The 135363-nt window shown below is 32.3% G+C and overlaps 8 protein-coding genes across 14 annotated transcripts; 4 read left to right on the top strand and 4 right to left on the bottom strand.

Annotated features, from left to right (window-relative positions):
- Positions 1-3637: 3637 nt before the first annotated feature.
- On the top strand, positions 3638-10731 carry LOC148626970 (transcription elongation factor A N-terminal and central domain-containing protein 2-like). The gene is made up of 4 exons (XM_088564838.1): positions 3638-3796; positions 4182-4323; positions 5422-5615; positions 6189-10731. The coding sequence occupies exons 1-4, from the start codon at positions 3695-3697 to the stop codon at positions 6375-6377; spliced, it is 627 nt and encodes a 208-aa protein (XP_088420964.1). The 5' UTR covers positions 3638-3694; the 3' UTR covers positions 6378-10731.
- LOC148626969 (R3H domain-containing protein 4-like) lies at positions 9855-19578 on the bottom strand. 3 transcript variants are annotated; one of them, XM_088564836.1, is made up of 8 exons: positions 19417-19482; positions 17922-17981; positions 16633-16790; positions 15445-15560; positions 15004-15160; positions 14232-14317; positions 11940-12081; positions 9855-11622 (listed from the first exon to the last, which is right to left on the bottom strand). In XM_088564836.1, the coding sequence occupies exons 3-8, from the start codon at positions 16712-16714 to the stop codon at positions 11516-11518; spliced, it is 690 nt and encodes a 229-aa protein (XP_088420962.1). In that variant the 5' UTR covers positions 16715-16790; positions 17922-17981; positions 19417-19482; the 3' UTR covers positions 9855-11515. The 3 variants fall into 3 exon arrangements, with proteins under 3 accessions (XP_088420962.1, XP_088420961.1, XP_088420963.1); XM_088564835.1 differs by lacking the exon at positions 17922-17981 and having other exon boundaries at positions 19417-19578; XM_088564837.1 differs by lacking the exon at positions 17922-17981 and having other exon boundaries at positions 19402-19509.
- A 62-nt stretch (positions 19579-19640) lies between these two features.
- LOC148626967 (CAP-Gly domain-containing linker protein 3-like) lies at positions 19641-45607 on the top strand. 3 transcript variants are annotated; one of them, XM_088564818.1, is made up of 13 exons: positions 19641-19790; positions 29689-29968; positions 32579-32834; positions 33249-33392; positions 35743-35942; positions 37367-37502; positions 38303-38443; positions 38788-38910; positions 39534-39657; positions 40463-40545; positions 40840-40879; positions 41581-41675; positions 42046-45607. In XM_088564818.1, exons 2-13 carry the CDS (start codon positions 29690-29692, stop codon positions 42294-42296), a joined length of 1872 nt encoding a protein of 623 aa, XP_088420944.1. In that variant the 5' UTR covers positions 19641-19790; position 29689; the 3' UTR covers positions 42297-45607. The 3 variants fall into 3 exon arrangements, with proteins under 3 accessions (XP_088420944.1, XP_088420950.1, XP_088420937.1); XM_088564824.1 differs by lacking the exon at positions 19641-19790 and adding an exon at positions 26711-26853; XM_088564811.1 differs by lacking the exon at positions 19641-19790 and adding an exon at positions 28849-29227.
- LOC148626968 (alpha-L-iduronidase-like) lies at positions 33176-35607 on the bottom strand. Its single transcript, XM_088564831.1, has one exon. It carries the CDS (start codon positions 35560-35562, stop codon positions 33604-33606), a length of 1959 nt encoding a protein of 652 aa, XP_088420957.1. The 5' UTR covers positions 35563-35607; the 3' UTR covers positions 33176-33603.
- A 3861-nt stretch (positions 45608-49468) lies between the features above and the next one.
- Positions 49469-68769, bottom strand: LOC148626966 (uncharacterized). 2 transcript variants are annotated; one of them, XM_088564776.1, is made up of 15 exons: positions 68635-68769; positions 64634-64865; positions 62849-62928; positions 62554-62658; positions 61869-62084; positions 60958-61073; positions 60186-60306; positions 59180-59194; positions 55033-55258; positions 54410-54474; positions 53890-54018; positions 53320-53565; positions 52978-53084; positions 52395-52533; positions 49469-51878 (listed from the first exon to the last, which is right to left on the bottom strand). In XM_088564776.1, exons 1-15 carry the CDS (start codon positions 68699-68701, stop codon positions 51736-51738), a joined length of 2007 nt encoding a protein of 668 aa, XP_088420902.1. In that variant the 5' UTR covers positions 68702-68769; the 3' UTR covers positions 49469-51735. The 2 variants fall into 2 exon arrangements, with proteins under 2 accessions (XP_088420902.1, XP_088420907.1); XM_088564781.1 differs by lacking the exon at positions 59180-59194.
- Positions 68770-70023: 1254 nt separating this feature from the next.
- On the bottom strand, positions 70024-76723 carry LOC148626965 (uncharacterized). The gene is made up of 5 exons (XM_088564803.1): positions 76654-76723; positions 75765-75830; positions 72693-72827; positions 71165-71228; positions 70024-70603 (listed from the first exon to the last, which is right to left on the bottom strand). Exons 1-5 carry the CDS (start codon positions 76658-76660, stop codon positions 70207-70209), a joined length of 669 nt encoding a protein of 222 aa, XP_088420929.1. The 5' UTR covers positions 76661-76723; the 3' UTR covers positions 70024-70206.
- A 158-nt stretch (positions 76724-76881) lies between these two features.
- Positions 76882-91051, top strand: LOC148626964 (spliceosome-associated protein CWC27 homolog). 2 transcript variants are annotated; one of them, XM_088564788.1, is made up of 12 exons: positions 76897-77028; positions 77937-78050; positions 79173-79382; positions 79780-79923; positions 80302-80400; positions 82422-82516; positions 83021-83090; positions 83797-83904; positions 85103-85236; positions 87060-87148; positions 88077-88329; positions 90570-91051. In XM_088564788.1, the coding sequence occupies exons 2-12, from the start codon at positions 77997-77999 to the stop codon at positions 90727-90729; spliced, it is 1416 nt and encodes a 471-aa protein (XP_088420914.1). In that variant the 5' UTR covers positions 76897-77028; positions 77937-77996; the 3' UTR covers positions 90730-91051. The 2 variants fall into 2 exon arrangements, with proteins under 2 accessions (XP_088420922.1, XP_088420914.1); XM_088564796.1 differs by lacking the exon at positions 77937-78050 and having other exon boundaries at positions 76882-77028.
- A 20554-nt stretch (positions 91052-111605) lies between these two features.
- Positions 111606-116723, top strand: LOC148626963 (melatonin receptor type 1B-A-like). The gene is made up of 2 exons (XM_088564641.1): positions 111606-112000; positions 115331-116723. The coding sequence occupies exons 1-2, from the start codon at positions 111724-111726 to the stop codon at positions 116098-116100; spliced, it is 1047 nt and encodes a 348-aa protein (XP_088420767.1). The 5' UTR covers positions 111606-111723; the 3' UTR covers positions 116101-116723.
- Positions 116724-135363: the final 18640 nt, after the last annotated feature.

The raw sequence follows: 135363 nt of genomic DNA, 5'->3' as shown, positions 1-135363 counted from the left end.
CCCAAAACAACATTGTTTTTGTCTGCAAAGTGTATTACATCCAATGTTTATAAACAGAGGTAGACGTAGAAAATAATAGTTGTGATAACACCTATACTGCCACTACACTCTCAAAAGAAACAGATAGTGGATAACCATAAATTTCAGTGTACTTTCCCCTTTCGGTCTCTCTACCAAAGATGATGATTGTGATTTACCGTTTACGTACTGGATTCCTAAACTCTACAAGAATCCATACAAACATCATTACATAGCAGGATCTCCAAAATTTACCACCAAACCTCTTTCAAAATTTTTAACTTCTATACTCACAGCTGTGAAAGAGGGTCTCCAGTCTTACCACACACTTGTTACTCCCGTAGTGGTATTAATTCAATTTGGCTCCCGAAAAATTCGGATGATCTTTTGGAGACCCTTAATTCAAGATTATTATCAGAATATAATAACATTAAAAACTATGGTTTTTCAACACTGTATAATTCTATTCCTTCTACTCAGTTAAAATCCCGACTCGAAAACATAATACATCGCTGTTTCTCCAAAAAATATGGTACAACTAGGTATAATTATATAGTTCTTGGTAGAGATTCCTCATACTTTGTAAAAAAATAATTCAAATTCATTTTCCAAATATAGGGAATAAGATGTTTTCAAAATTTTTTTTATCGACAATATATTTGTCCAATGGGTTGGACGCGTTTTTCTACAAACGGTCGGTATTTCAATGGGAACAAATTGTGCTCCTCCACTTGCTGACCTATTCCTACACTCTTACCAGGCTGGCTTTATAGCTGATCTGACCCGAAAGAAAGGACATTGTTTGGCTAGATCCTTTAATCTCAGTTTCCGCTATATAGATGACGTACTATCGTTAAACAATCCTAGTTTCGGAGACTTGGTACTTTGCATCAACCCCATAAAACTTGAGATAGAGGATACTACAGACACTGTGAAGTCAGCCACATATCTTGACCTACACTTAGAGATCGCTGGTAAAGGAAAACTATTGATCAAACTTTACGACAAACGTGATGACTTTTCATTCAAAATTGTCAACTTTCCTTTCATCTGTGGCAACATCCCTTCGGCACCATACTCTTAGGTTATGCCAGAGCTTGCCGTAACTATGCAGACTTTTTGTATCGCGCTAGGACTCTTACAGTTAGGATTTTGGGACAGGGTTATGTTGCTACAATATTAAAGTTATCACTACATAAGTTTTATGGTCGCCGTCATGAACTCGTCGATGGTTACAGTGCATCCATCTGCATCATGAAATCTGATTTGTTCATCGTGTCATAGTTTTCCTTTCCTCTTTCGTCTACCCCGGACTTGACTTTTTATGAACAATTCGGCGGGTGTTTCCAAAAATGCAGAGGATGCTTACCCTACCGATACATCTGGTCCTTGCTCCCAGTTTTAAGTGGAGTCCGAGTTGCTCATTTGCTTTTGTTACTTTGTATGCAGTATTTTAGTTACTTAATGTTCTTTGTTGTGTATGTCTATTTTTCCATGTTTGGTCTTTGTCCCTGGATTACTTTCTTTTGATTTCCGCTAGAACTGTGGTTCTCTTGATTACTCCTTCATGTGTATACCACTGCACCTTATTTAATATTTTCACATTTTTATCAACGGATTAAGTATTGTTGTTTGTTTGATCATACAATTTGTTTTGTTTTCAGTTTGGCATTTGTTGTGTTTGGTATTGTTGTGGTGTGGGTGTTAGTTTTGTCCAGTTCTGTAGCTAACTTCCCCTAAACCAAAAGATCAATGGCTCTAGACGACACTCATTAATTGTTGTTGCGTTTGACGAGGTTAATTCCATGAGGATATGTGGTAGAATCTGGTACGGACTATAATGCCAAGACAAGTAAAACTGACTGTAACGTTTATTACAAGAGTAAAAGCGAGCTCTCTGAACATACAACATGTTCAAATATATATACTATTCAATTATATAAGACACATCTATCAATCTTGACCTCTAGGTACAATTGCATTTCTCCTGACTCGCTCACAACCTGTTACGCTCTGGAATATTATTATTTGTATACAAGTATTTTTTGACCTCTAGGTATAATTGCATTTCTTTTGACTCGCCCACCACCTGTCACGCTTCCCGAATATACAACATGATCATATATATATACCATTCAATTATATAAGACACATCCATCAATCAATGTGAATCTGGACATAAACACTCCATGTGTCCAGTCCACCCGTACATGTTTACCCGTAAATGCATATAATTCAATTTATAGTTTTACATAGACAATATTAATTCTTAAAGTCATTATACATTCCTCCCTTCCTCAACAATAACAATTTAATCAATAATGTCTAAGTACTGTCCTATCATATGTAAATGGTTATTCACCAGGGCATTTATGAATTTGTGAAAATTTAGATCAAAGTCAAAATTTTGCAAACCCAGTACTCTGGTAGGTCATTCTTCCGGTCAAAATTGTGGTTTTCACCAATAATTCTGTAAAATAATCTTAAAATCGTCATATAGGAAATAAAATTGTCTTTCAGAATTTATAAATGGCTATTGATTGGGGCTTGTAAATTTGAATGAAATTAAGATCAAATACAAAATTTTGTTCACTGCCCGAGTGAATTTCAAACCCTTCCGTTCATATTTTTGGTAGCTTAATAACATTGATTTCTAATCATTTTTACACGAGTAGATTGATATTGTCGATACCTTTTAGAATCCGTTTAGATTTTGATTCTAGGTGTAGTATTTTTTTATATATGACCTTTGAAAGTATCAAAAACCCTTCCGTGTTATAGACCTAGAAAAGGGTTAGATCTAAATTGTGTAACCTGTACCCGTACCATACCAACTTTTTCGCGTACCCAAATGATGTTTTGCAAAAATGTTCATTCTTAAGGTATGTTAAGAGCTGAAAATTGCATGAGATGTGGAAAAGTCCTTTTCGATTCCTTTCTAGTCAAGAAATTGATGTATATTTTTCCTAATATTTTTTGTTTGATCGGTTTTCTGATTTCAAAAGGTCTAAAATGTGTGACCGGAAGTTACCGTACCAAACTTGACTATTTCTCACTTTTTTGTCCGAAATTTACGTTTTTCTGATAACTGTAAGGATTAAAATTTCACCAAAAGACTTTGGGTAAAGTTTTGACAGATTTGATATTGTTTTAAAAAAAGAATAGATTGGATCTGAATTCCGTACCGTCCATAGCGTTAATCGCCGTACCAGCAAAGAATGGATACGATCTTATTCAGGATGAAAAAGGAAATCTGATAAACAGAGTCTTGTGCGAATTCAAATTTATTTTTAATTAAAATTTTGATAATATTATGATGTTCAAATGTCAAATATGCACTAAAATTGTACAGGGAAAAAAAATATCGGACTTTGATTTTGGGTACGGGAATTTCGGGTTACTCATTTTAGACCTTTTGAATGCTCAAATTGAATAAAATCATTTATTTTTGTTCGCAAAACATTTTAAAGATAATTAATTCTAGCCTTACCATGGTGTCATTTTGTACTTGTGTACCAACTTTCAGCAATAATGAAGAAATTGGCAAAATAGTATTTGGGTACGGGGAAAAGTTGGTACGTGTACGGATGTGGGTTACACATTTTAGACCATATCCTAGAAAACTGATTTCCGGTTGTCAAAAAAGACAAAAGAACCCAACCGTAGCCGTAGGGAAATGGACAAATATCTGATAAAAATACCGAAAGATGTCAAACCAGAAACGAAGCAAACGAGTAAAACAAAGTCGTTGAGACAATCAACAATCGAATCTCTACAGGTGTAAAATTTAAAGGATATCATTATTTCGAGAATCTGGGCATAGGCTAGCTTAAATTAAAAGCACATGCATCAGTCGCTTGTTTCTGTCTACTCTACGTGGGGGAAATACAATCTAACAGGGGTCGACTATCAATGCCAATATAGAAGGCATTGATAGTCGACCCCTGTTTGATAGTAGTTCCCCGCATAGACAGAAACAAGCGCCTGTGCTTAAAAGCATTTTTGACAATAACAGGCGAACATATAAATACATGTAGTTCAAATATAGGAAAACAATTATTAATTTTGTTATTTTAGTGCTAAAAATCCTGATTTGAAGAGCCTAGCAGCAGTAATCCACCACATCTATGACTTTTTTATATATACTTTTGTTTTTTTTTCAGGGAGTTGTTGTAGTTGAAGAAATAAGGAGATTGAAATCCAAGTTGTTGTTAGAAAGCACAACAAAAGAAGAATTGGTAGAAACACTTGATAAATTAGGTCAGAAGATACCACCTAGACATGTAATGCTAGATACAAAAATAGGTAATACTTCCTCATTTTATATGGAGTAGGACTTGCCTATTTCAGCGAGCACTGTGATCATTACCATATGGGTACCGTCTGTGTTAGACTCATAAAAATAGTAAAGGACAATTTAAATGCTAAAAAAATTAAAGTTACAATGACTAGGAAAAAAGTAAGAAAAGAATGCACAAAAACTGAAAACAATTAAAAAAAAACTGTATCTTGAATGCGTCCTAGCATAATTGTGTCATAAAATTTTCCCCATGGTTAAATTTTCATCCGTGGAGAACCCAGATGTATTAATAGAGGTTTGCAATATGTATAAAAGGATGACCCATCTTGTTAGTAGAAATAAATAGCAAGCTGTGCTTTAAGCCCATATTGCACCTGTTGCCCTTTTAACTTGTCCTTATGCTTTTAATGAATATATATGATCAACTAGAAATACTGTGAGCCCAGTCAAATACCCTCCACCCCACCCCCAAAAATGTAAATTAAAAATGCAAAAAAATTTAGCACTATCAAGGCTATCCCAAAGTTTAACTAAGATTGTTGTCTTTTTTGTTTTTTGTTGGATTTTTCACCCATACATTTCTATCTTGTTCAAAACACACTTTTCTGACAAGGTTACCAAGTACCTTTTACATTTATTAAGGCATACACATTTATACATATTGGAAGGGAGCTTACTTAAATAGATATGAACAATTCACCAAAGTTTCATAAAAGTTGGTGAAAGTGTTTTTGGGTTATTGTGCGAAAACTTGGAAGTCCCTCTTTATTTTAAGTATAAAAATTCATAACATAACAATTAATCTGAAATTTATAAAAATCAAAAGGGAGCTTACGTCAATAGATATGAACAATTCACCAAAGTTTCATATAAAAGTTGGTGAAAGTGTTCTTGAGTTATTTTCCAAAGTGTTGATGACAAATGGATGGACAACGTGTATGTCACAACCATGTATCCATGGTTTTGGGCATCACAAATAAAATCCTGACTTCAAAAGTTCCAGTGGTATAATTATTTTTAAATTCACTCTGGCGACTCTAAACAGCATGTTTACAAAGATCTAATTACCTTGATTTGGCTTGATTCTTTGATACTCATAACAGGGAAAGTAGTGAATAAAATGAGGAAACATGAAGATGGAGATGTACGAAAAGCTGCCAGGCGGGTGTATGTAAAATGGAAGGACCATTTTGTCAGCCATGCTGAACGACCTGTTATAGAAGTTATATGTGATACTAAAACAGAGAAGATGAGAAGTGCTGGCAAGAAATTTTTGGCGGAGGCCTTGTATCTAGAGGTAAATATAGGTTACTTGCTTGCTATCAACACTTTATGATTTAATAGTATCAATGATGTTGAAATAAAAGACAAACTCAAAAATGGAACTAATTAGGTGTCAACTTTCAGGGTTTTGTTAGTGAAGTCCATGGTGTTTAAAGCATTTATATGGTTTGAGTATTATCACATTGTAGAATTGCAAATAGTTCCTCAAGTTTATAGCTTTTCAGTTGTTAAATAGATGTATTGAATATATTCGAGGCAAAAAAGATCAAATTGAGAAAAATGATGTGCCACCCATTGCCTGATTCTTACACAGAATGGTATTTAAATGTTCTATAGATACCTGTTCATCTATGTACCATGTTCTCTTCTTATTGTGAAGTAAGAAGTTAATTGTCTTGCTCCATGTCATTGTGGGGTTTGATTTTGAAATACAAATATATGTTCATGTCATATGATCTTATATACTGGTGTATACATGGTATCCAACACACAAAGACATGTATAAAAAGTTGGGGAAAATTAGAGTTCTTAATTCATCAAAAACGTAGTGTTTTTCTTTGTATATTAATTTTAATATTATTGACAGGAATCACACAGTTTACCAGATGAAATTGAAAGAGAGGCATTCTACCACTTTAGAAGGCTAATTAATTATGATTATCGCAAGACAATGAGAACATTAGTGTTTACATTGAAGAGTAATGAAGATATAAGAGAGAAACTGAAATCAGGAGAACTTAAAGTACCAGACTTTATACAAACTTACAAAAAGTGATTTTTTTTTTGTATATCCTTAGGTACATTGATCTCAGGAAAAAATGGAATCTGTGATACTCAATTAATATTTTAACAATCTTGTGCATCTAAAATGCAGATTCATTTTTGACATTGCAAAATTATGACAATTTCATATGTTGTACATTCATTATAAGCATGTTCTTGTAAAAGATGATAGTATTGTCATTTGTCCAGTATGTATACTATAACTGATTGAGTTCATACATATAAAGTTATAGTTTAAAGCAAAGTAACTTCCTTTAATAATTCTAAAGCAAAAATATACAGCTGATTATCAATTGTGGGGATAAATCAAAGGAAATTAATTTTGTCACTCACAGAGCTATAGTAACAAGGGCACTTCTAAAACCATAGGACTATAACAATGACTATGATAGTCAATACCTTCTGTTTGCAAGATTTTTTTTAACATCCCATTAACAAATACAGTAATTCATTTTTTTCTTGGGAACAAAGTAGGATTCAAGCATTAGATAATTTATTTTGCATAGCTTGGTGCATTTCTCCAGGATCTTATCATTTTCTGACAAGAAATTACAACTTGTAAAAGTGTTAAGCATGACAAGATCTATCTGTGGTTAATTTTTTGTTTTAATATGTTGAACCATGTTGGAGTTATTGCCCTTTGACAATACCTAACCAATTGGAAATAAACTTGGTATGAATGTTTCTTTGGGTGTCCTGCATAGAACTGATGTGGGAATTTTGGGTCCGTTGAAAAACATGTTACTAAGAATAGAACATAGGGGTCAGACAGTAGTTTTTCGCATCTATCTCCAAAACTGTTAGGTTTAGCCAAATTCTCTCAATGGCTGGAATGATCCTTATTTTAAGGCCTAGAAAAGTCTCCAAAGGATCAAAGTTTTCAGAGGACTCCTTGTAAGAGTTATTGTCTTTGAAATGTGAAAAATAACATTTTTTTTTTTTTTTTAGTTTTCAGCCTATATTTTGAAAACTATAATAGATAGAAACTTTCAGTTGCTGAAATGATCCTTATGATAAGTCCTACCAAAGTCTCCTTGTTGAATTCATTGCCCTTGAAAGGGAAAATTTAACCAGGTGAATGATTCAGACTCCTGGGAGCCGCTTGTTTGAGAAAGAGAAGTTTAATTGAATGAGATAATTTGATTGCTGGCTTGAACTTAAGTATGTAAAATATTATTCTTACATAATCTTAGGTAAATAATGTGTGTATTAATCATGGTGCCTGTTAGTCTGTTCGTCCGTCCAATTGTGTCCATCCACAACTATTTGTGAGTTTTCTCTGCAGTTAATTATCACAGTCACTTAATATTTTGACAGAAGCTTTGTAAAAGTATGCCATATTGTTGGGTTTGATTTCAGACTGAAGCAAGGTCAACATCTTGTCAAGGACTGTTTCTTGAATTTAACAATTACTAGGATGGAGACTGGGGTATCCTTTTGCAAGCTTTGCTTTCAATATTTATACCCTGCCACACATGTATTATGTGATACCCTCCAAACGGTCATGTGTCCAACTGTTTCCAGGTAATAACTTGAGAATGGATCAATGAATTTTTTTTTAACTTAGCATAGTTGTTTAGAACCATAAAATACATGTTAAGAACAGTTTTCATTACAATCCCAAATGCAGTTTTTGAGTTGGGCCATTTTGAAATTTTTGTCATCCTTCCTATTTTTCACCATTAAGTAGGGGTATCATTTAATGTTTTATTTATGATCTATTTTTCTACTTTTTATGCAAGTAGGGGATAGTTTTAGGGGTGTCAGTCCTTCCTTCCATTACACAGAGGCCATAGAAGTTCCTATCTCTTATCTATTTCTCCACCTTCACCATTGAATAGAATCTAAGGAAACTTTAACAGAATCTTTACTATGTACTCCCATTGTGCACTTCCAAATTTAAATTTTGATCCAAATCAATTTGGAGCTTTCACAGCAAAACATGGACTTTGTTATTTGTGAATTTGGAGACACAGGAGTACCCATCTTTCGTCTGTAACTCCTCCTTCACCACTTAAAAATTATTTGATGGAATTTTCACAGAATCTTTATTTCATATTCCCATTATACACCTTGCATTTTAGATTTAGATCCATATCAATTTGGAGGTTTCACATAGCAAATGTGGACTTTTGTCATTTCTTAATATGGGGAATGAGTACCAATCTTTTGTCCATTACTCCTGCAGCACTAAATAGAATTAGTGGAATTTTATTACATATTCCCATTTTGAACCTCTTATTCCATAATTTGATTCATAATAACTTGGAGGTCAGAAGATGCATCTTATTTAATGGAGGGATTCAGTGAACATTGCTCACAGTTTTTTTTTAATCTATAACTATAGTATTTTGTAGAGTTGAATAGAAAGTAATAAAACTGACTTTATGTTTAGTACAAGGCAGGTTTATCAAACATTTTCTGTTTGCACTTGGATTAGTTATGTTTTTTGATCATCCTGATAGTTAATTGATCAGCAATATAGTATATGGTTATATGTGTTTATAGTATGTATAGTATGTGTAACAAGCTTCACATAAAAAGTGTGGTTTTTGTTCATATCTTTATAGAGTATTATCTATAGAGTCATTTAAAGTGGCAGTCGATGCTTCTACTCTTTAAGGGTAATAGAAGACACTGTGACTATTATTCGGCTGGGAGTCAGAATAATATGTTTAAGTTAGTTCATCTTTGATGAAATAGTTAGCTGAGCAGTAGCACATTTAAAACCCAGCTGAAAAAAAAATATCATAAAATAAAATATTTAGTCCTTCAAGGTTACTGACTACCAATTCAACCAATGAGCATTTGGAACGTACGCAAAAATAGTCCTACGCAGAAATTACCCCTGTTCCTCATAGTGCTGTGAAAAAAGTTCTCATCTCATTTAAAAAATTTAAACAGTTTCTGAAAGGAAAAACATTTCTGTACATTTTATAGGTGCATTTTGCTTCTTGTGATGTGAAGCCTAATCTCCATAATGATTTCTAAATATACCCCTATCTTGTGAAAACACTGGGATTTCCCATGCTATTTATAGACACTTCACTTCCGGTGACCAGTACTGCACTGCAAGTCTGCTAACCCCACATGCCATTCTGAGGATTGTGAGCTGACATATGTAGAATCATGCTGATATATAGTCCTCTGCAGGTTAAAGTTAAGGTAAAGTCCAGAGAAGCCATTGAATATTGTGAAATTAGCATAGAAGCCTATGGGAAGTGGAATTAGTGGTTTTTAGCCTCAATGCATGTAATCTCTTCCAAACACATCAATCAATCTCTTACAACTATGGCAGTATTATTAGTGGATATTAGACAAAATTTGAAACTTGTTTGTTTCTTGACAGATGTGTGAAAATAATAATTAACAACTTTTACTACATCAATCAAGGAAAAGCAGGTTGCTAAAGTGCCTTGGTAAAATGATTTTATAAACAACTGCCTCAATATTACAACACAGCAAAATCTTACATGAGTAACTTGTTTTATTTAGTACATACCATTAACAACAAAAACTTTACAGGATATACATTTTGAAATTCACAATCCTAAAATAAATTGCTTTAAAACAACTTTATCTTAAATACTATGGTAGTTATGTGTATCTGATATAAAGTGTTTAATAAATAAGTTTTACATGTACTGCAGGAATTTAATACCAGAATATAAACTGCCTCACATACAATTCCATAATTTAAAATGACTAAAATTTGGTGTCGTGAAAATTTCAATTATAATAATGGATGGCAAATTAATGTACTGGTAACCTAATACTTCTGTAAATGACAAATTGCACCAAAGATTCCATGCACTTGTGAAGAATTAGCAGAAAATATGTGTGAAAAGGGCTAGAGTAATGGACAAGTATTTAGCACAAGATATCCATGTATAATGGAGAAATATAATATCATTTATCATGAAAAGACAAAAGAATTTTGTGAAATACTTGGTCATATTTGTCAAAGAACTAAGTTTGAAAGCTTTAGTGTCTGTGATTCACCTCTACTTCAGTGAAATAAATTAAATGAAGATATCACTCAAAGGAGAATAATTCTGTCAAATGCTATTGTAGTTGCTCTCACACATTCATTAATTAATGTTTATAGATGTTAAACCAACACCATATGCATGTGTTGTTTTTGGTACTTCTAAAATGTCAATTTCAATTGAATGATCTGCATTAAGTATGGAAAGTCATTAAACATTTTAAAGTAACATTTAAATTCAAAACTCTTAAAAACTTTAAATCTTATCTTTCCCAAATGTAAAGATCTTCAAAAAGTAAATGCAAAGTTTTATTTTTAACTTTTGAATTTTAATTTCTTTTTTTTTACATCAAAAGTTTGTAATCCATAAATATTTATAGGTGTACCTAGGCTAACATAACAATGCATCACAAGGATTGCTACTGAACAGATTTAACGAAAAGTTAACAATGTTCAATTAAGTGCAAGTCATTGTAAGAATCAAGTAAAATTCATTTAATCTTAAAAACACATGTTATAAGTCTTCTGATTTAAAGAAAAATTATCCTTAAAAAATGTTTTGTCTATTTCTCTCTTACATGACTTGCGAAAATTTTCAATAAAATGTCACATGACTATGCTTTCCAATTATTAAAATTGTCTGTTACAAATATTAAATTGCAGAGATGTTCCATACAACTGCAATGCATTTTAGCAAAAATGATTTTGTCAAAGTAATAGAATCAATTTGTGCATGTGCCTGATTCTTAATAAGGCTGCAACTTAAATGCTATTCTCTGTAAGAATCAGGCAGCAGGTGAATTATGGTGAAAAAAAACCACACCAGTCTTTTGATGAAATCTTATCCAAAATGTGATGTGAAATACAGAAACAGCATTCATTTCTTACTTAAGTATCAGTCATTTGTGGTATAAATAATTATGTTAAATGCATTGCAATTTCATAATCAAAGGGAGATTATTCACCTTCCCCAATCATTTTAATGTAACTTTGAACTTGCTTTTCTGCTTTGAGACAAACGAACTGTCATTATCTAATTTGTGTGTTTTTCCATGTCATTTTTTTTTCAATTTTGCCTGATTCTTACAGATTCCAACACTTAACAGACAAATCTCAGGTAAAACAAAACAAAAGATAATCTGCTATAATCTCAGTTCAGCTAGATATTGGGTCAGTAGCGTTGTTGGTGGTGAAAAGTAAGGCTGCTTGTTTTCCACTTGTGTTCTACGATTACCCTCATCATCATAGCCTTAAATAAAAGCATTTCACATTGTCTATATATGTGTCAACTTAATATTAATGTCATAAAAAAAAAATACAATCTTTCAGCAGTTTTGATGTTTTTACAAGATTTCTGACACTTACAAAATAACAATTATAGCAAAAACACACATCAAAATGAATGAATTTCACTTTCTGTATGTACATACAGACATATTGAACAGCAAGAAATTTTTAGAAAAACTTTAAGTATAATGAAACTAGACCTGGATCTCAGACAAAAGTTCTAAACCATTTAGATCATTAAATATGACAATTTGTTTGTTGTATTACTTGTATACTAACTTGATGAGACAAGGTCGAGATATTGACACAGGGCATGTAACATCATACGTTCAAAGCTGCTTTTAAGGTCTGACAGATATACTGATGAAGGCCATTCAGTGAAAAAACTGACAAGTTCTTTCTCCAGAGATTCTATCACACCCTGAAATCAAATAAAAAGTATTTACATTGTCTAGTGCATTGTTCAATAATTCATTATCTTAAGTCTTCTTCTCAAGGAGATGTCTGGGTTTATAGTTTGGACACATGAAGTATATACACATCTGTAGGTGAGGTGAAGAGGAGACCCCTTTGAAAGGCAAACAAGTTGGCATTACAACCAATTTAAAAGTAACTATATCTTAAATTGCTATCCTACATCTTAACTATTACATGTATATGAATTGTTTCTCAGTCAATCTGAGGTGTATTAAAATCCTTCCTGAAATAAATAAAAAGCTTCCTAAACACAGCATGATACAACTGCAGACAGTTTAACTCTGTTCACATGGGGCAAGTGTGGACACAATATCGTTTTTGACACACTTAAACACATTACAGTTTATTATGGACACAAAAACTGATTTGGATACAAATTGCACAATATTTTGAAATTCAATTCAATAATAAGTTTTGCTCTCATGGATATTTTTATACCCCATTATCTAAAGGGGGTTAATGAGAGAGAAGTTGTTAAAATACTTGTAAAGAGGGACAATTTACAAAAAAAGCATTAAAATGAGATGAAAAAGTATAAAAATACAGTCTTCAGTAAAAATGTTTTGGTCTCTTTGACCCCTTGTTACTCAAAAACTGTGAGAAACATTTCAAAACTGATTGAAAAATGCAGGTATGGAATTCCAATGAATCCAATGAACACCAATTTTAATAACTGGACCAAAAATAAAAAAAGTTGATATTTAGGGTGTATCCCCATTATTGCCCCTATAGAGTGAAAATGCTAAATGTTATTTGAAACCTGATAAATATTCTTCACTCAGAATTTTAACAAGAAATTTTTTTGAAAAGAATTGTCGAAATTGAATGAGAAATCAATCATCTCCATCAATTTTAAATAAACACCTATTTTACCCCTTTTGGTCCCATTTTGTAGACCCTTAGGGGCCAGTGACCCCATTTTAAAAATTAAGCTTTCTCTGGCATTAAGTACCAGTAACAATACATTAAAATACCATGACATTTGGATAACTGTAGTTATCGCATGGAAACAAAATAGTTAATAACATTGACAGCGATGACAGCATCATAATATTTAAGTCCGCAATTTTTTAGGTCATATAAAAATGCTCTGCAGGACGAAGCTTGATACAGTAATAGTGGCCCAACATTGACCAGGTGAAATTGGTATAGACACTAAATTTAAACTCAATAGAGCTTTAGAGCTTTTAACTTTGATAGTGATTGTTTAAAAATGTCAAACATAGTTTAAATTTGGACTACTAGTCTTTAGACCTCATTGATGACCAACTTCAATAAAATGCTTCACATGGCACAGCTTAATACAACCACAAAGTTCGAACCCTGAACAGCTCGGGCAAGTATGGACACATTATTCAAATTTGATAGAGGTTTGAATTTTGATAGCAATTAGACATTGTACAGATAAAAATTTGTCCAGTATTTAAGTGGGCATTTTGTGTGCCAGTCAAAACTTCCAAAATCAATCCAAACTTTCCTTTGGGGTATGTCACCTTGTGATACAATTTCAAAATAATCCACACAGTTTTACTTGTTCTGAATTCTTTGTTGCCCCATATTCTTACTTGGCTCAAATCACAACCCCAAAAATCAATCCCAGTATCCTTTTGTGCTATGGCACCTTGTAGTAAAATCTAAGAGACCCATTCACTTTTACTCAAGTTATAGTCATGAAGTAAGGAAATTGCTCGTTCGTTTTTTTTTTGCCCTTTTTTCCTTAAAGATACAGGCCTTAACCCTATAAATCCCAATCTTCTTTCAATTGTAAGGGACCATGTAATACAACTTTCAAAGTGGTCCATTGACTCATAGTCAAGTTATTGACTGGTCATCAGGAGAATGCTTGTTTCTGGCCTTCTTTTTGGCCCCTAATTTCTAAAATGTTCATCCTTTTGTAATATGAAACATTGTGGTACATTTTCACAGAGATCCATCCACATGTACTCTAGTTTGATTCAAGAAACCATAAAAGGTCTTTAATTCCTAACTGGTTATGGTCATCATTGACGATCTCTTCAACCTGTTTCAAACTGTATTTTGATGTGGAGAGATGGATGAACAGTTGTATATATTACGATACAAGTGTATACTAACCATAGGTACATGTCTCCTCTTTAAAAAAGATTTAATGTTCTTGTCAATCTTTCGGAACGCTTCTTCAGCAGTATAAGCAGGATGAGCTACAAATAAAATGCTTAATTTAATGGAGGCATTTATGATGATATTTAGAATTTATCAAAAAATACACTAATATTCCATGAGGAATAAATACTGTTAATTAGGGTGTATATTTGCCAAACACTTTTGATATGAAGATGAAATCAGTGGTCATTCTGTGTTACTTATACTGTGAAAATACTTTATTGTGCAGATACTAATTTTTGTGGATTAGGGAAGAAAGACAAGTTTGTGGATTCTTGAAATTGTGGTTTTGAGGTTTTCAGTATACACATTAATAGGATCCACCTTTTTTTTTACTGAGAACCAAATTTCATGGTTTGGTGTACCCACAAAAAGCACGACCATTTGAACCCCAGAAACAATAGCACTTTCACAGTAGTACATTGATGCAATTTTTCAAATTAGGTATTTTAAATTTATAGGTTCAAGCATAAGGAAGTCATATTTCTGGAAATAATGGAGTCACTTTGTGCAAACCCATGCCATGAATTTTTATGATATATACCTTCAAAGAAGAACTTAAATTCTCTTCTCTGTTTCAAATGACATAAAGTGTCATATATGTAGAAGTAACCTACACAAGAGGACATTTTGCCATACATGTACATGTAGATATCATTTTTCATCAGTCATACTTGTAGGCATGACCTACATTAGATGACTGACACATATTTATATGTCCTACATGATCTTTTGTCGATAATTTCCTCCCAATCTTCATCAGCATCAGTCACCTCTTCTTTATTTCCATTTTCATCATTTCTCCTTGACATTTTCCTCTCAGCTTTCTTTAGTATTTGGTTCTGTTCATCTTCTGATGAATTGATAAAATCATTCCATATCTAAAGCAGAAAATGAAATTTAAGTGTTGACATTCATAAAAGGTCTTTTAATCTGGTACTCATTTATAACATACAGAACACTCATTTTTCTCCAATCCCAAGATATGCTAGACATACAAATTTAAACATTTTTCTATAAAATATGCAGAAATGTGTGGAAACTTACTATGTAAAATAATGCCACAATTGTTGACAAATAATATTAAGATTATCATTCAGTACTTTAAGAAAATCTTGATTCTTCAACTGCAGCATTATTTTCTGTACCATCAATGCTAACAAACCTTCATTTTCTCTTGTTCCATGAAAAGTTCTGAGAAATGAGTCACTGATGGTTCAAAAAGATCAGTTTCCATCTCACACCCATCATCTTTCTCATTTAAGTTCAACAAATACTTCACTATAATGAAAACAAATATCAATTTCAAATACAATGTACTGTACTGATTTCTAGTATTCAATACCAAGAAGATTCTACTACATGTACATAAGATTTTTTTCAAAATTAAATGTAAAGATTAATGATCTTACCATTTGAAGTTTTAAAGATTATTTTGTTTGATTATTTGGGAATATAATCTTATTCAAATACATGATATGTACAAATATATTCTTTTAAGATTGAAAATTGTTCAGAAGAATAATTTCTATTAAAATAAAAAGTTCTTAAGAGTTGTAAGTTGAATAACTGCAGAGATTGAACCCTAAAAAATAAGGAATATATATAAGTATTGAATTTTAATTGTGATTATGGTTAACACTGCATAGGGTTTGGACACAGAATGAAAGTGGTCGAAAAACTTCTTTCAAAACGTAATTGAACATTTGCCAATTACGGTCCAGTAACAAAAATCCATATGCACATTTTATACATGTACATTCAGCATATTATACCAAAACCTTAAATTAAATTTTGTTGAAATCAAACAAGATATTTTTGGACTCTAGATCCTGAAGTGGACTAAACTGAAAACAAGACTTCAATTTGAAAATATATACATGTACACACCCTAGGATTCAGCATGCCAAAGATCCTCAGGAGTTCATTTTTTATAAAATACAAAACCCTGTTTTTTTTACCCTGATTTGAATCAAATTAAAAACAGGACCAAATAAAAACTAAATCAACACATGATTGGATTCTGCATATTCAAATCAACTAAGAAAGATTTCAACTTTTGTTGTCAATTTCAAATCAAGATATTTTGAGGTATGGTATGCAATTGTGGCATAAAATTATACAGACACTAAATATATTGTATGGAAAGTAAATGTCTACACTACAGTACAGACAACAAATACAATAACAACAATATCGCCATAAAGCACTATGTGTCTGCAAATTGTTTGCAGCAATATTAAATTTGTTCCACTTAATTCTTTTACTCGCACAAGTATGTTCATAGGATAGGAGCATCATTCAAAAGAAACTTGTGTATTAGTTTGATCTAGAAAATATATGATTTTATTACAATTTTCACATCGTCTTGCTTGTTTAGCTCCAGTCTTTTTCCTTCCCATATAGTTAATGTTCTCATCATATTTGTTTGCCATCACACGATTCCTATTCAAACCACGCCTCCTTTTTGAATCAGATCTTGCTTCTTCCTTGACTTCATGCTGCAATTCCCTATTAGAAAGGAAAACAACTTTCCAACAATTAAATTCTTAATATTAACATGACTGTGACCCAACCTTACAATCCAGTAGGTTCTACTCCTATAAAAATTTAAATCATCATTACACATTTGAGAAAAGTTCTGAACAAGACATTAAATGAAAATTGAAAAAAAATTAAAGTATATTTAGTTAGCAAGTTTTATTAGATGTATTTCTATTCAACTGCGTGTAAATTACTCTGAAGGCAGGAATTGTAAGCATGTCAAGTGTGTGTGTACCCAGGTGTGAAATTATTCTAATAAATTGGTCATAATAACAATTGGTAATTACATCAAATAAACAATTTAACTTGGTATTTTAAATTACGAAAAATACCTGGCTGCAATTACCCTTTTTTGGTCTCAGTATTGTGTATCTTATTATAATCTGATGATAATTCCCTGGCTATAATCCATTTTGCAGCAAATGCAAAGAGCACCCTTGAAGATTCTGTTTGACACTAATGGCAGTGTAATTGAGGGGATGTGTTCTTAGAAAATTGAAGCTTCTTTGTTTTAATTTCAATTTATTTTACATATATGATATTTATATGCAAATACCAGGTTGGGAGCAATGCCTCAGCTTACATGTAGGGTTAATCCCCCAGTTTTGAGTACTACCCCTCATATGGTGAGTCCATTATTAAATAAGAAAGTTTGGAAATTTTAACTTTTTACTTTAAAGTGGGCATATTTATCACATTTGAACTTGAAGTATATTTCTATGGGAAGTATGCTATTTATTTTAATATTTAAAAAGTTGTGAACCCAGGAATATTTAGTTTTACTTGGATCTGTAACGTTTGAAGTAATGAAAATAAAAATATACTTCTTCTGCAAAATTACCTAGAATAACACAAATATTACCACATTTAAACAATATTTCATATCTGTATAATTTTTCATTTTTATAATGGACACCCCCCCCCATTTTAGGGGTGGTATCCCACATGGGGGTTAACCCTAAATAAAGGTGTTGCTCTCCCAACCTGATTACCGTTTATTCACTACTTATTTACACATGTATGTAAACAAAGCCTGCTCCTAAATAAAAGAAATTCACCTAAAAATTCATAATACTGACACTAGAGAAATTAACTTACGTCAAGGAAAAACATTACATCAAGACTTATTGAAGCTGCAGAAATTGTCAAAAATTCCACCTGTAGAAAAGGTTTCAAAGACGTCAATGTTACTAGACATTTTCAAAAAAGCTACTTGGACAGATAAAACCCTGCTTTCTACATGTATGCTAAATCCAGAACTGATTGACCAATAATTTTACAAATTTATGGAACGTTTGTGGCTGGCTCCAACTGAAGAAAATATCCTTCTGATAATCTAACTCATAAAAATTGAAAAATGGCATGAAGTCTACTTCTTGGAAAGGAAAATGAGTCCAACAGCCACTCCTTAAATTAAATCGGTTTTCAATGTTAAAGATAATGAAAAAATCTCCTAAACAATGCACCATATTCTTACAATTTGGCACGCATTTATTCCTACTGTGGAAGCACCAACAATGATATTACGTCATAGTATAATCCATAGGCTCAATGGAAATAAAAAAGTGGCCCAAAAAAGGCCAGTGCACTGAACGTAGCAAAACCAAATAGGCCCAAAATAGGCCTACGGCAAACATAGTCCTAATTTCCTCTGACCCTGTAACCCTCCTCTTTTTTATTTGGATATTGATATGTCAGGTTGGGGTCAGAACAATGTGCCATACAAAAAGTTGGAGATTTAGCGGTACCGCAGAGTATCGCCTTTCAACCGCTTGTAACGACTTTCTAGTTGAAATTGTGCATGTCGCACCTACCTAGTTCGATTCCGTAATCATTTTTCTGTATGCTGATACCAAATTTGCTACAAAGATTACATTTATTATTGAAGTTTCCATGATTTTCCACGAGAGACCCTGTTTTGTTGACATTTTGAACCGTAATAGAGAGTAGGCGGAGCTTGTTACTTTTGGAACGGTAGGGTAGTGGGCACATAATTTTTCAGCGGAATTTTGAACTATTCTGTTAGATTACGGTTTTAAAAATCGTTTTTGCTCCGTTCCGTTCCAAAGTTAACTAGCTGCGAAATTGTAGCTCTTGATCTTTTTTTTTTTATTTTGCGATCTAACGTTAAGAAAATACAAAAAAAATAGTTATAGCTATGTTTTGCAGCTAAAAATTAACAAGCTCGCCTACTCTCTATTACGGTTCAAAATGTCAACAAAACAGGATATCTCGTGAAAAATTATTTAAACTTCGATAATAAATGTAATTTTTGTAATAATGTTTTTTGTTGCAAATTTGGTATCAGCATACAGGAAAATGATTCCGGAATCGAACTAGGTAGGTGTGACATGCACAGTTTCAACTTGAAAGTCGTTACAAGTGGTTGAAAGACGATACTCCGCGGTACCGCTAAATCTCCAACTTTTTGTATGGCACATCGTTCTGACCCCAACCCGACATATCAATATCCAAATAAAAAAGAGGAGGGTTGCAGGGTCAGAGAAAATTCGGACTAACCTAAGACAAACAATAAGTTAAACGCATATTTTAGTAATAACATAAGTTAATTTTATACAGAAATGTGATTTACTCAAGCTCGTCCTCAATGTAGCCATAAAAGAAAACGTCTTTTCCATCTCTCGTTACTCCCATGGTGTCATTGGTGAATGTGCTCTCGTCAAATTGTATGATTGGATCTATTTTGGTGATCTGTCAGGTAGTGATGAAATATGTGACCGTTAATGACTCTCTAGAATTATCGTTGTTTATTGGATAAATTACGAAAGGCTGCGAATTGAAAACTAAGGTCATGAATCTCGGTCAGTTAAATGCTTGGGGGGATCGATAAAACATATTGTATGAGAAAGTAAAATTATACATTGAGGGAAAAAAAAGTCGAAAAAATTCTTATCTTTGTTTGAACATAAAACTGTTACAACTGGATTCTACGACAGAAAAGAGCAGGTGAGAATTCGCACTGTTCATTGACACTGGCTTCCTTGTTTTTTAATTTTTTATGGGAAATTTCTATGAGAAACCGTACCGAGAAAGAAGGGATACCTTATATGAGGTGTCAACAGTTAGCAATGTTTTAAGGTGTGTTATCCAAAGAAATTAAAGCAAGTGTCAATGTGATTGTGTTCCAGTGTATAATATCATGCCAAAAGTATTCACGGAAAGTGGCAACTGTAAACATCAAGTTAGCCACTTTGACTATACCTATACTCGGCATCACACAAACAACATACTGTGAAAATTTGAATAAAAATATTTTCTACGACTTTATTGACACCTACCGTCGTTTAAATTGTCTTAAATGACTTGCTCATTCGTTTAGCCAAACGGCTTCTCCCTAAACAAGTCGCTTATTAGCTTAAATCATGCGTAACAAATCCTTACGGGAAAATCCCATACTAATATCTGCCATGTTGGTTTCTACGGGACGATTTGTTTACAAACGAAGTTCGTAAGTTCCCATCGAACTCTGGTGGCAATCGTCTGCTTGATCAACTTCTCGGTATTGTACGTTGTTCGCGTAAAATAAATCCGAGATATCCAAAATAAAGCCGAAATGCATTCTGGGTTCTTCGGTTTTAAAATCTGACCGGAATTTAAGATTCAATGGGTAGGGAGAAGCCGTTTGGCGAAACGAATGAGCAAGTCATTTAAGACAATTTAAACGACGGTAGGTGTCAATAAAGTTGTAGAAAATATTTTTATTCAAATTTTAACAGTATGTTATTTATGTGACGCCGAGTATAGTATGTTTCCACTATCGCAGATCCCATGGCATTGTGTTGTAGAATGTAGTAATTTACTGTAGCTACATTGTCATTGTGCATGTAGAACAAGAACATTTGGAATTGCACATTTTTATTTTGCTCAAACTAAAAACCAAGTTTAAACTTTGAAACCGTATTTGGTTAACCCTTTGAGTGCCAAGGCTTTTACTTTATTTTGCCAAGAAGAATTTGAAGATTCTAATTCAACTGTCCTACTTATGACGTCGACAATAACCTAACGTCACAAGAATGGGCACAACGGCAGGGTGATCGAACACAGAAAGAAATAGACATAAACTATTCTGTATTTATCATTTGGATGTTTTCGAATATATTTTATACTGTCAAGTTGTCAACTAAGTACATATACACATTGACGTACTTACGTACATAAAAATGTACCCAAAAAATAGGAAAGAAAAAAAAGTAGAAAAACGTAAAAAGAATATAATTTGACATTTCACAAGAAGTGGTTTTCTAAATACATCTTATTTACCACATTAAACCTTCTTAATATTTAAGCCCATAGTTAGCACACCTAAAGATTTTACAAGCTACAATTTATACACTGATATTTATTTGAAAAGGATATAATAAGCTATTAAAACATCTAAGAAGTAAGTTGAATTTCATATCCATTCTCTATAAATAAGTACAGTTTAAAAAACAAATAGAAGTAATATTGATAAACAACCTAGTTATTTTATTCGGGACATTGAAAGGAATCCTAAAAGAAAACGTAAAACCTCTAGGAAATAAATAACCTTCATGTCAATGTTCTCTTTTCCCTAATTAGGGAATACTTGGCGCTAGTACATGTGACAAGATTAATTTTCATAATCATGTGTTCAGCTGACAAAATGTTCCATGCAATCGATGTCAACTTGGAGTAAAATCATTGTACAATATTTGCGATTTTATCAATGATAAATACATGTACATAATGTATAGTTGAAATTATATGTTCATATTGTTTAAAATTTATCATTATTTTTTCTGTTTTGCTTTTTTTTGTTATTTCTTTTACATGTTATTTTTCTCTATTTTTCCCTGTACGAAATACATGAAGAATACATCTTGATTTAAGTAGATTGCACTGAAAGAAAAAATAAAGAGAAGTAAATAAAATGTGAATATTTGATCAATAGATAACGATGAGTAGAAATAAGAACAAAATTTGCAAGGAATTTTTTTTGGCGTTGTTTTAATATGAACAGTCTACCCTGTGAAGCACCCCACGCATCATCACGTTCAGAACTGTGGCATCAATGACATTATTGCAGAACAATCGACTTGTTGAATCTGCAGACAACAGTTGCTAAGCCTATATATACATGTAGGCTCTTGGCAAAATATGGGAGTATGAAAAGCCTATTTATAGGCTCTTAGGCATAGTAAGGGTTAAGGACAACAAAATAAGGGACAAACTAGAAATGTTTATGTTTTTTTGAAAAATGCTATTACATGTATCATGACTGTATCAAATTGAAATTATGTGGGTAGAACTAGGATTAGAAAGTTATGATCTACTGAAAAGCTGTTAAATTGTGTCCCTACAATTTTTTTGATAAAATCAATTTTAAAAACTTCTTTTCAATACATTGATAAATTTTTATAAGCACATACATGTCAATTTACCTTAATATTTTGCAAGGAGTTATTGAGTGTTAGAGATGCTGCTTTAAAAAATTAGTTTAAGTAGATACATGTAATACCTACCACACGGAGCATTCTTTTCTGTCATCCTGCAAAATCATAAAAACAAACATGTACAATGTACATGTGTACATGCATATATTTTCCATATTTACAACCATATAGTTTTTCACTTGTCTCCAGTAATTTTCAGAGTTTGAAATTACTGGTATACTGATACACATGGTCTACATATCAGCTGTGATGTCCTTAAGTCCTCAAGTCCTGAAGGCAACCCTTTCCACTAAATGTTTCAATCTTGTTTAATTTGAACCAACATTTTGCTAGGCTGTCCAGAACAAGGATCTTTTTCAAAATATTTGCACTGATTGTATGTCTTGATAACTACAAAAATGTAATCTGCCCGTACTTTCAGTTATTGTAAACAGCCAGGAAATTTCAATTACCCAATGACCGTTAGACAAATGAATTGGACTCTGCAGTCATATGTACTATTCTTAGAAATATGAGTGACTGAGTAAGGGTAACATCAATATTACTGAACACTAATCCAATCCATAATCATTGTTAATCAAGTCAAGTCCAATATAAATCTGGCAAAATAGGCTGTACTCCACCGGCACAGCTAGTACCGCAATGGTCCGGACTTGGTACAGGCATTTCAAAGGAAATGGTGGTTTAAATCTAGGTTTACAGTGTACTAAACCTCTCTCTTCTCAAGTGATACTGATAGTGATAAGGATAAAAAAAGTTCCACATACATGTACATGTACTTTAACAATAAACAATTTGGCAGGACAACATGTCACCTGACTACTGCTTTGAATGTTGGCCAAAATTGTCCTGAAAAGTGTACTGAAATCTTTTGTTGAAAAACACAAAAATACTGTTGATGCTAATACATGTACTAACAAGGCTAATGTAAATAAATGTACAAATGAATAATCCATCTAGCTTTAAGGATGTGTTTTTGCATCTGTCCCAAGTCAGGAATTTCTAGCCTCTGTATGTCTTGGTTCGTTTTCACCTTTAGTTAATTTTTATGTTACTTGAGTATATAGGAGATGTTTTTGGGCCAGCTGCAGTGGTGTGAGGGTTTCTTTATCGTTCATTTAAGAACAATTGGTGGCCTTGGGCTGACAGTTTCATTTCAGTGGGGTTGTTGTCTCTGACATATTCACCATACCTATTTTCATTGAAAGAAATGGTAGAGGAATTTAAGTAACTAAATGTATGGTCAGCTTATCGGTAGTTTAATGGATTTAAATAAAACTTTCTATTTTGCAACTGCTATTTTTATTTTTTATCAGAATGAATTTGAGGTTTCTTAGATGTAAGTAGCATGATTAGTGCTGTTGGCTAATATTTATCTGAAGAGGAATATATGGTATGTTGGTGTAGTTGTCTACCTTGTTGTTGTCTGTAGACACTTGGTTTCCTTGCAACAACTTGGATATTAGCTAGTTAATCTTTATAAAATTAAATAACAAGGTTCCAAACCACAAAAGGAAGGCTAATTGGTACTGATTTTTGAGGTTATGGCTCCAACCATTTTGAAATAGGGGCCAAAAGCAAACATTTCATAGAATTAAGATTACAGAACTTCAGTAAAAGCATACTGATGTGTGATATTATTCCACTATATTCTATACCACAAAGGTCAGACTAAAATAGATTTTGGGGGTTTAGACTTGAATGGTTTAGGAATAAGAGGACATAAAAGGGTTAGAAAAAACATTTTCCTGATGTCTACAGACAATAACTGGACCATTACTTGTATTAATAAATGGATCTCTTTGAAATTGTGCCACAAGAGGCCAAATAAGGCTGGGATTTATTTTGTTGGGTAATGACTTGAACAATTAGGAAGTAAGGGCCAGATAAAAGTTTTTTCTAAACAGATGTATCCGAACAATAATTGGAGTAAAAGAAAATGTAAATGGATCCCTTAAAGATTGTTTTACAAGGTACCATACTACAACCTGAAGACCTTGATTTTTTTTTGGGTTGTGACTTGAGCCAAGTAAGAATCAGTGGCCACAAAGGTGCCATAACAACAATTTTTCTAATGTCTGGATGATAGTTTGAGTAAAAGGGAATTTGTACCACAAGCTGCTATACCATAAATTTGGATGTTTTGGCAGTTTTCTATCAACATATGCATGTTTAATTATGGTGCATTCGGAAAGAGGAATGTTTTTATTTTGGTGTCTTCCTATCAGTGGAAACAAACATTGTACGATTCTAGAAGGAATTTTATCGCTACCAGTGACAAATGCATTATTGCAGTTTACCTGGATAAACAACAGGTCACAATCATTATTGTTTTATTACTCAGTAAGAAAACAATTAATTGACCTTGAAGATTATAAAAAACACTAACATTCTCACACATGTCAATACACTGATATGTATTGGCTTTCCAGATTTTTACAAAAGTTATATTTAAATGTGTTTAATTTTGACACTTTCAAGAGAGGTGCCAAATAAACAAAAATTACCTGTAAACAACGACCAAAATAATCCAACTTATGGTATGCCCCTAAAGAAAGGTTTGGATTGATTTTTGAGGTGACTGAGACAATTAAGGTCTAAAAGCTAAAATTGGACCTCTTTGATTCTGGTCAAATTGTTTATTTTTGTGTCAATGACTAATTGTACTTGACATTAAAACCTGTATCAATTTTGAAGTGTGTTTAGGGCTCAGCCTCTACATTAGTTTCAAACTGCGCCCTGTGAAGCATTTTGTTTGCATTATGATAAGACATTTAAACTTTCCAGAAATCTGATTATGATGCAAAACATTGTGAAGATAATTCTTGTTTTTATTATGGTCCTTCTTTAGGCATCAAAAGCATTACTGTTTTACTTCTGTATTTACACATATCTGTGTATAAAATACATCATAAGATCTTATTTGTCCAAATTGTTAGTGAAAAAAGTACAAAATGTAGTTAAAAATGAATGATTGCACATGTGTCACAGAGTTGCATTATCATTGCTTGATCATTACAGGATTATACTCACTTGCAATATAGTGGTTGCTGCTGGTGGAACAGGACATGTTTACCCTTCCAGAGCACCTGATGTCACCCCCAGTTTTTATGTGGGAGTTCATATTGCTAGTTCTTTAGTTTTTTGTGTGATGTCTTGTTTCCCTTATCTTCAGTTTTCATCATCATGTGTAATCTTTTTTTAATGTGTTTGCTACATTGTTAATGTAGATCCTCTCTTTTTCATGTGTTCACAATTAGGTCATGTTTTGGATTTCCTTGGAGGTAGTGGTACAGACTTTGTTCACATTCACTGCAAGTTTTATTCTACAAATTTTACAGGACTTATGGGACTTGATGTAGTAATTTTGTTTGATTGTGCCATGTACATACATGTATACAAAATAGTTCTGCCATACATGTATTTTTGAAGAGGAGAACATGCAGGGATTTCAGAGATTATTATAGATGATGAAGTCTGCATAATGCTAATCTGTACAAATATCGCCAGTAACTTTTGAAAAACTGAGAGATTGATTTCAGTCTAAATAATGCCTCTAGATATGCAAAAAAAAACTTCACTTGATACTTCTAATCAATTAACTGTCATCTAGGGTTGAAAACAAGCTCTGGTAACCAAGATGCTACATGTTCTTGACATCAAAAAACAATTCTGTTTCTCAAAAATTACTTTGGGCCAAACATTTTTCCTCAATGATTGATTGTTCTTACAATGAAATGCTTTCTTGCAATATGAAGTACTGGTATAATCATAACAAAAAATAGCCTAATTTGTAATATCTATTTTTGTACATGAAGTGTTATATTTATACATGTATACATGTTAGTGGCCATTTGATTTTTGTCAAGCATTTTATGAAATTTTCATCTGTCATAATTTTGCCCCCTAACATATATAGACCTTGAAATGTATAAAGTGTGTTCCTTTAGCACTGATGATGAATGTTATAGTGTACCATTTTAATGGTTTTTCTGTTCTATCCCAATTTTTTTAGTTAAAACATTGTGCATTTTAAGTACAATATGATTAATACCAGTACTTCATTTTATACATGTAGTTTAATGATCTTGTGAATTCATGTACTGCAAAGTTATATATTTATATACATATATTTGTTATGATAAATGTACATGTAGTTTTACTAGTTGCAAATTACATGTACATTTTTACATAGAATGACTGCTTGTATATCTATTGTAGATGTATTATGATTTTTGACTAATTGTAATGAAGTATTATATTACTGAATACATTTTAAAAAAAAACAGGGTCAGCAGTAAGGTTTTCCTGTTTTCTTTGAATTAATGCCTGGTTTCTGTTTGACTTCCATTTCTAATTGAATTACTTTCACTTTAGTTTGGATGTCTATGTTTTATTTTTAAGTATGTGTATAAGGAAGAAAAGTGTGGCTTTGTTGAGTTCGACAACATTGTTTTATTTCCTGTCAAGTTCAATGATGACTTCCCTTCTAATGTTGATTTATAAACAAGATAAAAACAATCCTTGTAATCTTATACATGTACATATATGACACTATTCAACTTAGGAGTTATGAGATTTAATAAATATTCATGGTAAGTTTTTAATTGCTACTATTACTGAAATTATGTAAAACAGTGCCGTTTAATTGTACTGGTATGTATTGTATATTTTAATCCATATGTACATTAAGTAACAACCGTAATTGGAAGCTTTCAATCATTACTCGTACATGTATTACTGCAGTTAGAAACTATACATTTACCAGTCAGTAATGCTGGAGTCAATATATACATTTACATTGAGCTAATGTTTCTGTATAAAGAAGTTGGTGTCCAGTTCAGGAATGATTTATTGGATCACAACATGATTGACATAATATCAATTCTAAATATGTAGGCTTTTCCAATTGACAGAATGTGTAAAATTGACACATCTGTTCATAATGACATTTTGATGAAGCAAATATTTTAGGCAGGAACATTCTAAATATAGCAATATCATACTACAAAATGAATTTTTGAAATGTTACATTAATCCTATCATGTGTAAAATTTAAATCTGACACTGAGTTGTTTCATGCTATTTGACATTTTTTTAATTTATTCATTACAAATATCTCTTTCATATTCTACTTCAATCTTTAAAAGAAGATGGCATAGGGCTCAAGCATTTTGAACAAACTATTTCTCATGGTGGAAAGATGTTAAAATTTTTGGAGTGATGACTTTAGTCTTGTGGCAGCATGAACTTGTTTCTGTAGCTTATTTGCAAGGAGTTTATTACAGTACAAAATGTATCTGTGTGGCTATTTAGTCACTTTAAATTTTGGACCCCTCCTCACCACTGGAATTTCAGATGAAAATTTCTAACATTATATAAAGCTATGATATTATGGTTTGCTTTTTATTTTACAAAGTGCTCATAGTTCATTAAATGTCACTAAAGCATTTGAACCAAAGGAGAAAACAAATGACCACTATAATACTCAATACTGGATTTTTCCACTTATAAGATGCTGCAGATGTCATTATTGTGCATTAGATTCAGTGATTAGTCCAGGGGTTTTGTTGGGGGATTCTTGTTTTTAACGTGTTTTTAGAGTGGGCATATGGGTTTTTGGAAGGATTTCTTCATGAATGGCTCTTGACAAAGCACTGAATTTCTTGTGTATTTTTTTTTCAAATTTTCAAACCACAGAACTGTGAAACAGCAGTCTAGGAATTCTTTTGACAGTTGTTATGCACATTTCAGTTTGCATCAAATTTTTCAAAATTGAATATAGATAAAAATATATACATTCACACTCATTATTATTGTCTCACCTTTGAGGAAAGTCTTGGGAGGCGAGATATTTCTTTTCTTGCATTGGTATCCACGCTCAGTATTTTATTTGAAAATATCATGATACTAACAGTGTATATAAAACAGTAATGGGATTGGACAACAAGTGTCCAGCACTTTAATAAATTACTTCTTCTCTGATATAAATTGACTGTTGATATACATTTTGTTTTTAAAACCCTAAACACATTACTACATGTAGATTAAATATGAAGTAATTACATGTATTTTCTCACAGTTATTATGAGATTAAAACAATAACCAGTACACAGTATACTTTCAGCATTAACTTTATGCCTTTGTTCTAATTTAAAATGTTTAAGGCCATAACCTATTTATTTTTTGTTTTATAATCAGCCTCAATACATTAAGCATCCTGAGTCATTACTTGGTATATAACAATATGGTATCCTTTATGATTTAAATGATTTAAATGCCAAACAATTAATTGAATCATGGATTAGGAATATAACTTCATTGATTTTGTTCTTGAAGCTTATTATGTATGAAAGGTTCAACAAAATCTGTTTTATTTAAATAATTATTTTAAACAAAGACACTGGTTAAAGTATTGTTATAGTCACAAGTCTCTACGTTCATTTAAACCCAACTGCAGAGTTATTGACACCTCAGTACATATAATTATCTTTCATGTTTACCAAGATACAACGTGTTGAAACATTTATTCTATGCTGGATCTGTTTGCATTCTTCAATTTAATGAGTTATTATTGAGTTTTAGTTAGATACCAACCTTTGATAAAGGAATTCTCTTATTCTGATGGTATTTAATTATTACTGGAAAATATGAAAGTTAAAATCGTGTTCATTGTCATCATGAGTGAAGTGATAATGAAATGAACATTAGAACTTTCAATTCTTTGTGTGGTATGCTGAAAAACACACTGAGAACTTTCTGAGCACCCCGTTTACTTTGTGTTGATATCTTGACGATTATTGTATTCTTGTTTTTGGACTAACGTATTGTATTCCAAATGAAACACAGAAAGTTAAAGATGAAGGTGAAATCTGGATCAGTAGGGTGTCAGACTTTAAATTGTTCGATGAAATGTGGAACCGTTGGCTGTCAGACTCCAGTAACGTACTTACTTTGCTCTAGATGCAGGTACATGTGATGTGATTAAGAATTGAGTCTCATTACTAGTGGTCATTAATTCAAGTAGTTAAACTTATATTGATTGACTCAAGCAGTTAAATGTTCTTATTACATTAAATGTGTTATAAATCTGAAGTGTGCATGTACATGTACTTGAAGAAAGAATATTGATATTTCTAATGAAATGTAAGAGTTTATGAATGGAAAGCAATGACATTTTAAGTAATTCAGATCTGTAGTTGTACAAATGTACATGTGTACTGGTGTTTTAATCTTTTATGTATATATTTATGTATGTGTTTTATGGTTTTACTCTAATATTTGCTCATAATCATTGTATTTCTTGATGTTCAGTGCATTTCAGAATTTTTTATTTTATAATAAAAAAATGAGTATGAAGATTGCAGTGTATCACTGTTATTGTCTTCAATAGTATTATGATATCATTGATATTATTTGTCCTTTTACAGAATGACACTTGAAGAAGATGACGAAAGCAGTTGTAGGATATTAGAATTAGAAGACAACAATAATTATCATCCTGACAGAGAAAAACCAATGATACATCCCTGTGTTGACCCCCCTGTCTGTGAAAGTTGTCAGAGATTGGAGTTATCTTTCTTTGATCCTGGGTGCCCAGGTTGTAGGGAGATATTAGACAACTCCAACACTACAGTTCCAGAAATATTCGCTATACTACGACAATGGACACCTCAGACACAACAGAATCTAGAATTATTAGTTAATGAGGTATAATTGATAATTTTGTAAGAATATTATCAGTTACCCAGATAAACTGTAAATTTGCAGTCAAAACTATGCTTCAAATATTTTGATGTTATAATGGAATGATACTTTCATTTTCAGCATTGTTTTTATCTTTAGATACTTGGTGTTTGTGTGCAAAGGTGGTCTTTCCCTTTATAAATTTATACATTAAGGTTCTGGTAGACCGTAAAAGGAAGGTTTTGGATTGATTTTAGGGTTTGGTGCCTGATCCTTTCAGGAATTAGGGGCAAAAAGAGGCTAAATTTTTTTTTAAATTGTATAACAACTTTATAATTTAATAACAGGATCTTTATGAAATTGTACCATAAGATTCAATTCCAAAATGTTTAGGCTGAAAGTGACTTTCGTAACTAAATAAAAGGATGTATATGTACTTGAGAAAAAAGGTGTATGAACCTTTTAATGAAATTATTCTACAAACAAGATTCCATCGTTGCAATTTATGTAAGGGGGGGTGTAAGTATCAACTTATCCCAAAACTTGAAACTTAAAAAGGGGCCAAGTATTTTCTTAGGTTTCATTTAAAATTCAGAAATGCTTTGCTATTCTAGTCAGTGCAGTGTCAATCATTTAATTACAATACAAATTTAGGTCTTCTATAGATTGTATGTATTGTCTACACTTGCCTCAACTAATCAAGGTTTTATCTCTGCAGTAGTATCAAGCTGTACCCTGTTTATAATTTTAATGTCATGTGAATTTTTTGTCCCCTGCGACACATTGTGAGGGCACATGGAAATGCCAAGTATCCTTCCAGGTTTTCCACACTTTTTTTGGTAATGCTTCTACCAAATAAGTTTGTTTTTTGGTATGTAGCTTTATTATGAAGAATAAAGGTTAAGTTCGACTTTGGTTATGGTTGATTGAATTTTACAGAAGTTACAACCCTTGAAAATAGAAAATTTCAATGAATTTAAGTTTTACACACTTTATTTTGTAATGCTTTTACCAAATGATTTTATCTTTTGTATGTTGTCTTACTATGAGAAGTTACAGATTAAGTTTAACTCTGGTTATGGTTGAATAATTTTTTCAGAAATTTCAGTGAATTTAAAGTTTTCCTCACTTTTTTTTGTAATGCTTTACCAATTGATTTTATCTTCTGTATGTAGTTTTACTGTGAGAAGTTAAGATTAAGTTTGACTCTGGTTATGGTGGAATGATTTTTACAGAAGTTATGGCCCTTGAAAATTTCAGTGAATTTAAAGTTTGAAATGTATTTTTTTACATGGGAGACATTGGAATGCTGTTCTTTTATTATTGAAGTTATCATAATCAGAGATCATGTTTCCAATATTCCAGTACTGAATTATTTATGACATTTTTATTTTTTAGCTCAACTTGCTAAAGGCCATGTGAGCTATTACCATCACTTAGCATTTGTTGTCATCGTTAACAATTTTTCACAGCTCTTCTCCTCTGACACCACTTGACCAATTGGGAACCAAAATTGGTATGAGTGTTCTTTGGGATATCCAGCATAGAACTGATGTGGGGATTTTTCATCCATCAAAAAACATGGCCACTGTTACTAACAATGTGACGTAAGGGTCAGAAAGTAGTTTTTTGCATATATCTCCAAAATTGTAAGGTTAGCCAAATTTTGACATGGATAAAAGTGTTCAGCATAATGAGATCTATCTGTGGTCAAATTTTCATTTTAATCTGCTCAGCCATGTTGGAGTTATTGCTCTTTTTCGACGCTTTCTTCGTTGTTTTTTTTAATGTTATTTCTTTCAAAAATTTTCTCTTCTAACATTACTTGACTAATTGGAACCAAATTTGTCATGAATATTCCCTAGGATATTCTGCTTAGATCTGATATGATATTTTGATCTGTCAAAAAACATGGCCGCTGTTACTAAAAATAGAACAAAGAGGTCAGTCATAAGTTTTTCTCTTACATCTCCAAAGCTGTTAGGTTCACCCAAATTCTTTCAATTGTTAAAATGATCCTTATGATAAGCCATACAAATGTTTGCATTAGATCAAAGTTGTCAGGTTACTCCTTGTTAGATTTATTGCCCTTGAAAGGCGAAAAATGATGATTTTAGCAGTTTTCAGCCTACGTCTTGAAAACTATAATAGGTAGAAAGTGACTTTCAATTGATAAATGATCCTTATGATAAGTCCTACCAAAGTCTTTTTTTGAGTCAAAATTGTTTGACAACTCCTTGTAAGAGGAATTGCCCTTGAAAGGCAAAAATTGAACCAGGTGAGCAATTCAGGCTCCTTGGGGCCTCTTGTTTCCTTTTTAAGATTATTAGAACCCTTTGTGCTCATGTATATGTAAGTTATCAGAAAGTAGAGCCACACTTAAGAAGATCATAAAGAACCCGTGAATATCAAAAATAGCAATGGTCAAAAGAAGGATGTACATGTATTACCATTGATTAACTCCTCATTTGAAATTTTTAGCTTCTTCACTTAAAATGATTTGTATTTTTCTGTATTAGTGTACACTTACTGGTAGGTAGTTACATATACTTACATTTAAAAACCTCACTTGATGGCAATGACAGATATTTTACAACATTAAATGGCAGTAATCACATTTCTAATTTCTTCCAGATTCTGAAGCGAGGAGCACATATCAATGACAGAGATGGCCTTACAGACATGACATTACTACATTATGCCAGTAAATCAGGTGCTGCAGGGATCGGTGATGCAGACATTGCAGCAAAGGTGGCATCCATGTTGATCTCTAAAGGAGCTGATGTAAACATAAGATGTCGATGGACCAACATGACAGGGTTACATTATGCCTCTTATTTCGATGTTGTACCTGTGATAAAAGTCCTTTTGAAGGCAACCAAAGCTTTAGGTACTATCGTTTATTTATTTGTTTGGCAGATGAATGCTAAGTGGAGGTTGTTGTGTACATAATAGAGTTTTAATTGAAGACATTAAACAGTTTTACATATGTTTTATACAAACACAATATTTATTAGTTTCATTTTCCACAAATTTTCTACTGTGGAATATCTTAGCATAGGTAGTTTGCAATAAGATAGAAAAGCATTCATTGGTCAATGCAATATCTTATTAACCATAAGAAGTAATGTGGATTATGATATACAAACTTTTTTTTATAATATTTTTGTAATATTCACTTGTACTTGTATAAAGTTGAGAAGTTCTTTCCATTTTGAATGCCAATAAATATAGTTGAAAATGATTATCATTTATTGCAGTATTTTGAAAATTTACTTACATGCTCAATTTTGTTTATATGTAGATGTAGATAGTACATGTTCAGAGTTTGACAATGGGACAGTTCTACATATCGCAGCCTCAAATTTAGCGTATGAAGCAATAAAAGTTTTACTTCAGAATGGTGCTAATCCTACCCTTAAAGATGACAAGGGAAGGATACCACTAGGTATGTAATATACTGCTCCATCCGTGCATACATTTGTTTGCACTCCTATTATTGAAATCTATTATTTAAGACTAAGAAATGGCTGGATTTTTCATAAGATATAACAAAGTAGTATTCATTCTAAAGTCTTGAAAAAATTATACAAATTGTGTATTATACCATACTTATTTTAAGCAATAGTAAAGATAAGTTCAGCTGTGTATTTATTACATTATAATTTACCATACTTGAATGGTAATGAATTAGTTCCATATCTTCCTCCATAATCAACAGCTCTCACAAAGTAGGTTCCCCAGACTGATTCATCATTATTTCCTGGGGTAAAGTAGAATGAGGTAGAAATAATGTCATATGTGTTGATTCTCATCACAACAGCACTTTTAATTGGCTGAAAAATGACTTCATATGTCACAATGCACTTAGAATGGACACACCCATCTGACCATGTGATGAGAACTTTGCCAGCTGTCACATTCCGGACAGCTAGGTTAGTTACTTGGTCTGGTGGTGTGTCAGCTAATACACAGAAATGAACAAGCACAACTTCTGGTGCTGCCAGTTTGAAAGTCTTGTGATAGAAGGGGTTGAAATATATTATTGTGTCATTGAAAATTCTTTTAGGCTCTTCAGCTTGCCGCATCTTTTGAAACTGTTCATCTGATGGAAAATCTGGACTTCCAAGTTTCTTCCAAATCAGATATGGATTTGTTGTTTCGTTATTGTTTAATGAGTATCCAATGACATTGACAATAGAACCATTGGGATATGGTGGGTCCAGTCCCATGGTCAGATTCACTGTGATAATGTCTCCAGGTTCTGAGTTGGTATCTTGACTGCTATAAACAAGAACTGATCCATGCCAAGACTCTGAAGTACCTATATGGTCATAATAATGTAGACTTGCTAGTACCCCTACATCACTGTTGGCAGGAACAGGGATAGAACTTCCATTATTGAGAACCTCAGTAAATGTAGTTGTCAGTTGTTTTTCTCCCAATAAACTTAATAGACTCATTACTGTGAAGATTGGTTTCTTTATGAATTGTACATGAGGAGGCTTTGTGTTGTTCATCTGAAATCTTGCAGTCAAGGTTCTCTCTGTAAACTGATGAGGGTACCAACTCAGAAAGGCATTATCATTACTCAATAATGAGTAGTTAGATATGACAGACTGAGGATTTGATATAATCATGTTCTGGTGTTGACCTATGACCTTTGTTGCCATGGCTGCATAGGTTGTATCAGCTCTCCATAAGAGATCTTTTGACCAGCCTACCATTGGATCAGCTTCATCATTAACAAATGATATATTCTTCAAAGATGGATATTTCATGATGATTTGCTTGAATGTATCAATTTCACTTTCAATGATATTCTTTGATGAACCATTGCCTTTGCGATGGTATGAGAGAAAATCGATTCTCACACCTTTTTGTCGAGTAAAGTAATTTTGCCCCTCAACTACATGCTGAAGTAGGGCAGTAGCATAGTTGTCATGTCCAGGGCGATCACAACCTGCTCCTGGACCACCAAATTTCAGCAAAGGGCTTGCAGTCTTCAGACCTTCTGAACAAGCATCATAGTAGTTTAGAAAACCCTGAACTGTCATTTTCACTTTGTCAAAGTCATGACAGTCAGGCTCATTCCAAGATTCAAAGTTCCAAGTCATGACTTCACTTATACCATACTCATCAACTAGATACTCTGCTGTATCTTTGATCAAATCCCTCCATGCATACACCTGAGTTTTGTTCTCAAAGTCAGTAAAGTAGCCAGATGGATTCCCCATCAACTCAAATCCGGGTTTTAAATCATTTTGAAAAAGATATATGAGAAAATCATCTAGTTTTGAGTAATTGTAGATTAGATTTCCATCATTTTTTACTGTTTTTACACTTACCAAATCTAACAGCCAATGAATTCTAACTTGTTTAATTCCTCCATGAGCTACAGAACTTATCAAAGCTAAGTTATGTTTCATGTCTCGCCCAAAATCAAAATCATATGCCTTCTCATGGGGTAGTGGAGGACAGAATCCTGTGCTGGTCCAGAAATGTTGGAGGTCATGTTTTACATCCCAAGTATTTACTGTCAATAGGTATTGTTTTTCTCCAGCATTTGTCACATCTTTGTTCCAAAGTAAAAATAGCCATGCAATAAATCCAAACATTATTGTACTACATGTATTACCACAATGTAGGTCATGTACATGTAAACAAACACTGATTAGATAAGAACGGTGAACAACTGGTGACCCTGAAATGTCTGATTAATCTACTACTGAACATTTAGTAAACATGAATGATTAAAAATATTTTTTGAATAATTGATCTTATTTGTCTTTTTTTAGAATGCATTCCAGATGCCACTGAGTTAGACTCTGATCCAGATATGGGACGACAGATAATCAAACTAAAGAAAGTATTACAAGAAGCTAGTCAGCCAGCCCCTAAGTTACCCCCACCTAATTATGATTTAGTCCAGAGTAAAGTAACTCTTCAGTCCATGGGGCTGGAGATTGGAGACAAAGTAGTGGTGGGAGGCATGAAGGTAATGTAATAACAAAACCCTACCAAGCTGTCTCTCTTACAATCCTAAGGATAAATTGGAGGAATGGGATTATATTTCAGATAAGGGCATTACTACTCCCAGTCCCATTTATACAGTCACTATTATTTAGGTTTGTTTGTTGCATTAATCCCAACTGTTTTTTCATCTTATAAATGTAATTTCACCTATAACCCATTCAGTGGACTGTGATGAAATTGTATACAAGTTGGGATATTTTTATATATGTTTGGTTGAAAAGCTTCAGTGGTGGTTCTAAAAGATGTTGATTTTTTTTACAAAAAGACATGACTACATTTATTACTATAGTAAACAAAACAGTGGTAATATTCACCCACCTGGCCTTCCATGTTACACAATAAACATGTAATAGAGGTAATGGGTTGGCAAAATTATTTCCTTGTCTTCATTATCAAAGAAGTTCCAGACTGTAGCCCTATGCTTGTGTCCAATAAAAATTGGTCTATATTAATGAAAATTCACTGGAAAGAAGTTGGTTCATTAAAGGCAAAATTTGGCTTCTAAAAACAGTCTACATGAAGAAAATTTTATGTTGTTTCTCCAGCTCTTTAATGTGTTTTAGAGTTGATTTGATTGGTTGATGGTAATAATTTGAACATAAACTTCAAACTTGGCTGAGATTGTGAAAATCTGTTAAAAAGGCTGGAAAACACCAAATTTTGTGCAGATTATCACTCTTTAAACAATGGCCACATGCTTGTTGACTCTCATGCTTCATGTATTTTGTGTATAATTGCCAGTTACAGCTTGTATAATAATATCTTGAGTCAACAGATGTGTGGCCACTTCCATTCCACAAAAAACCATCTTCAAAATTGCAGAAAAGTTACATAAATGCATACTTTATCTCTGGAATAATGTTATAAGTCTATTCAAAATCATCTTATATGCAGTGTTTGTGACCATTGTACTATACTACTACTACCTAGAAATCAGCTTTGATCAAATTTTCAAAATTGCCCAAATTATTAGGCCAAAAGGAGTCCTTACCAAACTTTCTCCTATGCATTTTTGAACAGTAAAAATGTTGAAATTTAGTAGCTGAAAAAATTTATTCTGGTCAGAAAGTAAAAGGAGTAACCACCCTTATTAAGGAAAGGAGAAAGTTCGGTAACTTTCAGATTTTATTAAAGTCTTTTATTGATTTTGAAAGAACTGATTGATTATATACACCAACCAATTCCTTTAAAATGTGTTTAATTCCATGTAAGTCATTGATTCTGTTCATCTGAATATAGATATAGGCTTTAAAGGTGACCTGTCACATGTAATGTTTTAAACATGTATCAGTGAGATTGATAATTAGAATGATACATAAACCCACCTTTTTTTACATCTTTTTTTTTGCTCCCTTATATTTTTTTTACAAACATGATACTTTTCAGACTGGTACCTTGAGGTATTGTGGACCAACAGAGTTTGCTAATGGTATTTGGGCAGGGATAGAATTAGATGATCCAGGTGGTAAAAATGATGGTAGTATTGGTGGCATATCATATTTCCAGTGTCCTCAGAATCATGGTAAGTATGCAATAATGTAATTACAACCTAAACATGAAAATGTAGTGTTTTAGCAAAACAATTGGGAATTTCTGTGTCAATTTGATGTCACTGGAATAGAAAATTCTAAATGCCAAAGTCATTATTTTTATTACAAAACATGTAATGTATTATCAATAATAAAAACAAGCTGAAGTTTTTTTTGTTTTGTTTTTTTCATAGAACAGTAGAACATAGAAGATCATTATTGAGTAAAATTGTGCAAATGATTTAGTAAAAATTCCCAAACATTTTTATATTCACTTATTTATTTTAGTGAACTAATGCTATGTAACTTTTCTTCAATTAAATTCTTAGAATCTGTTTATGGGAATGATTTGGTATTCAGCACAGTGAGATGTATCATGTTTGCAACTTCCAACATAATCACAATTTTGCATCTTGTCTAGCTGAATTTTAGTGTGTTTACATTGTATAATTTAAATTTATAGATTTAAAGTGAAACAGCTGTCTGTATGTACATCTGTTCCTTTAACTTTGTTGTCTTAAACATTTTTTTTAGTTAAAAGTCTATTCCCAATATATCTACATGTGTATGATTAATGTACAGGTATTTCTCATGAAATTGTCATGATTTTATTCTGGTATACTCAGACTGGTACCTTGTTCTGTACTGCAATAACCATGTCTGTCATTCTGTTTGTTCACCTTTGGTAAGAGATTTTATAGCTTACACTTGAAGTAATACATCTGTATGTGGTATTCCATAATATGTTTTGATGTTAATTATCATTTTAAGTATGATTTATTGGTTTTTACAGGTATCTTTGCACCTGTCAGTAAGATAGCCAAGCCTGGCAGTACCCCAGCACCACGTCCATTATCTGCCTCATCACCATCTAAATCACCTAATAAAAATGTGCCTGTAGACGTCTCCAATGTCAAGGCTAGAGTTGATACAGGTAGTCTTTTTTTTCAGCAGTATATGCTACCATCAGGACATTACACGTGGTAATTTCTTACCCTCAAAGTAGTTTTAATTTGATAGGTTTTTATATACATATTAAAGACACTTGAGTGCTGACAAATATATGATGGTGACACTGGTCCAGACAGGTATTGGTCTTGTTAATTGTGGTTAAAATCGAAACTGAGCACCTTATTTGATTTTAGATCTAAGCAATATACCAATAACCATACTTAAGTTAGAACAGAAAATCAGAAATTTAGGCTTGTAATTTTACACAGCATTGATTCTGATGTATTAAATTTTTAACATAAATAATAAGTTGATTCTTATTTACAGGATTAAAACAGAGAGCCCCATCAATCACTGACCTTGGTGAGATAGAATATGGAGACAGGGTTATTGTTGCTGGTCAACGTAAAGGAACTGTTAGATATGTGGGTGAATCCAAGTTTGCTCCAGGTAAATACTTCCTATTGTACAAATATTTGTAATGCTCGCTTCAGTCAATTATGTGTTAATCAATCTCATTTGGAGCTGATTTTTTTGTTCTGAATAGAGAGGTGTCCCATTTAGGCAGGTTCTCTATGACATGATGATATTATTTCACCCTAGATTATGATGTTTTTAGAATGTATGGTTTAAACAAGTTTCACACCTAATTTTATATGAATAGAAACAATTTATGAAGAAGTATCTATCACTGTTGCAAATGTTTATAAATTATGATTTATGCAGTTAAACCTGTCTAGAGAGAATGCATTGTTTAACATAGACAGGTGTTTCGTTTATCAAGGTTTCAAATACATTAAAATTAATATCAAGGGACTTTAAAAAATTGTGTGAAGGAAAAATGAAAACATACTTAGCTTTTTATACATAGTGATGCCCTTAGTTTAATTGTATACTGCTTGTCGTTTTTTTTTATTCAGAATATCACAATTATAACAGTATTTTTCTGAAAGCAACCTCTTTCCTTTTGTACATTTAGACAACTTTAATTTTGAACTTGAAAATTGAGACAAGAAATGAGATGAGCACACCACAAAAACTCTCAAAGCCTGATTACATTCTTTTGTTTGCAGGAATTTGGTATGGAATAGAGTTGGACCGTCCAGTGGGTAAGAATGATGGATCAGTGAGTGGTGAGAGATATTTTCAGTGTAAACCCAAACATGGAGTCTTTGCACCTCTCTCCAGGATCCAGAAGTGAGTTTAATACTTCTACCTGAAGAGGTTTCAAGTATTTGACTTAAAGTAATATATTGAACTTCAATGAAGATATCAGACCTGATTTTGTTCCACAGAATGTAGTATAAATAAGTCAATATTGGCAAATGAGAACAACTTTAACCTTTTCAACTTGGATATACACAATTTTTGGGGTCAGAATTTAATTAAAGTATTTAAATTCTTTATTTTTTATGTATGTCCCTCTTTTATTTTTTAAAAATAAAGTCTTTCATGAACTTGGGATATATTGGAAACACCCTATCTGTCTGTCTGTCCATCCATCCATTTGTCTTTCCACATTTTTGTTATTGCAATTCCAACAATGCTCAAGAGATTTTGATGAAATATATAGGAGGGTTGGGACTCATATGCAGAAGTACATGACGGCATGTTGAAACTTTTGGAGGACAACAAAAGGGGATAATTTTAGTTAAGGGTTGTAAATTTTAAAATTTGTAAGTGCAATTCCACCCAGCCGCTCAGAAGATTATGATTTGTTAAACAAAGATTAAACATTACTGGTATATGCAGATGTCATAGAAGAATATAATGATTGTCAAAAGACCTTGGGGGAAATGAATTAACATGAAGGTTTTACTTGTTAAAGAGAGATAATTGAACTTAAGGTTTTATATTTAACTTAATTTGTAATACGGGTATTCTTTTTGTGAGCTTGATCACAGTATTTTTAGTTTAATTTAAGTGCATATCTATTTTTGAATGGTATAATTTTTTTTAAGTGAGACAATAAATAATAACATTCTTTTTTGTATTTCTTAAGACTTGGTGACAGGAGGTTTAGTTCCAGTGAGTCATTGGATGCCATAAGCTGGGGAGCTGTCTCAGAAAAGGTGGATAGGAGAAGTAAGGAATTATTATTGCCTTTATTCTTAATAAAATACAAAACCATCTTATATTTATGACTATGAAGTGTTTCAGGAATAGAAAGCAAATGAAGATATTATGACAAATAATTAAAAATTACAGTATGTAAATATTGAGATCATGCTAAGACCATTAACAGCAATCTTTTATTAAAAAATCTTATTTTCTTCAAAGGCAAGAAAGCAAACTTGAAGGAACCTTCATAGATTTAATAAACATTGGATATATTTATTTTTTTGGAGACAATCTTGATATATCTGTATTCTGTTTTAGGTGGTTCCTTCACTGGCAGGTCAAGGACACCAATTAAACGGTAAGAAGGACAATTTTTTGTGATATACACACTGCATTCTACAGTTTTTATTCTGGTAGTTTGTTATTTTCTTTTATTACTGTACTTAACAACTCCTAAAATAGCTTTAAAAAAACTTACAAATGACAAGAAAGACAACTCTCGCTGGAAACATAAAAATCAGTTGGTCAATTACTAGGTTGAACTGCCATCTACTAAACACATGCACATATTTATAGCTTTTTACACTATGTTAATATCAGGCAAGTGTAACCTGTAGGAGGATAAAGTTGAAAATATTGATATTTTTATGCCTTTAATAGTTTTACATTAACCAAGATTGACTTTTTTGGTTACAATTTAACAAAATTTTAAGATGTGAGCAATGAATATTTGTTTTTAATAAACCATTAAAAATCCTTACTTAATATTACTAGTTGACCTCAGTCTGACTGAAATCAGGCTCTCTGTGCTTCTAAGGTCATAGGTCAAATCTGTATTTAATGCTGTTATAAAAACTTTTTCCTCTATTAATAATTCAAGTATTTGCTTATAATTTAAATAGATGATTCTTATGTGAAATTTTCCATAATTTTATTCCATGTGATTAAAAGATATGTAGCTTTTGTTAGTTAGATAAGTTACAATATATTAAATAAAAGGAAGTGTATTTCATGGTTAGATACATTTTTTTAAGATGCAATTTTATATTAACATTATAGACCAAAGAGTGGCCAGACAATCTCAAGGACACCAGGTTCAAGTTCTGAGTTTAAATTGGAAGTTGGCATGAGTGTATTCTGTAATAATGAACTTGGTAAGTATTGTTTAATTTACGTGCCTTTTGCTTCCTTATTATGTTAGAATTGGATCACTAAATATTGCTTCTATACAGTTTTCAAATAATGTACAATATGACTAGAAATCCTGATTTCTTGTTTAGATTTTGTGGTTAGCAAGACACTACAAAAATTGAATTGTAAAATATGATTAAAAAACTTTCAACAAGTTTCCAAAATATCACTATGGCGTGCAAAAATTAGATTTAGCCAAATTACAATGCACATTTTTTACACCAAACCACAAAAGGTTTGTTCTGCAAAAATGTAAATTTAGAGGTTTGTCTTTATTTTTCATTTAAGAGTAAAGAACCCAAGACTTACATTTATATAAAAATATTTTTTTAGGTATAGTGAGGTATATAGGACCAGCGGAATTCGGCGAAGGAGTTTGGGTTGGTGTTGAATTACGGACTCCTAAAGGTAAAAATGATGGAAGTGTTCAGGAAAGACGTTATTTCACTTGTAAACCTGATCATGGGTTGCTTGTACGGCCAAACAAAATAACTGTTCGTGGAATCAATGGTGCCAAATTACTGGGAGATTATTATGGATCAAAGGAAGGGACTCCTGAAGATACCAGGATCGAAGGAAGATGATTTTGGGGTAGCAGGAATGTGTTATACAGCAATCAAATAATATCTACCTGTAATTGTATTATTTCTGGTTCTTTTATTTTGTAGCAGCTATTTCATCTTCTGTTTTAAGTTTTTCATTTTAGCATTTTGAAGTTTTGGGTTTAAGACTGTGTAAGTTACTTTTATATCATTTATTTTTAAGTTCAGTAGAAGCTTACTGCTATGAATATAAATTTTTGTATCGAAATTATTTCACTATTGGAACTTCTTGTGTTTAAACTTCTCCTGTTAATATAGACTTACTAAATGAATACATGTAGGACTTTTATATTCTCAATGGCTGAAATTTAGGAAGCCACTATTCTATCAGATTAAGTCACTTTACTCTTATATGTCTCATTTGTTTTTATTTATTATAGGTGATAGAATTATAATTTGTTCTATTATTATAGATTCTTTTTACTTTTATTTTCATTCTTGATATACATGTATGCTCTTTTTTCATAAAAAAAAAACTTAATTGAAAATACAGAATAGAATAAAAATCATAAGGTGTTTGATTGATATTGAAATCTGACTCATGTGCATGTATAAGTGTATAAGATGTATAAGAAAATTTATTTTTTTTTGTTAAAAAACAAATGTTAAAGTGTATAGAGGTTCTAGTCAGTTTGTTTACAGTTTAATTAAGACAATTTTACAACAAGAGGAAAAGAGTTTTTCACTTGTAATAATATTTTACACTCATATTGTTTTTATGTAATTCTTGTTCTTGACCCATGCAAAATGAAACACTCCTGATGGCGTGTCATGACATCACATTCTTTCTTTTCTATAATATGAAAGAGATGTGTCTATTTTTTTTATCTGTCTGTGTCTGTTTGAATTAAAAAAAACTTTTTTTTAAGAAACTGGAATGTGATTTTGTATTTTCGTTACTTTCGGAAGTCACATTTATTGTTTCTTTAGTGTCATAATATTATAATCTAATTCTTATTAAATATAAAAAAAATCTAAAGTAGTTAATAAAATTTTTATTGTATTTTATCTTAATGTTATGGGATAGGATAAATATTATTGCAAAAATATGAGAAGTGTATCTTTTCACATGTCATCATAAACAGAAAAGTTAATAGTTGATAGTTCAACAGTTCTATTGCTAAGTAAGAATTGTCTAGATTTGTCATTAGTATTTTTTAAGTGTAAATTAATATCGATTTACCCCCATTAGTTTGATTGGTGAAAATCAAACCCTGCATATCAAATTTTAATTTTTTATACAATACACGTCCTCTTAAATCAGCAGTTTTTTTAATGTACTTGTATATTTAATTTGTAAGTAGTTAAAGGACTAGATTTTAAAACATGATTAAGTAATTGAATATTTTATGTAATCTACTTCATAAACTATGCAATATGAACAGTCAAATATTTTTTTACAATCCATCAACAAATTTAAACAAAAAATAGGGTCATTCCTTACATAATAGCATTAGATAATACATTGTCAGATTATTACTTATATAGCCTTTGAAAGCTTGAACTTGTGGACTGAAAGAGATTGTTCACTTATTTATAGTAAGAATGAGTTTCAGAGAGTATATGTATGCCTTCTAAAGCACAGGTATCATATCAACTATACATTGCTTGTCTTTAACAGTCTTCACTCATTCATTCAATAATCATTAGAAAAACATAAAAACAGGGTAGGTTCATAGTTGTGTTGTACTGTTAGAAGTTAAAGAATCAAAATGAATGTCTTGCGTCATTGAGGGAAGACTTACTCGTTGGATTTTTCATACACATATTCCATTCTAAACTGTTTCTCTATATATTGAATTTGTAGTTACTGTTGTATATAATGCTACAGCTTGCATTTAATGCAGCATTGCTTGTGATCTATACTATTGATTCTTTATCTGGAACTTTTGGTATGTTCATACCAATTATAGACCATTGACTGGGACCAACCTGGTGTCATATTACAGTATCCGATTCTGTTAACTTCCTCTACACAAATTGTTCTCTTCAAGGTGTTATAATTTTGAAAACTGATAATACAGTCATTATAAAATTATCAATGGATCTTTTTCAAGATACTGATGTACTGCAAATTTAGATGGTTTTTTATTATTTGATATCTACTTGCTTAGAGGTGTTTTTTTTTTTTTTATTTCATTGATTTCTTAAACACAATGTTAAGAACTATATCTGTAAATTCTGAATATTGCACAGCCACAATTTTCACATAATGTAAAAAATATGAAATTACAGTAAATTCATTACTCACATTCCATTTTGAAGCTTTTTAGCAGCTGGCACTGCTATGGTTGCTTTGTTCCATCCATTTATTATCTTACATTTTACAGCTGGCTCACATAATCTTACATTTTTTACAGCTGACTCACTTATATCTTGCATGTATTACACCTGGCTCATTTATATCTTAACATTTTTTACAGCTGACCGACTTATTTATTAATTTTTTTACAGCTGGCTCACTTATATCTTACATTTTTTACAGCTGGCTCACTTATTTCTTACATTTTTTACAGCTGGCTCACTTATATCTTACATCTAATGCACTTCTATCTGACATTTTGTTGGTGCTTTGACATCTGCATTTATTTTTCAAACATGGTTTTAGAAACAGACTCATGTATATGTAACAGATTTAGTAATTGTGTGCTTTTTTACAAGAAAAAATGGTTAAAAAGGGTTTTTTTTCTAATTGTGTTTTTTCCTCCTTCAATAATATGTAAAATTAGCAGTGAAGTTACCAGCTTCTAAAAGTGTTAATTTGTTCTGCAGACAATCAAATTTAAAGAATTTTATTATTTTGAGAAGAATTAAATGCTGATACTCAACAATTTGTGAATTGAAGTAAAGATTTTGATACTAGCTGAAATTTTTAAAGTGTGTTTGTGGTGGGGAAGAAAAATGTTTGTCAGTGTGTGGTGCTTGGAGATTTGGATAATTTCTTGACAACTGTATTGTCTTCTCAGTACATGTTTCTATTCTATGGGTTTTTTTCACATTTTAAAAGCAACTGATTCAGCTAGTCATTATATTCTAACAGATTTTGTAATTATTTTAAAAACAGTGGATTTATTAATTGTTTATCAGACAAACCATTTACATGCTGAAATCACTTTATTACACTTAAAATATATTTTTTTAAGGAAAAAAATGACATATCTGTTAATCCATGCCTGTAAGAGGTGTATACACTGATATTATGAAAGAAATAAATATTGATAAGAACTTAAAAAATGTAAAAAATGAAAAAAATGTGAAAAATACTGTTGAAAAATAAATGAAATATAAAATGAGTTTTTATTTATATATAAGAAAATGGGTCCAAATCTGAAATGACAAAATTTAGATAAACAGGAAGTAGATTTTATGCAGTTTTCCAAGATTCAGATGATATCTAAATGTAGGTTGGCCTATTACTGTTCGATAATGAAAACTAAAAACTACTAGAGAGATGCTTAAGCATTCTGAAAATTAGAGAACTATCTAATGTCTTTCAAAAATTAAGATTCAACAATTCAGTCTTTAAAACAAGCCTGAACACCCATCTTTTACAGAAACTAATTTTAGAAAGTTGGCAGGGTTGGCAGTATTCAACCACCTTGATATTTTTATCTGATGAAGAACCGAGTTAGAAGGTGAACAAAATCAGCATGGCACAACAATTACACTTAATAGTTCACTGACTTTACTAAATTATGATTGAAAACATACATAGACAGAACCTTTGTTAGATGTTAAGATAAACTCAGGATGTCGTTTTGTGTAATGTCATGGTCACTTCCACTGTGCTTCAAGATACTTGTACTTTTGACTAGTAATTAAATGCAAAATGTGCAGCTTAATAGGATTACAGTGGTTGAACCCTGTCCATGTGAAAGAAGTATGCACACTATATCAGCAGGTCTAGACATTTGTAATGAAGAACTCACAGCATAGGTTTCTGACCCAAATTGAATGTGTTTCTTGTTCTTATTAGCTAACCTGGCCAAAGGCCATGTGAGCTATTGCCATCACTTGGCGTCGTCATTAACAATTTTTCAATAGTCTTCTTTTCTGAAACTACTTGACCAATTGGGACCAAACTTGGTATGAATGTTCCTTGGGGTATCCTGCATAGAACTGATGTGGGGATTTTGATCTGTCGAAAAACATGGCTGCTGTTACTGAAAATAGAACATAGAGGTCAGACAGTAGTTTTTCGCATATATCTCCAAAACGGTTAGGTTTAGCCAAATTCTGACATGTGGTAAAAGTGTTCAACATGATGAGATCTATCTGCAGTCTAATTTTCATTTTAATCTATTAAGCCATGTTGGACTTATTGCCCTTTTTCAACGTTTTTTGCTATTTTTTGTTATTTCTCTCAAAAATCTTCTCCTCTGACACTACTTGACCAATTAGAACCAAACTTGGTATGATTGTTCCTTGGGGTATCCTGCATAGAATTGGTGTGGGGATATTTGATCTGTTGAAAAACATGGCCGCCATTACTGAAAATAGAACATAGGGGTCAGACAGTAGTTTCTCGCATATATCTCCAAAACGGTTAGGTTTAGCCAAATTTTGACACATAGTAAAGTGTTCAGCATGATGAGATCTATCTGCGGTCAAATTATCATTTTAATTTATTAAGCCATGTTGGAGTTATTGCCCTTTTTCGACGTTAATTTGCCATTTTTAATGTTATTTCTTTCAAAAATCTTCTCCTCTGACACTATTTTACCAATTGAAACAAAACTTGGTATAAGTGTTCCTTGGGTATCCTGCATAGAACTGGTGTGGAATTTCTGATCCGTCAAAAAACATGGCCACTGTTACTAAAAATAGAGCATATGAGTCGGACAGTAGTTTTTCACATGTATCTCCAAAACTGTTAAGTTTAGCCAAATTCTTTCAATAGCTAAAATGATCCTTATTTTTAGGACTACAAAAGTCTTCAGGCATAAAATTTGTTAGACACTTTCTTATAAGAGTTATTGCCCTTGACAGGGGAAAATGACAGGGTTTTTTTTTACAGTTTTCAGGCAATGTCTTGAAAACTAGGATAGATTTAGACTTTCATTTTCTGAAATGATCCTTATGATAAGTCCTATCAAAGTTTTCTTGAGTCAAAATTGTTGGACAACTTCTTGTTTAATTTATTGCCCTTGAAAGGCAAAATTCAACCAGGTGAGCGATTCAGGCTCCTGGGAGCCTCTTGTAAAATTATCTGTATGTTTAAACAGATTTTAAGTAAATTAGAATGCAAAAAACTACTTCACAAATCAGCTTTTATACTAAAGAGAATCATTTGAATAAAAAAAATACTGCAATATAAAATAAGATAAACTAGAAATCATTGAGATGGAATCCATCTCTGTGGGCCCCACTGTGACTATTAAGTCATATATACCTTAAGGTTAAAGTTCAAGGTCATAGGCCACTATGAATGGTATGTGACACATTGTCATTAGGTGATCTACTCACATGTCAAATATCAAAAGCCAACATCAAGACAAAAAAGTTGCAGCCTGGACATGAGTTGACCTTGAGGTCAAAGTTCGAGGTCATAGGCCACTACCCATTGTACATTACACATCGTCATTAGATGATCTACTTACATGTCAATTATCAAAACTTACGTTGAAAGACAAAAAAGTCACAACCTAGACATGTGTTTGTAACCAACAGATGCACAAATGCATGACAGACGGACAGAGTAAGAACAACTGGGCAACCACCACTTTTCATGGTCGGGCCCTAATTACAAAAAGAGGTTTTTGTTGCCCCTTTTATAAATTATCATAATCCAATTAATAACAGGAAATGGTGGGCATATATGAAAAGACAAAATATTTGTAAGATACACCATTAATATTGGACGAATCAAACTTTTATTTTTAAGTCTTATTGAAATTTAGTCATTCTCCTCTACAAGAGAATTAACTATTTTCAGTGTAGAGTCTTTACTCTTTCATTAACTCTTTATATAAGGGTACATTTTATATATTATCTGTATACAGATTAATTCAGATACTCATGTTATTGTTGATCAAATATCAGAGGTCAATGATTGATTACTGGGGTTTATCAAAGGTCAACAATAATAAAGACCCAATAGTCTCTTGTTTATTTAACCAGATGAATAACAGAAAACAATTAGAATTTGTAGATCAGCTGAATCCTTACTAAATACTTTATAACAAACAGTACAAACCACATCTCATCCTAACATAAAACTGCAAAATGTTTGTAGGTTAATAAGAAAATGCTTTGATACAACCCCAGAGGTCAAACCCTGAACAATTTGGGCAAGTATGGACGCATCATTTAAGCTTGAAACAGATCTGAATCTTGATTTTGATTAAATATTTTACACAGAATAATATTTTGACAAGAGTCAAAGTGGCCTCTTATTCATAACTGCTTCCAGTTACAATCCTTAAAATCAATCCTTTTGTCATATTGCATCTTGTGGTACAAATTCAAAAATATCCATTCACTTCAAGTAGTCCAGACATCATGCAAGTGATTGTTTCTGGCCCTTAATTCCTAAATGGTACACATCACAACCCTCAAAATCAATCTCATCCTTCCTTTTGTGGAATGGCGCCTTATGGTACAATTTCAGAGATCTATACACTTACACTAAATATTATTTATTCTGGTTTAACCAATGTAAAATAAAGGTATACAGAAAAACAAACTTATTTACATATCATTAATACGTTGTACAGTTGTTGAAATATACAATATATGAAACAGTTTAAGTAGAGCACTATCATTAGCAGCACAGCGAGGTTAAATGTAATATCACTATATAATAGTTCTACAGAGTTTTCTAAGCTTTGAATGCTGTTTTTGATTCATGACAGTGTTTGAATTTAAAACATTACAGTAAGTTATGGACTTTGTCAAAAAGAGCTTTCTATCTGATTGTATACTACTGCACTCAATTACATAATGGTATTCCTCAACAACACCATCTTTGCACAATGGACACTTTCCCAGTTACTGTGGTATATTTTGCCATAAACCACTTTCAGCTGGAAGCATTGTCCTGAACCTTGACAGTTATTGTCTGGAAATGAAATGGTTACGAACAACGACAACAGCATGATAGCATTATATGACCACATTCTTTTTAAATAAAAAATGGGGTCAAAAATCCAAAAAATTGTTCATTGTTTTTTATTAATAAAATAACATGATCAATTGTAAATTACAGTTATAAAACTTATATAATGATCAAATCTCAGTAAGTACCTTAAACATGGAATGTCAACCTATATGGAAGTACCTTGGTTTTAGGACACCAATTCTCCCAAAGATCAGTCATTATCTACGAATTAATAACAATGGAATGTTTACCTTCAATAAAACACATATACCATGAATGAATAGAATTTGGAAGTTCTTAGAAACATAAAATTGTTCACTACAGATACCATGACTGTAATATACATTCTTTTTTGAGTGTAGAGTTAACATAAAATATCATTTTAAGTTTCCTATACAGTTAGAGCATGTAGAATTTAAAAAAATATATTATTAACGGGACAGATCAATTCCATGATCATTTATTTATAAAAAAAATACTTCTACTAATTTTATTTAATAAAGTTATTTTCATAAACCTTTTTTCTTAAATAATATACAGATCACAACCCATTAAAATTGAGATGAAATTCCATCTCAGACTACAGCAAGAGTGTATAAAAAATCACAATGAATATTGCATAATGATATGTTATTTTAAAACAAAAAGTAAAATATGATATGTTTGACTATTATACAAAAACATCTGAATACAAAGAAATATATAGACAGCATGTACATGTGGAAGTTATATTTACATATGTGCAATTTACAAAGCACTTTGTAGAGGAATCAGATCTATAATGGTGTTGATATATTACTTCCTGTTTAGACATCCAAACAAAACTAGGAAAAAACATGTCACCATTTAATTAAAAAATATTTATATAGAAATATCATGCAGGGTGAAAGGTATGTAAATGATAAAAACTAATCTAAATAAATTGAAATATGCCTGTTACAGATTCTTTAGGACAAACTTGTACATTTTTGGTACACCACAACATTTAAATCTCATTTGTTAATATAGTGATAAAATCAACATAATTATGCTTTATCAATCTCAGTATAAGTCTCATCAGAGAAGTATGCGAGTATTTATATAAAATAAGAAATGTGTTCAGCATAAATTACTTAAACTGCTTCAAGACAACAAAAATAATTTTTTGGTCCAAGATCCTCCCTCAGCTTTATAGCGGATGCCTCAATATCTGTTTTATGGCCATATGAAAGAAATTAGCACATTCTTTATCATGTTTTACTATAAACAATGTTTTAAGCAACTTCACCACTTATTTGTACATGTAATTAGGGGTAAAAAGGATAAAGAAATTATTCTCTCCCTCATTGGTTTTCCAGAATGTGGGTTGTGAACCAAGAAATTGACTTTGAATAACCATAAAAGTATAATTTGAAAGAACAGTAACATTGTATTCTCTCTAAAATCCATTCAAAGGAAGTACGGTACGTAAAAAAAAACAAAGAAAAAAAAATCTTTAAAAATATGGAAGAATGGTTCTCTTATCAATCTCATAGTTGCTATAATGACAAAATGTCAGTCTATTATGGTAAATTCTACAAAAAATGTAAATAACCTATAATACTTCAGTTATTGTATAGTTAAATACAAAACTGAAAAATATTTTCTTTGAGTATGTGACAACAAGTGTTTATCATCTCAAGAAACCATTAATAAAGAGTATAATAGATAATCCTATAAAATGGATGTTTTTCTTTCAGCTGTTGAAATAAATATCACTAGAACTTTATATCAACATGTAAGTGAGATTCTAAAATAGAAAAATATAAATATCATTTTGTTACAATTCAAAAACTCTTTGAGATAAGATTAAACAAACTGTGACAATGTAACAAGGTAATCTGTCCAGATCCAAGCACTAAAAAGATTGAGTATATTAATTTTCATTATGCATTTTAAAGAGAATGTTGAAATCACACATATATAGAAAACTGAAAAAAGAGTATTTCTGTCTAAATTCATTGCTTTAAAAATATCTGTTAAGAACAATAATAAGAACTTGTATAGTCAAAAATGACCCATTTCTTTTCATTAGCAAAAATAAACAACCAAGCTCAATCAATATTGCTAAATAAAACATGTGATTTAAGTCAAATACAAACAAAATCAGATCTTAGTACTATATTCATGCAAATGACTGTATAAAATAGTACATCTAAATATGAAGTGATGATGATTTCTTAATAAGTTCATGTAAAAAAAAGATGATTGATGCTCTATATTTACAAATGAATAGACACAATGGCACTTACTAATGATAAAATGACAGTGTCTTTCTCAGTAATGATAATATGAAAATGTCTATCAGAGAATCAAGAACACAACTGTTAGCAATGTAATAATGGATGATGAGGATACAGCCGTGGTGCCTTTGTTTAAGATAAAGATTGTTGTTGGTTTTCTGTATGGGTCTAATCCAGGGTCAAATCTCTGAGGACAGTCATCAACTGTTAAGAAAAAAAAAGAGCTCAAATAATATTACAATACTGAAAGTATATTTAAAGAATATATAAGAGAATAATAAAATAAAATTTATTCATATAATATCAAATGTCTACTATTTTTATAGCTAAACTCATCAAATTCAAACTATGATTAAGATATAATACATTAGTTCTAGAATGAAGATAAAAAAATTAGGAGTTTTTTTTTAAGTTAACCAAACACATAGCTAATTGAAATTACAGATTTTTGTTATGTACAAGTGCATTCACTTATTATTGTTGCTTTCAATAGAAAATTCATATTTTCTTGTTTCCCGATCAGATATGTGAGACTGACTGTTTGTTAAGTAGTTGTTAACATTAAAATCAATTTTAGCCCAAATTTTTCATTCCTACTTAATTATTGCCTAAGTCTATCAACAAAGTGTGTTACTTGATACTTCAATAAAACAATTGTGAAAACATACAGAATTTATCAGTTTGTATTGAAATCTAATGCCTGAAAAGGATAATACTAACAAAGCCTTTCACTTTCAGAAAGTTTTAGTGCCAGACCAGTGCCAGGAATATCAAAGGAATCAGCCCTCTGGTTCCACACACATCGTGCATTCTGTGACCTTGACATCATCACATCAGTCCAACTCAATCTCTCGTATACCTGTACAATTTTTATAGTCAGAAATATATTAACACCTCTTTTAAACAAAAAAAAACTGTGAAAAGTTAAAAGTGCTTTTGATTCCATGTCATTTATTTCTAACATTTAATTTGAATTTTCACCAACATATGAGGCAAGTGTCCTGGGGAAGAGAAAATCCATGTACATGAAAAGGAAAATTTTGCACTGTATTTTCATATTGTAATGCATTTGTAATCATTAAGCTTTGTTAAACTGTGCATTCTTGTATTTATCCTCTCAAAAAATACGTGAAGTAAATACAACAATATCTTCTCTCATGCATAGAAAGAATTGTTCCATATAAACAGACCATTTCAAACATTCTGTGGAATGTTGGTTCCCAGTATCCCAGTCATTACACATAAAATTACTTGGCAACTACAGTAAATAAAAACAAATAATAAAAAAAACAGTCAGTATTACCCAACATCTAAATTTAGAAATAGCATCTTCTTCATCCCATGTAATAAGGTAGGATTTATAATCTTCCATCCAAAAACCAACACAAGTCAAATCATGGTCAGATACATCTGTAATAGTGAAAATAAATATCAATAAATAATGATCAAACAGTTTACAATGTACTTATCAAATCTATGAGAACATCAAAATGGCAGACATTTGCTTTAGCAGATTAAACTAAGCTTGAAATGTTTATAATATATACACAAGAAAACTGCTAGCTTTCACAGTACTTTTGCATGAATACATCTCAGAGTAGAAGAAAATCAAACTATTATAGGATTGAAGGAGGAACTGTTTTACCATATTCTCCAATAGGTCGTCCTCTGTAGTCAACAGTCTCACAGTACTCAGCATCTACAGCTATTCTATTCATGTCATTAGGACATGACTTCATCTCTGACACAATGATCCTGCAGTCAACCTGAATACGAGGTACAGGGGTCACACCTCTAATTCTGGTGGCATACTTTTCTGATTCTCTGACGGCCCACTGCTCAAAATTAAATCTTCCAGCAACTGGACAAGGCACAGGGGTTGGAGGGTTCACTGGAAAAGACAAATATTATACAGACCTATACTCATTTTACTTATGGACTACTTATATGATAATGTTTTGAGTTTTAATGATCAGTTCATAAACTTTTTGTTGTGCTCCTTTGAGAAATAAATTTTCAAAGCCCATCTTTTTCAAAGCAGCAAAGGAGTTTGTTATTAGAACATTATCTTCTATCACATTTAAAATTTATCTTACCATGACTCAGAAAAAAAGTCTTGACATTAAATAAGGTTTTCTTAAATTAAAAAGTTTGAAAGATAAAAAAATCAAGCAGTATCTACCACAATGCAGATATAACTTTATTTTATACTTACAGATGAGAACCTCATACTTCCAATCTATTTCATCTCTGTTGTACGTGAAGGAATACCAACTGCAGGTTTCTCTGAACTTCTTCACCATAAAATCACCTGTATCTGATGCAGACAAACGGCTTGGCTTCCCTTCAAAGTAATTGTTATTATTTACCTTGGTTATCAAATCCTTTACTTTTTTCATTCTGAAGAAATTTCCTTACAGTGATAATTATCTGAATGATGAATATTATGTTTTAAAATCGAACAGGTGAGCTTTAAGTAAAGTACTCATCAAACAATGGACTATTGAAATTGGCCTGAAACTGTAATCTAGAATAGTTTCAATAACAATAAAATAATCTAAAGATACTGCTGGCCATTTAGCTAACACGTTGAAAATATTAAAAATTAATTCTCTAAAAAAGACTAGTCTCTGAAAATCCATTTCAATTAATAACACAAAAAGAATTCAAAGATTGATGTTATCAAATGAAACTAATTATAGATTTTTTTAGCTATAAGTTTGTGTAGGACTTACCTATTCTGTATCTAATAACACTGTGATGTCTTGGCATCAGATCAAAACAAACAAAATCTACCTCACTGGAACAAAAAATAATTCAGTGCTAAAATTTGTTGTAAACATGACAAAAAGGTTTTGTGTTAATAAAAAAAATAATAACACTGGTGGGTGCACTTAAACTGGACTGACCTTAATAACAATAGTGACAACACACTAACATTTTGGATGAAAATTTGAAGGTTTTTGGGTTAGTAAAAGAAAGCTCTGTATTCCAAAACCTTGTTATTTTAAATTGCAAAAATTACTGGTAAATCACTGCGGAAAAAAAAAAGAACACTTCTTCGGTGTATAAACATTCCAACTTCATACAAAGCTAGCTTACAGTTTGAATACATGTAATTTTACCATCAAGAAGCAATAATCACATTAAGTCAGATAGTATCATGGAAGCATAAAATTACAGTTATGAATGAAAAATCCAAAAAATAATCTTGTATTAGATCAATAGGTATCACATGATATCAATATAGTATATCAAATTATACACATTTCTACAATGTAATATATCATTTGTTATACAAATATTCAACATCAACTTTTTGTCATTTTATGACATAGCTATAGGTTATCAGACTTACCATCTACCTGCTGTTACCCTGGTAAACATGTATCGAGTTCCCTGTGTTTGTTGACAGGAGTAGTAAGTATCAAGCCTCTCAAACTCATTAATTTTGGTTTTGAAGGCGATGTGTGTTTCATTGATAAGGACATCTGATCTGAACTGTTGACCTTGTGTGAACCATGTTCCAGACATATTTCTTGGCAATACACACTGTGGTGACAGATAATTTGTATTTGGGATAACTGGAAAGTATAAATTTGAAAGATAACTGATAATTTAATGTCCTTTTCATCACAGGAAGAAAATCAGTATTACATTTCATATGTACATTGTATGTCCAGATCATTTCAGTAAAACATTAACAAAAGATTATACCCAATGTTGTGCTCAGGATACCCCTACCCATTCCAAGCATGAAGTTGCACATAATGTCATGCTAAGGCCCCACTCATACAAATAGTTGATATAAGACCCCATCCAAAATTGCTTACAACATATGCCCTATCTGTATCAAGCAAGACACCAAATTTGAAATCAAACCATCCAATGGGAGTCATGAATTTTGTGAAGAAAATTTTTTTTCATTCCATATAGTGAAAATAGAGAGGAAAAAGAGGAAGTTGATATTGGACAGCACCCAAAACTTACAAAATATGGCCTAAATATATAAAGCCACGCAATAAATTCCATCCATTGGTAATTGTGACCAAATTTGGGAGGATGGACATGGCAACTCTAATATATCCAACTATTATTAAGTGAGGTTATAATATCAAGTTCATAAAACTGAAGAGTGGGTTCAGGCAATTCTACCACAGAACTGTGTTAAAGCACTTAATATGATACTCTCATTTTTTTCTGTATTTAAAGGTAAAAAGGAACAAGACCTATGCATGCCTTGACCTGCCTTCCCCTCATATATATATATGTCTTCACATATACAAAATGTATCTTTAATAAGTATATGAACACTACCAGTAAGCAAAGTGAACAAATGTGCCGAAATAAGAGGTGATTATTTTCAATATGTGTAAAATATTTGAGTTACTGATTACACAAAGTACCAATATATATACTTGACAACATAAGTAACAAAACATGTCTAATTTCAACAAGTTAAAAATGTAGAAAAATTTGGACGAATTTGTTATATTTTCAATAATATAAGGTGCAAATTTTCAACACGTATACAGTATAAACATTTTGTAAACTTTCAATAATATTGAGTGATTACTTCTTGCATTACAGATTACACAAAGTAAGTACCCTTCAAAATATAAAGTGGTGAAAAATAGCCAAGTTAAACATGCTAAAAATGAGATATATTTGTAAAATTTCCCTATAATAGGAGGAGCATATCTTCAATATGTATAACAACACTATACAAAGTTTCCTTTGGTAAATACTTTTTTAGTTACAGAAGATCCACTATAATCGTGATGGACTAGACCTGCTTTTACTGTTGGTAATATAAGGAAAACATTACCAAAAAGATGATTGTTTTTACAATGACAAAAATTGTATCGAAATTCTTTACAGTTCACACATGACACGTGGACAAAGCCTGGCAGGCAATGAACTGTGTAATATCATAATACATCCTCCAAAATGCTGGCACATACAAATTGAATATCACATATCATAATATACCAATCATGTCAAAATATTGAATTATTTGTATATCTAAAAGCAATTTGCTTATTTTTATAACATATATTTCTCGCCAAACAGGAAATTAGAGTCAAACAAACCTTTAATTAGGAGACAATATACAACCAATCATGTCAAAGCTATCCACAATACCTAAAATCATGCTGCCCAGTAGGAGCTGAGAAAAAATGTGACAAAAGTTTTCATATTTAAAATGCTAATTTACCATATTGTAGCTCCTGTAATAAATGGTGTTTGGGTCTGGAAAAATACTTAAAAATATCTTATCATGCAACAGCTGAGCACTTCGCCATGAATCATTCTACCATTTAGAAGTACACAATAATATATCAAAAATTTGTATGCTCAACACTTGTGGAGACAATGTACAATGTATTACCCATCATGTCAAACTATGATTTCAATCATATATCATTCAGCACAGCAGAAGCTTAGAAAATCTGACAAATGTTTTAAAATAATATGAAGGTGGACAAGATAATCATCAACTACATGCTGGAATAAATTCCATTAAAAATATGATAAACATCTGAACCAAACACTCAGTTTCCTACATGAAAATGAAAAAGTCCTAATCACAAGGTATTCAGTATGACCCTACATAGGATCTGCCATACACTGCATTCATTGTGAGGTTCACAGATTACACCTTGACATGACAATCAAGATATTTATTTACACTAGATCAACAAGAAATGAAAACATTCCAAGTATAACTAGCATTGGCAATGAAAATCAGTACAAAGTATTAACATCCGTTTTATGAACATACAGATTTTGAATATTCTCAGTTTCCCAGAAAGTGCTTGTTTTAATCTCCTAATTCAGTTTTTCAAATGTCCATTCAACAGACACCCTAGAAATGACTTAAAATTCCATGCATCATATAATCAATGAAAAAAGCAATAATATTTATCAGAACAAAAGAATAAATGCATTCAAATAAAACCATGCTTTAACATGAACATTTACTGTCGCAGTCCTATTTAAAACTCTGTCAAGCATGCAATATTTTACTTGTCACATATTTCTGTAACCATATAAAACTTAACAACTCATCACACCAAAACTAAAAACTCATAAAACAAGTCTGAAATTAGCAAAAAAAACTCCAAAATCCACTACTTTGTAACAAAATTTAGTCCTGAACTGTTTACTTAATTTGGTAATGGAATATTGAAAGTAAATTATCCAAACTGGAGATTACTTCTTGTGAATTTTAAGCCTTTTTATCACTATTTTGTTTTGCAACTAGAGGCTCAAGAGAGCCGGTATTGCTCACCTGGTTAACCATTTGCTTATTTGAGGAATGAGACAGGCTAAGTTAAAATTAACTGAATTGTCAACTGCAGGAATTGCTTTTAATAGCATTTTCATGACCTGAACCAGAATTTTCCTAAAGGCAACATTTTTTTAATTATTTTCAAAAAACTGTCTTCCGACCCCTATGTTCCATTCTTAGTATTGGCAACCACATTTATTCACAGTTTAAAAATCACAACAGTCATTTTGAGCACAATACACTAAAAAACTAATATGCTTATTTTCATCAAATGATCTTAAATGGTTTTAGAGAAGATTTTCATTGTTGTACAAGTGAAAAAAAAACACAAAAACAGTTTCAGGGTCTGTAACTCCTACATCAGTCGATGAATGGTTTTGAAAATTTCAGCAAATTTCCGCCTCATCATGCTGAATGATATTATCCCCTGCCAGAACTTTGCAACACGCAAAGGTTTTAGAGTCATTTGCAAAAACTGCCTTTTGACCCCTATGTTCTTTTTTCAGTAACGGTGGCCATGTTTATTCACGAATCAAAAATCCCAACCGTCATTTGTGTGGGATACCTAAGGAACAAATATGCTAACTTTCATTGAATTCTGTGCAATAGTTTTTGAGAAGAAGATTTTCAAAGTTGTTTGTGTGAAAAATACCCCAAAAAAACTGTTTCAGGGGCTGCAACTCCTACATCAAATAATGAATTGTTTTGAAAATTTGGGCATAGGTCTGTCTTATGATGCTGAATTATATTGCCCATGCCAGAAATTTGCTAAAGGCAACTGTTTTTGAGTTATTTGCAAAAAAACTGCCTTCAGACCCCTATGTTCTATTTTTACTAACGGTGGCCATGTGTTTTCAGGGATCAAAATTCCCAACAGTCATTTTGTGCAGAACACCCTAAGTCATTATGTGCACAACACCCTAAGGAACAATCATGTCAAGTTTACAACCTGTCCGTCTAATAGTTTCAGAGGAAAAGATTTTTGAAAATTTGTCCACGACAACAACAGACAGACAGACACCAAGTGATGGCATAAGCTCACCTGGCCTTTGGCCAGGTGAGCTAATAAAAGGAGAGATATTGTTGCAAAAATTCTGCATGTATTAACACCATAATGGGCATTATGGAATGATAAGTGCAGTATACCATTTTTTCCTTGGAATTGGGGTCATAATAACTTCTTAATAAATGTGTTTTTTATCCAACTCACCAATGCTTGGTAAAACTAAAAATGAGAATAATTGAATTATACTACTTATAAAAGTACAGCAACACTTCGATTTCATTCTGTATCATATACTAACATATTTTTAACGATATAGGAAATTTTATTGCAAAGTCCCCATGTATCACCAAAAATGGATTCAAATTTCAATTAAATTGCCAAAGATTCTAAAATGGGAACTTCCAAAATCACTTCTTAAACTGTTTTCTTTACAATTTCTGCTACCCGGAAGTTTGTCCCAATTTTAATTCACTGTTTCATGGCATACACTATTTCATGACAATCCATCCTAAGTTCACAATAGAAACCATACCAATTATCATAAAATAGTTCATGTCTTGAATGTATGACCACTGTCAGAAACCAAAATTAGAAAATTGTAAAGACAACAGACACAACATTTTCTCAAAGTAATTTTCTTTCAATATACACTGAAAGTGGCATAAAGGAGAGAATTTTTAAAAGGCTTTCCGTTCTAGGATCACATGTGTTGCATTACTTTAGGAGCAAACCCTTGAAGGCATCCTTATAACATTACTAAAGGCAGTCTTTACTTAAGTAAAAACACTTGATTACTAATGTATATGTACAAAAACCATGAAATTAAAACATTTTCTTTAGACATAAGGACTGAGTAACTAAGACCCATCCTTTTCTATTTAACACCAGAGATAAGATGAACATGTGAATGCACAACATAATACATCTATACTAATGAAAGTTAATCCCAATCAGATACTGTTAATGTTCAGTGTGCACAAAGTACAGTAAAGTAACCATCATAGTTATCAAATGGAATTATTATTTCCAAAAAGCAAATAATTTTTTGCACCATTTGCAGACACATGTGAATGTTAGCTGCAGTATACAGTCAGATCAATATATTCTTTACAGTACTTTATCACATGTTTTCCTTTTTCTGATTATACAGAAGGCAAATCTTGTCCCAAGCACTACTAGTAAAATTCTTCACTATAGCAGTGTCACTTACCTCTCGTCATAACTAATCTCAAATCACCAGCATATATACCCTTCAGAGTTGTACAGGTAGGGAAACGACTCATAACCCATCTAATCTGATTATTAGGATCTTTCTGATCTCTTAAAGTCAACTAGAAAAAGAATGAGACACTCTCTCATATTTTGTAAAATATCATCTTGTTGACTTAACCTAAATCAAACAATAAGTTGCAGTGATATCTCATCAAATTACAGTCAAATATCATGTAAAGTACATATCCTAGTTTAAATACTGGATCAAGAAAAATAAATGAAGCTGCACTGGGGACATATTCTCAAAGAATATTATATCATTGACTTTACACATCTGTGACAGACTTTCTATTGATGGCTGAATGACTGTCCTCTTTTTCTTAATTGTGTCCCTAAGCCCTCATTTTTTAAAACTGAAACACTGCATTTCAATAGAATAATGATAAATAATGCAGACCTGTTTATGCTACTTCAAGATAATCCAAATTTTTGGTCGTATTTAATGAAAATGATCTGTAAAATCCAGAACTTTGTTTGATTTTAACATATGCACTATGGAGAGATTCACGATCTACAGAGTATAACTTGCAGCTTAAATTCATAGAAACTATGGTCAACCTATACAGGTAAAAACCACTGAATAATATTTAAATATTGTATATCAAAATATATTATTTAAATCTGTCACAATGTAAAAACAACCATACTCAAAAAGTTACCCGTGGCATTTATATCAAGAGTTTAATATGATTTCTGAAGGCTCTCCTTACCATACACTTGAATTTCTCTCTTTCATCAGCTTCTACAGTATCCGCCACAGCAGCAAAAGTATAACCAATACCGTTCCTCTCTGCGTACCAGGCTCCCATACACTGGTAACGAATTTCTATAAATAAAATGCTTCGGTCATTTTATTTGAGTAACAATGCAGAATAAAAAGACTTTTTTATAAATAAAAAATGTACCAAAATAGCAAATTCCTTACGAAAATTTAAAGTCCTCATAATGATATTTAATGTGAAACGAAGCATTGGAAGCACTGAGAGCCTGACAGTCTGACATGAAGTTACTTCTTGCAGAACTTTTTATACAGAGCAAGATATTTTCATATCTTCTTCACAAAAATGTCTCAATAATATATGATCTTAAATAAGTACTTAAATTTGGATACTTTTTTCACTTCCATAAGAGTAGGCTTTTCTGGCTATAGCTTTATCCAGAAAGGCAGAAGTGTAAAAACTAAGAAATACTGATCTCATTAATAAGCAACAAGAAGTATCAAAAAGTCTAGAAAAAGCAACATATATAATATTTTTTTAAACTGAAGGCAAAATAAAATAATGCATTTATAGCTATTTCAAGAAAATGTTATTTTAAACAAGCAACCTAGAAAATAAATATGGAAAAAATAGTTGAAATATTACTTAACAAAAAAAAAATATTTTAAAATATAAAAAATAAAAGTTGAAAAAATTGAAAGTTCATTTCATATCAATGAAATTTTTAAAATTTTAAATTATTAATAAAAAATCTTTTAAAATGTAAACTCTTTACCGCTTGATAAGTTTGTCCACTTACAGGTTATATAACAAGACAAAATGTTCTTTACAACCCCTTTATTCTCAGCAAATTTAACAATATCTTGAGTTCTATTAGGCAAACTGACTTTTCTATTACTTACGCTGGTCTCGTGATGTAGACACACCATAACATTTGGCAAAGTTCATTATAAACATTCTATTATCTACATAGGCAGAACCAGGATCCTGACAAGCTTCAATTCTACTGTTAGGGTTGTTACAGATACCACTAACAGAATCAGAACCAGAAACCTCATAAGAAAATTGGTAAACTCCTTCTATTGTAGTGATACAGTTCAATTTTATTGGAGATGTTCCTGAAAGAAATAAATGTTATCTGCAATGCCATTCAATGTACCATATGACCAAATCTTAGAAATTGTAGGTTGGACCTAAAACATGTTTCAGTAGTAATGCTTGATTTTTGTAAATATACTTAATCAATAGTAGGCATAATACACATGTATTAAAATAAATGATGCTTTTACATTTTTTTACGTTCATATCAAGTTCAAATAAACTTTTTAAATTTTAACGTAAGCTACATATAACTGAACAATTCCACTTCTGACTATTGATAAGTGTTTATTTATTTCACAGAATGTTAATGTAGTTGTGTTTCACCATCAAATGTTAACACCTTGTATTTTAAAAGTGTGATATTCATGGAAATTGATAACCATTGTTGACACTTTAGTTTTTATGTAAGACATATTTAGGTATACTGGCAAATATTTACCTGTAAATAAGCATAGTAATTGTTATTTACTGATATGCTTCACTTACTGAACATGGTTATAGCATTTTCCATTGTAGGGAGTCCATCAGTAATACCTCTACATGTAGTATTAATAGAAATGTCTACACCAGCACTCAATCTTACACAGTCCTCTGAAATGACAGATTGTCTCAAATATTAATATACATATTGATCATTAGCACTCAGTCAGGAAATAATATTCAACAACTACAGAAATTTCTTCTTGTTTGTATAAAAATATAAATAATGGCTACAAAAAAGGGTTCCAATTCAAAGTTTTGAGTCTTTCCCTCAGCATAATTCACCTTGTAAGACACTTACGTTGTTTGTATTGAATAATATTAGGCGTTCTGTACAATACATCTATACAGTAGTAACATCTGTTGGCATCTTGATCATTGCTGTAAAAAAATATCAAATAAAACTTTAATGAGAATGTAAAATTCAAATGCATCTGGTATATTCACATGCACTACCTTTTTACATAAAAGAGCTACCTCTTTAATAAAAACAGAAAAAGAATACATGAAATAGAAATCCAAACAAATGCTGGATAAGACAATCACCATTTTAGCTTTTCATAATACACAATACTCAGATCAGAATGATTCTTAAACAGTTGAGTCCGACCTGAGTGAAACTCAGTGTTACACAGACATAGTCAGTGTTTAACACCCAGATTCCCACTAGCCAACACCAATTGTTTGTATTTTGTAATAGGCGTAAATTTCAATGAGGCATAACAAGGAATTCATGGTAAGATACGATGCATATTCTTTTTCTGCTTCTCTGCTAGTGAATTTACTCCATTAATTTGGAGCACTCCATTTACATTTTTGTAGGGTCAAAATTTAGTTATGTCATTATAAATTCTATTTTTTTATATTTTAATCATGTTTATAATTTGTTGAGGTTTTATTTTTTATTTACAGCTAATGCAATAATGTAATAATGCAATCTTCTGATTTTTTAATTCTCCACTTTTATTTTGATAATCACTACATTGTATAATAATTAGAAATAAAACACTTTGAACAAATTGATTGTTGTACCTTGTAAAAACAGTCTGTACAGTCTGGTGACACTTTTTCGTTTCTGATAGTTTAAATAATTTAACGGCTTTTCCAGAAATAAAAGAAACTACTTAAAGGTCCCAAACCTTCTGGATAACGAGTACATAAGAATTGCAAAGAAGCCCTTAATCAGGACTGTGAACACTGTCAGTAATAAGTTACAGTACATTGTCCACATCAGGATGAAATTGCGACCTTGTTAAGTCTTCTTTCCCCCATCGTTTTCAACTGCTGAAAATGCTTCCAGTTTACCTTGAGACATTTTTTTAGTTAAAGTAAAAATGTATGTGTCAAATACAACCTATATTTATCTTTATTTCAATGAAAGTTCATTAAACAATTTCAAACTTAATTGATGCTGACTGATGATTACAATCCCTGGACCAACCTCGCACATAGCTGTCTATTTTTAGAAATTTAAATGAACACATTGTATACAATGTCTGATGCGTGTCTGGTCATCAAACAGACTTCAATTTTATAACTCAATAGGGGACAGTTATGAAGTATTTCTCAAAGATAAATATCTATTTTACCATTTTCTTATTATCTTTTCATGTTATATTTGTCAATCGTTAATACCACATGCTAATCATCTCAACCACTGTTTAATTGTGCTGACAACCAAGATTAAAGCTGGGCAAATCAACAATGGACTCGTATTACTAGTGTGGATTTCGGCTATTGGATTCTGAGTTTTCACAAGTCTCCTGGACTCCCCAGATGTGACTTTCAGGGGTCCTTGATAAATTTTGAAGATCAGGAATCTGGGAGCTTGGGTACCAATGTACATATTGTTGGCAGATATCAATGAGATTAACTTTATAGTACTGGGAGAATTTCACACCCAGGTCAGTGATTATCCGTACACAATTAACAATTGGAATATACACTGTCCCAGCTGGGTGGGTGTAACACTCATATTTCACCCAGAAAAAAATCTGACCGACTCAGTATTTCATCAACTAACACAGATTTAAAACTCCGACATGAGTGTTGGAGAGACTAACATCCCTCGGTTTACTGTACTTACAAAATAGACATTAGCATGGTACTGTTGTGCATAGAACTATTCATGGCTCCAATTATGGAATCCTGCTGTGGGTGTTTGTATATCTGTACACATTCAAGTACTTCCTGTGGAATAGACACTTTACTCCATTTATCAAAAGCAACATTGGTTTTTACATCAGCGCCTCCTTCTTGAGAATACCAGTCTCCATGGTAAGCTTCTGGTATCTGGCACCGGTTGTTCAAGTTACACTCTGTAAAAATATCAAAATAAAAGGATGGTGTTCCATGAAAATTTACAAGGATGGCTTGAGAGAACTATTTGTCATAAACTAATTGTCAATTTAGGTATTAGAGCATTTACTACTAGTAACTAGTACAACAGTAAAGGACATTTCCCATAAGTTGTAATTGCAATAGTTATATGAAATAATATTTCATTTACTTACTGAAGATTTTGATACTTTGTTGGAGCAATATTTAATATTTGTAACAATTCATGCAACATTTCACCTCATAGTCATAAATGTAAAGAATGACCTGCCCTTATGGATTTGCTGCCCCACTGCAAGAATAATGACAACTATTGATCACACATCAAATGATCAAATCAAAATTGTTGGGGTCTGAAGGCTACAGTAATATATTTTCAGCTTAATCACCTCTATATATATATGTGTTAAATTTCTAAAAGCACTTGGTCATCTGGGAAAGATCTTTCAATACAATGAGGGTGTCATGCATAAATTAATCATGCAGTCAAATTTACTCAGTTTGCAAATTATGATGTGACCTTCATTTTCAAAAGTTGGCAGGTAAGCAATAAGAATACAAATTACTGACTTAACAAAAACATACTAAATCAATGTCCCTTTTTTGTTGAAAAAAAACATGCTACACGTTAAAGTGCCCTCTTCCCTGCACCCCTCTATTTTCAAATCCTAGCTAGAACACTGATAACAGGTAGCACAGATGGACAGCAGCATAGATGGATGCCCAGCATGATTTCTATGTCCCTGCACCACATTGCTGGGGGAGATAAAAATATAGCAACTGCTGTCAAGGCACATCTTTCTTACAGTCAGAATAGTTAGACCTAGATCCTAAGATTGTTTTTAAAAAAAAACATCAATTCATTACATATAACACATATGGCATATGGACTTATATGTAGTAGTTCAAAATGGCATTCATGTCAATTTAAATACCTTCAAAATCTAAATAAAATTAGACCTATCAATAGATCAATTTAGTCACTGCTTGTAGGTTTTAATATAAAGATTAATAATAAATAAAGAAGACAGCTGCAACAGATTTTCAATTCAATTTGGTTGTTCAACATATTTTAACCAATGATACCTACAAAGCGTCACCTCGCTACACATCCTATATCTTGAAGTATATTGAAGTAAAGAGAATTACAACATACTGTGACTGTTACTGTTCTTGTAGCCTTCAAATCAGACATCTATCTTTGTCTACTGTAAAACCGTAAAATTGTAATTGACTATGTAGAATTTACAACGATAGCAAGTTGATTATGGAATTTTTTTTCCTTGAGAAAAATAAATTTTCATAGTTTCAATATTGAGGCTTGCCAAGATACTAAAAGCATGAAAATTCATTTCTCAGGATGTGACAAATTTCATAATCGATAAGCTATAAGAATAATAGTTACAGTATGTTGTAAAGCTTTTCTTTTAATTTGTCGAAATAAAACTTAGGCATCTTCAGGGATCATGCTGGGCTTCACCAATGTCGCAATTTGCAATTTTTTATTTGATCTGGCAACAAAAATAACCTGTTGGTGATTTTCTTGGCACCTAAGTTTTGTACATCAAAACTGACAGGAAGTTTGTCAGCAACCGATTTTCTCTCCAATTAAACAATTGTGTTGACCCCTGATCAGAGTTAATTAACCATAACCAATTTACGACTGAAGCCAATCAGGTGACCATGATTCTCAATATCCTCATTGGAGGTGTCAATCAGATGTTATCATGTAAATATATTATTGATCATTATATATCATTTGTTTACACTTTTGCCATGTGGCTTTTTTGGCAGGAAAATCGGTAAACAAATAGAATGGGGATCCCCAAAATCTAATTAAGGGAATACTGAAGGCATTAAGTCATAATATTCAGAAATCATGTACGAGTACAAGAGAACAATAGATTATTAATGGTCCACAGTAGTTTGCTACAAATGTTATCACTTGAAAAAAGAATCAAGTTGAAAAATTTATAAATAAAAAATCAAATTATATTTTAGGATAAAATTTAATTAGACCACAAAGCACAAAGGTCAACATATTTTAAAATCAGAGACTGTATCATATAGTATATGAGCATAGCAATATAAAGTCCTCGATAGAAATAAAATACTTGTTTCTGGAGTAAATAACACTTTATTAATCTGCATATGAAATGTGACTAATGGTTTTAGATCCTGACTAAGACTAGAGCTAAAAACCTGTTTTATATTGTTTTATATGTGCATGAAGAATGAATCTTGGATACATGTATGTCATGAATGAAAGGGTTATTTTGATGAATTGACAAGGATACAATATAACTCATCAGTGGACCTAATATTGTCATATTTTAAAAAAAAATAGAAGAATTTAATTTATTTGGCACCCACTTTGGTTCTAATTTCTGTAAATTGGCGAAAAAAACTGGCAGCTGGCAATTTTTCTAGACACCAGAGCAGCCCCTGGGTCTTTGGCAGAAATTCAAGCTATCAACATTTGAAATTTCACAATATTGCTTTCTACAACAACCACACACACCTTTCTATTTTAGCCAATCAGCCCCTGAGAACTCTCTAGAGAAGAGATATATTTTTCTCACACCGATCAAGCAGAGTGAAAAGCAATTAAAAATTAGAGAAATACTGAATTTACAACACCGACAAGTTGATTATGGAAATTTCTCACATCGACAGAAATAAATTTTCATAGTTTTAATATCAAGGTTTGCTGAGATATTAAAACCCAAAATATCTGCTGATGTGAAAAATTTCATAATATACATGTACAAGCTAAAGTTGAAGATTTGTTTCTTTAAATTTTTCATAATGTTAGACAATTATGTGTCATTCTGCATCTGTGTCATGGCGGACATTCTCGCTATCATCTGTCTATGACACAAACAGAAGTTAACAGAAAAAAACGTTAGAAACTTCATAATGTTACTTTCCACCAATGAGACTGTGACCGTACAAAACCCAAAGGAGTAGTCAGGGACGTTAAAAACCCTCAAATCAGACCAATGGGATTTTATAGACCAATCACTCTTTTCTATGTAGGCCGATCAGCACCGTGGCACTCAAATTTCCCTTCAGAGAAGCATTTTTCACAGACTGGTCAGTAGGTGTGAAAATTGATAAAGAGTAATCATGGAAACCAAGGTTATAGCGGTAATCAAAAGAATGTAATCCAGGGACAAAGACCAGACATGGAAAACAGACACACACAACAAAGAACATTAAGTAACTAAAACCACACACACAAAGTAACAAAAATAAATGAGCAACTCGGACTCCACCAAAAACTGGGAGCATGGACCAGGTACACCGGTCCAACAAGTTTCCACCTATTAGTCTAGTCCGAATTTTCTCTGACCCTGCAATCCTTATCTTTTTTATTTGGATATTGATAACCCAACATATCAATATCAAATAAAAAAAGAGGAGGATGCAGGGTCAGGGGAAAGTCCGACTACTATTAGTCATTATTGACAGCAATACGTTAATAGATTATATAAATGACTCAGACGGTTTTTGTTATCAAAGTAGCCACATTATATCAAGTATAATAAAATGTGTCAATGTCAAACTTTCGAACTATATTAACTTATATAATCCAGAACTTTTAAACGTTAATTGCTGGTAAAAAGAATAAACCGGAAATGAAATTTTCTAACATAAAATCTGCAGTTTGTCGCATGAATTAAAGCAATCGCAAACAATTTTACACCTGATGCCAGTGATGGTTAGCTAGATACACCTTTATCATACCTGCAGGTTTAAAATGAAATAAAAGAACTGACAATGTGAAAACAAACGCGATGAAGTTGACCGCCATCCTGAATGTTTACACCTATGGCGGACAGGTAAGACTATGACTGGTCCCGACAGGTAATAATGTGAAAAATCTTGTACCGTAAACCAGTTGTTTAAAAGTACTTGTAAAACGAAATACGATAAAAGTATTATAAAATAACGGAACGACTGCATATCGACAATTTCTATTTTTTCTGAAAAAAAACAAAATAATTGATCTAAATTTGAATGTAACTAATATCTGAATTTATTGTATAGCAATATAATTTTCCCATAGACATGCAAGCCTTGTATTTTCACAGATAAAAAATAGTTTTAACACATCTTTCTGTGCAGGATTACCTAAGGTACATACATACCAACTTTTATTAAAACTTTTCAGAGGAGAAGATGTTTGAAGAATTGTAAATAAATAAGTGACGTAAATAGCTCACAGAAACATATGGGCAAGCAGTACATATGTAAATAGCTGTCCACCATTTACTTAATTAATGTCTTGTCTTCAATGTACTTAACTTGGTTCTGTTATTTCCTTTTTTGATTACATTTTCTTTAAGAAATTTACAATGCATTATCATTAACTTCATACAAAAAATTAGTAAACCTCCCTATTTCATGATACTGAAATACTTGTCAACGTCATCAAATAATCAAAATTTAGAGTAAACTGTATAGTACATTACTGTAGAGATAATAACCAACAAGTGAGTGACAGAAGAACTTGGAAGTTCTATGTTTCTTGTGTTTTCTCACTGTTAATTTTGTCTGTCTGTTATTTTTTAAGACCGCCACGTGCAGGTCCGGGTATTAAAAGAATAGGCCTGCAGCAGCGCTAAGCTTGTCGTATAAGGCGACTAAATAGTGCTCAGAAACCTAGCCGGGGGCTAGGCGCTCTGCCCACAGAGCAACTGGAATGTGTGCCCCAGGTGGTGGAATGGGGTACCCCTGGCGTGTTACATGCTGGGGTTGTCAGGCTATAATACGGAAAACCTGACCGCAAACCATAGTGGTGCACCGTGTTGGGAAAGATGCCACGTTCCTCTCATGTTAAAGAACCCTGCTGTGGTATTCGATAGGAGTAGGAACCTTTGCGCTCCGCCACAGGAGGCTAAATTGCCCGACCTTACCCATCCCCCCTTTTTCCAGTGGCAATCAAAATTTGTCGACCCTATTATCCTTGTGACCCATCCTTTCTTTTTTTCATTTCATGCTCATTTTATCATCCATTTCATGTTCATTGTCTGAATATAGCTGAAATATTGCTGCTCGGACGTTAAACCCCAACAAACAAACATTTTTTAAGACCAGGATTACATAAGGAAATCATAGAAAACACAGTTAAAATAAAATACAACTACAAAATTTTACTGTAATAGTGTAAAGTAAAAATACATATATTTACATTCATACAATTACAATGAATATGATGTGTACCCTAGATACATGCAGTTATTGAAATATGCACCAAAGCTCAACTTTTAAACAGACTGATACTGTCTCTCTGCCAATAAAAATTTGATATTGATATCAATCACTGCTTGAAGAACTTCTATGTTTATGCTTCCTCTTTTTATGTCTGCGATGTTTTCTTCTTTCATATTCACTACAGTCACTATCGGATGATTCTGAATCATTCTCAGAATTGTAAACACTGAAATGTTTACGTTTTTTGTGTTTCTCATGTCTCTCTTTTCTCCTCTTTTCATCATCATTTGAATCAGAATCATAATCATGTTCATGTTTTCTTATAGTCTTATGATGCTCATCCTCAGTGTCTGATGATTCACTGTACTTATGTTTTTTGTGCCTTTTACATGATTTCCTGTTGTTTTCATCATCTGAGTCATCAGAATGTCTTTTATGTTTTTTCTTCCTTTTATGTTTTCTACTTGATTTCTTCTTGATTGGTGACCTTGACCTTGACCTGAAAAATAAAAGATGCTACTTTTTTTTGTCAACTAATTGACTATAAATGTTTCTCATGAATAGAAAGTATGTGTTTATTTATACTTACCAGTATGTAAAATAATTACTTTTACAAATACAACTACTATAACTTACTAGGAATAATTCTGAACTACTTGGTCTTAAAAAGAACAGTTTGACTAAAATGAATAACAATGATTAATAGGATAATTTATCAGAAAGAGTGAACAACCAAAATATGATCATGAGTGCTGAAGAACTCACCAAGTTCCATGGACAAGTTTCATTTGAACGTTCCTGATGTAGTTATAATTTGATTATTCATGATAATCATTTGGTTTTCCTTTTTATAATAAAGATTTGCTTTATAATTATTGCTGTTTCCAACATAAATTTTAATTTTAAGATCAGCTTATTGATAATCATATTATGAAGTTTTGACTGGAGAAAGTTAAGAGTGAAATTACTGAATTTATTTCATGGTGTTTATCATCAAAATGTTTTACAAAGGGAACATACAATAAATCATTGCTATCTATATAATAATATACATATATACCTTTTTGGTTTTTTCTTTTTCCTACTTTTCTTTTCCCTCTTATTCTCCTCCTTCCTATATTTTTCTGAAAGTATACAAAACAGCATCATATATTTCCTAGCATGGTTCTTTAAATCAATAGTTTGTCAACTATCTTTTTTTCAAATTTTTTTTTTCTTCTATCTCATATGACAAAGGTACTAGTACATTGCAAATAAAATTTGGCTTAAATACTCTACTTTGCCTGTGTGAGCAAGATTTACATCAGTGAAGTCTTTTCTATATTTTCCTCTTTCTGATGATAAAATTCCAATTAATATAAAACCAAAATCAGTGATCAAATTTAAGGGGAAATACTTGCTAAATGCATGTTGAAATTCAATTTTGCTAGTAGAAATTATTTCCACTTGTTAAAATTTTCTAGTGGAATTCTATATGTCATATAAGTAAAGTCCAGATATAACCCCAAAAACTTAAATTTAGTGAGTGTAAATTTTCAGTACTTGCTAAATTTAGCTAGTGGAAAAAATTCTGAAATTCAATCCCTGAAAATATATTCCATTTTGCTGTGACTAAACAATAAATCTCATTAATTTTCAATATTCATGTATATTTGTATATACAATAATAATTAAAGTTACACATTCATAATTTCTATAAAAAAAATTCTCACTTACCAGTAGGGTAAGCAGAGGACACTTACCCTACCAGTGCACCTGGTCCATGCTCCCAGTATCTAGTGGAGTAAGAGTTGCTCATTTACTTTTGTTACTTTGTATGTATTATTTTGCATATTTATTGTTCTTTGTTGTGTATGTGTTTTTTTTTCATGTCTGGTCTTTGCCACTGGATTACATTCTTTTTTAATTCCCCCAAGAATCTTGGTTCCCTTGATTACTCTTTTATATCATACTTATATTTGTTATAACTTACAAGATATAAGATATAAGATTTCAATTCAGCAAGCATTAAAAGGGCTCAAATGTCTTAAGGAAATTCAAAATACTGGTATATAAAATCACAATGTCTTTTTTTTTTATTTTCCTTCATATACTTCTATATATCAAACTTTCCTACAAAATTTTATCAAAATCTATTTAAGCACTAGGATTTGCAATAATGGTGTTTTAACATGTAAAACTCTTTAAGTTGAAGTAGCTCCCTTCCTATGCATTGAACAGTATTTAGCATACTTCATGCACATCTAAATTTTGATGCCCAACAGTCTAATGAAGTTTCCTAATACCAATTGTACAAATTAAGAATTGTGTTTACTAGATATGAGGACAGCCGTGACTGTGATTCCTATGGACCCTCTAAAACTATATTTAAACAGTGAGAGTATAATAATTGAAAAAAATAATTAACCCATATTTAGGTATTCATTTATGAGATCTCACTTACCGATATGGTTGAGCTAGGATGGAAAAAAAGAATTGGCTGAAAGTCTATGATACAAAACATTCTATTATATTTTTTCCAAGAAGGTAGATAGACTTATATTGGTACTACCAACAGTTACTTATTAATGAATTAACTTTTAGTTTACCTTGCTGGATTTGTGATAATGGTGATATAAAATCATCATCTGAGGAATCTGTGCTAGTGCTACTGACATCAAGCAGCACATCTTTATTAGGGTCTGCTTTAACAAAGTTCCTACATTGGAATGTCAAATGTCCACCTAAATAGTAAAGAAACTTTATTGATCCTTATTTCTGCTTTTTCTTTAAACCACTATTAATGGAATGTTAACTGAAACATTTCATATTAAAAATCTTAATAGATGGGATATAAAATAATATAGGATCAGATGCTTTAATAATCTGGAAAAGATATCTTCATTATTTCAAAATTTGTTTTATTGAGACAGGAATATTATTTCTAATGCAGTTGTAATTGTGTGACTTGTTGGAACTTTCACTGCAAGCAGGGTTTCAACTGGCCTATATTTTCCTAATTTTCCTTGTTTTTTAAAGCAGCCCTTTTTATCCTAAATTTTAGGTAAAAATCCTAAAATCGCCCTTATTTTTATTTAATTTCCTACTTTTTTTAAATACTGTATTACCAGATATCTATTCTGTAATATTTATGTATTTTTAGCTATGGTACTAAAAGATACTGATACAGATCTACCAGAAATTGGTTATACAGTTATGTGCAGATACATTCAACAGCTACTGATGGATTGGACTTCACAGAATGACTGTTGCATACCTGCCAACCTTTGAAAATCCCCATGGGTGTTTTTATGTGGGACGTGAGAACCAACATTTTTGGGGCATACTGCATGGGTTTTACTGTAGTAATGTATGAATGGGACAATCACTATTGCATTCAAGGGCCTTTTTCAGTTGAACAACATGTGCATGCACTATTATAGATTGAAGTGTGTAACCCCCTTTTTTGTGGTGGATTCTTCCAAGGCTAATTCAAATTCTCAAGTTTTATAAAATTCAAACAAAATAATTGAGAAAACTTACATTTACATTCAAATGCACTTCTACTATTTTAAATTACATTAAACACATATTCCTTCTTTCCATTGTTTTCATGAATTGCAATCAGATTTCTGACAAAAGCAACCCTAATATGGACAATGTGTCAGATTTAACCAATATAATGTATAATTTTAAAAGAGATGGTTTGTTTGTTTGTTTATTTGTAGGGGTTTAACGTCCGAGCAGCAATATTTCAGCTATATTCATACAATGAACATGAAATTGATGATAAAATGAACATGAAATGATTATGAAATGAAATTCAAAAGGGGATGGGACACAAGGACAATGGGGTCAAAAAATTTTGATTGCCACTGGAAATAGGGAGAGATGGGTAGGGTCAGGCAATTTAGCCTCCTGTGGCGGAGCCCTATGGTTCCTACTCCAGGAGAATACCACAGCAGGCACACAACCCAGTTGCTCTGTGGGCAGAGTGCCCTAGCCCCCAGCTAGGGTTCTGAGCAATATTTAGTCGCCTTTTACGACAAGCTTAGCGCTGCGGCAGGCCTATTCTTTTGACACCCAGACCTGCACTGGACTTAAAAGAGATGGTAAATGGAAACTTGGTAACCCTTACTTTTTCATTAAATGCATACCATGAGGTACAGTATATAAGGAAATGTAACAAATATTCAAGAATGATGCTACCAAATTTCCAAAATCATCACAGTTGAAAAGGAATAGTATTTCTTTTAAGTACTTCTCTGTCTAAGAATCAGCCAAAATGTGAAAACGGTGAAGCACATGATGGAAAAATATGCAGATTTTATTGCATTAACCAAGTATTTATACCTGATAACCTCCAGAAATAACCATCAAAGTGTTCGTAAAATTTGCCTTGATAGGTCAAATTTAGTTAAAATTTGTAAAAATGGCAGGAAAATCTTCCCATACTTTTCCTTATATAAGCAGTCAAGAAATATCTACATCACAGATGCTTCAGGATAAATTTAAATAGCTTTTCAGTTGTTTTCTAGATATACTGAATATATTTCAGGCAAATTGAGAAATATGACGTGCCACCCATTGCCTGATTCTTACACAGAATGGTACTTAATTATTGCAAACAAAACTTTTGGGAAAATACTGTGCTGCTGAAAATTACAGGAAATGTGAAGACTGCAGGGAGGTAACTCATTTTGTATAAACAATGATAACTTTAAAATTTGTTTACATATGTGGTTCTACCACTTCTAGACCTGTTAAAATGACAGTATTGTCAAATTAATTGTTGAGTAGAAATTAATCTTTAGGAAGTGATTTGCTGTTCATAAAATAGTGATAGATCCAATCAGGATTCATTTTCTAATCATCAAACCCTGATCAGCTGATTGCTCCTTGGAGATTATTTACCTGCTTAACCTATTTAACCTACCTATTTAATGTACCCTTACCTCTTTAGACAGCAATTAACTCCTCTAATCAAAGAAATGAGATTGAAACACAAATTTAGGGGCTTTGGGTCAAATTTGACCTGAAAAATCGTGTTAGCAGGACAAATGGTCCATATCATGAAAATACGATTAAATCGTGAAGGTTGGCATGTATGCTGTTGATTGTGTTTGTTGATGACTGTGGAACTAACATCTGTGGTTAAGATCTAATTTTCAATATTTAATTTGATTACAGGTGAGTTTTGTTTCAATTTATAAGCAAAATCTTGAAAATATAACCCTTTTGTTTTTACAAAAGCCCTAATTTATCCCTAAAAATAACCTTAGTGTTACAAAATTTGTTCCTAAAAATTCCCTTATTTTTTGCAAATAGTGAGTTGAAAGCCTGCTGCAAGCTACACAAGTGGCCTTCTACATTGCATATATTGTATCAGTGATATTGTTTGCCTTATAATAACTCCCTAACAAGGCTGTTTCCCCTGAGGTGTGTTTGTCAAAAAAATCTCAAGTACTCTAATTAACCAGCAACAACACCACCTCCACTACCAATCTTACACATCCCTGTATGGTGTTTATTCAAGTTTTCTTTTCTGTTTTTCAGGATTCAAAAGATTAAACTTGCATAAAGTTTTTTATCTTCCTCTCCTTATCTGGTTTAACATGTCATTCAAAGTGCCTATACTGGCTAATAAATAAAAAAAAAAGTATGAGGGTATACAAGCATACCATATCCACACTTCTTACAAGCTGTCCTGAGCCCTTCTGTTGATTTGTTACCAAATTTACCAATATCTATAAGAAAGTAATAAAGCATTATTATTAGTCTACTTGATGCAATGAATACATTACTCAAGCAATGCTAATATTCTGGCTAGCAAGCTTTATCCAGTATAAGGAACATTGTTAGGATATAAGAGTATATAAATGTATGTATGTGTTTTGTATGTGGTGTCAGTGAACTGTCATTGAAACAAAAACTGATTTCAAATAATGTTGAGAAAAAATTACCGCATATTGTCAGGGGTTTTCTTATCCATATACCTCCGAATACAAACGGTTCCCACTTAGAAATTACAATTAGCCCAGTAAATATAAGATACATGAAAGTTTAACCGCAATAGAAGCTTCTACAAGAAAAGGGTCTTCTACCGGATCCCAAGAGTAGCTCCTTGAATGATCTTTGACACTGATTGAAGATGATAGTTTTTTTCAACCCTGAATTACCTAATGGGTCTGTCAAAGTCATTATTAGTGGTTAGTAAACCAATGGATGTTGGTTGTGGAGCCCAGCTTTAGGGGATGTCTGACAGAAAAACTTGAGTCAGATTACTAGCGCCTGGCCCTGGGCTGCTGTGGCCATGCTACTCCCAAATCCAAAATAGGTCTGGGAGAATTTTCCCAATCGAACTGTATTGTAATCTTTGATCAAGGATTTTTGTAATAAACTATTGACAGTCTACTTCTTAAAATCCACTCTTTAGACTTTGCAGTCTCATTACAGGATACTGTTGTGTTTACAAAGGCTGTTGTGATTATTATGTTTTGAGGACAATTAAGAATACTATGAACACCATCAAACTAGATAAAAAATCCCTTCTAATGATTTCTTTATCACCTTGCATTGTTCTGCAAAAATAACACTGAATTTGCCCAATACAGGGGAGAGAACTTCATAGGAAGTTGTTTATGACAGTAAAAACTAAATGATAATTTTTATTGCTAACCTTAAAAAAACCATACGGTACCTTTTAAGATATCATTTATATAAAGAAGATTTTAGAGAATAATTATAATAGTCTATGTTAACGGAATGGATAATTTATCTCAAGTTTGGCCTTCTAAATTATCACATAGTTAAAAAAAAAAAAAAGATGGCTGCGCTCATGTACTGATTTATTTGGCATTTTTTTTATCCGTCTTATCGTTTCTAAGGCACTTGGTCGTCAAAATGAGCAATATTTACATTCAGGAGCCTCCAACAAACGGAAAGGTTGCATAATTCATGATTTTTGGTGATAATGATTATTTTAAATTGATTAAAGAAGCCACAGCTGTACAACATTGACATGAAATAAATTAGGGAACCACTTTAATTACCTTTTAACAAATAAAGACTCAGTTTCTCCTCCAATTTCCATCGAACTTTAAACATACCTGTGTATCTAATAGAATCTGTAGACATAGCATCCCGTAGATATGAGAAAATCACAATAGAAAGTCACAATAACTTAAAATAAAAAAAAAGTTATATAAAAAAAGTGACCTGACATCTGTGTTTTAATTTTAATGTGGAGTAGGCATTGCCTAAATCAGCGAGCACTGAGAGCTTTTACCACACAATGTGTACTGTCTTTGCGAGATTCATCAAAATAATAAAAACGTTACAAATAGGGTGGGGATTAGACTAAAATTTTTGTTTCGCAAGTGCGATATTTCTATTTAAATTTCAAAGGCAAGTGAAATCAATATTTTTATTTGAGAATCTGTCTTGTTAAGTAATGGGGATTTTTCTTCAATGAGTGAGCAAGGAGCTAATTTTTAACTGCTTGAAATGAGTGAGTATGAAATAATTTTTTCACCCAAAAATTCCTACCCCATCCCCCTTTTCCCTTCACCTTTTAAATAGTCAATATGTAACACTTCGCCATACTTTACAATTTTTATTAAAAGCGCTTCTAGTAACATCCTTTTCAGTTTTAGCTGGTCAGATTAATTTGTACAGATGCCGGAAATATTACAGTTCTCTACGAATGGTGGGAATATTTTACATATATCTTGTGACGTAAACAAAATTCTGACACAACTGACAGCTGCAAACAAGAAAATGATTGCCTTTTTTTTCTTAAAAAAGCTATGCTTCGATTTGAATAATATAATCAGAGTTATATTTTTTCCAAGGTGGGTTAGGTTCTTGACAACAGCAGCAGTGGAACAGCAGAGATACACATACATAAATCCATGTGTTTCCCGAAGTTTTTTTTTAAAAACATCACATTCACTTCTTTGAATACAGTAAGTAAAAAAAAAGTAAAAGACCAGGAAAGTATCAGAAATGATTAATTTATTTTCAATGAAACATAATCTTAACCTGTATTATTTTATTTATTTGATTGAAGGAAATGATGAATTTTCTTCATAAGGACAGTCACTTTTTGTTACTTCTGGAACTTGGCTTTTTTTTTTCGTTAGTATATTGAGGAACCTTAAGGGAAATTTAGAAAGTACACATAATAACCGTAGAGCTCACCCCGCTTTGTGGTGCTCGCTATAAATTCTGCAGAGAGTGCCAAATTAAACTGAGTTGAGGTAATGTTTTGAGGTGTTCCCTATGTTTTTGAAGATAAACTCTATTCACATAGACATGTAGTTTCATTATCGTTAAAAATTGACATGCTGGTCAAAAGAAGGACAAGAGCCTCCTATGCACAGTAGGTGATTTAAACTGTGTACATGAGTGAACCATATCAAATGAACTATTTTGGCACACCTTGCAGAATTGACAAAATTAACACATCATAAATTAAAAGGATGTCTATCCGAAATCGTGATACTGGCACCGGCTTTTTTATTATCTATTTCTGATCAGGATTTTCAGTAAAGTACATGTAGTGCCAATATGGCAGAAGTTGACATGTCTGAAGATTTTAGTTCAGTTAAAGCTTTGACAAACATAAAACAAACAATACCATGTAGTCTGTAAACAAAAACAATAGAGACCTGCTATATGTATTCATGAATTGGAGGAATGAAATGCCAAAAAAAAAGTCTCGGAGTCAGCGAAAAATTATATCAAGAAAGCTGAAATTGACAATATGTATCATGATACTATTGTACCACTTCCAGATATTGTGATACATATGGTATCGTGAAATTTCTCATGATACTCAATTCTAGTGATTATATTTACCATACATCTATTTTTTGTTTCTAGTGTAAATAAATCTGAATAAAATAAAAAATGGATGTAATTGTTTGATACTAAAATCTGCACTTAACATATACATGTAGTTCATAAAATTTGCACAATATTTTAAAACTAAGAAAATTAAATGTAGAACACCACTGGCTTTCCAACAAAGTATCTAAAACACATTTTAAGGATATCTGCTTAATAAAATGTAGATTTATTTAAAGGTACTCTTGGAAACAACTGTAGGTGATATTGACATTGAACTGTGGTCAAAAGAAGCTCCAAAAGCATGCCGAAACTTTGTTCAGCTGTGCATGGAAGGTTATTACAATGGAACAATATTTCATCGTATCATCAAAGACTTTATTGCTCAAGGAGGAGATCCAACAGGCACAGGAGAAGGTGGTGAATCTATCTATGGCCATCCATTTAAGGTACTTAAATTATATAGTCTTCTAAGAGATAGACAAAATAAATAGATTAGATTATGTACCAAATATGATGGTTATTTTTGGCAGAATGATGCAAACAAAAGGTTTTTCTTAAGTCTGAATAAAATCTATCAAGACTGTAATGTGCCAAGTTTTACTTCAAGACTTCTAGCCCTAGGTTTGGTTGCGTTACAGAAAAAAAAATTTTTCAACAGCACAAGATATACATAATTTAACATCTATGCCTTATTTTCTAGATAACACAGATTTTTTTTTTTTTTATTGGTTTAACAAATACTTTTATATCTTTTTCTTAGCCAATTATGACACAAATTTCTGGTACCAAAGTAATCATTATAGTGTGAAATCTTTCTTTAAATAGAATTTCTCTGCATTTCAGGATGAAATTCATACAAGACTGCGATTTGTGCGAAGAGGTTTGGTGGCTATGGCAAATGCTGGACCAAACGATAATGGCAGTCAGTTTTTCTTTACACTTGACAAGGCACCAGAGCTTCAGGCCAAACATACCATATTTGGAAAGGTTAATAGAAACACTTGAAAAAAATACACTTTGATAAGGAGAATGCCCTACATTAATGTGTAGTTTCACAATTTTAGTTCCTAGAATATTTTTTCATAATTAAGGTTCAGACAAATTTGGTATAAATAAATGGTTAAGAGCTGTTAATCAGTGTTAATACAATACAAGATAAAATTATTACATGCATAATTATTGTGATTTTGCTATTTGAAATTTTTGCAATAAATATTTCTTCGTGGTAAACAATTCTTAAGATGAGAGTTTAATCATTGTGACAGAAGTCCAAACATTTTCATTGCAATAATTTCATGATTAGCATAACTTGTTAATAAAAGTTTTATTATGTGAAGCAAACATTGTTAATGTATTTTTTTTTAGGTTACTGGAAACACTGTGTATAACATGATAAAGTTACAGGATTGTGAAACAGATGGTGATGACAGACCATTGTACCCTCCTAAGATCAATAAAACACAGGTTTCATTATGTAATTTATAAAAGACCATTGTAACCTCCTAAGATCAATTAAACACAGATCTCATTATATCATTTATAATGGAAACATTCTGAGATGATATTTAGCTTGTAGTAGACAGTCAAACCTTGGTAGTTTGAACTCCAAAGGACCACTGAAATGTGTTCGAGCTATCGGGAGTTCGAGAAATTGAAGTTTGTATATTTCTGGATTTTTTTTGTTGCTGGTCCGAGTTACACTTTATCATTAGAAATTGCTTACTTTCTACAAAGTTTTGTTAATTTGTGGATCTTTTTTATTCGCTATCGGAAGATTATGTTGATTTGTGGACATTAAAAATGCTGTGTTCGCTTTTAAAAACGTTCAGAGTTTGAGTTCCTTGGTCAATAATTTGTTTCCATCTGATTTTCTATGATGCTTTCACTATGCCGACTTTGGAACATTCTCAAACTTCAATCAGTACTGTGTTGAGATCAAAACTATCTAATTAGTGATGACTTAAATATTACTTGCAATTAACTCAAATAACACTGATTAATGATAGGGTTTCAGTTTTTCACACTTTTTATTACCCAACCTGACAAAATGGCTGACAAGTTCGAGTTAGTGAGGGTTATTCTCTAAGATTTATTACTGAACGGACTGACTAGTCAGTTCAAGTGTACGAGAAATCGAAGTTTGTGAAATCCAATGTTATTTATATTGATTATGTAGGAGAAACTTTTGGTACTTTGAATTGTGTTTGAGAAATCCCGAGTGTTCGAGCCATTCGAATTTGAGCGAGTGAAGTTCGACTGTAATTAATATAAGTACTGACACATATACATCGACATAGCAAAAATGATAAAAAATACTTAAGCTTGTTCAACACATTTGCGGGTGGTTTTTTTTTTATGTAATGTTATATTGAATATGTTTTGTCATGCATATTGGGGAAATAATTCCTAGTCTATGGATGATTTATACATGTATTGCAGAAACAGGGTGATATATCATTGGGGGTTTATCTAGGCATTTCATAATTTATCCAATCATTGTATAGGGGTGAAGCAAGTCAGGCAATGAAAATAATAACACATACTGATTCTCCAAAAAGTATAATACAATAGAAGAGTTAATACAATGATGAATGTATAACTGAAGTGTCGGAAGCTTTGATGTGCTAATACAGTAATGAATGTACAACTGAAGTGTCAGAAGCTTTGATGTGCTAATACAGTAATGAATGTACAACTGAAGTGTTGGAAGCTTTGATGTGCTAATTCAGTAATGAATGTACAACTGAAGTGTTGGAAGCTTTGATGTGCTAATACAGTAATGAATGTACAACTGAAGTGTCAGAAGCTTTGATGTGCTAATTCAGTAATGAATGTATAACTGAAGTGTCAGAAGCTTTGATGTGCTAATACAGTAATGAATGTACAACTGAAGTGTCGGAAGCTTTGATGTAGCATATTCACATGTACTTTACGAAAGCACACAAGACGATCTTTTAACATGTAAAAAAAAAAAACATTTTGATATTGTGAAAGCGTTGTTACCGGTATGCGAAATGTTGATATGTTGGTTTCATTCACTATGTGGATTAACATTGAATAAATAATTTAATAAGTATTGTAAATACATGGTTATTACACTGAAACTGTTTGTTTTTTGATAGATTTTGTCTAACCCCTTTGATGTTATTTTTGTTTTTTTTTTAGAGAGATTTTGTCTAACCCCTTTGGTGATATTTATTATTTTTTTTTTTTGATAGATTTTGTCTTACCCTTTTGATGATATTTTGGTTTTTTTTGATAGATTTTGTCTAACTCCTTTGATGTAATTTTTTTTATATATATTTTGTCTAACCCTTTTGATGATATTTTTATTTTTTTGAGAGATTTTGTCTGACCCCTTTGATGATATTTTTGTTTTTTTTTTGAGAGATTTTGTCTAACCCCTTTGATGATATTTTTGGGTTTTTTTAATAGATTTTGTGTAATCCCTTTGATGATATTTTTGGTTGGTTTTTTTTTTATAGATTTTGTCTAACCCCTTTGATGATATTGAACCAAGATCATTGAAAAATGAGAAAAGTGAAGAGAAAAAGGTCAAAAGTAAATCTAAAGGAACCAAGTAAGTATTTCACTGACACAGTCAGACCTATATGGAACTTCTTACATGTAAAATAGTAATATAGTAAGATATGAATTCTACATTTTGAGGAAACAAAATCCAAAAGATGGTAACATTAACTAAGGACCTTTCACTTAATCATACTACAAAGAAGAAGGTAAAAAAAAGCTGTTGATTTTATAGTTTGACTGTTTAAGTATATGATGGTTAAGATGTATAAAGTATTTAGTATATCATGGTTATGTTTCAAATTTACATGTAAGAAAATATGCAAGAATTACACTGAATTATTAAAATTGACTGAAACTAACTGATAGAAAACACAAAAGTTTGGTTGGAAAATCCAGTTAACATCCAGATGCTTCAACCATAAAATCTAATTAGGGTTCTCCCAATTTTCAGAATTTTAATATGAAAGCAATTTGTGCTACATGGCTTTTATTGTTACTTAAAAGGACAAAAATATATGCACCAAAACTTAATCATAAGAATTTTTTCATGCAGGAATTTTAAACTCTTGTCTTTCGGAGAGGAGGCAGAAGAAAATGAAGAAGAAGATTTTAAAGTTTCAAAGGTGATTTTTTTCTGTTGATCTGTCTCTGAAATATGTTTTTGTATCTAAAAATGTTTTAATGGGTACAATTTTGGAAATTCCTACCTCAATTGTAGTTACATAAACAATATATAAGGACAACAAATTTCAAGGGCATAGCCAGATGTATAATAAAGTGTAGAACTCAATGTTTTAGTGAGAAGTATTGGCCCTCAACAGGTCCGGGGCATTTCTCTGGTATGGAGGGTGTCAAAGAGGCAAAGCACCTTCCCCTGGAAATTCACAGGCCAGTTTAATTATTTTGTCATGGCTAATTACAGTATGAAAGTGGATTAAAGATTCAGCATTGTTTTGATAGTGGTAAAGACACTTGAGTTTGTCAAACAATATGATGTGTGCATCTCCATGATGAGGACAGATGTGGAGCAACTGAATATTACCCACCAGGTGCATTTGGTCCATGCTCCCAAGCATGATTTTTATGATGGTTTTTTGTGGAATCTGAGGTACTCATTTACATGTAATCTTCTATGTTATGTAACTTGTGTGTTGTTTTAATGTATTTGACATAAATATGACAAGCTACGGTATTTTAAACAGTCAGATCAGAATTATATGATCAAAAATTTTAGTCACTAAATAGGGTATGTATTTGTTCAAGGCAGTCACTCATTAGGAGATGTATTTATTTAAAGTAATCTCTTGATTCCTGTTGTATATATTTAAGGAAATGAAAGGGAAGAGTAAAAGTAGTCATGATTTAACTGATGACCCAACATTGAGTACGGAGGTAGAAAACATGGAAGAAAGAACACGAAACCAGCCAGACGAGGAGGTATGGATAAATACAACTGACTTTTAACACAAAAAGTATTAAAGCTTGTTAAGCCATTGGACCAACAGAAATCAAAACATCACTTTATAACATTTTTATTTTAAAATTATTTTCCTAGATCTACAGGTTTACAATAAGTATAATTTACATTTAACAGTTTCATAAAAACTATATCTCAATATCAAGTTGTTCATTTTTGTCAAATGTTAGCATTAACAAATATATACCTGTAACATATAGTGAATGCATGTTTATTAGGATTTTTCTGGTATACCTGTGACATATAGTGAATGTGTGTTTATTAGGATGTATCTGGTATACCTGTGACACATAATGAATGTGTGTTTATTAGGATGTTTTTGGTATACCTTTGACATATAGTGAAAGTGTGTTTATTAGGATGTATCTGGTATACCTGTGACACATAGTGAATGTGTGTTTATTAGGATGTATCTGGTATACCTGTGACACATAGTGAATGTGTGTTTATTAGGATGTATCTGGTATACCTGTGACACATAGTGAATGTGTGTTTATTAGGATGTATCTGGTATACCTGTGACACATAGTGAATGTGTGTTTATTAGGATGTATCTGGTATACCTGTGACACATAGTGAATGTGTGTTTATTAGGATGTATCTGGTATACCTGTGACACATAGTGAAAGTGTGTTTATTAGGATGTATCTGGTATACCTTTGACACACAGTGAAAGTGTGTTTATTAGGATGTATCTGGTATACCTGTGACACATAGTGAATGTGTGTTTATTAGGATGTTTCTGGTACACCTGTGACAGATAGTGAATGTGTGTTTATTAGGATGTATCTGGTACACCTGTGACAGATAGTGAATGTGTGTTTATTAGGATGTATCTGGTATACCTGTGACACATAGTGAATGTGTGTTTATTAGGATGTTTCTGGTATACCTGTGACACATAGTGAATGTGTGTTTATTAGGATGTATCTGGTATACCTGTGACACATAGTGAATGTGTGTTTATTAGGATGTTTCTGGTATACCTGTGACACATAGTGAATGTGTGTTTATTAGGATGTATCTGGTATACCTGTGACACATAGTGAATGTGTGTTTATTAGGATGTATCTGGTATACCTGTGACACATAATGAATGTGTGTTTATTAGGATGTATCTGGTATACCTGTGACATATAGTGAATGTGTGTTTATTAGGATGTTTCTGGTAAAGAAGAGAAAGCTAAAGCAGTGGGCGATAAATTGAAGGGAGGAGGAAAGGAGAAAAAAGAGAAGAAAAGTAAAAAGAAAGAGGAAAACAGTGATGACAATGATGAAGACGCAAGTACCCTGTATGTCTCATTGTTATTTTCTTTTCTCCCTATTTTACATTTCAAAGTTGTTACCTACAGAGGTGTTATACCCAAATACATTTATGTACAAAGAAGCATTTGTTATGGCTATACTATTTGCCTGAACTCCAACATATGTACAATTATCTAGTTCTTATTTTGGCACTAATTTTTTGAGCAGTTGATTATCATTTTCACTTCTGGAAATGAATACTTGCATGTGAAAATCTGAATTGATCAAAACTAATTTTATTTAATTTCAATTTTTTTTATAGGTTTTTTTATGACTGAAAACAAATTTGGAGGCATATGATGGTATTGCATTGCCCATGTGGTCATTTATAGACACTTCGCTTTTGTTGTGATAACTTTTGTATTAATCGATATATCTTGATGGCTGGATAAGGTACAGTAAGGCCCATATTTGGCCCCTGCATGGCTAGAAATTGGAAATTTGATATGGAGAACTTTCTGTCTGTTATTTGGAGTGTTAAATGGATGGTTTAGCATATTCAACCTTATTTATTAGCACATCACCTTTCCATGATAGAAAATAATATGATATCCCAAACTAGAAAATCTGAATTTCTATCAGATATGCTGAAATTAGCATTTTTCTGATAGATTCTGATTTAAAAAGTTTGTTACAAGGTAAATTTATCACTATTCCATTTGGGGTTAAAGGACTTGAAAATTGGTCCACCCCTCAAAATAAATTTTTAGTTAGATTTTGCTTTTTGGGGGAATTCCTTATAAAAATCACTACCTGCGTTTTTCCAAATAGATTTCAGATATCTCTTCAGGTTTCAAGTTATAAAGAGGACCAAAGGGGGCCACACCCAATAAAATCTTTCTTATTTGGGTCCAATTTTGAAAAAAATATGAGATTCTTTATGATATACCCTGCCTGCATTTTTTTGTCTGATATACAACTCTTTCATATTTTTGTTATAGGGATTGAAAGCAAAGGTCTTAGCACCCTTAAAGCAGAACTTTTTCACCTTTAATTGAATTTCAGAATTTGTGCTATGTTGTGTTGAAAACCTGTTGTCATGTCCATAATGAACTATAAGTCCTTATGTTAAAGTGTGTCAAAAACTAATATTGTCTCCACACTTGCCCCAAGTGAACATACTGTGGATATATTATGCTGCACTCCTCAAAGCTCTTTATATAATTAAGTTCCAAAAAAGAACAAAAAAAAAAACAAATCATTTTATTGAGTAAACATTTACTCAACTAAAGTTTAAGCTTATAAATCCCTCTTAAATTGTATCACAGTGTGCTATATCACAAAGATCAGATTGATATTACTTGAACAGTTTAGAAATTAAGGGTTAAAAAAGGTGTATAACAAGCGTTTTTAATTTGTTTTCAAATCATTGCATGTGTAAAATGGTATTGATCTCTATGAAGTTATATAAAAAAGATTTCATACTTTGACAGAAAGGTTTTGATTTTTCAGGTTATAACTTGTCATTACTGTTGAGAAACAGGGGTCCAAAATAGACCAAAACCAAGCATATTCTAAAACTTTAGTATTTAGTAAACTTATTTTTGTATTAATAGATTTGTGAAATTGTATCACAAGTTTCCATAGGTTGAAATTACATTAATGGGTTTATAACTGTTTATAAATGTGCCCACGAAGGGCCACTAAACCTAAATTAAGACCTGTATTGAGTTTTAACATTGTGTCTCTACTTTTCCCAATTGTTAAGGGTTTGTCCTCTGCAGTCTAGGACACATTTTATTTGTATTTACATCTCATAATGTAAATAATTCTGTTCCATTAAATTAACTGGATTTAGTTGGATTTTCAGAGATGAATTAAAGAAGGAAGCAAAAAAGTTAAAGAGAGAATTGTTAGGCAAGACAAAGAAGCCAGAAGATATAGATCAATCAAAAACAGGTAAGTAGTTTGTATTAGGGTGTGTCTTTATAAAAATCAGACAGGAATTAATTCATGCAAGATAAAAACCTACCAAATTCACTTTCACTTCTAATTCAAAAATAGTGACAGACCTTAAAACCAGTTTAAGTTGCCACTAGGTTTTTGCATTTTTGAAATAAAAATAATATATTAAGCAATTTGCAAGAGTAGTCATTCTTAATTTTGCTGATCTAAGTGGGAGATGAATGTATGGTTTTCTAGAGAAATACAGATCTGAGTACAGAAAGGACTTCCAGTATAGTTACATAAATATATGTAGACTGGGGAAACTTTGTTTGTTCAATGGGTAATTCTATATCATGAATCACCTCATAGGAGGGGTTTAAATTTTATATGGCTTGGTTTATAATTTGTACTTAATTATAAGTATAACAATGTTGAACATTCACTTTAACACAAGGATTTGTTTGTTGTGTATATTTTTGTGTACTTCTTTTATTTTCCAAGAATGTATTTGTTGTATATATTTTTCTAAGGACTTGAATGTATCTCTTTTTACCTGTTACAAAGTTTACCAACATATCATTTAAATCTAAGGTCAGAATATTTTGACTGCTTTAAAAAAAAACTTCTTGGAGTTGTTTTTCTTCTTCTTCAGTGTCATTTTTTTTTTACACTTTCCTTTTATCTACTCAGTGCACTTCTACTCTTCTTAAATATTTAATTGGAAATTCTACTAAACTTTACCTGTGCCTTGATGATATTTTGTAAACATGCACCACATATAGTTGATAAAAATTTAATATGAAGAAAAAAAAAACAGGTTATATCTACACACACATGTTATGTGAAGGTACTGTCCTCATAAGTGAAAGTGATGTTTGTTTAATTGTCATTCTGTTTCTAAATTAGATAGTCATAATTCAAATCCTCCTTTATTATATAGAAAAACCTAAAGTAAGTGAAGTGGTAGAAAGTTACATGAACGAGAGACAGAAATACCAGGACATGAAGAAGACACAGGGAAAAAAGGGTTCTGATAGAGAAGCCATCACATTAGACATTTTATCAAAGTTCCAGTCAAAACTGAACTCAGCCAAATTGCTGGGAGGTGATTATTCTGAGGAAGAAGAAGATAAGGAGGAAAACAAAGATGAAGAGAAAATGGAGGAAGATGAAGAGCCTTCAGATTTATCTTGGTTTGTTTTTTTTATATTTATTTTAATCAATTTTTTTAGACAAACATTCAGTTATTAAAAATGCATTATCTTAAATGAAATGATATCTGATTCCATTCTAACTTTTGCATCAATTTTGCAGTTTAAAACAAGCCAGTCATGGTTTTTGAGCTACAATTTTGAAATTAAGCAATATTTTTGTACTTGCAATATAGTGCTGGGATATATGATTTTCTTGAAAATTTCCAAAAAAATTAAGGATTGTTGGACTTTTCAAATTCAGTATTCCATAGGGTTACATGACATATATTTTTTATATCACTTCATTTCCTGTATGCCCTATTAAGGAGGTAGACATAGGGTAAGGGACATAACTCATGAAATCTATTGCATCATACTCAATTTCACCAAGGCCTCTCAAGCTTTTGTTTGAAGCAGAATAAAATGAATCCAAGTTAATTAGGCGCTTACATAAGATTGATGTAAAATGCTGAATACAAATGTTACAATGATTTTTAAGATAAGTGTCCCTTACCCTAGGTCTACCTTCTTAAATAAAAAGGATATTGTATTATACATTATGTTTTGTAGTATCATTCATGTCCCCCAGACCTTAAAAAAAGTTCTGATTGTTTATGTAGATCATATACTTCATTGGAGAATTCATTGGCATCTATTTTTCTAATTAAGAATTATTTTCAGTGTAAAGAATACTTCTACTTCTAGTTTTATTAATGTGCATTCTGACATATATATAAGTAAAAGTTAGTTACAATTCAGCCTACCACCCTCTCAAACCAACCATCCAATACATGTTAATGAAAATATGTGTCATAATATATCAAACTTTCAATGTAAGACAGTAAGATTTATGATACATGAAACAATTATGGGTTTTATTATGTTGGACTTTATACATTTATGTCTAAACCATAAAGACATCATAAAACCTCAAATAATTTGAATAATACAGTGTTTGCATAGTGTTTCATGATTATTAAGTATGGTTCTGTCTAAAAGCCAGACAGGTGTAGATTCATCATATCTCAAGATAATCAATGAAACTGTTCAAATTTGATATATCCTAAACAAGAACTTTTCCTATGTTCATTTCCTTGGATCTGTTATATTTCGTGAAATATTTTTTGACTGGTTATAATTCTGCCTGGAAATTTTCCAGTACTTTTCTGTAGTAGAATGTAACCAAATTTTATGAGTTAGTATCTCCAATGGGAATCTTGGTTCCCTTGATTATTATTTTATTTTTAAATATAGTTTCTATGAGGCCTACTAAAGGATTTCAAGTAAACAAAAAGATTTTGGGATTAGAAAATCCATGAATCACTAATCATAAGTTTCTACTTGGTTTTAAGGCAGAGTTCCACTTAAATGAAATACTTTATGATTTATATTACTTCGTTATTTATTATACAAAGAACCATAAAATCCACCTATTAATATATAAATTATTTTACCATTAATGATTTGGAGTCTGTATAAAAATCAGACAGGAGGTGATTTATGCACGTCAAAAATCCATTAATTTCACTTTTATTTCCAATTCAGAATTAGTAACAGACCACATAAGGTGGTTTCAGTCTTATTTTATCAATTGGTTGAACATTACAATCAAGTAGACTGTCTGAAATTAGCGATTTGCAAGAGTTATTGTTCTTGATTTCATTTGATTTGGTTGATTTTAGGAAGAGATGAATGTAGGGTTTTCTCAACAATACAGACTTGAATACAGAAAGGACTATCCTACATGAAAATATAGCATATGTAGACTGAAAAAAAAAGACACATTTGTTCGGCTTGTTTTGTAATGCAGCAATATCATAGTGTAGTTTTTACTTGCATCGCCTATGGTGAAAGCAGGCCTAGAAACCAGTCCAATTTGTCCGTCTGTTCTTCTGTCACATTTAGGGGTACCTACTATGTGTAATCTGTAACTCTAAAAGTATTCAACCAATATAATTCAAATGTAGACATATTGGATAAGTGTACCGCCTTTATAGACAAATTTGACAAATATTCAATTAATTTTCAACTTGTTGAACTTACCTACCTTTTCAGAAGTAATTGTTTCTATAAGTACATGCTATAGGTAATACATGTATGAAATTCTAACCATAGTTTTTATAACTTTCTTAGTATTTTTGCAGGTACTGAAGATATGCATGCCCTGACAAGTATATGATGGTGGCACAGGTTCAGTCTCGTGTACCAAGTAAATTATGATATTAATTATTATTTTGTAGGATGAGACATAAGCTTAAGTTTATGGATGAGGAGAAGAAAAGAAAAGTGATTGATGCTAATGTGGAAGAACTGGACAGATATGAAATTCATGATCCTAGGAATCCATTGACAAAACGACGACGAGAAGCTAGTAAACAGGCAATGAAAGGGAAAAGATGACACAGCTTCAGTGGAATGGTCTTTTTGTGATTATGAATTTACATGGGATTCCTTTAAAATAAATCTACATATGATATAAAACAGTGAAGCTTGATGTCCCTGTTTCTATTATGGGTATATGATAGTAAACAAGGCAAAAATTCTTGGCTTCTTATATGATACCCTTTGAATGACTGAGGACATACATGTGATAAGTAACTCAGACCAATAACTGAAACAAACTGAGGCAATGAAACAGACAAGGAAAGATGGTGATGGATTTGTTTATATTACAGTATTTAAATACAAAAAGTACCTTATTAAAGATAATTGTTTTATTATATTATTGTAGTTGTATTATGGGTATGGTTCTGTCATCATCTGTGCTTTCACTGTCTGTAGACACTTGATATTTGTGCAATAATAAGTATTAGTGTATGGATCTGTGCTTACATTGCCAAAACATACATTTAATAAAAATTACTATAAAATAATTATTTCTTGAAAATTTTAAAAGGTTGGCTTTTATTGCAATGTAAAAGATTTAGAGAACTGTAATTGATCTGTTTAAATGACAAAGAAGCTTCTTTGGGGGCATACATTATAGTCTACTATGTGACAATATAAATGGAGTTACAGTGTATGGGTATGTGTGAAACTTATGCACAAAGTACATGTTGCAAGAGAAAGGTTCTGAATGCAAAAGTACCAATTATATTGATAGTTCAAATTTTGGTACAATGTATACAGGTTTCAAGGTGTAACCTCTCATCAGCAGCATTAGAATCAAGTACATAGGGAGATCTAAATACAAAAAAAGCAGAGAAGGAATAACTCAGACCAAATAAAAATGTACCTCTGTTTCCTGTTATATGTCAGGAAAAAGAGGTCAGAATTTTATTTTATTTCATTTACTTATTTTTTTCCCACATTTCATAGAAAACAACTTGAAACATTTTATTAACCCCCAGACTTTGTGGAAACCAAAAATTGACTACCATCTGTAAAATGTTGGGTCGTTTGGTGGTATTTTTTGTTGTTTGTCAACTTGAAAATAAGTCAGTCGGGGTCAAGGCATGAATCGGTCGGGTAACAGAAAACAGCGGTATGATTTTATTTGGCCTCAGTACAGCATATATTGTTTGGTAGTATGGTTTTGCTTTTAAAGATTTGAAAAAAAATAATAGGCATGTTTCTTTTACCAACAAGAAAAATAGGGTAGGTAGAAACAGAAATTATTTGAATTTTTAAAAACACTATACATGTTAACATTGAAACAAATTAGATTTTGAGGGTGCTGGAGCCAAAATGGTCATAAAATTCCAATATGTAAAGGTAAACAGTTTCCTGAAATTAACATTGATCACAGTATAATAAGGATTCAAAAGTGGGAGAATCTAACCTCTCGTCCCTTTCACAATTTATCCTATATAATTTAAACACTTTTTAGATCAGTATTTTAATTCAAAACCATTCTATTTAAAGAAAAGCAAACAAGTGAAGTAATTTCATGTCTGTTAAATTAAGTAAATAAGATCTATTTTCACATTCACTCATAGTCAGAAAACTGCTGTGCCAAAGAGATGTGTAAAGATATGTCCATACTTTTATTTGTAAGCAATACAACTTATAGAATATAAATATTACAAATATTCAATTACATCAGTAAAATATATATAATAGGTATAAACAATCAGTCAAATTATCATATAAGTAAATTTACCCATATAACAGTAACAGTACAGCAGAATATGATAAAATATAACACATATTAAGCATCTCGGCCAGAAATAAAAACGTCCCTTAATTATTAAGTTCCTATACATTATGAACAGATAGCAGTTGTACGAGTTCAAAATTCGAAGGTTTTCTCCAATATGGTTTGATAAATTTCTTTCGAAGCTCATTATACTTTTCACATAATAAAATAAAATGATATTCATCTTCAATTACATGTTTATCACACATATTACAAAGTCTCAGATGTCTCTCAATATTATAAAATCTACCTGTTTCTATATTGAAACAATGAGCAGATATGCAGTATTTACAAATAAATGGTTTATAAATATAATTTACAGCATGATTTAAATAAAATAGTAACATATTTGGGTCGAATACATATCTATACAACATACATTTTTGGCAAGTCTTCAAAAAATTAGTTCATTTCACTATGAAAACTAAAGAAATGATTGATCTTATTTTGCATAATTATTTAGCCATTTTTTGACAACTTGTGGAAAGATTCTTTAGGGAAAACAATCTTATATTGAAGTACATTGTACTATAAGGCAGACAATATCACTAGAAAGAGAATTAAATATCATGATAAGGGTAGACATCGAAGAACTGAATATACAATGAATGCAGACATTTGACCATTTGATACACTTCTTATTGAAGTATCAAACAAGTTTTCAAATGAAATAAAATTTAATTAGATATAGAATCTAGATTTACTTTGGAATCCTTAACTGTAGTGTTAATGTAAGTCAATTGACCCAGCCTCTATGCATTTCATTAGTAACAGTTGCGGCAGTCCTTTTTAGTAAAGAATAACGAATGTAAGTATAAATTTGCAATACACAAGCTCCATGTTCCTGAATTAAATCATTCCTGCTATTGCAGAAAATATTAGTTTATCCTATGATGATGTGTTTTGTTCTAGATACACAAGAGGAAACGTATAGTAAGCTAACCTCAGGTTTATTCTGTTTTGACTGTAACAGGAAAGAATATGTAAAAATGTCACCCCAAGAATCCACTTATATCAGATTCAATCAATCCAACAGCCATATTAGTCCCATAAGCAATGATTTCTAATCCTTTTGTTACTACATAGGATGCCACTCTTTTAAAGCCAACGGTATCTACTCTAAACGACTGTTTTTGAACATGTTTCTGTCCGTAGTCATGATGTGCATTTGCATTGAGCTTGGAAACCTTTTCTTGCAAGTAAATAACTTCCTCGTCCGTTTTTTTTTCTTTTCAGTATTCACTGTGTCTATAGCTTTATAAATATTTGCCTGTTCAGCAATTATATCACGAATATTTTTTTTATGAAGAGCCTGATCTTCTTGACACAGTAGCAGATTAGCTTCAGTTTCCTGGATTTTTTTCTCATTATCAAGGATTTTGTTCTCAAAACGTCTATTTACAGTTTTTTGTTTGTCTAAGTTTTGATTCACATCCTTTGACACAGCATCAACTGCTTTTTTTCTGTGCTGTAATGTTGGTGATTGTATTCAGACAATTCACAGGCAACATCTTGAAATCTCTGCATAAATTTATGATTTACTACATTCTGCTTGGCATCCGATTCACTCAAAGCTGCCTGCGTGGCTTGCAGTTTTTCAGGTTACAGACCACCAATTCAACCAATGAGCATTTGGAACGTACGCAAAAATAGTCAAAAACAGAAATTACCCCTGTTCCTCATAGTGCTGTGAAAAAAGTTCTCGTCTCATTTAAAAAATTTGAACAGTTTCTGAAAGGAAAACTTTTCTGTACATTTTATAGGTGCATTTTGCTTCTTGTGATGTGAAGCCTAATCTCCATAATGATTTCTAAATATACCCCTATCTTGTGAAAACAATGGGATTTCCCATGCTATTTATAGACACATCACTTCCGGTGACCAGTACTGCACTGCAAGTCTGCTAACCCCACATGCCATTCTGAGGATTGTGAGCTGACATATGTAGAATCATGCTGATATATAGTCCTCTGCAGGTTAAAGTTAAGGTAAAGTCCAGAGAAGCCATTGAATATTGTGAAATTAGCATAGAAGCCTATGGGAAGTGGAATTAGTAGTTTTTAGCCTAAATGGTATTAGCTAGATGAGGATTAAGATTAATGTTAACAGTTGTATGTATAGACTTTCTCACGACCATCTGTCGATTGATCCGAGCATCACAGGATAAAGTTCTATAGTTTTATTTTGATAACATTTTATGACACTATCCCCCGTTGAACATTACACTGATTTAATTAATTGCTTTTGACTAGTAAATATTCTGGTTCGATTGAACTTAAGAAAGTTAGCCATTGGTCAGAGATAGAATTTTTAATGTTTTATTTATAATTTGTGGGAGGAGTTTTGGGGTGTTATATTCTCTGCACGTTTTGTATCTTTAGATAGCTTACCATCATGCTCCGCTCTTGTAACATCGAACGTTATTTGTAAAATATTGTACCATCTGTATAACATCATAATAAACGATATATTTAGAACAATGGATTAAATATTTAAAATAGCGAAATGCCCAGTTCCTGATTATTATTTGGTTGACTTTTTCCGGACTTATACTTAAAAAGTTGAACAACGTGTCCCCAGTTGTTCACATGGTGGAGAATTCCTAGTTGTTCACAGTTGTATCGTTATCTGCTGAACGGCCGTGGTAAATGTTAGTACAACGATGAAAACCAAAGAAATGTAACTAGCATTCTGATGATCAAGTCTTTTTAACAAAAGACCGAAGAACAAAATTCCAATAGTGACGATTGTATGAGACAGTCCTTGTTCCATGTTTCTCACAACAAACTTTAATCTACTTTCGAAATCAACAGTATCTCGAAAGACATCTGCTAATTTCTCTGATTATAGCCTATGCCTTCTATAAATAGACAATGGGTTTATGCGATTTGTTTTTTATTCTGTCCATTGATTTTCCTCGATTGTACCTTCGTCTCTATAGTTAAATATTAGATATAATTAATTATGGTTTAATTATTATCATTTTTTGATCAAGCAACAACAATCGTACTAAAATAGGAAAAAGCTAGTAGATCGCCACATTTGCGAAATAAATTCTGGATCTATACTCTGTTTACATGATTAAGATATCAGAAGTATTTATAAATTAGTAGCAAAAAAGCAACAAAATGAGTATATAAATATGCATTCAGACGCCACAGGTAGACGCCAAGATTACATATATATATATAATATATATATATAAAGGATTGTACAACGATACCGATAAAGATGTTAACACACTATAATAAAGTATATAATGGGCAAAAGTTTCAGTCAACAAATGACCTTCTTCAGTGCCTTAAATAAACTGAGTATGTATGAAAGTAAATGGTCTGTGAACACAACTCACTACCTAATCAGGTGAATACCTGTGACGTACGAAATTTTTTGTTACCGACAGTAACAAAGATCTTGAACATTGTGCTATAGACGTTGGGTGTTGATCTTGAATACTGAACTATAAAAATAAAAAATATTTACAAATACTGTTATAAGAAACTATACAAAATAGGAAGAACTTAATGTTTTTTTGTTAATTCCGTGTGGGTGTAAAACACGGAGTTCTTTTATCCAAAATCCCTCCCGCTTCACTCTCTGTAGATCGCTCCAGATCGTGTTTTGTTCCACGATGAAGATTTTCATTTTGTTGAAATCATCGAGGCAGTGGTTAGGTAATCTAAAGTGTTGACTCACTGGGAGTAAAGGTTTTTTTGTTAAGTCGCTCCTGTGTCCGTTCATATATATATATATATATATATATATATGGTAAATGTAAACTTGGCGCACACGATTTTTGTTTTACAGATGATAAATATGCTCTGCAACACAATATTGGGTGTATATTGTTTGAAACATTCTCTTCCCGAAAGTTTTCACACTATAACTTATTAACACTGACACCAACCTCTAGCATTACAACCAACAAAACTGATTCTGAGAAAATGCATAAATTCCTTGTGGACAGCTCGCTCCCTTAAACTTTTTGAAAAAAAAATCATTTTTTTTTTTCGAGTTACGGAAAGTTATTCATAAAATGGGATTGCACAATATAAAAGAGCGTATTTATTCACAGTGGTAAGCTCCCTTTAATTCTATACAATTTTTATCTTTCGTTTTAAAAGACTTATCATATCTATTCATAAAAATGAATGGTATTTTCAAATTTTTGCACAGTAACTGGATGATTAGTAGAAAATCTACTTAACAGTTCAGTGAAAGAGAAATTAATCATGGGAACCAAGATTCTAGCTGAAATCAAAATAATGTAATCCAGGGACAAAGACTAGACATGGAAAACAGACAAACACAACAAAGAATATAAAATAACTAAAATAATACATACAAAGTAACAAAGTAAAAGATCAACTCGGACTCCAGTAAAAACTGGGAGCATGGACCAGGAGCACCGATAGGGTAAGCGTCCTCAATGTTTCTAGAAACACCCACGGATTTGCCCATAAAAAGTCATGTCCGGGTAGACGAAAGAGGAAAGGAAAACTATGACACGTTGAACAAATATGTTTTCATGGTGAAGATGGATACACCGATCTCTCGTCTACCCAGTTTTTAGTGGATTTTCAATGTTGTGCTATATTGTGTCTAAAACCGGTTGTTGTGTCTATAATGAACTATAAGACCCTATTCTTAAGTGTGTCAAAAACTAATATTGTCTCCACACTTTCCCCAAGTGAACAGAATTCATTATGCTGCGGTCGTATCGTTATGCACTTCTCGAAGCTCTTTATTTAGATAGGCTCCAAGAAAGAGCAAAAAACAAACTATTTCTAAACATTTATTTAACTAAAGTTTAAGTTTGTAGATCGCTCTGATATTGTACCAGATTGTGCTATTCCAAAAAGGTCAGACTGATATGACTTGACTAGTTTAAGAATCATGGGTTTAAAAAGGCCTATAACAAGCGTTTTTAAGTTGTTTCCCTACTATTGCATTGTAATATGGTATTGATCTCTATGAAGTTGTATTTCATACTTTGAAAGAGATGTTTAGAATTTTTAGGTTATAATTTGTCATTACTGTTGAGAAACAGGTGTCCAAAATCGACCAAATCCAATCTATGAAATTGTATCACAAGTTTCCATAGGTTGAAATTACATTAATGGGTTTATAACCGTGCACACAAAGGGCATGGTTATAAACTAAACCTTAGTTAAGACCTGTGTTTTGATATTGTGTTCATACTTGTCCCAACTGTTAAGGATTTGTACTCTGCACTAACACTTAGCTACAGTCTGCAAAGAATTTTATTTGTATACATCCCATAATGTAAATAATTCTGTTCCATGTAAATTTACTGGATTTGCTTGGACTTACAGAGATGAATTAAAGAAGGAAGCAAAAAAAAAATTAAAAAGAGAATTGTTAGGGAAGACAAAGAAGCCAGAAGATATAGATCAATCTCAAATGAATTGTTTCCTGATTCTATTCTAATTTTTTCCCAACAACTTCTTTGAAGGTTAAAACAAGTCAGTCATGTTTATGTAGATCATGTACATCAATGAAGAATTCATTGGCTTCTTTCTTTATAATAAGGACGCTTTTGTTTGTAGATTAGGTTTATCAATGTGTATTCTTACATGTATATAAGTAAAAGTTAGTTACAATTCAGCCTTATCCCCCTCTCAAACCAATTACCCAATACCTGTTAATGAAAATATGTGTCATAATCTATCAAACTTTTAATGTGAGACAGTGAGATTTATGATACATGAAACAGTTATGGGTTTTATGTTGGACTTAATACATTTATGTCAAACCATTAAGACACCACAAAATCTCAAATAATTAATATAATGTAACGGGGCTTCTAGTAACTAAGTACGTACTTTGGATTATTTTATTTATTTATACTAGTTGTAATTCACAATATAAAGACACTGAAACAATAATAAAGAATACTTACTTATGCAATTTAACAATAAAGATGTTGAACATGTTTTCTTTCCCTTTTCCAGTACGCTTACCCTACCGGTGCATCTGGTCCATGCTCCCAGTTTTAAGTGGAGTCCGAGTTACTCATTTGCTTTTGTTACTTTGTATGTATGATTTTAGTTACTTTATGTTCTTTGTTGTGTATGTCTGGTCTTTGTCCCTAGATTACATTCTTTTGATTACCGCTATAACCTTGATTCCCTTGATTACTCTTTCTCCCATTCATAGGCTTCATTTACAACGCACGAGCGCGTGATTAAAAATTTGTAATTTCCCGCCACGTGCCTTAATTTACGCCTTAATTTGCAGTAGAAAAGCTCCAAGTTCCTGAATTAAATCATTACTACCATTGCAGGCATTGGTTTATCCTATGACGATGTGTTTTTACTAGATGCACAAGAAGGAACATGATATAGTAAGCTAACCCCAGTTTTACATTGTATCTGTTGTAAAAAATGTCACTACAATAATCCAACGAAAGATCCAATACTTCCAACAACCGCACTAACTACTTCAAAAATTTCTACTGCCTTTGTTACGACATAGGATGCTACCCTTTCAATGCCACCCCTCACAATTGTATCTACTCCAAACGACTGTCTTTGAACATGATGTTCTTGTCCGTAGTCATGATGTGCATTTGCATTGAGCTTGGAAACCTTTTCTTGCAAGTAATTAACTTCCTCGTCCAGTTCTTTCTTTTCATTATTCACTGCGTCTATAGCTTTATAAATATTTGCCTGTTCAGCAATTATATCACGAATATTTTTTTATGAAGAGCCTGATCTTCTTGACACAGTAGCAGATTAGCTTCAGTTTCCTGGATTTTCTTCTCATTATCAAGGATTTTGTTCTCAAAACGTCTATTTATAGTTTTTTGTTTGTCTAAGTTTTGATTTACCTTTAAATTCAATACCTTAATATCCTTTGACACAGTATCAACTGCTTCTTTTGTGCTGTAATGTTGGTGATTGTATTCAGACAATTCATAGGCAACATCTTGAAATCTCTGCATAAATTTATCATTTACTACATTCTGATTGGCATTCGATTCAATCAAAGCTGCCTGCGTGGCTTGCAGTTTTTCAGTCATATCTAAAGTAAAGAAACTAATCTTTGAATCAGTTTTCTTTTTTTCCTTTACGTGATATGTATCGACTTCTCCGATTCTCTCGTCCATTCTCTCCAAATCGTTTGAAATTTTCATGATGCAATTTTCCAACTTTTGTACTTTTTCGTCCAGAACGTCTTTTTCAGTATGAAGTTGTTGTATCCTTATCTGCTGAACGGCCGTGGTAAATGTTAGTACAACGATGAAAACCAAAGAAATGTAACTAGCATTCTGATGATCAAGTCTTTTTAACAAAAGACAGACGAACAAAATTCCAATAGTGACGATTGTATGAGACAGTTCTTGTTCCATGTTTCTCACAACTTTAATCTACTTTCGAAATCAACCGTTTCTCGAAACACATATCCCATTATCTATAATAGTGTCATGTATTTTTGTACCTGTTTTCTACAAATAGAGAATGGGTTTAAAGAAAGTTTTTCGTTTGTACATTCGGTATTGCGACTTTGTCTTTTTAATAAAATATTAGATCTGTATTGAATTATGGTTTATTCATTATCACTTTTTGATCAAACGACAACAAATAGGTAAAAAGTGATTCACCACATATGTAAAATAAATTCTGGATCTTTACTCTCTTTACTTGATCAAATTAAACAAGCGAAGCCACAGTTATGAATATTCTGAGGCCTGATACTCCTACAACGTAAGAGGCTTTCGCTGGCCGGGGCATTCCTCATCGTATGATTAATCTAGTGTTGTAACTTAGTACACGATGTATAGCGTGGAATAATTTGGGTCACCTGTGGCTGTACTTTGCGCGTCGTTGTACAAATACGAGACAGTTCATCTAGGTGTTATTATGTATCATCTTTTTTATTTGCTTATAATGTAAGTTCAATGTTATGTGATGTTATAATTTTAATATATGTAGTATATCATGCCTTCACGGTCCTATTTATTCAATAACACTATAACAGTAAATTTGAAAAAGATAACACTTCCCGTAAATCCGTTACTCATTGACACCTTTTCTTTGAAAAATGTGTTAAATGACTAAAAGAACTGAGCTGATCTCCCGTTTACTTTTTTAATAAAACCCACTGATATATAATTTATGCACTTCGTACAACAGCCACTAAAATACAGACTTGACGCTTCAAATCGATCTGACGGACCTGCCCATGCGCAAATATGAGGCATTTCTGAATAAAACGCATTGGCATTTATACGCAGTTCGTACTAAATAGGGCTACACAAAGCGGGTGATAAGGTGGTGAATAAACTTCCATGGTTATTATTTTCAATAGCTAGGCAACATTTTTAACATAAATTATGCCTCTACTGTTGTAAGCGAGACCTTCTGATCTTATCAATAGATACCCCCGTGGTACCATCTCTCCATGTCAACAGGAAGAGAAGTAAAAGTAGTTATTCAATTAAAAGGGGTATAAATACGGGTCACGTAAGCTCCATATTTTTTTTATTTGGGTTTACATATCTTATTTGACATTGTTTTTAATGTCGAATGATTTGCCTTTAATATTTGTCGGAAAATTTTATACAAATATGCACTACATGCACTTTCATCAATATTTTTTCTATTAAATGAAAGACTTAGTACACGATGTATGGTAGTACGGGACAGTTCATCTTACTACCATACATCGTGTACTAAGTTACAGCCCTAGATTAATCTACGAGGAGGAATGACCCGGCCAGCGAAAGCTATATTTTTATATAGCCTAGCTGGCCGAGTGGTCTAGGGCGCTGGATTTAGTGCAGGCGGTGTTGCCATAGATGTCACAACGGTAGGAGATCGAGTCCCGCGGAGGGAACGACCAAAAATTTGCTTCACAAATTTGACAGTTCTAACATCGTTGGGAATTTTTCAGACCCTTCTATAAGTTTACGTTATCTTCCCTTTATCAATTTGATCCGATGGAGCAGTATAGCGAATAGAGTCGTCACATTCTGAGACGTTGTATAATATTGATTTGTTGTGACATGCATCATTAATTTGATCCTCTATCCTACATAATAACACCTATATGAACTGTCCCGTACTACCATACATCGTGCACTAAGTTACAGCCTTAGATTAATCCTACGAGGAGGAATGACCCGGCCAGCGAAAGCTATATTTTTATATAGCCTAGCTGGCCGAGTGGTCTAGGGCGCTGGACTTAGTGCAGGCGGTGTTGCCATGGATGTCACAACGGTACGAGTTCGAGTCCCGCGGAGGGAACGACCAAAAATTTGCTTCGCACATCTGACAGTTCTAACATCGTTGGGAATTTTTCAGACCCTTTTATATATATATATATATATATATATATTATTTATATTATATTATACAATCTTTAAAAATGATTCAACTGATATTATTATTGTTTGTTTGTTTTTGTTTTTGTTTGTTTTTTTGTTTTTGTTTTTTGTTTTTTGTTTGTTTGTTTTTTTTTTTGTTTGTTTGTTTATTTGTTTGTATGCCATAACCAATGTCAGATCTAGATAGAGAGATCAAAAAGTGATTTTTAGACTATAATTGGACTATATCTTAAGCCGTAATGCACGAAATCAGCACAATTTTCCAACACGAGTCATTACTCTCAGACCCCTGGATCCACTCATGTTATCTCGCCTTAAAATAAAAAAGAATCTAAAAATCTATTATACTTACTTAACTATTTTATCTTATTCTCTCTTTTTTTCTTTTTTTTTTTTCGGGTGTTTTTTATAATTTCATTTTGCTTTCTTTTTATTTGAGTTTGATATATATCATTTCAATTGAAGTTTAAGTAATTAAATAAAAGAGTAATCAAGGGAACCAAGGTTATAGCGGTAATCAAAAGAATGTAATCCAGGGACAAAGACCAGACATGGAAAACAGACATACACAACAAAGAACATAAAGTAACTAAAATCATACATACAAAGTAACAAAAGCAAATAAGCAATTCGGACTCCACTAAAAACTGGGAGCATGGAACAGGTGCACCGGTAGGGTAGGCGTCCTCTGCTTTTCTAGAAACACCTGCGAGTTGCTCATAAAAAGTCAAGTCCGGGTTAGACAAACGAGGAAAGGAAAACTATGACCCGTTGAATAAATCAGTTTTCATGGTACAGATGGATACACCATAACGATCCACGATTTCATGATGACGAACATAAATCTTCTGTAGTGATGACTTCAATCTTGTAGTAACATATCCCTGTTCCAGAAGCCTATTTGTTAGAGTTCTAGCGCGATACAAAAAGTCTGCGTAGTTTCGGCAAGCTCTGGCATAACGTATGATTTGTGATATGAACACTCCATATACAGGTGCTGAAGGGATGTGGCCACAGATGAAAGGAAAGTTGACAATTCTGAATGAAAAGTCATCACGTTTGTCGTAAAGTTTGGTCAATAGTTTTCCTTTACCATCGATTTCTAAGTGTAGGTCAAGATATGAAGCCGACTTCACAGTGCCTGTAGTATCCTTTATCTCAAGTTCTTTTGGGTAGATGCGATGTATCAAAAAATAGAAATAAGTTTAATTAAATAAAAAAAATAGATTTTTCTATATTTTGCGAAACAAATGTGTAATTATCAAGATTTTACAGTGTGAAAAGTAATGAGTTATATTTACAAAATGGACAAAACTGTTGATTACAAAAGAACTAATGCCGTGTTATCACAAAAATACGCTGACAGTGTGCAAGCTTTTCTCGAAAGCCAATATTGATATGATCAGCATGAACCGGTTTGAACTGAAAAGTATGAAGTGAATGATACCTTCGTAGATTGAGTCTATCACTTCTTCATTATATGCGCTTTTCACCACAGGTACTTTGGGTCATGAGTTAGTTTCATTAAATTCAAGTTGTACTAAAATGCTTTTTTAACCATTTTTTACATTTAACATTTTACATTTTACTATCCATGGCATAGGAAATTGAGGTTATGAATTGTATTCATAAAATGGACAACTGTATTAAAATGGTGTTTTATCTGTTTTTTTTTTTTTTTTTTTTACATTTTACTATCCATTGCCATACAGGAAAAACCACAAGGGAAATAGGCCGTCATTTTGGATTTCACTATCTGCCAAAAAATAGAGTCAAATCCCTCGCTACATGCCTCATTCTTATTTTTAACGACAAAGGAATGATTTTTGTCTCGTTCACAATCACTGTCTTGGATTTCCTCACAGTGGTATATTTATTGTTCTTGTACATTGTACAAAGAAAAAAGTTTTCATAAATTCCGCCAAAACTTACTCCCTACCCTTAGAAACCTATCACTAACACCTACAGTATTTAGGTTCTAGGTTGCAGGTTTGCTGACTTATTGCTTGCCTGAATTTACAGAGATTATTAGGTTTAGAGTAAGTTATTTTGGTAGGATTTATGTAGATTGATTGTGTTGAACAAATGGAGGGTTGATTCTATGTTTCTCTTCACTGTCAAGTTACTGACTCCACTGTGAAGTAATAGTATTTAGTTATAGTGTGTGTGTACTACATGTTCTGATATTTCTTTTAAAATGAGTATGTGAACGTGCAAGCTTCACTTATACTCATATTCAAGTTTAGCTTTTCTATCCGAAAGGTAAGACATTGTCTGCTTTGATTTATTCTTTGTGTACATATTTGCATAATTATCCTTTTCTTTTTACATATCATATAAATATTAAGTGTTTCTATTGTGTTAATAAGATTGAATTTTGCAGAATTCTGTTTCAAGGTAACTGAGTTTGTTTGGATAAACATCTTGCTTATACATAGATAGTATTAGACCATCAACATGACTGAATGTGGAGTATCTAACGAAGACCTCGGAATGTTGCAAATGATTATAGAAGGAAATTACTCAAGATTTCCGGCTTTTCTGGCAGTAAGGGCAAGAATGAAATATCGTTCGACTTGTTGCGGCATGAAATTGACTCACTAACTAATGTTGGATCATATGGACCAGACAACATCAATTATGCAGTAAGACAATTTTTAAAGGGAGAAGCTGGTATACTCTCAATGCATCTTAGCCCTAAAGTATCCTACACTGAAGTTATCCAGAAGCTAAATAGTATTTATGGTGTGGTTGAAAGTAAAGAAGAGTTGCTTGCTGAATTTTACAGAACCAAACAGAGAGCTGTTGAAACAATAACATCATGGAGTTGCAGATTAGTAGACATATTGGGCAAGGCAGCAGATGAGGGATTGGTTCAGCGACAAGAAATGGACAACATGCTAAGATCGATGCTTCGGACCAGTTTAAAGATACCACTAAAGGACATATCTGGCCATAAGTATGACACCATTGATACCTTTGATGAACTTAGAGTTTCATTGCGACAACTAGAGAAAGACCATGAAGAGAGGCATCGCAAACCAAAAGTATCCAAATCAGCCACAGGCCAACCTGAAGGGAAGTTTGTTTGTTTGTTTGTTTGTTTGTTTGTTGGGGTTTAACGTCCGAGCAGCAATATTTCAGCTATATTCAGACGATGGACATGAAAAGGATGATAAAATGAACATGAAATGGAAAAAAAGGATGGGACACAAGGATAATAGGGTCGACAAATTTTGATTGTCACTAGAAAAAGGGGGGTGGGTAATTTCGGGCAATTTAGCCTCCTGAAGGGAAGTCAGACTTAGATAAAGTTAAAGGACTGACCCAACAGCAATAACCTAGAATGAATTGATGGAAACTAGCAGCGATAGCCATTACAACAATCGATATAGAAACAATAGATACAACAACAACAACAACAGATACTTCAACACTCACAATAAAGGAAACAATAGAAGTAACAACAACTGAGGTAACAATGAGAGTAGACAATAGAAATCCAGCCAACAAGAGACCACCTCAAAAGATGACACTACTTCTTCACCATCTGAAACACCCAAAGCGGAAGTAGACTGCTATGATGCGGTCAGCGTGGACATATACTGAAAGGTTGCAGGGTGAATGTAAACGGAAGGAAGCCATAGAAACAGGACCGTCACTAGGCTTGTACAATGCAGCAGGTCCTACAAAGATGTCAAAGACTGTACCACCACCTGGATTATTTGGGAAGCCAACAGAGTGTAAAGTATTGCTGCATGGTAATCATGTAAAGGTACTACTAGATTCCGGATCTACTGTTTTCACTGTAAGCAGGGTATTTTTTTTCAACATCATATAAACTGGAAATTAAGACCCTTACAGATCTACTAGACATTGAGTGTGCTGGAAGGCAACAGCATCCGTACGATGGCTACATCAGAGCTGAACTGAAGAATGATACTATCTATTAATGTGTTATCCTTGTTGTTCAGACAGTACTCATAACAGCTACGTACCACTCCTACTTGAAACCAACATCTTGCAGAGCGTTATTGATGATCTGAAAGAACAGCATGGAGAAAAATTCCTACCGGATAGCCAAATATCAACACCATGGCACCTGACTCTGCGGTCAATCAACATTCGATAACGGGAACTAGCCAGAAACAACAACGCCCTAGCAGTTGTCAAGAATGCAGAGAAGTCAACACTTACCACAAAACCTAACATTACCTGCATCATACTTGAAAATACAGATAAAGAAATTCCGTAAAGTACCACAGCAGCAATGCTCCATCCTTTCAAACTTCAACCGAATTCCAGAGATTTAGACATTGGATCAGCACAAGAACAACGGAATAGTCAACTTATTGATAACCAATGTTACCACCAATACTGTCATCACACCATCTCGTGCAGTCCTGTGTGAACTTCAGCCTGTCAAGAACGACTATTATAGTTCCACATTCATCACCCGTTTCATCAGTTTTTTACCAAATTGAAATCACCAGAAGCGACCTTACAGATGATCAACTACAACATGGAATGATCTTGATTCATGCTTATGAGAACATTTTTGCTTAGATGACCAGGACATAGGAAACACCATTTTAAGCATGGGATTGATGTGATAGACGAAAGACCATTTAAGCAGATATTTCGGCGAATACCATATGCCATGTATGATGGAGTAAAAGAACATCTGCGTCAGCTCTTAGCATCCAGTACCATCAGGCCCTCATACAGTCCATGCAAAAAATGGGATTTTTGAATTTTCCGTAAAAAGTCAAATAAATTCTACAAGTTATTGCTCCAATGAAATGTCTCAATAACGGGTGATATAGTAGAAAATTCTTAAATTCTGTAAATTCCTATTTTTCCGATTTTATAGGTATTGTCACCCTAACAGGAAAACAAATAAGCGCCTGAATTGATTTAATATGTTTTGTACATCTTTATCTTAATTATGAATGCTTAAAGTATGAGTTCTACACTGTCGGTATGCTGTGAATGAGAAAATTGTTTGGGGTAATATTTTTACCATTTTTTGAACATTCTTTGTTAAAAATTAGATTTTCGTGGTTAATCTACGTAGAAAATAAAATTGTCTATCGAATGATACCAAATTTGAGACGTTTCAGTTGAGCAATAATTTATCTAACTTTTTACGGAAAATTCGAAAATCCCATTTTTTGCATTTTTTGGATTACTTTTGACTACGAAAATCAGCAAAATTCATCAAAAGAACCCAAGAAGTATATATTGTTATAATACTAAATAGAAAATACCAAATAAGCCATTTTTACTAAAGCATAAATACTCTAGGGGTTTTGACATTGCAAAATATGTCAATTTAAGCGATTTTCGGCGGGGAAGGGGGGCATTTTATTAATTTTAACACAAACCGGAAGTGTTACCGCAACTGTATTGGTATCATTTGAAAGCTGAGACATTAGGCTACCTGATAATAACTAAATATTATTAATTTGTTTACACATGCTATCCCAGGAAGGCTTAGACGATCAAACAATTGAAGCACAAAAATCTTGGCTTTTTGACCCAGTTGGGTACAAATACAAACTTATACCGAAAAAGAATCCGAGAATATTCTTTGGCGACAAATTGATTCCGTAATGGGAGATATAAAGGTACCTACATATCACCAAGAAGTTAATGAGTGGGGGGTGCACATTGGACCCTCTCAGCCCATGGACTGTTTGTGATTTCATTAAAATTTAAAATTTGGTAAGGCATATGATTTTAAATTGTTTGATTCGGGTAATATTGTTGTTTCCAGTAGTGTAAAAAAAGGTTGACTTATACAATGGATAATATTTTTTGTCCTTTTAACCATCCCTCAACCAGTTGAAACATATAGTATTTTTTTTGGGGGGGGGGGAGTGCTATGCCTTTTATATTCCTGAAAACCTAATCGAGCACCATGTACTAGTAACTCACTCAAATGATGGAGGATTATAGACCGAATCAATCAGAATTATAGCATTAAAAAGCTAATTTCCTAACAAAAATTATTATACCACGACTTTTTTCACGAATATTATCGTATGACGTTGATCGATCCTGATTTGTTCAGATGTTATTATTTGGCTTTAAAAACTGGAATGTTCTCATCACGTGGTTCTCATGGGATTTTACTACCATATACATGTCCATAGTTGAAATGTCTCTGCTTGCTAATAGTAAATTGACGAATGAAGATAAACAAGTACAAATCAAATCTCGGTGGATTTTTATATACAGTTTGTAATGTCATATGTTTTATGATTTAATTTTTTTTTTTAATTTGTCTATTTACGATGATTTTCCCGAATTATACTAACTTGCAATATGATGGGTACTGCTGTCTGAGCAGAACATGTTTACCCTTCTTGGACACATGATGTCACTACTGGTTTTTTGTGGATGTTTATATTGCTAGTGTTTTAGTTTTGTTGGTGTCCTCTAGTTTTCCCTATCTTCAGTTTTTATGTGTAATCTGTATTATTATTCGGTTTACTATATTGTGTATGAAGATGGTGTTTTGTTCCTAATCCATGTTTTTTTTTTATTTTGACGAATTTGAATTATCCCATTGCTAGAGCTTCGGTATTTTCTGTCAATATTTACCAAATACATTCACACAATTAACAAGATATCGTGATTATCATTTCACTGTTTACTTGAATTAAATAATCAATGGTGTGGCTGGTACTGTCAATTAACATTGTATTCTATTTGCAGCTGTAAGGTTTCAAAATCCTTTCTATATGAGAGGACATTAGTGATATGTAATTGACATTTATCTCATTTTCAAGTCCATCAGAATGAAGACCTTTTGCTGAAATGACATCAGTTATTAACAGATTGATTGATTGATTGATTGATTGTTGGGGTTGAACGCCCGAGCAGCAATATTTCAGCTATATTCAGGCGATGAACATGAAATGGATGATAACATGAACATGAAATAATGAAATGAAAAATGGGATTGGGCACAGGGAAAATGGGGGTCGACAAATTTTTATTGCCACTGGAAATAGGGAGAGATGGATAGGGTCGGGCAATTTAACCTCCTGTGGCGGAGCCCTATGGTTCTTACTCCAAAAGAATACCACAGAAGGGTTCTTTAACGTGCGAGAAACGTGACATCTTTCCCAACACGTTGCACCACTATGGTTTGCGGTCAGGTTTTCCGTATTATGGCCTGACGACCCCAGCATGTAACATGCCAGGGTTACCCCATTACATCACCTGGGGCACACAACCCAGTTGCTCTGTGCGCAGAGCGCCCTAGCTCCCGGCCAGGGTTCTGAGCACTATTTAGTCGCCTTGTACGACAAGCTTAGCGCTGTTGCGGGCCTATTCTTTTGACACCGGGACCCCCACGGGGTGTTATTAATAGAGATAAACAAAGGAAAGGGGAAATATTACGTTGGTAACCAGTGTAATCGTTTGTTATAATTCAATAGTAAAGGGTTAAACGCAATTAAAATCACCACAGCTTCAGGTTCTAGTCCGTATTGATGAAAGAAGGACATTTATAGAACCAATAAATTAAAACAAAACAAAAACGCAAATGACTAGCTTATTTCTTTCAGAATATCTCATCTTTTTTTTCACTTATTTATCTATTATATCTATTAATGAATTGTTTTTTGTTTTTTGTTTTGTTTTTTTTTTTTGCATAAGTACTTAATTACTATATGTAATATAATATGCCATATTCCAAAAAAGCTATAATCTATGACATTAAGTCATACTATTAAACATAATCTATAAAAAGTTATATACAGTTATTTACTAAACAGTATTTGCATACAGCATGATCTCATTTAAGTGAAATTCTATCGTCACTCACTCATTTAAAATATGATTATATTACAGTTCTTCTTTAGTACTTGCCATTTATCCGTATACCACCATTCCGAAATATGTCCAACCCCAATTTCTTATTTTGTATACAACACTCCCCAACTGATCGTAGAATGTTGCCCATACCATTGTAGGACTATACTATAAGTGGTATCCTGCTTTTGGGAATTCAACATTATGGTCTGTTCTGGAAAGACAGTATAAAAATACGGTCCAAATTCTTTTAAAAAAAAAATGATTATTCGTATTGAAGTTACCAAAAATTAAAAATTATATATTATATACATGTATAAAAATTCTGAATATTACATGCCAAAATCTGTATCACAAGGACTACCAACATGAGTCTCCTATATAAACCCAAGGTCCATCGGACCGCGGGGTGATATAGGTCTAGGGTTATTACAGATTTCGACATATGTTCATATATTTTAACTATATTCCAATTGTGTTTTGTGTAGAGGTGCTATATAGGTACGCGATATAGGTCTTGGGGTGTTATACGGGGTATTCTATATCGGTCTATGGTTGTGATATAAGATATGCGATAAAGGGTAAACAATCACTTATAAAGCATGTACAAAAAGGGTATATTTTAATTTAATTATATATAGATCGTCTTTAGTTTCCTCTTTTTATCATTTTGACGTACTTGAATTATTCCACGTCTGACGCTTCGGTATTTTATTCCGGATATTTACCCAATAAGTTCACGCAATCAACAAGATATCGTGAATATCATTTTATTGTTTTCAAAAAGGAAACAATCGATGGCATGACTGACATTTTCACTGAACATTGTTCTTTTTGAAGCTGTAGGATTGTCAACCAGTAGTCAAATGTCGCATATTTATTTTGTGTAACAAAAGTAACCCACATACTTCATGAAAATTATTAACTTCGAGCAATGCAAGCTCTATTCTAAATGAGAGGAATTTAGTTAATATATATCATTGATTGTAATGTCTTACATTTTCAGACCCCTCTGAATGAAGAGCACTTGTTGAAATAATATCAGTTATCAATTGAATTTAACAAAGGAGAAAAGTATTAGTTAATCGCCAGTGAAATGGTTTGCAATCATTCAATATTAAAATGTCAAGCAAAACAAAAATCACCACTTTTTATTAACCTACTATATGTATGAATATTTATGTTTGAATTGATAAAGCCAGGAAACTAAGTTTTACTATTTAACAAAACCCATAATCATTTATATACAGTTATTTACTAAACAGCAATAAATTCTTAACTATATAGTATGATCTCATTAAAGTGGAAGAGGAAGTCTATCTTCACTCAATCATTTAAAATAAAATCACATCATGGTCCTTTAGTACTTTCCTGTCACCCCTATATAACCATTCCGAAAAGAAATGTATCTTATCCCAATTTTTCATTTTGTACTGATTTATTCAACGGGTCATAGTTTTTCTTTCCTCGTTTGTCTACCCCGGACTTGACTTTTTATGAGCAACTCGGCGGGTGTTTATATAAAAGCAGAGGACGCCTACCCTACCGGTGCACCTGGTATATGCTCCCAGTTTTTAGTGGAGTCCGAGTTGCTCATTTGCTTTTGTTTCTTTGTATGTATGATTTTAGTTACTTTATGTTCTTTGTTGTGTATGTCTGTTTTCCATGTCTGGTCTTTGTCCCTGGATTACATTCTTCTGATTACCTCTATAACCTTGGTTCTCTTGATTACTCTTTCAAAATAAATTACAAAAATGTATTCGTATTAAAGACAATAAAATTCAAACGTATTACATCTTAAATATAAATGGCAATATCAATATAGTTTTAGCTAAGTATTACATAATTCCAAAATAGACTCACAATAATAACATATAAAGATTAAAAAAAATAATTGAATTTCAAAATGAGAACACTATCATAATTAAAATCGATATGGAATTACGTACTTATACATTCCACAGAATCAGTAACTATATTGATATTCATGAGCCGATCACATTGTTCAAGCTATTTAGTAAGATTCTGTCACACAGTAATAAGATACCAAACAGAAAAAGAGCACGCGACCTGAGACATGACGTTCGAAAACAGTTCGACGATCTTAATGAATTTAAACAACTCGGACTTTTATTTCGGAAAATATGAATTCTTAACAGATTCTCCAGGATTGGCTATTAGTTGTATCATTTTGTTAGCTACCGCATCTTTGGTTGGTACTTGTGGAAATATTCTTATCATATATGTTATTGCCAAGACGAAAGAATTACGACAGACTCAGTCAATATTTATTGTAAATCTGGCTATGTCGGATATGTATGTTACAATGATAGCTGACCCCATGAGTATATTAGGTAAGTTTACTGTATTGTTTCTGCAAAAAAGACAATATTTCACACTTATTATCATAAGTGTTTCTCGTTATTCAAGACGTTTAAAGTATGCATGTATATAATTTCTATTGTAACCATGAACATATATTGGTATGGTTTATATTATGTATACTCAAGTGATGAGTAACAATGAGTAAGTGGTGTTTCGGACCACAGGATTTTCGTAAAATATATGCTACCTTCAAATTCATTTTTATCGTAATATTACAAATAACTGCCGTAATATTTAGAAATACAAGCAATCTAGCTGATAACGTTTACTATGAGTGTATGGAGACTTCCTACAACACTGCATATCCATTGTCATAGTTAATTTCCGAAAATTTGTCATATATTACGATATCCTGTGTTGAAAGCATTTGTATATGAAATATTTAGAAGATAGCATGAAAAACACTATAAGGCTTTTACAAATTTCTCCATTCTGAATTAGTATTTCAACGTTTCACTGTTTAGTCTATTATCTATTTAAGAAATTGAGCATGGTAAGATGATATTATGCTATCAATAAACCATTTCAAAAGCCTTATAACCGTTTTTATTTTTCAGGTACGCAACATTTTTTCGTTATATACGTTTGAATTAAAAATAAAGTTCTTTCGAACTTTCAACTACAATGATATCATAAAGTAGTATCAATACCGAAGATACAAGGTTTTGAAATCAAACATTTCTACGGACCTTAAGATATTTTTTTCTTGAAAATGATTTATAATTATGATAAAAAAGAGAAAAGAGATATTGCTCTTCAAATGTCTTATTAACCACCTAAAGCACATTTCGAATTTAAACAATAATATTTTCCTGAGTTATACGTTTTATACAAACGTAGTGTGTAGCATTATAGTTACATACTAATCAGCAAATGAGTTCATTGTCCTTCATTTCAGGAGTTCATCTCAAAATTTGCTTCAAAACTGATGCAGTACTTACATACATGTATCTGAAAAAAATATACATAAGATGTGTTCATATTCTTCATCGAACGATGGTTTCTTTCTTAAGATTCTAATTTTAGTCCTTAATAGCTATGAAACAATATTGCAATATTGTGAAAAAAAACTGCTTCTCCGTCTGTTCCTCCTTAGTTAGTCACACCACATAACTACATGCACAGGTAAACATTTTGTCTTTCGAAATTGAAATAAATATTGAATAAAATCAGAATATCCTGATAGTAAAACTGAACATATAATGACACGAGGAAATTAAGATTATAACAATGCCATCAATTTTCTCGGCATTTATTTGTAACCTATAATGAATTGTTCAGGTTCAAGATATTTTACGACAGTTTTTGACATCCAGAGCGGAACATGTGCCATAACATATGTCATAAAAGCGAGAAAAGCAAATTCCATCTTATATATCTTGTAAAACCTCACAATTACGAAAAATAATACGAGACAGGTTAAACCTGCAATTCTCCTGACAAAACATAAATTCATACTCCTTTTATTTTGTCATCCCCGTTATACTATTCTATATCTTGACTTTTTACAAGCATTTGGCAGGTGTATTTAGAAACACTTATTTACCCTACCGATGCAGCTGGTCCATGCTCCAGTTTTTATTGGAGTCCGAGTTCCCTTGATTAATCTCTCTCTCTCTCTCTCTCTCTCTCTCTCTCTCTCTCTCTCTCTCTCAGTACTGTTATGGTCCAAAATTTCTTTAGGTAGAATAATCCAGCATCCAGAAGGAATTATGGTAAGACTTATAACGTCATTTTTGTAAAGGTTTGGGCGCCGTACTGTTGACTGGTCTTGGATAAAGCTATGATTCTGGTTTAGTTCTTAATTGCATTTTGGGTGCACTATACTGTTACCTTAAGGGGCATTGTTTCGCGAACAAAGTTGACCCGGTCTAACTTTGTAAACTTATAATTAAAAGTTGAAATTTGGTGTGATATATTGTTTAAATGTAGTTAAGCATATATACATAGACAGATGTAATATATTCTGGTAAACAGGTGTGATTTAAATGAGATAAAAAATGAATGGAAAAGGGTGTTATTGTTTTTACCTCTTTTCCACATCCTCCTGGCATGCTTTCATTCTGTGCTACTTTCTAAATGCTTAATATTTTATGAAACATAGTATTTGGCTGTTTGTCTTGGAAAGGCACACCCTTAAACTCTTTTACAGTATATTACCGTGACTACTGGATTTAATGACAATAATCGCTAATTTACTAACTTTAATCTCAACACACTAAGGATTAAAAAAATATGTACTTTTTATGGAAAAAGAACATGAGCCTCCTGTGTGGACTGCCTCAACAAACTTTATTTCAACAAAATGAGACCAAATTTATCAGAGTTGACCTAACCGTATAGCACTACCTTACAGTATCCCTAACAGTATAAAAATATAAATATATATAATTTGCAATGAGTCTATTTTTAAGTTCCTGAATGATGGTGCAAACAGGATCTTGATACTAGTTCTGAACATAAAAATAGTTCAGTTCTAATTTCAGTTTACTTCAAAATGTGGTTCGTATTTATTCAGATAATCTTAAAAGTATTATTAGAAAACAAACTGATAGAAAAACTTTTTAGTCAAATATGTGTCCTTGTAAGATACATAAGTTACATACACTGTAAATAATCCTTTTGTTTGTTCAAAGATTATAAAAAAAAATACAGAGAAATTTATATTTTCACATCATAATATGAATCTTTTTTATGGATTTTATTTCTTCGTTACATGACATTATTTGTAATATGTTTTAAATATCTGACGCACGTTATCAATGAACTAGTGTGAAACACCGTGTTTGTCTTAAATCAATTTAAAAATCAGAAGGCAATACTGATAAGCATCAGACAAATACACATGTTCTTTAGAACCACAACATTTCTTGATTTGGTGCATGTAAACCAAGCAAAACATAACTAAAAACAACGTTGATATTTGGTACATAGTCCTGTTGTAAGAAACCAGAGAAAGTTTACGACAGACGACAAAAGAGGCAAAGTGATAGCAATAGCTCACATGGAACTTTGGTCCATGTGATCTAAAAAAAAACATATCTGTAAAGAAATTAAATCATTACAGCCACGTGAGATGTGCATGCAAACAATAAATCAACTCTCTTAGAACAGTAACTCCTTTTTAAAAGTAATTTGCGAATACATGCTAGATCTATAATTATTTGCTCTTCATGAAAAACAAGTGCTTTCAGGTCATAAAGATTATGAAGTAATCAATAATGGAAATGAAAACATCTAGAATGCCAAAATCTGCAATATTTAACTGCTACTATAACCATAATTCTTTTTTTTTTCAGGCAAAGTGCAAGGGCGTTCATTTTTTGATGATAACTCTACTTTGTGCTCAATAGTTGGGAAGTTGTGTACCATTTCCTGTATAAGTTCTCTTGGATCTATATCCTTCCTCAGTTTCAATAGATATGTTTACATCTGCCATAACACTTTCTATCATAAGATATTTAACCGTCGCAATGCTATTACCATGTGCTTGACACTTTACCTCATCGGGACATTTTTGGTTTTGATGAACACAGCTGGGGTCGGTGGTCACGGATTCGATGATAAAAGTTTAGAGTGTATATGGGACAGAATGGCGACATACAGCTTTACAGTGGTGTTTTCAGTATGTCTTGTTTGGCTTCCTGTTATTGTTGTTGGTGTTTCGTATTTATCTCTATTTCTCCATGTTCGTCGGAAAAGAAAACAAATAATGAGCAGAGAAGTCACCGACCAATCAAAGAGCAAACCTTTGAAACTTGCAAAGACAATATTTATTGTTTACGTTATATTTTCATTGTGCTGGATACCGTTCGCCATTTTACTAGTAGCAGATGTTTACGACTCATTCTCTAACGAAGTTCATTTAAGTATTACCGTGTTTGCTCATTTGCATCCATCAATTAATTGGCTTATTTACTACACGACAAACGGTAACTTCAAAGCCGGTTGCAAAAAAATATTTCAAACGCATTACAGCGAATTTACTCCAAGTCAACGACCAACTACCAGTAATCAAGTAGGGGGAAAGACTCCTGTTATTGCACTTAGACAAATGACATATGCTTGATTTGACAAAAAACTTTGATTGATTAATTGCGTTGCAGTAATATTTTTGTGGGTATCTAGGCGTTTCCTATATTAATGTAACAGCAGGAAAACACGACAAGTCAAGGGTTTTACTGCAATGGACTAGAGTTTAGTGATTGGCTAGATGTCATTTTTAATGTCGTTTCGGCAACCAGGGCAATTTTCACCTCAGAAACATTTATCTTGAGTTAAAAATAGCTTTTTTTTTATTTTTTAATACAACCAATCTTAAACAACCCCTTTTATAAATGACAGAATTGTACGTTTTGGCAGTTGTGACGACCACAGACATTCAAATTTCAGGAAACTTAATAAATTAGGTTGGGTTTTCATTGTTTTGGAACTACATTCTTATGTTAAGTTAATTACAAATTTTGTAAGCTAAATCATTATTTCGTATGATAAAAAAAATGATAAGTTAAAATCATGCCTTCAATATAAACATTTTTGATATTGTACTCTACATTCAAATGAATGTCAAGGACAGAAGTGCGAATTAACCTTCTACGCACAACCTGTCAATGATTTTTTGGAAATTGATAAAAAAAAATAATAATTGTAGAGCCTATCCTGTAATATCATGCTGAATTTTAACTATTTGTAGCACCTTTAATGGTTTGTCATATTTTTTTTCTGATTACACGAGTTTTACAGCTTTTTATGTCTTATCTTTTTAATGTATCAAATGAAGATTTATACATCGCTATTTCGTTATAAAAGCAATCTAGCAAAAAAAAACCAACACTAACAGAGTGTTGTGTGATTTAAGATTAAAATTTACTAAGATTTAATTCATTTTATGCAATGGGTACTGGATACATAATATATATATCTAACCTCTCAGAATGTGACGATTCTATTCGCTACACTGCTCCATCGGATCAAATTGATACAGGGAAGATGATAGAAACTTATTAGATCAAATGGAGCAGTGTAGCGAATAGAGTCTGAGACGTTTGTATAATATTGATTTGTTGTGACATGCATCATTAATTTGATTCTATCCTACATAGTAACACCTAGATGAACTGTCCCGTACCACCATGCTTCGTGTACTAAGTTACATCCCTAGATTAATCATACGGGGAGGAATGACGTCTAAATATGTTTAACATCACATAGAGATGGTAAAATTTACATTTAATATTTCGGATAACCGATATCCTTCTTCAGCATAAAACTAATAAAGTTCAAGATCAAAACATAGACCCAGAAGCTGAATCACGTACGCTGTGGGCGATTGTACCTTTATCAAAGTCACACATAAGCAAATGGTAAGGAATCTGAATGAAAATAACAAAGGAGGTGTTTTTATCAAAATTAAGAAATGAATTAACTGTGGAAAACAATTCAGAAACAAGTCAAAATATAGTAGTACGGCGTTTTGACATATAGCATGTAGTGCTGTACCAGCCTTAGACCAAGACCTAAAAATGAATTATTTTTTTCTCGTTTATTCCATCTGGAGAATTTGTAATTTTTTCATCCAAAAGCTTTCCCGAGACACTCTTTATATTTTGACCAGTTTTTAGTATGTTCTATGATCGAAACAACAATGTTGTGGAGATCCTCCTGGATGTGTCCGGCATATCTAAGATAGCGACTAACAGGGAGGTGTGGTTTGCATCTGTGGTCACTGCGATGACCATTCATGCGCCTGTTGAAACGTACTGCATACCACATCGGCACTGGAGAAGGTATATGGTACTTTCGGTTTTGCAAGTCATGTCGCAAAAAAATGACAAATTCCTTTCCAGAGCAGTAGCTTTTTAACGTTTCGGTGTGCAGTATCTAGTTACAGGTCTTACATCTTTTATCTCCACATGACCGACACTGTCCCGTTGTATTTTGTTTAGGTTGAGATGAAATCTCTGCTCTTACTAGGCCATCTCTTAGACTCCTAGGTCTACGGAAAGCCAGGACCGGAGAACTTAAGATGTTTTTGAATGTTTTCTCAATTCGAATGAAGTAGCTGCGAGAGTTTCCCAAGGCGTGATGGTAAGGAAGCACAAAAGGTGGTTTTTTTACTTAGGTTTGTACTCGAGGAGATCATTACGGCTGATGTTGTTAGCACGTTCCAATCCTCGATCTATATCTGTTGATTTGTAAGAGTAATCAAGGGAACCAAGGTTATAGCGGTAATCAAAAGATTGCAATCCAGGGTCAAAGACCAGACATGGAAAACAGACATACACAACAAAGAACATAAAGTAACTAAAATCATACATACAAAGTAACAAAAGCAAATGAGCAACTCAGACTCCACCAGGTGCTCCGGTAGGGTAAGCTTCCTCTGTTTTTCTAGAAACACTCGCTGAGTTGCTCATAAGAAGTCAAGTCCGGAGTAGACAAACGAGGAAAGGAAAATAACCCTGCTCCAGCAGCCTGCAGCCACACGATAACAAATGACCACGGAGTTCATCTAGACGTTTGTTAGTGGTATCGTCAGAGGAGCAAATGCGCCGAATTCGAAATGCCTGGCTGTATGGTATGCTTTTAGTACAATGTTTTGGATGACAACTATTGGGAGATAAGTATAGTTGACTATCAGTTGGTTTGCTGTGACGATCCATTGACATTTCACCGTCTCTTACAGACGTAGTAGTATCCAAAAATGTTATTTTAGTGTAAGAAATTTCATGGGTGAATTTGATTGATGGATGAGCGTTGTTGGCACGCAGGATAAAATTGTTTAACTTTGTTTAGACTCAGTCCATTTTATGTCAACATCATCGATGAATGGAAAGCAGGAGAAGGATTTCGATAAAGATGTTGAAATTATTTGATTTTCTAATTTACCCATGAAGATGTCAGCATACGAAAGAGCCATTTTCGTTTCCACAGCTGTACCACTGATCCGACCATAAAGAAAGTGATCTATACAAATCAAAAAGAAAAATCCATGGGCTCCTAAACCGAATAAATGTGGCACGCTAGAAAATTTTATTGACAAAATGAAATCAGATGTAAAACACTTATCCAACGACTACATTCCCTCTTTCTTCAACATCACGCCCGATGAGAAAAAAGCAATACAGTCGTTGAAAAACCATGACGATGTAGTTATAAAACCAGCAGACAAAGGCAGTGGCATAGTAGTCATGGATAAAAATAACTACATCTCAGAGACAACGCGTCAACTTTCGGATGAAAGATTTTATAAAAAGCTACCCAGCGACCCTACTAAATCGTTTAGTGCAAAAATTACTTCAGAATTGAACAAAATGTTTAAGGACGGCAGTATTACTGAAGAACAGTAAGAATACCTAAAACCAGAGGACCCGGACGTTTTTACCTTCTGCCTAAAATTCACAAAAAAAAATATCCCTGGACACCAAAATGTTCCACGAGTTCATGATGACGGCCATAAAACTTTCGTAGTGATGACTTTAATCTTGTAGCAACATAACCCTGTTCCAGAAACCTAATTCTAAGATGTCACAAAAATTCTGCATAGTTACGACAAGTTCTGGCATAACGTATGAGTTGTGACATGATAAATCCATACGCAGGCGCTGAAAGGATGTTGCCACAGAAAATAAGTAATATGGAAACCAATATAATGTCAGTACATTTGAGTATTTCTAATCACTTTGCATTCAAATAGACCCTCATTAGCTAATCTAAATTGCTATATAAATTTAAACAAACATTATTATATAGAATGTAGTGATGTATTGTTTGTCCGCTGTGTAATAAATTTCGGTAATTCACATGAGAAATAAATTTGGTAATTTCATACTTCTATTCTTAGATACAACTCAGCCAAAACATAGCAGCACAAATACCGATCACAAAATTCAAAGTTTTTGTTGTACATAGCAATGAATTATAGAGAAAATTATAAATTAGAACAACAAAATTGCCAATGCGTTCTTTGTCACTCGCGGTTATAATTTGGTTATTTAATCATCCTATTATTGTATATCAAGTTAAGTTTGGTGATAACAAAAGTATTATTTGCATAATGTTTATAAATCAAATGTGACGCTGATCGGTTGTAAAGTTGCTACGAAAAAAAATATATAATTAATACGAAAATACGAAAGAGTAATCGAGGGAACCAAGGTAATAGCTGTAATCCAAAGAATGTAACCCAGATTCCACTACAAAAACTGGAGGCATAGACCAAGTGCACCGGTAGGATAAGCGTTCTCTGCTTTTCTAGAAACACCCGCCGAGTTGTTCATAAAAAAGTCAAGTCCGGGGTAGACGAAAGAGGAGAAGAAAAACTATGACACGTTAAACAAATCAACAAATCAGTTTTCATGGCGCAGATGGATACACCGTAGCGATCCACGAGTTCATGATGACGATCATAAAAATTTTGTAATTCAATCTTGTAGCAACATAACCCTGTTCCAGAAGCTTAATAGTAAGAAGCCTAGCGCGATACAAAAAGTCTGCGTAGTTTCGGCAAGCTCTGGAAGGCAATGATCATCTTATAACCGAGGAGGTCTGAGGCCTGATGAAAAATTAACATCCCAAATTTTTGAGAAAAAAATGCTTTTACTCATTTATTGTAAAAAAAAAAAATAAAAGTTTTGATCGTATATTTTCACCATTACTAAACAAGGGACAGATTTTTAAATAAAAATACATCTGTTTGGTTGCTGCTGAAATATTTTATATAAGGAGAATGGAATTTGGTGAATATGTCAAAGAGACAAGTTTGTTTAGAAAAGTTCATGAGTCATCGCTCTACCGGTTATCTGTAATTCTTTCCTTTTTTTACATAACTAATGTGTTTTATCGAATTTCACTCTACTGAATTGTTTATGACTGAATGACAGCTTTCATATATTTGATTATTCTTTGTATTGATATTAAAAATAAGTCACAACAAAAGTATCCGCTGTGTTCCGTCTAAAGCATCATAGAAATTCATATATGTTCTTTTGTGCAACGAAAAAAAAATGACGGTATTTGTGTTGTCGATTAAATGCATATGCTTTGGTAGTATAATCAATTACTGCATGAGGATATTTTTACATTACATGTAATTTTGTAGCAAGGATTAGTATTTAACAAAATCCGAATTAATATTTTCATTTATTCCAGATCATTTAAGAAAGATTTAAAATAGATCACTACTTTCTGTGGACGAAAACAATCTGGCACGTTCAGTTTCGTCCTTCCGTATGATGAAATCCTATTTCTCTAATTTTAATCGATTTTCACACTTCTTAATAAGTATTTCTAGTCTATAGGAAGTTTTGAGTTCTCAGGCGCTGATTGGCCGAGATAGAAAGGGGCGATTGGTTGTCGTGTGGTTTTCTCGCATTGTCTATAAAAAATTCATTGGTCGACAGCAATGCTGTGACGTTTCTAGCGATATTCTCCCGTAACTTTTGACGTGATGAACAGTCGATAACTGGAATTTCCGTCATGACACAGACGCCAATTGACCCCGAAGATTTCGTTTGAAAAAAATTAAGAGAAACAGAGTCTTCAACTTTTGTTCGTTGGCTATGGAAATTTCTCACATCTTAAGAAATACATTTTCAGAGGTTTAATTAATATCGATTGGCAAGCCTCGATATTTAAACTATGAAAATTTATTTCTCTCGATGTGAGAAATTTCCATAAACAACTCGCTATCGTTTTAGAGCACATGAATAAATCATAAACTGATAAAACCGCGTTTGAATAAACATACAAATTAGTACATATATTAATTTATGACGTAACGTTATTTGTATGATCAATCTTTAATATTTTTTCGGCGGGTGTTTCTAGAAAAGCAGAGGACGCTTGCCCTACCGGTACACAAGGTCCATGCTCCCAGTTTTCAGTGGAGTCCCATTTGCTCATTTACTTTTGTTATTTTGTATGTTTTATTTTAGTTACTGTATGTTCTTTGTCGTGTTAGTCTGTTTTCCATGCCAGGTCTTTGTTCCTGGATAACATTCTTTTGATTTCCGCTAGAATCTTGGTTCCCTTGATTAAAATACCATTGCTTACGTATTCTTATCTAAAATAAGGCGTAAGCACGAAATATGGCATGTGATCTCCAAATTACAAATGGATTCAATGTTAGCGGCAAACAAGTTTCAATTGTACATGTTTGAAATGTGTTTTGTCAAAATTAGTTCTTTTCGTAGACTTAGAATATGTCTAACAATGTTTCCTTTTTTTCTTTCGGGTAAAATATAATTTAGTTAAGTACTTCACTTTGCGCTCTGTTTCAGGACGTTGTGTACCACTTCCTGCATTAGTTTTCTTGGATGTATATAAGTAGACTACATATGGGACGGCTGTTCCGTCGTATTTTCAGTTTATCTTGTTAAGCTCCCAGTTCTTGTTGTTCGTGTCTCGTATTTTATTCTTCAATTTTAATCAGAAAAGAAGGCAAAAAATGAGCAAACAAACAAATCAAAAATTAAAGTTTTTAAACCTGCAAAGATAACATTAATTGTATATACTTCACAATTGCATTATGTAAGATATCATTTGCCCCTTAATAGTAGTAGATGTTTAGGACTCATTCCCTGGTAGATGTACTACGTACTGTGTCTAATAATTGTCTTATATACCACACGTGCGGGTCCGGTGTCCAAGGAATAGGCACCGCAGCAGCGCTAAGCTTGTCGTAGCAGGCGACTAAATAGTGCTCAGAACCCTGTCGGGACTGGGCCGCTCTGCCCACAGAACAATTGGATTGTGTTCGAATGGGTAATCCTGGCATGCTAAATAATCTCTCCATATTTCCATTCGCAATCAAAATTTGTCGACCCTATTATCCTTGGGTCCCATCCAATTTTTCATTTCACCACTCATGCTCATTTAATCATCCATGTCATGAAATATTGCTGCTTAGGCGTTAAACACCAACAAATTAAATCAATCCCCCCGCTATCTTCAGATCGTCTTTCATTTGTTGTGATCTTAAACATTTACTTTTTGATTTTCGTTGATCACAATCTTTGTTGATTTTTTTTTACAATTCTATTCAATTTTCAATACCAAAGGAATAGCAAACATTAAATTCATGTGATTTTGTTTCAATTTGTAATTGGTAATTTTGTCTATCGATGGTTCAATTTCCAGATAAGAAATATTAACAGATTGAAAACATATTCAGGTTGAGGTGATTTGAAATATAGTATGCATTTTTGATGCAAATGCTTTTTCAAATGCAGATTTCATAACGTATAACTTTTTTTCAATTATATCCTTAAATTGGTGCACTTTTAATTATCAAAGTACTTTCAATGATATTCATACACCACATGTGCAATCATGTGGTTGGTTACCAAACGAGCTGAAATTGATAATAATATTAATGTTTTAATTTAAATGTCATCATTTTTTTGAAGAAACAGACCAGAAGCCTAAATCTAGAAGGTAAATCTGTGACTCCTACTATAATGCTTTGAGTAAGTTTATATCACATATTAAGCATCACAGCTACGAAAATATTATGGCAATTTTTTTATTGTATAGTAATTAATTTTTCCATAGAAAGCAAGGTAAAGTTAGCTTGCAATATATTTCCATATTGCGTTTTGTGAAATATACCTTGAAAACCTTGACGTCATCAATTACAAAAAATACATTTTAATCGACTTAGTAGCACTTGCTATACAATAATAGATTATTATATATGAGCATTAAGACTAATTTATTTATAAACCCACGCTTTATACCATCGACGTTTTATGTATAATTTAATCATGATTTAATTTTCCCTTTCATGAACGTTCATGAAGAATTGCGCGACATGTCAAATTTAAAAGTGCTAATTATATCGAATTGTCAAAGGAAATAAATCCGTGAAAGACCAAGCAGACAGCAGAAATAGATAAATAAAAAAACTGGAAGCAAAGTTTCCTTGGAGGTACCCCCATTCCCTCTCCAGAAAACATGTAGGAAACCCAATATGTTTTTGATGGAATCGGCTTTCTATTTCGATACTTCTAGTTTTGACTACTTCCTGTATACAATTAATTTTGGATTTAGATCTACCTATATATTTGATTATAATGCTGATGGGAGGTTACTCGTTGAAACGCATGTAGAGCATATCGAAATTTGCAATATATATGATTAGTATTATTTTTTTTTTGTTTATTAGATATAAAACGAAATAACAAGTTTCATCAAATTCTACTCAAGGGGTTTGATCGAGTTGCGTATTAGAACAGGGTCAACTTTGGTCTAACTATGACTAAGTAGGTATTATTTATATAGAGCAGCTTTGTAAGGGTATAAAACAAGATAAAGAACACAAATTAACACAGAAACAATACGTAACTCAGTAACAAATCAGAGTGATCTTCGTGAGCTCTGTTAGGCTATGTAAGTTCATTTATGATTGTAACCGGTTAAAGGTGGGTAGCTTTTTTCATTACAAATATTTTGCGCTCAAAACTTTCATTCAAATGAATCTGATTTGGCTTTTTTATGCGACTTTTTTTATATAAAAAGGAGTTATTCTAAACATAAGGAAACTTTGGCAACCCCGGTTGAGTCATTCATCAACTAAGAGTAAATAGTACCTATAACATTGAGTATTCTTTTCTGTCATCTTGCAAACGATGTGGACATATATATTTTCATTTAACTACTAGTCTTTAAAGATGTAAAAATAATATATTCAAAATATTTTGAAATATTATTTTTTTCATAAAAAATTGTATCGTAATTTTCAAAGGGAGATAATTGGCGGGAAATTTCTTTCAAAAAGGGAAAATTGGGTAGAAATTGTACTAGAGAAATGTAATGGAAGATTAGTTTTTGAAGAAGCAACCAGGGGAACCAAGGTCATAGCGACAACACAAGAACGCAATCCAGGGACAAAGACCAGACATGGCAAACAGACACACTCTACAAAGAACATAAAGTAAATAAAATCACACACACAAAGTAACAAAAGCAAATGACCAACTCGGACTCCACTAAAAACTGGCGGCATGGACCAGGTGCATCGGTAAGGCAAGCATCCTCTTTCTAGTGACAACCGCCGAGTTGCTCATAAAAAGTTAAGTCCGGGGTAGACGGAAGAGGAGAGGAAAACTATGACACGTTGAACAAATCTTGGAAGAGTAATCAAGGGAACCAAGGTTAGTTTTTATGCTATGTTTTGATACAAGGGTTAAAAAGATGTAACTTAGGGTATGGACCTATGTTGTTGTTAGCTTAAAAGTCCCTAGCAACCAGTTATGCTGAATTTTTGCAAAGTTAACAGAACAGTCACTGAACTAATTATTGTGTGGACATGGTTTTGCCATCACAAAGAATGGAATTTATTTTTAAAAGGTCAATATTTGTGCAAGTTACATGTCAAATAATTAACAGGGCAACTTTTACGTGCACAATAAGCAAAGGTTTAATAACCTTAGACCTAGAGTAGGCTTTTTACTATTTTGTTTTCAGTTCATTCAGATTTCCGTGATATTTTCATGCGATCAGCTTCAAATGCACTATTTTGGCATAAAATCTGTGTTAAAAGCTTACAAAACCCCAATTTTAGTGTTTATAAACAAATATGGGTTGCCATTTTTGTGTGTTTTAAGTGGAAATTTTCATTTAAAAGATGATTATAGCGAAACTACTGAAATGCATATCTGCACTTAGGTGTAAGGAAAATTCTCCACTAATGGAGAGGAGATGCCCTAGTATGAGAATGCCTCTAAAATTGTTATCCATTGTCTAATTTTGATAAATTTGGTATCATTTTACTCGTAAGAAGGTAAGCTTTCAGGAAATAACTAGAAAATAACAAAATTTAATATTGCATTCTGCTTAAGCCAGCACTCCACAGTTTAGTTTAGTTTCGCACTTTTGGCTAGGGATGAAAAATCACATTAATGGAAACTGGTGGTTGCTATAGTGATTAAAAATGAAGAATCTACTGTTGATAAAACATTTTTTGAAAAAGGGGACTTTTAAAAGCATTTTGCAATGTTTCATATATTTTCATTGTTGAAGGGGCTTTTTTCAATGATATATTGACTTCATTGTGAAAGTGAAAGTAAGTCAATTTTTTACCATGCTAAATTTGATTAGTGGATTACAAAGTGAAATAGCTAAACATCTAACTGGCGATGCCCAAATGAAGAAGGAGTTTTCGGAGGAAAAAGTTCTGACAGTTTCAGTACGTGAAATAAAAATTTAAGATATTTTGCGGAAAATTTGATATTTTTTAAACCTGATTTTATCATTTTTTTGCAAATTTTCGCATATTTTTGCATGGTTTCTATGGTAACCCTATTTGTTGTGGGTAATTTTTTTTCCAGAAAATTTTTGATGCATTCTGAATGCTTTGGCTTGAGCAATTTCTAGATATATAGATTTACAGATGCTTGACAATTTTTTTTAAAGTGATAGATGATAAAAACAATAAGACTACAAGACCAAAATTAGGCAATTCTACGGTATTGTGGAGTGCTGGCTTAGTCATCTTTTACGACAAGCTTAGCGCTGCTGCAGGCCTATTCTTTTCACATCCGGACCTGCACGGGGCTGTGAAATTATGAATAGGTCAGCGTTATTGATCAACAATCCACTTCACTTTCCATGGAGTTTTCATATTACAAATCTTACGTTATCAAAGAGCTTGCCGTAAATACGCAGACTTTTTGTATCGCGCTAGACTTTTTACAAATAGGCTTCTGTTGTTTCAAGAAGTTGTATGGTCGTCATCATGAACTCGTGGATCGTTATGGTGTAACTGATTTGTTCAAAGTGTCATAGTTTTCCTTTCGACTTTTGTCTACCCCGGACCTGACGTTTATGAGTAGCTCGTCTGGTATTTCTAGAAAAGAAGAGGACACTTGCCCTACCGGTGCACCTGGTCCATGCTCCCAGTTTTTAGTGGAGGTCGAGTTTCTCATTTACTTTTGTTTTGTATGTATTATTTAGTTACTTTATGTTCTTTGTTGTGTTTGTCTGTTTTCTGTGTCTGGTCTTTGTCACTGTATTACATTCTTTTGATTTCTGCTAGCTCCTTGATTCCCTTGATTACTCTTTTGTATAACCTAACTTGGTATGTTAGCCGCGCTTTTTAACTATGGAACTACTTCAATGGGGTATCCAAATACACTAAAGCATACATTGCGCAATGGATTGGCACTTGACAGTATTAATCTGCGTTGATTTCATATTATAAAAACAATATATTGTGATTTATATTTTTTGTTTTCTAGTGTGGTTGAATTTTTTTTTAATTAAAATATGAGAAATGTTTTCAATTGTTTGTTAGATTATGGGATATAAACAACTTTGGGTCGGTTAACGCAGCATCAAGTCGTTTATATGAAATTATTTGAAAACAATCCTAAATCATTTGCTATATATATTTTAAAAACTAATCAAACATAATTAACTTCAATTCTTAGGGTCCAAACAATATATAATAAATTAAAATAACCGTATAAACTTCATTTTTAACACAAATTACAACTTTCTTGTAAATAATGAGCACAGAACATCTATGTGAATGTCAAAGATAGAAATATCATACGGACTTTTAAAAGTATGCGTACCTTAATCTGAAAAAGTGTTTATGAAATTTTCTATGTGACGAGTCGCTGTAGACGGGTTTTCAGAAAAATACTGACATGTATATGTTTTGTCTTGTACACTTACCTGTCTCATGAACTATTTTTCCTCGTCTGTACCCGCTATTTCAACTTTTTATTTCAATGTAAAAATCTTCCTTCAAAATATGTATTAGTTGCTTCAAAAGATAATACTATTCCCAAGTAAGTATTTTTGTATGTGTCGTTCTATTTAAAGGGAACTAGATCCAAAGTATTATTTGTCTTATGCGTTTTAATGTTTGTTTGTTAGGTTTTTATGGGGGTGGGGGTATATTTTTTGCTATGTTTGTTTTGTTATATTTGCTATTATTATTGTTGGTTGTTCATCTCGTTTGTTTGTTAGCTTGTTTGGATGTTAGTGTTGCTGATGTCGTTGTTGTTTTAAACGCAGAAACGAGACACAAAAGCTCTGGAATAGCTAACAGTTCCTGTTTCTTACAAAACACTCGTCGTTCTGTCCTGTGACGTTCAAACCGACACTCCAAATCTAACAAATAGGTAAAGATGCCGATCGTAGACTTTTGTATATGATAAAGTATAGTGATGATAATCAAGAGAACCAAGGTTATAGCGGTAATCAAAAGAATGTAATCCAGGGACAAATACCAGACACGGAAAACCGACATACACAACAAAGAACATAAAGTAACTTAAATCATACATATAAAGTAACAAAAGCAAATGAGCAACTCAGACTCCACTAAAAACTGGGAGCATGGACCAAGTGCACCGGTAGGTCAAGCGTCCTCTGTTTTTATAGAAACACCCTCCGAGTTGCTCATAGAAAGTCAAGTCCGGGGTAGACGAAAGAGGTGAAGAAAACTATGACACGTTGAATAAATCAGTTTTCACCGCGCAGATGGATACACCATAACGATATTTTTTTGTTAATCAATACAAGTATGGACAGACTGGTATTGCCCGAGGGGCAAGTACGGACGCAGACTAGTATTGCTCGAAGTGGAAATTCGTTTTGTCTTGAATGTGTTACTTAACAGCAATTGACGCGGGGATAGGGCACTCCAATACTTCTTTTATACGGAAGCCAGTGTGATTCTGTTCACTATAAAAATACTAAAAATTCCAATTTTTGAAATATAAAGATTCTAGGACAGTTTCATTAAATTCCATTGAGTGGTGTAGGAGGGGTAATATTAAGTTATGGGAACTCCTCTATCTAACGGAAGGAATGATAAACACCTCTATCACAAAAAAACCCACTAAAATTAGGGGATTAAATGATTGAGTATGTTTCCTCTGTTATACATAGAGAAAATGAAGGATACTTATGTTTTTTTATAGGTTTTTCAGAGCTGAAGACCTATTTCTCAGAAACTAAGGTTTAGATTAATATATTATAAGACATGTTATATACATATACATTACAATGCTTCTTTTAACATTCTTGTGTAAAAAAATCAAAGCAATAAAGGTTGTGCCATTTTCCTGACATTTTGTATCTTAAGATGAAAGAACGCAAAGAAACTGCTTGCAAGCAATGATTTATTTCAAGCAACAATTTCCTGTGCATATCAACAGTACTGGCTCTTCGGAGACTGCAAAATAAAAAATAAAATTAGTGCAAGATGATATATTGTAGTTTTGTGTTGAGATTTTAGGACCGTTTTGTGTTATAAATTCCCCATACACTCGGTGCTAATTGGACGACTAATATTACTACATATATTTTGAAAGTAATTCATGATAGATGTATATAATTAAAAATAATTTGGATTGTATGGTTAAATTTAGTTCAAAATGTACTTCAATTTAATTGATAAAAAATATGAAACTGCCATGTTATAATAAGAAACACACTCCTGTAGGACTCTATGTCATAATAAATTTGGACTCAAATGATCTTGTAACCCGGTAAAATACGTCCTCTTTGACAGCTTTATATGACTGCAGGGTTGAACCTTGAAAACGTAGGGGCTTGCCAAGTATGGACACACTATTCAAGCTTGATACAGCTTTGGAATTTGCTTGCATCGGCACAGGATGAGAAATTTCACGAGAATCGATGCGACCTTTTTTAACTTTATTCGGTTCAAATCAGTCTGAACTTTCCATTCTAGAAAAGGCACATTGTGGTTCAATTTCGAAAAGATCAGTTCTGTTTTACTCAAGTTATTATCCAGACATCAGGAAAATGCTTGTTTTTTACCCCTAGTTCATTCCTTAAAGGTTCAAAAACAGTCTTAACTTAGTGGAATGGAAAATTGTGAGCAATATCAGAGACATTCATTTGCTTTTACTTAAGTTACATGTACCTACAATGTAGTTCAATTCGATGAAATGCTTGCCCAACTCTAATGGTTGAGGTCATATCATCCAAAACCAATACCACAGTTAATTTTGGATTCGAAAACTTGAGCAAGCAACTTATATTTATATTACATGTAATTATCACACAAAATTAAATGTCTATAGACATGCATTATCAACAGACAACATTGTCAAATCATTGCATGAAAGCATTTTTTTTTCTAAGTCGAATACAAACACAATTAATCAAAATTTATTAAAATTGGTGGAAGAGTTTTCAAGCCACAGGATTCTTCATTTTTTATCCTGAAAGCCATGCATAATATTTGTAGTACATGCTTCTTGCATAGATAGGAAACCCTTTCAGTTGATATAATTCCTGTGATAGGGCAATATAGATAGGATATTACAAAAATGCCTAGTGTATTAGAGAGTAATCAAGGAACCAAGGTTATAGCGTCAATCAAAAAGATGTATTCCAGGGACTAAGTCTAGTCATGGAAAACAGACATACACAACAATGAACATAAAGTAACTAAAATCATACATGCTAAGTAAAAAAAGCAAATGAGCTACTCGGACTCAACTAAAAACTGGGAGCATGGACCAGGTGCATGGGTAGGGTACGCTTACTCTGCTTTTCAAGAAACATTCTATTAGGAAAAGCCTCTGTAAATTAAAAAAAAACTTCTGCTGGAACAAATAAAATAGTTACCAGATTTCTAACATAACAGTTCAGCAATTAAGGCTGCACAGTGCTCTTTTTTGTAGGTATATGTACATAAAGGAAAATTATAGATATAATCTTCAAATGCTGGTCCTAATTAAGACTTGCGAATCTGGGTCACTTAATTGCTTCTAAGAAGTTGTACATATGTAGCACCAATATGTGGAGAATCTTTTGCATTTTATGAAATTCAATGCTTGTTTATAAGACTATCTGCTTGATCACATAGGCTTGTTCCCACTATCAAATATGCAGCCTCACTTGAATATCAAAGGAAAGGATGATCCAAGATTTAGGGGTGCCTCGCTTCAGCTTATTTTTTTTCAACTAAAATCGAATATATCACTATTTACTGCTCAGCAAGACTATAAACTATAAGATGCGTTTTTTTATCATCGTTGGATTGATGATTTTGTGAATAACTGACAAACCTATCAATCGAAGTAAAGATGAATAACCTTGTCACCCCTATTAACAGAAATTAATGTGAATAACCTTGAGACCCTAATTTACGGACGTTTATGTGAATAACCTTGACACCCCCATTAACCAGAGTTAATGTGAATAACTTTGACAACCTATTAACCGAAGTTTATATGAATAGCCTTGACACCTTTATTAACCGAATATAATGTAAATAGCCTTGACACCCTTATTCACTACGTGTAACCGAGGTTAATGTGAATAACCTTGACACCCTATTAACCGAAGTTTATGTGAATTACATTGACACCCTTATTACTATGAATAACCTTGACACCTTTATTAACCGAAGTTTATGTGAGTAACCTTGACATCACTAATATCCGGAGATAATTGAATAACTTTGACACCCCTATTAACGGAAGATAATGTGCTGCATTTTGAACATATGATTTGGTATTTGTATCAGTATAGCTATAACTTTTTTGTTTTGTTTTGTTTTTCTTTTTGTTTGGGTTTTTAAGGATTTTTAAGGTGATGTGTTCTTTGTTTTGTTTTTGTTTCTTCTAAATGTGTGTCGATCATCGATCTGATTTAAGTACAAGTATAATGTTAATATCAACTTTAATTCAAAAGGTATATTATTTCAGTATAACTACAGCGTGTCAAGTATTATTTTATAGTTTACAAAACAAAATCGGCGAATGTTTCTAGAAAAGCAGAGGACGCTTACCCTACCGGTGCACCTGGTCCATGCTCCCAGTTTTTAGTGGAGTCCGAGTTGCTCATTTGCTTTTGTTATTTTTTATGTATGATTTTAGTTACTTTATGTGTCTGTTTTCCATGTCTAGTCTATGTCCCTGGATTACATTCTTTTGATTACCGCTATAACCTTGGTTCCCTTGATTACTCTTACAGTAGATAAATTGTGATACACGAGGTTGGGTTAGCATTCCAGCTGCTCAACCATATTGAGTTTGTCTTGATTGACCAAAATTTAGTGTTATGACAAACTACCTTTATCTGTCATAAGTATTAATCTTTCTTCCATCTGACTTTGCTTCTCAATAGAACCACGGCGGTTATCTTGTAACAGGTAGGAACTACTCAACATTCCTGGGTCCCTGAGATCACCCCAGGTTTCTTACTGTTTATTTTCTATGTTTACTTTTCTAGTGTTGTGCGCTTTGTTGTTTCGTATGGTTACTTTAGTATCCCAGGTATAATTATGTTAAATGATGTCTCCTCGGTTTTATCTTAGGTATTGCTACATCTTTGTTCACCACCGAGTCGTTGCAACAGTTTGTGGACATTTCTCTCCCTTCACTTCTTCACATGAAATTATGCAAACCACAATGTTTATTAATTGAACTGTAACTATTGACTTTACCCCTCCTTCGAAATATATCCTCGGTAGACAATTTAATGGGATGTTAATTCCTTAGGATATTGTTCTCAATGAAATTTCTTGTAATATGAAAAATCAATAGATTATTTTTGAAAAATGTGGTGAAATATACTAAAAAGATATCCCACTGAATATAGGATATAACTTGTTTTCTCAAGGATAAATAAATGAAATTTCAATGTACAAAGCAAACTATAGAATACAAAAATGCTTTTATAGTCGATTAGAAAATGTAGATTGAGCGATTAAGTTGTGGAATACAAAAATACCAACAATAGAAATACACAAATGTAGTTATGCTGTATGCGTTTCTAAGAGTAATCTCGGATCAGCAACTTCAGAACCATGCAAAAACATAGGAGGATCTAAGTCCAAAGTATGGAAGAAGTATACACAACAAAAAAATCAGTAAATCAATGTTATTAGAATATGGTTATATAATAACTTGGAGTGGTAGTGACGTAAATGGATATAATTCCTATTCAATAGATTAAATATTTTTTTCAAGATTAGATTTCCTGTACTAAATGACGATGATGACTTTTTCCTTACTTCTATTGAAAATAAAAAAAAAAACATGATAGAAATAGATTCCCTATTATTGTACATTTTTGTGTTTTTAAGTAACTGTTTTTTTTTTTTAAGGATTTACTTTTCTACAAAGCTATGAGTAGGGGGGATAACTTGTCATTTTGCAAAAAAAGAATTCTTTGCAAACTATTTTGTTGTAGAGGAGAAGCTTTTGAAAGAGTAATCAAGGGAAGGTTCTAGCTGTAATCAAAGAATAATCAAGGGAACAAAGGTTATAGCGGTAATCAAAAGAATGTAATCCAAGGACTAAGACCAGACATGAAAAACAGACATACACAACAAAGAACATAAAGTAACTATTAATACATACAAAGTAACAAAGGCAAATGAGCAACTCGGAATCCGCTAAAATGTGGGAGCATGGACCAGGTGTACCGGTAGTGCTCATAAAAAGTCAAGTCCGGAGTAGACGAAAGAGGAAAGGAAAAACACACATAAAATGTGAATTTTGCTCAGTTTGACTTTATACTTAATTGTATTAGACTTTTTAATCACCATTGGTATATTCACGTCGCAATAGCAGAGGGAGGATAAGCGCGCTGTAAAACTTAGATTTAACCCACCATTTCGTTTGAAATGCCAGTACCAAGTCAGGACTATTGCGATACCAGCTTCTCCGGAGGTGTAATATCTATTTGAGTTTTTAGACTTTACTTGACTATGAGTGTTCGGTAAGTTTGTTGTTATCCTTAGACTAAAACCGTTCAGGTCTATAAGAAAATGGAATTTTAGTCGAATTTTCTGACAATTTTATGGATCAAATTCATGAACTCAAGCCCCTGTGCGCTGGCAAAGCATTATCAAATTATTAAAAACCAAATCGATTTTTGTATCAAGTAGAATCATTTTATCAGATGAATATGATATATAATAGTACTGGAAATTATTCAACTTTCTTTGATGCCACAAATGATGTGAGTGCTATAATCTGACGCATTCATCTACCATACTATAGACGACATGCATACTAATCCGTTTTAGTGCCTTTCATTTTATGCAGAACGCGGCAAACGCCTTCTACTGTCAACACATATGTTGCTTAGAAGCGTATTAAAATTCAAATAAAATTAAATTTCATTCTGTTTGATGTCTTTATAACACAAAAAATAAATTTAAATTTAGGGCAAGATAGGGATATTGCCATAAATAAATACGTCTCTAATCGTCAAATAGTCGATGCTACTGATTATAGCTTGCTTTCAACATCAGAAATGGCACGAATACGGATTGATATTAATAAATCGTCAATTCCTGATATAAATAAATATAACATATTCATTTGCATGTTAATAAAAAATATTGATATCAACAAATTATTTATCAACATGATATTATTAATTGATTATTGGTATTAATAAATTGTGCGATTAATCAACACGTTAATGAATATTAATTAACATGTTATTAAATCATTTCTTGATATCAGTAAAAAGATGTATTATCAACATGTTGATAAATAGGCCCAACTATAGGTGGTTTCATCGTAGTCAGAAAAGTGTTTGTAATTGCTTATTTTATTGGGTAGTGTCTTCCGGAACACATTGATTAATATTTATCAACATGTTACTATTACGTTTACTTTATCAAATTGTTACTAATTCATCTTTTTAGTGCTATCAATAAATCATTTATGCACATGTTAATTATTTTTTATTAGCTAATAAATAAGCTATAATATATATAATAATAATATAAAACAAGTTAATATTTTTTTTATTTGCATGTTATATTAAACACTTTTTGGTATCAGTAAATGGGGAATAAAGTCCGCAACGGCTTGCCAAACGTAGAACACATGTGTATGATATTGAAGAGGTATATTTTGATCTCGAATGAATGTAGAATTGGCGGTAAACACGGCACCGGTCAGCAGCATAATGTGGTGTAGTAATATATGATTATGCAAATTATATGCGAATGTAACGTACTGAAATTACTGGTGCAAGAATTCGCTAAAAATATAAGCGATTTAAAAAGACACAACACATTTTATCGTAAAATAAAATAATTTATGTTGTCTGATTATATTGGTATTTAAGGGAGGGGAACAACATGTGTGGTAATATATTCTTGAGAAAGGAATAACATGTATCAAGTGTTCACTGGGTAGGGATGCTGAGTTCTATTTTTAGATAAATATGTAATTGTCACATGCATGAAAATAAGTTATTTGGGGAATTTATTATTTATCTTTAAGTAGTAGAAAAGCATTTTTATGCATAAGAAATATTTTAAATCAGAAAGCTTGGAAAAATGCTAAAATTACAAATTTACAAGAAT

Source organism: Perna viridis, chromosome 1 (genome assembly GCF_037379345.1).
Source record: "Perna viridis isolate PV_CMFRI_1.1 ecotype Kerala chromosome 1, ASM3737934v1, whole genome shotgun sequence".
Classification (NCBI taxonomy): domain Eukaryota; kingdom Metazoa; phylum Mollusca; class Bivalvia; order Mytilida; family Mytilidae; genus Perna; species Perna viridis.
Note: the sequence above shows the minus strand (reverse complement) of the source record. Positions and strands in the feature narration are given on the sequence as shown.

Bases quoted from the DNA above. Each gene is read 5' to 3' on its own strand.
- LOC148626965 (XM_088564803.1), bottom strand. The intron at 71,229-72,692 runs GTAAACTAAAAG...GTATACTTTCAG, and splicing joins ATTATCACAAATCCAGCAAG to AAAAATATAGGAAGGAGGAG. The intron at 70,604-71,164 runs GTATATATGTAT...TTTATTTTTCAG, and splicing joins AAAAAGAAAAAACCAAAAAG to GTCAAGGTCAAGGTCACCAA.
- LOC148626967 (XM_088564811.1), top strand. From the start codon at position 29,097: ATGAAACACAGAAAGTTAAAGATGAAGGTGAAATCTGGATCAGTAGGG. The intron at 33,393-35,742 runs GTATGTAATATA...GTCTTTTTTTAG, and splicing joins CAAGGGAAGGATACCACTAG to AATGCATTCCAGATGCCACT. The intron at 38,911-39,533 runs GTAAATACTTCC...TTTTGTTTGCAG, and splicing joins TGAATCCAAGTTTGCTCCAG to GAATTTGGTATGGAATAGAG.
- LOC148626970 (XM_088564838.1), top strand. From the start codon at position 3,695: ATGGACAAATATCTGATAAAAATACCGAAAGATGTCAAACCAGAAACG. The intron at 4,324-5,421 runs GTAATACTTCCT...TACTCATAACAG, and splicing joins AATGCTAGATACAAAAATAG to GGAAAGTAGTGAATAAAATG. The intron at 5,616-6,188 runs GTAAATATAGGT...TATTATTGACAG, and splicing joins CGGAGGCCTTGTATCTAGAG to GAATCACACAGTTTACCAGA.
- LOC148626964 (XM_088564788.1), top strand. From the start codon at position 77,997: ATGTGTTTCCCGAAGTTTTTTTTTAAAAACATCACATTCACTTCTTTG. The intron at 79,924-80,301 runs GTTAATAGAAAC...ATTTTTTTTTAG, and splicing joins AACATACCATATTTGGAAAG to GTTACTGGAAACACTGTGTA. The intron at 85,237-87,059 runs GTATGTCTCATT...TTGGATTTTCAG, and splicing joins GATGAAGACGCAAGTACCCT to AGATGAATTAAAGAAGGAAG.
- LOC148626963 (XM_088564641.1), top strand. From the start codon at position 111,724: ATGACGTTCGAAAACAGTTCGACGATCTTAATGAATTTAAACAACTCG. The intron at 112,001-115,330 runs GTAAGTTTACTG...TTTTTTTTTCAG, and splicing joins TGACCCCATGAGTATATTAG to GCAAAGTGCAAGGGCGTTCA.
- LOC148626966 (XM_088564776.1), bottom strand. From the start codon at position 68,701: ATGGCGGTCAACTTCATCGCGTTTGTTTTCACATTGTCAGTTCTTTTA. The intron at 62,659-62,848 runs GTAAGTGTCTTA...CTGTCATTTCAG, and splicing joins TATTATTCAATACAAACAAC to AGGACTGTGTAAGATTGAGT. The intron at 53,085-53,319 runs GTAAAACAGTTC...TCACTATTACAG, and splicing joins ACGACCTATTGGAGAATATG to ATGTATCTGACCATGATTTG.
- LOC148626968 (XM_088564831.1), bottom strand. From the start codon at position 35,562: ATGTTTGGATTTATTGCATGGCTATTTTTACTTTGGAACAAAGATGTG.
- LOC148626969 (XM_088564835.1), bottom strand. From the start codon at position 19,478: ATGGGAGTAACGAGAGATGGAAAAGACGTTTTCTTTTATGGCTACATT. The intron at 16,791-19,416 runs GTAAATCACATT...CCTTTCTAATAG, and splicing joins TACATTGAGGACGAGCTTGA to GGAATTGCAGCATGAAGTCA. The intron at 11,623-11,939 runs GTTAGTATACAA...CTTTTATTTAAG, and splicing joins TCTCGACCTTGTCTCATCAA to GCTATGATGATGAGGGTAAT.